A 137,049-nucleotide genomic window follows, 5' to 3' on the forward strand; every position below is an offset into this window, starting at 1 on the left:
CCCCGCTCCCCCCCCACCATGTGGCCTCCTGCCCCAGCCCTCTGCCCGCTTTGAGCCACTGCCTCTGGGTCTGCAGGCCTTCCCAGGTTAACCATGTGAGCTGAACTGCGGCTCCGCAGACCCCTCCTGCCAGCTCCACTCCCCCGGCGCCCAGTCATACGCAGTCTGACCTCAACCCCCAGGCCACAGCTGAGAGGCTCAGGAGGAGGGACCTCTTATCACCGTAACCCTGCTGCAGCTAGCGGATCCAAGGTAAGAGGAGAGGCCTTTCCTTGTGAGGCTTTTGAACCTGGGATCCAAGGAGTGCGCCAATCCACTTCGCAAGTGGAAGCCGCAAGCAAGCTACCACGGAGGGGCAGAGCGTCTGTGATGCTGCATCCCCGCAGGTGACATCTTTGGTGGGGGGGTTGCCCGCCTTCTTTCCCGACGTCTGATAGGATGGACAGACACAGGGGGTGGGCCCAGCAACTGTGCTGGGCCAATCAGGTTCTCTCCTGGAACTTTGGAACCTGTGCATTGACAGAGATGAGGTGGTTGGGGCTCAGGCTGCCCCACAGCAGGGCCCCAAAGCTGGGGATCCCTGAAACCCTGGTTGCTGCTTCTGTCTCCCCCTTCCCCCGGAGCTGGCTGATAAACCACCCCCCTTTCTCATTCTGTTATCCAGGAGTTTCTGATGAACCCTGGCTCTTTTTTTTTTTTTAAGATTTATTCATCCACTTGAAAGAGTTACACAGAGAGAGAAGGGGGGGAGGGAGAGAGAGAGAGGTTTGAGAGGTCTTCCACCCACTGGTTCACTCCCCAGTTGGCTGCAATGGCCGGAGCTGCGCCGATCCGAAACCAGGAGCCAGGAGCTTCCTCCAGCTCTCCCATGTGGGTGCAGGGGCCCAGGACCAGGGCCATCCTCCACTGCTATCCCAGGCCACATCAGAGAGCTGGATTGGAAGTAGAGCAGCCGGAACTCGAACCGGCACCCATATGGGATGCTGGCACTGCAGGCGGCAGCTTTATCCGGTATGCCACAGCGCCAACACCATAACTATGTCTTAAAGTCCAGCGCCCAGTCAGGGATTCTGCACTGAGCTCAGTCGTCAGAGCTCCTCAACGCCCTAGAACACTCCCTGTGCGTTCCGTCTCCCATGACACTGCTGTGTTTCGAGTGCAGTCATCTTGCAGAATAACCTGTCACCTACATGTATCTGATGGTTTCCTCATGGTTAGATTCAGGTTGGCACAATCCCGGTCAGATGGCTCTGCGGCCCAGGGGGCTGTCACGTCACTGCCTGAGACACTGGCATCTCACATGCGCACCTGATGGAGTCCTGGTTGCTCCACTGCTGATCCAGCTCCCTGCTAAGGCACCTGGGAAGGCAGCGGAGGATGGCCAAGTGCCCAGGCCCCTGCCCCCACGTGGGAGACCCAGAGGAAGCTCCAGTCTCTCGGCTTCCGCCTGGCCCAGCCGTGGCCATTGCAGCCATTTGGGGAGTGAACCAGCAGGCTGAAGATCTCTCTCTCTCTCTCTCTCTCTCTCTCTGGCCAAGCCTCAGCTCTGTGGTGCTGGGACTTTCTGCAGCACCTCTGGAACAGCAGCCTAGCGGTGCTGAGCTGGATCTCCTGTTTACTGTGGAGTCCACGAGATGCCGTCTCCCATTTTCCAGGTTTTCTAACTCAGAGTTGACTAGTCCAGTTTTTCCAGGTTAACTTTTTTTTTTTTAAAGATTTATTTATTTATTTGAAAGTCAGAGTTACACAGAGAAAGGAGAGGCAGAGAGAGAGAGGTCTTCCATTCGATGGTTCACTTGTTCACTCCCCCAATTGGCCGCAATGGCCAGAGCTGTCTGATCCGAAGCCAGGAGCGAGGAGCTTCTTCCAGATCTTCCATGTGTGCCCAGACCATAGCAGTGAGGTGGATTGAAAGTGGAGCAGCTGGGTCTCGAACCAGTGCCCATATGGGATGCTGGCACTGCAGGCCAGCGTGTTAACCCGCTCCGCCACAGCACCGGCCCCATCCAGGTTAACTTTTCTGAGTACTTGATTGGTCCTTTCAGTGTGCAGATTCAAGTTTATTTCTAGAAAGCTTCTCATTTTGGGGGCTTAAACTTTGATGTTAGTTTTTTTTTTTTTTTTTAAGATTTATTTACTTACTTGAAAGGCAGAGCCACAAGGAGGGAGAATAGAAAGAGAGAGAGAGAGAGAGAGAGAGAGAGATCTTCCATCTGCTGGCTCACTCCCCAAATGCCTGCAACAGCCAGGGCTGGGCCAGAAGCCAGGAGCTCCATCCTGGTCTCCCCTGGGGGTGGCAGGGGCCGGGTACCTCAGTCCTCATCGGCTGCCTCCCAGGCATGTCAGCAGGGCCCAGGCGTGTCAACAAGGCTCTCCAATGGGGGCAGGCGTCCCAAGCAGCGGCTTACATCTGATTCACTGCACCACACGCCTGCTCCCGGCTTTGTTTTTTGTTCCAGGCACAACACTTATGTGGACACTGGATCGTCTTTGGCCATCTCGTTCTCCCTGACTTTTCTAAAAAGCTTCTTTTAAATTGATTTTAGTTCTCTTGGGTTTTTTCATTCCTTTCGTGAGTGCCTCTCACTGTATTTTTGATTGAATTTACTTTTGTTTATTTCCTAAGTTCGCTAATTCTCATTTCCTGTTGCCACATCTTTTGTCTAGTTTTGTTCGATGTTTTTTAAAATTTTAGTATACACTCTTTCTCCTGTTTGTAAATGCTTGTGTAAGAATATTCAGTTCAGCACTGTGGCGTCATGGGCTAAGCCTCTGCCTTCAGCGCTGGCATCCCATGTGGGCGCCGGTTCTAGTCCCAGCTGCTCCACTTCTGATCCAGCTCCCTGCTGTGGCCTGGGGAAGCAGTGGAAGATGGCCCAAGTGCTTGGGCCCCTGCACCCACATGGGAGAGTGGGAGGAAGCTCCTGGCTCCTGGCTTTGGATTGGCACAGCTCCAGCTATTGTGGCCATTTGGGGAGTGAACCAGTAGATGGAAGACCTCTCTCTCTCTGTCTCTCCCTCTCTCTCTGTAACTCTACCTCTCAAATAAATAAATAAAAATCTTTTTTTAAAAAAGAATATTCAGTTCAGCTTGGACGGTTATGGAACAGTTTTCTTCTGCTTGGTACTTCTCTGGGGAAGAGTTTTCATCAGCTGAAATGTTTTGATTTTCATTTTCTGTTTTTTTTTTTTTTTCTTTTTGTAGATTTGCAGGAATGTTGTCTACTTTTTCTAGTTTCTGTTGAAATACTTTATATTGTAGACAGTGTTGTGGCACAGCTGATTAAGCCACTGCCTGTGACACCCACATCCCATATGGGCGTTAGTTCCAGTGCCGGCATCCCATATGGGTGTTGGTTCGAGTCCTGGCTGCTCCACTTCCAATCCAGCGCCCTGCTAAATGCGCCTGGAAAAGCAGCAGAAGATGCCCCAAGTGCTTGGGCCCCTGCACCTATGTATTGGTTTCAAATATTTTTTGCAGCTAAATAAATTTATTTTTTAAAAAAAGATTTATTTTTATTTGAAAAGTTAGAGAGGGAGAGACAGAGAGAGAGAGAGAGAGAGGTCTTCTAACCACTGGTTCACTCCCCAAATGGTCACAACGGCACAGCTGAGCTCATCCAGAGCCAGGATCCAGGAGCTTCCGCTGGATCTCCCACAGGGGTACAGGGGCCCAAGGACTTGGGTCATCTTCTGCTGCTTTCCCAGGCCATGGCAGAGAGCTGGATCGGAAGTGGAGCAGCCGGGACTAGAACCAGTGCTCATATGGGATCCCGGCGCTGCAGGCTGCAGTTTTAACCCACTGCGCCAAAGAATTTATTTTTTTAAATTTATCTTTTAATTCCACCTTTCCTACTGGCCTCAGCCTGGCCCAATTCCAGTTCTTGCAGCCATTTCAGGTGAACCATCAGATGGCGTGGCTCGCTCTCTCTCTTCTCCAACTCCCTCTCTCTCTTCCCCAACTCCGTCTCTCTCTGTAACTCTGCCTTTTAAGTAAATAAATAAATCTTTAAAAAAATATACAAACATCATCTGCTTTGAGCGGCTGTTAGCAGGCACTAGCAGCAGAAGTGAAAGGTCTGGTTTCTCGGTACAGGGGCGCTTCTAAAGTATTTAGGGGCCAGCGCTGTGACGTAGTGGGCTAAGCCTCCACCTGCAGCTCCGGCATCCCATACCGGTGTGGATTCGAGTCCTGGCTGCTCCTCTTCCAATCCAGCTCTCTGCTATGGCCTGGGAAAGCAGGGGAGGATGGCCCAAGTCCTTGGGCCTCTGCACTCGCATGGGAGACCTGGAGGAGACCTGGCTCCTACCTTCGAATTGGCTCAGCTCCAGCCATTGCAGCTATTTAGGGAGTGAACCAGCGGTTGGAAGACCTCTCTCTCTCCCTGTCTCTCTATGTAACTCTGCCTCTCAAATAAATAAATATTAAAAAAAACTTTAAACACGATCAATGACATCCTTTTTTTTTGGGGGGGGGGGTTAATGTGTCTTCTAATTTTGATTCTTGTTCTGTTAAAGCCCTTCACTTCCCCAGCTCATCTCCTTCTCAAGGGACACCTGCCCCTGCCAAGTCAAGCCCTCTCCCCGCAAGACCTGGGCCCGCATATCCCCTCCCCGTCAATCCCAGTTCCCCCAGAAGTGTCCCCCACGGGGCACACGCCCTCCCTCCGGGTAATTCCATGTGCGTCTGCCCCGGCCTCGGTGCCCACTGCAGACCCAGGTGATGCTGCCCTCCGAGGTTGCAGACTGGGTCCTGTCGCTTCCTGAGGTTCACCTCCAGTCGCACAGCGGGTTGGGGTCTGCAGAGCCCCCACTGCTGGTGACGCTGAAGGCGGGGCCGGGCCGGGGGGGGGGGCTGTATCTGTGCTCCTGGTCTCTCCACACGGCTCTGGGAGGTGTGGCGAGGCTGGGACTGTGGCACTGCTGCTATCCTGCTGTCCTAAGGGCACCTGGAGGCCAGTTCCGGTCCTCGGAGTGAAGTCACACAAGAGTGAGCACGTCAGCTCCTGTTATCTTATTTTCCATGAATTGGCCAGAGGCGTCCTGGTGCAGCCACAACCCCCGGCCGGAACCTCAGGTGCCTGCTGCCTGGCTGGAGCTGCCAGCAGGGCGAGGCCCACGAAGCTGGGGGCTCTGGAGCCCTTCCTCCCAGCCGGCCCAGGCCAGGGGCATTCCTGGGGTCCGGAGAGCGTCAGAAGCTTCCACGGAACCAAAGCGCACTTTCACAGAGGAAGGACTGAACTGACATGGAGGGCACTTCCGAGAGTTCGCGGAAAAGTGAATTAAAAGATAATTTATGTAGATGCAAAAGACATTTTAAATCAATACATAGCTTTTTAAAAAAGATTTATTTATTTAATTAAAAGTCAGAGTTTCCCGGCCGGCACCGCGGCTCACTAGGCTAATCCTCCGCCTTGCGGCGCCGGCACACTGGGTTCTTATCCCAGTCGGGGCACCAGATTCTGTCCCGGTTGCCCCTCTTCCAGGCCAGCTCTCTGCTGTAGTCAGGGAGTGCAGTGGAGGATGGCCCAAGTCCTTGGGCCCTGCAACCCATGGGGGACCAGGAGAAGCACCTGGCTCCTGCCTTCAGATCAGCACGGTGTGCCGGCTGCAGCGCGCCAGCCGCGGCGGCCATTGGAGGGTGAACCAACGGCAAAAGAAAGACCTTTCTCTCTGTCTCTCTCTCTCACTGTCCACTCTGCCTGTAAAAAAAAAAAAAAAAAAAAAAAAAAAAAAAAAAAAAAGTCAGCGTTACACAGAGAGAGGAGAGGCAGAGAGAGAGAGAGAGGTCTTCTATCCGCTGGTTCACTCCCCAGTTGGCCACAACGGTTGGAGCTGTGCTGATCTGAAGCCAGGGCCCAGAAAAGGGAGCCACAGCCAGTATCAAACCCAGGTACTCCCATACAGGACACAAGGTCTCAACTAGTGTCCTAACTCCTAGCCTATTCCTCCAAGAGCTCTATTTATAAGTAAAAAAAAAAAATTAAGAATTATTTGAGGGGCTGGCGCTGTGGCGTAGTGGGTAAAGACGCTGCCTGTGGTGCCAGCATCCCATATGGGTACCGGTTCAAGTCCCAGCTGCTCCACTTCCAATCCAGCTCTCTGCCATGGCCTGGGAAAGCAGTAGAAGATGGCCCAAGTCCTTGGGCCCCTGCACCCACATAGGAGACTCAGAAGAAGCTCCTGGCTCCTGGCTTCGGATTGGCTGTTGTGACCGTTTGGGGAGTGAACCAGCAGATGGAGGACCTTTCTCTCTGTCTTTCCCTCTCTCTGTCTGTAACTCTACCTCTCAAATAAATAAATAAATAAAAATCTTTTTAAAAAAGATTTAATTAGTTATTTGAAAGGCGGAGTAGCAGAGTGACACAGAGAGGGCAAGAAACACACACACAGATCTTCCATCTGCTGGCTCTCTCACCAAACAGCCCCAGTGGCGACGGCTGGGCCAGGCTGAAGCCAGGAGCTCTATGGGTCTCCCAGGTGGGTGGCAGAAACCCAAGCACTTGGGCCGTCCTCTGCTGCCTCCCTGGCGCGTTAGCCAGGAGCCGGACCAGGAAGAGAGCAGCCGAGGCTCCAGCCAGGGGCTTCGTGTAGGACGCAGGCATCCCAAGAGGCCGCTTAGCCCCTTGTGCGGCTACACCCACACCGCAGAACTTTTTACGCCAAAATAAACTTCTCTCTTCATTCCACTTCTCTCTCTCTCTCTGACAGGCAGAGTGGACAGTGAGAGAGAGAGACAGAGAGAAAGGTCTTCCTTTGCTGTTGGTTCACCCTCCAATGGCGGCCGCGGCCAGCGCACCGCGCTGATCTGATGGCAGGAGCCAGGTGCTTCTCCTGGTCTCCCATGGGGTGCAGGGCCCAAGCACCTGGACCATCCTCCACTGCCTTCTCGGGCCACAGCAGAGAGCTGGCCTGGAAGAGGGGCAACCGGGACAGAATCCGGCGCCCCAAGCTTAATTCCACTTCTCAAGGATTCTCCCTTTGTAGTGAGAGAAGTCACGAGATCTGAGGTGAGTAGCGACCAAAAGGGGCAGGGAGCGGGTGCCTGGGCCCCGCAGGAGGGAGCAGCAGGAGGTCCGTGTGGCGGGCAGGTGTTTGGGTCCGCAGTTCAGAGGCCCGCACCCCACGTGGAGAGCCAGAGTTCCGTACCTGGCTGTACTCGGGACTGCAGCTTCCTGCCAAGGCTCCGACCTGCCGCCCCGGTGGGAGAATTGGATCGTGGTCCTGGCTCTGGCTTCAGCCCCGCCCCGCCCCGCCCTATCCCAGCCTTTGTGAGCATTTAGGGAGTCAACCTGCAGATGGGAGCTGTGTGTGTGTGTGTGTGTGTGTGTGTGCATGCGTGTCTGCCTCACAAATAATTCTTTTTTAAAGATTTCTTTATTTGAAAGAATTACACAGCGAGAAGGAGAGGCAGAGAGAGAGAGAGAGAGGGAGAGTGAGAGAAAGGTCTTCCATGCATTGGTTCACTCCCCAATTGGCTGCAACGCCCAGAGCTGTGCCAATCCGAAGCCAAGAGCCAAGAACTTCTTCTGGGTTTCCCACGCAGGTGCAGGGGCCCAAGGACTTGAGCCATCTTCTACTGCTTTCCCAGACCACAGCAGAACTGGATTGGAAATGGAGCAGCCGGGACTTGAACCAGTGCCCACATGAGATGCCAGCACTGCAGGTGGAGGCTTAGCTTGCTACGACACAGAGCAGGCCCTCTAACCAAACCTTTAAAAAACGTTTGAAATGCATGCATACATGAGATCATCAATGAATTCACAAGAATGCCTATTATGAGAAAACCACACATTGATTTCAATTTTTTGCACCAAAAATAACTTATCTTTTAATTCCGTTTTTCTCGAACTTTTCGAAATACTCTTGCGGATCCCACTTTTTCCGACTTTTTTTTTACTTTGCATAAGCAGAGCCACGAAGAGCCACACGGTACCCACACCTGGGTCTGGCTTTGCAGATTCCATGCCTTCTGTGTGCTTCGTCGATCATGCTGGTGGGTGGATCCAGGATCTGTTTGGGAAGTGCGACCGACAGGGCTCTCAGACTCACCCAGGAGCCTCGGACAAACCACTGTAGGGCTGGGACGGAGTTCCTCTGTCAGCGCTGGGATTTGCCCTCGCGACCCCACCCCCCACCCCATGGTGCCAGTGCAGGGCTGGGAGCCCAAGTCTGACACATGCCTCCCCCCCATCTCTTGCCTTCTTTTCGTGTCTCATGGAACAGTGCTTTTTTTGCCCCCCCCCCGGGGGGCGTACCCCCTTGGGAAGACACGGCTGAACCGTTGGGGACGGTCACGCGTGTTCGCGATAAACCTCAGGGCCTGGGAGAGAGCAAGGCACAGGGCAACCCGCGGGAAGGGGGCGGCCGAGCGGAGCCTGCCATGCAGCCTGCCCACCCGTGAACGCCGGTGCCCTGCACACAGAGTCGGATGCCAGGCTCCTGGGCAGCTTCCAAGGCCCTAGGCAGACGGCACGGTGCAGCCAGGTACGGAACCGCAGGCCTGGCTCAGGGCGGGGGCGCGGGACGCTGGGATCCGGGGCAGGCCTGCACCCCGACAGCCTCCGCACTGCAGCAGAGCGCACTGAGTCCCTCACCTGTGCTTTCTGGCCCACGGCCCCCCAGGTTTTGCTGCTGTGCGTGTGGGTGCATCCGCGGGGGCCCCTCCCTGCCGTCAGAGCAGGTGAGCCGGGACGCGCACGAATCCGAGGGCGGCGGCCCAGCTGGGAAAGAGCCCTGAAATAGACCCACGCCGCCCCCGCAGCCTCCTCCTGGAATCCGCTCAGGTGAAAAACAACCTTCTCCGCGTTGGAGGGGGGCCAGCGCTTGGCCCCGTGGGCGGTGGAGACCCCGGCCTGGGTCTCGCTGGCCTCGGCGCGGACCCTCCCCGCGCCCGAGCGCCGCTGCTCTGAGGGCTCTCGGCCGCGGGGCGGCGCTGCTGGCCCGCGATGGGAGCGCGGCTGCCGGCGCGCGAGGCTCCCCAGCGCCTGCTCCGCCCGAGGGCGCGCTCCCCGCGTGCTGGGGGGCCCAGGCAGCGGTCGTGGCGAGCCCTGCTGCTTCTTCTGGGCGCACCTTTCCCACGTGCTTCCCGAGATTGGGACCTAGAGGAAGAAATGGGGAGCGGGGCGTTATTTCGGGGCAGGCCAGTGAATCAGCCGCCTCGGGTTGTGGAGCTCCTGGGGCCCGCGGCCCGAGGGTGCAGGCTTTTGAGCGCTGAGCCCTGGGGCAGGGCTTCACCTGCTCCTCCTGCTCAGGGTCAAGAGTGCCTGGCTGAAAGTGGCGGGGAGGAGTCTCGCTTGCAACCACAGAGCGAGTGCGTTCCGCCGCAAGGAGGGGACTAGCGCCAGGGTCATCTTGCGTCCCTAACAGCCCACAAGACCCCGGTGTGGTCCTGGGCCTGGCGCCTGCTTCGGGGAACACATAAGGTCTTCGTGCCCCTGACAGCCTCTGCGGTTCTTCCTCCCCGGGCACTCTTGGTGGAGCTGAGCCAAGGTTGCGGCCACCCCCGGGGACTGGTCTGGGGGAGGTTTCAGGGCCTGCGCTCGGTTGCACCTGATGGGTGATGCAGATCCCAGAGGTGTGGGGCTTCAGGGATGGGCAAGGTCCTGGCAGGTGCCCACTGGGGTTCAGGCCCGACCCCTTCTCTCAGGCAGCTGAGTCTCTCAGCTTCGCAGTTTGTGTTGAGGGGGTGGGATGGATCCCCCACTGAGCCTTCTCAGCTGCGCCCCTGGCCCCAGCCCCGCCCCCTCCCGGCCCCTCATCTACCACCCCAGCCGGCTGGAGTTCTATTAATATTTCAGTTTGATGAATTAAAGATTCTTTCCTACCCTCCTCCTCCTGATGTCCCAGGAGGGAATTAAAAGCGCATCCGATCCAATCAGACGCCATTAAAATGCAGCCCACGAGGGTAGGAGCTGGCGGGTGTGGGCTTTTCTTCTCCAGCATGGCTTTGTCCTCTTTGGGGGGTCCGTGTGACAGGTTGGTGGCGGGGAGGTGGCGCAGGAGCGTGAGGACGCGGAGGAGGAGGAGGAGGAAGGCAAGGCTGTTTGTCTCACTGCTGCTGCCCCTGCTGCATGCCTGGTGTGGCCCAGGTTTCCTGGGGCTGATGAGGGGGTGGCTGCAGCTCAGCCTCAAGACTGGACTATGCAAGACCTCTCTCCCCCCTGCCTTGATCTATTGTGTTTTTGTTTTTTTTTTCCCCCAGCCTCCCTGGCTCTCCGTGGAGGCTGCAGGAGGCAGGCAGGGAATGCCTTGGAGACAGCCGGAGCGGGATCGATGCTGCCTGGGGCTTTGCCAGCCAGAGGTCCTGGGGTCCTCTCCAGCTTTCCTTCCGGTCAGCTGTCTGGGTCCTTCCTGGGCAGGGAGCAAACGCCAGAGCTTCCTCCCTGCTGTCCAGGAGCTGCCTGAGCAGGCCCAAGGTGAGGGTGCTGGGGCCTGGCCAGGAGGACGCCACCTGAGGCCCCGGGCCTGGGAGCCTTGAACCTGCAGAGCCCTTCATGGCTCAGACAGCTCAGAGGCGCTGAGGACAGGGGAGTGGCGTGGGACGCACGCTGGTTAGCACAGTGGGCGCTGTGGACAGTGCCTGTGTGTGGACAGCATGTGGACGGCGCGTGGGTGTGTGTGGGAGGCATATAGCAGGCATAGGGTCTGAAGGGGGACGGGAGGAGGCGCTCCCTGGGGGGTGCATTCTCTTTCTGGTCCCTGCCTCCCCCCTCCCAGTTAGCCTGGCCACGCCCCCTCCTGCACCTGTCACCTGGCTGCCCGCCCTGGCGCCCAGAGCCCTGCCACTCCCCTCTGGAGCAGGCTGGCCGTGAGGCTGAAGCTGCAGTTGGGAGGGGCTTTGAAATGTTAATTGTATTTTGACATCCAGACTTGTGACATCCATCCTGATGACATTTGGCTCGCGGCTGACAGCCCCTGGACATGTGGAGAGAGAGGGAGAGATGATAAGTAGTTTTAAATTGCAGCGTGGCAAAGAGGCTGGAAGATCCTGACTCTTAAGAAAAAGAAGGGAGGGAGAGGGAGAGGAGAGGGAGGAGGAGGAGGTCTTCCTGTCTGGTGGGCTGGCTACTGATGGGGTCAGCAGTCAAACCCGGGGTACCTACTGTGTGCCAGGTCTGCTTCAAGTGTCCCCCTCCTCTGAGGCCTCCTCCGGCCTCTCGCGCTCAGGGACCCCTCCTTCCTGGCCACCCTTAGGCTTGAGGCAGCCCTAGGCGACCAGGGCCTGGGTGCCGGGGGCCTCAGCTGTCTCCACGGCCCACTGAGAGCCCCCTACCCCTGCCACTTGCTGCGCCTGCCTGTCTCCCAGACTGAGGTGTCTCTGTCCACGTGGCCTGTGTGCCACGCACGCAGGAGGGATTCACTGCGGTGTTCTCTCCCCCACTGGGAGGAGGTGGCCACCTTGCCCTGCCCCACCTTCAGCTGTCCCCCCGCAAGTGGGGAGACGGAGGCTGGAAGGGAAAGGAAGCACTGTCATTAGGTGCTTTGGAGCAGTCAGTGAGAAGCTGATGTTCACCTGGGGCCCCTCCCTCGGCCCCACCCTCCCCCAGCTGCTCCCCAGCTCCGTGAGCTTCTCCCCCACCCCCGTCCCCTTCCGGCTGCCTTGACCTCCACACAGGTGGGAGGAGGCAGAGACCCCAGGCAGCCTCTGACACCCATCCTGCACCCCATTCTCCTGGGGTGCTCATGGAGCCAGTGCTGAGCCCTCCTCGCACACAGCTGCCAGGCGTGCCCGGCCCTCAACCCTCCCCTACCTGGGGCACCTGCTCCAGGCCAATTGGGTTTGATCTGAACACAGCTCTGCTCTTTGTTTTTGAAATATTTTTATTTTATTCATTTGAATGGCAGAGCTAGAGAAAGGGAGTAAGAAAGAGAGAGAGAGAGAGAGAGGTTGATTTTATATCCACTGGTCACTCCCCAGATGGCTACAACAGCCAGGGCTGGACCAGGCTGAAGCCAGGACCCAAAAGCTTCTTCCAGGTCTCCCTCCTGGATGCAAGGGCCCTAGCACTTGGGCCATCCTCTGCTGCTTTCCCAGGGACATTAGCAGAGAGCTGGATTGGAAGTGGAGCAGCTGGGACTCGAACCCATGCCCATATGGGTGTCAGCATTGCAGGCAGCAGCTTTACCCACTGTGCCAGAACTCAGACTCCAGATTCACACTTTGGAAGCTCCATCCTTGTGGCCGGGCTGGTCTCTGAGCCTGTGAGTGTGCTGTGGGGCCCTTGGTCCAAACAGGACGATGACAGGTGCACAGCCCCTTCCTCCTCAGAGACCCTTAGAGCAGGTGGTTTGGGGATTAGCGAGACAAAGCAGCTGAGGTGTATTATCACAGGGTGTGCAAGGCCCAGGGAGGCCGGGCCGGCAGGCATGCTCTCGCCATTCCTGCAGAGACACATGCGGCTCCCAGCAAAGAAGCCTCCAGCCGCTTTCACGTCCGCTTTCGAGTTCCCTGAAAACCTGCAGACAAATTTGTGTTTCCCAGAACACGTGATTGCTCTGGAGTGGTGCAAGGAGGGCTGCAGCTTTAGCCAAAAGGGGCACTACTGCAAGCCCAGAGCTCCAGGAGGCTGGGGCCACTCTGGCCAAGGGCAAGAGCGGGGCCTATAAGTGTGCTGGCCTCCAGCGGGGTCGCCCTGACCGGGCCTGTCCTGGAGCTCCCCCCTAGGGAGGAGACATTTCCCAGTGCTCACACCCTTGACCCGCATCTCTGAGAGGGGGAGGGGGAGGGGGAGGGGCTGGGAGAGGCCCTGGGCCGAAGCCCCTGCCCCAGCGATGCTGCCCTGAGTGTGTGCAGGTGACTCAGGAGTCTCCAGGTCTCTGGGGAGCATGGCCCATTGCATTCCCTGGAAGGTCAACTCTTCATCCTGCAGACCTGCAGCCAGGGAACTGGTACTGTCCCCTGATCGGTACTGTCCTCCCCGCCCCCCTCAGCCAGCCATCTCCATCTAATGGCCCCGGAGAGGGAAAAGCACAACTGAAACCCATTAGACGGGAGGTGGAGGCCGTGGCTGGGTCAGCTCAGCCCAGGGCCATTGGCAGGTGTTTCCAGCCTCTCCCCAGACCCTGCCCCTTCCAGCTCGCTGTGACTGATTTCAACAAACCCTAAACTTCAGGATTTTTCCCAGATAATCGCTGGCTCCTATTAGGATTCCTTTGAAATGGGGAAGTGGCAGAAGAAGCTTTGTGGATATGAACTCCCAACACTATGTGCAGTGGAGGTAGGGGGTGGGGGTAGGGCAGGAAGGAAGAATCTGGGGCAGCAGGATGGGGTTAGGTCAGATTTCAGGAAGAACTTCCGGGTCACGGAGGTGTGCTGTCCAGGCACCAGTCTGTGACTGTTATTTCCCGAGGATCCCAAGAGAGTCCTCAGCCCAGGGTCCTGACCTTGCTGGTGGGGAACCCAGTGCTCAGAGGGGCTGGGGGTGTCCCCAGGGTCACAGCTCTTAAGACCTAGGGACCGGCTGGCACCGCGGCTCAATAGGCTAATTCTCCGCCTGCGGCGCCGGCACACCGGGTTCTAGTCCTGGTCGGGGCGCCAGATTCTGTCCCGGTTGCCCCTCTTCCAGGCCAGCTCTCTGCTGTGGCCCGGGAGTGCAGTGGAGGATGGCCCAAGTGCTTGGGCCCTGCACCCCATGGGAGACCAGGAGAAGCACCTGGCTCCTGCCAAGAAAAAGACCTAGGGACCAGGCCTCCTGGCTCCCAGACCTGTGCCCTTGTCTACTCCCTCCCAGTCCATCTGAGCAGTGGGGGTTGCTTTGGAAGGCAGACTGTGGAGCAGGTGGCCCAGGCCCGGGCCCTCCGTGTGTGACTCTTTGGGGTCTCTTGTGACCATGGGTCTTCCATAGTGGGGGCTCCCCAGCTCCCCCAAGGCAGGGGATGCCCATGGGAGTTCCTTGAAGCATGTGTGTGTCCAGGGCGAGTAGTCGGCCATAATCCCAAGAGAGAGAAGAAGGTACCCCCCCGCTGGACGGCCAGGGCCCACAGGTGAGGGCCGATGGCTGAGCACTCTGGGGCTGTGGCAGTCTGGAGGCCCCAGGGGTGGTCCAGGCGGGCTGCCTGGAGGAGCTAGGCCCCAGGCGGGGAACCTGCAGACTGGACGAGTCCACACAAACTCAGCCATCTGCCAGCCAACAGTGTTTCCTTTTTTAACCCCGAAAAATATAGCCTGCCCAGCCTTCTGCCACACAGCTGGTGGGGGGCGGGGGCGGGATAATTATGGCCAGAGTGAAGGCGCTGCTCCGGGCAGGGGATGGGCAGCGTGGCCCGTGTTATTTTCAGTTTGGCTAATCCATTCATTTACCCATCGGCTCCCTTATTCAACCACAGGGTGGTGAGGGTTATGCTGTGTTAGAAACGGCAGTGGCTCCCACATACAGGACCAGGTGTCGTGCATGCGTTACCATCGTGTTTTGCTCCTGACCCGCCCAGGGGGTGCCGCTGAGAGAAGGAGAAAAAATAACCCTTGCTCTCGGGTCAGAACCCAGGCCCGCTGAATCGGAACCTGCCTGCGGCTCCCCACGCTGGGCAGCCTCTTGCGCGCAGTGCCCGGGCCCTGCAGCGCTTGATCTGCGGGTGGGGACCCGGCCCTCAGGTGGGCAGGCACGGGAAGCCGAGTCCCTCCAGGAACGCCTTGAGTCCCGGTGAGCCCGGACCACCACACACGCGGCTGGGCAGAGCAGCTGGGTACAGGCAGCGGCTTTCACGGCCTTCGCTCTTGTCTCTCTGACGCTTCCCGCTGGGGTCCCAATGGCGTGTGTGTGTGTGTGTGTGTGTGTGTGTGTTCATTCTCAGGGCTGGGGATGGAGCAGGATCTCGGGCAATGCTGGTCTGTCTCTCTCTCACACACACACATGTGCAGTGTGCATGAGTGCCTGAACACAATGTGGGCCCCTCCGTCAGAGGGTTCCACCTGATGGTGTAAATGAGACATGTCCTGGGGCTATTACATGGGACGGCAGAGTGCGTGTGCGCTCTGCCAACAGCGACTCATTCACCAAACGTTCTCTGAGCTCACACTATGGTCCAGGCACAGTGCCAGCCCCGGGTGAAGGATGGTGAACGAGACTGGTGCTGGCTCTGTGGAGTCTGGAGCGCCAGGGGAGGTGCCCCCCACCTCCCACCGGGGGAGGTCTGTGGAGAAGGGAGGTGGAGGGAGCAGGGGTGAAGCAGGGGGAAGCCATGCCCCTGCCCCCACAGCCCTCATCCTGGAAGTGGGAGCTGTGGGAGTGGCTGGGTGCCCCCAGGCCTGGGCTGTGCTCTGCAGCAGGGAGGGTCTGTACAGCTCTGCTGCCACGGCCCTGTCCCCAGCTCCCTGGCACTGTGTCCTGCGCTCTCCCTGGGACAAGGACAGTCACACACTTACAGCTCTAATTGAAGTCACTTCTGCAGTCTGGGAAGGGATGCTCTTGCCATCCTAAGAGGGCGGTATGGCTCCCTCCCTGCTTCCTCCCCTGCCTGCCTCGAAGGCCACCTTTCTCAAAGCACCTGCAGCCCCCCCCCCCCAAGGGGGGAGAGCTGGGCTCCAGCTCCTTGAAGGCCAAAGGCTTCCTGCAGCCCGCAGCCCAGGCCACCTGTTAGCCCTGGTGGAGCAGTGGCTGGAATGTTCCCGTAGCCACTGGCTCTCAGAGAGGCACGTGGAGGGGGGCCGTGGAATCACCTCCCTGGGCCTGTCTCCCCCCCACCATCATAGGCCCGAACCAGTCGCAGTGGGGTGTGCAAAAGAACATGCCACACGGGGGCACACACCACGTGCTCGCCGATGTGTGAGAAGCAGCCCCGCGGGAGGCTTTCCCGTGACGCACCGGGTGGGAGTAGCGCGGCCCCTGGCGTGCCTGGGCCTTGCTGTACTTTTCAGTGTGTGTGTGTGTGTGTGTGTGTGTGTGTGTGTAGGGGGGAGTCCATGACCCTCGTTCTCTGGGGTGAGGAGGTGTCCCTGGCCGGCCGAGTCTTCCTCGGGGTCGGGGGTCCGTGAGCTGGCACGCGCCGGGGAGGGGGGCTTCCGGGCGAGGGCGCCAGTGGGGTGTGGTGGAGGCGCGCGCGGGGAGGTGGGGGGAGCCGCCTCGTGTGGAGGGGCGGCGGGGCGCGCAGGAGCCGGGCCTTCCGGGGGTGGAGGTGCGGGTAGGGGTGGGCTCCCAGGTGCTCTCTCTTTAAAAGGCTGGCGGAAGCGCCGCGCGCTCGGCCCGCACTTGCAGCGCAAACTTGCGGGGCTGGGCTCGCGCCTCCTCGGGTGCGGCAGCGGCTGTGGGCGCAGGGGCCAGCGGCTGCGGCCCCCTCGCCCGCTCGCGCTCCGCGGCGCTCCCGCCCCGCCCGCAGCCTCTCCTCTCGCCGTCTTCCCCTCTCTCCCCGTCTCGCGCTCCCTCTCTCGCTCGCTCTCATTTTTTTCCTTGCTGCTGCCGCTGTTGCCGCTGCCGCGGCGCCGCTAGGCGCCCGCACCCCGGCGGGCAGCGCTCACTGGTCGGCTCCCGCTCCGCTGCCTTCCCAGCCCGGAGCCCGCTGCCGGACCCAGTTCCCCGGAGCCTCCTGGCTCCTTCTCGCTCCGGCTCGGGCGCCGGGCTCCGCGGCAGCAGGGACAGGGCTTGCCGCCGCTCGCCAGCTCGCTCTCGCCGGAGCAGCCGCCGAACGCCGCGGGCTTGGCGTTCTCGCCAGCTCATCCCTGCTGCGTCCGGGACTCCGGGCGGCTCCGCGCCCTGCTCGGTCCGCAGCGTCAGCGCCGCCCGCCGCGGCCCGGGCTCTGGGCACCGCGAGCACCGAGCCTCCGGCCGCCGCCTCCCTGCGCCCCCGGGGCAGGCGGGCGCGCAGCCGACCCCTCGCCGCGGCTTAAACCTCGCCGGCGCGCGGTGAGTTGTGGCCCGAAGGGGACGGGCAGCGAGGACCAAGCCCTCCGGCCTCCTGGGACGCGGGCTGCGGCGGGGACTCCAGGGCTCGGGAGGTGTCCTTCGGCGAGCTCCTCCGGCCGGTAGCGCCCGGAGGAGCCCTCGGGCCGAAGGGCGCGGGACCCCGGCCCAGGGGCTCTTCCCCTTGGGGTAGCGTCTGCTTTTCCAGAAGACCTGAGGGAGGGAATGGGAAAGCGGCTTTTTTTTTTCCCCCTTTCGGGCTTGGGAAAGTAGTGTCTGGACAGGGGTTATGTCGGGTAGCAGCGGATGGAGGGTCTTGCTGGCTCTCATCAGCGCGCCCCTCTGCGGAAAGGCAGGGCCGGCGGGGGCGCGGGGCAGTATCTGCCCCTCTTCTCCCGCCGTCTCTCCCCGAGGGAGGGCAGCGCCGGCTTCGCGCGCCTGGGCTCCCTTCCCGGGCACCGCGTCTGGCTCCCGTGCCGTCCCAGCGCCGCCTTCGCCACCGGCCGGAGCCAGCGACCCCCTCTCCCCTTACAGCCGCGGCGGCTTGGGGTGGCGTCCCAGGGCCTGGGGTCTCCCCGCAGCGCTAGCACCTGAGGGTCAGGCTGTCTCCGGACGCTCGGGGCCGTCCCTACCCGGGACCGTGATGAACCCGAATCCCCGCGCGGCAATCGGGCGCGTGGGCTGCCGAGTGTTTGTGTGTGTGTGTGCGCGCGCGCGCGCGCCTGGGTTGGGGGTCCCCGCTGCGGGGTCGGTCTTCCCCGGCGCTCGCGGGCTGGTGGCGTCCCCTCCCCGCGCGGAGGCGGGGCCGGGAGGGGGGAGGCTCCAACGGCGAGGGGCGCCCCCGCACCGGGCGGTCTGAAGCTGTTTGTGCAGAGCTGGGGCAGCCGCGGCGGCGCAGGGAGTCCTGAGGCGCGGACGGACGAGCGCCCCCTGCCCCTAGGCCCCGAGTGATGCCCCCGCCCTCACGGTTCACTCCTCTCGGAGGAAGCGCCTCCTTCCCCCATCTCCTCGCCTTCGCTGCCCGCGGCGCGGCGCGGGGAGAAGGCTGGTTCTTCCAGACGTCCACCGAGCCGAGCTTGTCTCGCTGGGCTGCCCCGTTGAGCCACGTGTCTGCCAGCCCCTCTATCCGCCTGGCAGGAAGGGGGGGGGTGATGGGAGGGAGCGTGGGTAGGTGCATACTTCCACCTTGGGAGCGGGCAGAGGGCTCACAGGGAGGCCCTGGGTGCCCGGCACCCCTATCCCACAGCCTGCTGCTCTGCAGCGTGGGCCTCACAGCCCCGGGGGGCCAGCCCCTGGGGACGGCCCTCTGCCTGCCCCCTCTCCCCTACCCACAGGGGATGCTGGGCCTAGGACTTTGTAGCTAGCAGGGGAGCTTCCTGTCTGTGCAGAGTTCCCACAGAGCAGTCTGGAGGCTGTTGGGTGTGGCGCCCTAGGGCAGGGGGCTCATCTGCTCTGTGGGCAGACCTGGAGGCAAGCGGGGAGTGGGGTGCAAAGCCGTTGTCCCCCTGACCCTGACACACACACACCCAACTTCCTGGAGGGCTTCCCCAGTCCTCAGCCAGGGCCTTGTCCTTGGAGAGGTAGGGGGAGCTTTGAGCTTCTGTTTGGCTGGGGCGCGCACCTGTGAGTTAGGGCACCACTGTGGAAACCTCTCCCTCAACTTGTGTCTTCAGGCCTAAGCTTTCGCCCACCTGCCAACACCTTCACACCACCTGGACAGAAATACCCAGAAAGTTGTCCCCGACCCAGGTCTCAGTCACTTCTTGGATTCTCTGGCCCAGATGGGTTTGCAAGTAGGAGACCAGGAGGGAAGGTGGCAGGGCTGCACAGGAGGAATGCCCCCCCCCACCTTGGGCGAGTTGTAGGGGCGGGGGCAGCAGGTCCTGAGCAGGCAGAGTGGAGCTGTGCTCCCGCCTCTGGCCTAGTGTGGCTGCTCCTCCCTCCCACTCCCCCCACCTGCATCTGGGCGGCTTCATCCTGGCGGCAGCAATGACGTCTCAGGGAGGCAGCGCCTTGCACAGCACCACGGCAGGCAGCTGAGGTAGCCGGCCTGGGAGCCAGCCCCGTGCCACCAGCCAGAATGGGCCGGGGGTGGGGTGGGGTGGGCTCTGCACACCTGCTTCCTGGGTGTCCACAGCCCTGCTGCCAGCAGGAAGAGATGGGAGCCGGCTCCCGAATGTTGCAATTACAGCTAATAGTCGAGTCCTTTCCCCGAGACAAGTGTGGAGCCGGCAGCCCCTAATTACCGCCCTCCTCAAGATCTCTGCCCACCCCTGCTGTCCTCCTCTGCTCGGCCTGGACCCCAGCTTTGCAGCGGGCAGCCCCGCCGGCAGCCCGGGCAGCTGGGCGGCCGGCTGCCTGGGGAAGGTTATCTCCCTGCTGCAGAGTGGCGGCCGCCTCCGCCGCCCGGAGAAAGGCGTGCAGGGAGCTGGCATCTGGGCTCTGGCCCTGCTCCCCGAGGCTGGCAGGAGAGGCTGACCCGGGGGGGGGGCTGAGCGGCCCTGGGCTCCGTGGGCCTGGCGCTGGGGGGTTCAGCATTCTGGCACCGGCCCCTCCCCTCGGCGCTGGCTCATGGAAAGAACGGGAGGGCTTCTTTGCATGAGCGTCACCTCTGCCCTAGTTAGCAGGAGACTCTGAATAATGAATTTAGGGGCTGCCTTGACTTTGGCCCTTGCAGCCTTCTCTTCCCATCCTTGAGCCCTGCTCTGCTTTCCCCCGCTAGGCAGTAGCTACTTGTTCCTCGCCGGCTTCCTTCTCCCCCGACCTGTCTTCTTGCCCTAGCTTGCTCCTGGGAGGGCCGCGTAGAAATGGAGCTTGTATAGGAAAGATGAGGGCTGCTCATAGCCCAGCCCACAGCCCTGCCCACCTGCCTCCTGGTCCGTGGCCAAGAGAGGCTCTTCTCCCGTGTCTGTATTTCTCTTGGCTCCTTGGAACACCGAGCGCCACGACGGTAGAGATCACCCCTTCAATTAAGGCCGATGGCCCCTGTGGCAGTGTTTTATTACGAAGCTCACTGTTGAGCGATTGTGGGGCGGCAGTGAGGCATAAATATCTGTGTACGCACGTCTGTTAAATAAGTCGGGGAACGCAGGGCATAATGACGTTATCTGGACCCCACTCAATTAGGGAGATAGCATCTGCAGTGACTGGGACATGCTGGCCCATGCTGTTGGGCGGCCGAGCCACCACGGCTGTCTCGGGAAGCCGCCGGGGCCTCCAGGAGGAGGGACTGGCTGCCCGTCACTGGCGAGGCTCTGGTCACCGGAGTCCCAGGAGAGCTCAGCCTGCTGTTCTCCCAGGCTGGGGCTGCCGGCCTCGGGACTGGGAAGTCTGGGTTCTGCCTGCTTCTCCCAGCCCTCCTTCTGCTCCTTAGGGAGACAGAAACCAGACCTGGGACCTGTTTTCTCGCTGGGGCCATGGCTACAGGGCTATTTTGAGGTTTAAATATAGTAGTAAGACCTGGGGACTCGACCTGGATTCTTGGTTTCTCTGATGTCGCTTATTGTCCCCTCTTGGGGCCTGGCCTCTGTGTCCTGGGGGTGGGAGTCTCAACCTTGGCTAAGCCAGCGGCCCCAGCTTTCCAGGGCAGTGCTGGAGCTGGGGTGGGGAGCTCTGGCGGGAGGAGGGGAGGCAACAGCAGCAGCGACGCCCGCAAGAGCATCAGCCGCATGCACTTGCCCACTTGGATCTTGGGCTGGAAAGCGAGGGAGGGCGGTGTGGTTGGGACCATGTGGGAGTGGGGGCCCGCTGCTGGGCGGAGACCTGGGCAAGCTGAGCGTGGCAGCGGGGCCCCAGGTCTGGGCGAGGGGGAAGGTCACGGGCACCTGCTGGGCTGCACTGCTGGGACCAGGGGCCGATGGGAGGAGCTTGTTTGGCTGTGCTCCAATCCTGGAGTAGTGACGTGAGCTGCTGTGGGCTTCGCAGGTGGCTGTCCTGGGCCTTGTCCCTGCTTGTCGCTGTGTGTGCTCAGAGTCCTCCGGTGCCCCCTGATGGCCCTGTCCACACTGTGACCCCTCAGGGCCCTCTTGTCGTGTGCTTGGCACCATCTCATGTCCTCATGTCTCTCCCCTGTCCCACTGCCTTCCAGTCCCTTGAACACCAGATGTGTGTAAGTGCCTTGGCTCTTGCTATTCTCTCTACCTGGGGTGTTCTGCCCTCCAAGAGAGACACACGCGTGTTCACTGCTTTTAATCTCTGGTTGAATGCCCCCTCCTCAGAAGGGCCTGACTGCCCTCTCCCAGGAGAGCCCTTCTGGGGCACTCCCCAGTTGCTTGCTTGCTCTCCCAGGCTCTGACCCTGAGGGCTGCACGGCGCTCACCGTCTCCCCCTGCAGGGTCAGCTCCACAGGGCAGGTGTTGGGAGCTGCTCCGCCCGTGTGTGATTAGCCAAGAGCTCATGGTGGTGAATTGCTCATGCGTAGCCTCACAACGGAATTCAGTGCAAGGTGAAGACGCCCTGCCACGGGCTATGGTGCTGGCTGCTTGTCCAGGTGTTTATTAAACGTGTCCTGTGTTCTGAACCTGGACTAGGCATAGGCGATGCAGAGATGAGGCTGGTCCGATCCCCACAGGCCCTTAGTATGTCCTCAGGCTCCTTAGTATTAACACGAGGGAGGGTCTGTGACGTTAGCTGCAGGGGGAGTGGTAACAGGAATTGGAGTAATCAGGGCAGGCTTCCTGGGGGAGCAGAGAGCTCAGCTCTGTCTTGAAGGGAGGCACTCACCGGCAGGGGCCATCGGTTTCAAGTTTCCCCTCCTTAGTACCCACTGGTGTTAAGCTAGGGAACTGCTGCAGCCCTGTTGCTCCCTGCTCCCTCACGTGTCCCCCCCCCCCCCCCCAGTGCCTCCCAGAGCATGGCCTGCACAGAGCCAGCCACCTCTGGATCAGTGTGGCAGAAGAGGGAAGGGCTGGCCTGTGAGGTGGGGTCTGAGGTGTTCCCTGGAGCAGGGCAGGGGCTCAGTGGACAGGGGGCTGGGGAGCCAGACCCCCAAGTGCCCTCCACCGCGTTCTCAGGATGCGGCGGTGCTGGGTGAGAGCCTGGGAGCTCCTTGTGCAGAGCAGGCCATGGCCAACGAGACGCCCCCTGACAGCCCGGTCAGTCCTCCGTGGCCCGTCTCAAGCTCTGGCCCCACGGCCACCGTTAGACCATCCGTGTGTGGTACAGGACTGTCGACAGGCAGGTCCTGGAGACGCAGCAGCGGAGGCCCTGGGTCCTGAGTTCTCCTCCCTATCACTGTCTTCCCCATGCTGTGCTGGGGCGCCCGGGGATCCGAGGAGCACGGCCTGGCCCCCCAGTGGTGGTGGCCCACGTGGCGCCGTGGCTGTGCCTATGACCTGCTTTCTGGTCTGCGCCTTGTGCAGAGCACACGTCTGCCCAGCCAGCTGAGGGTCTCCCCCACCAGGTTCTTTTCCTGTCCTGGGGAGGCGGCAGCGGCGACTTTGATGTCCGGTGTGTGCAGCTTTGGAGAGTGAAAGCAGACAGTGTCCCCTGCCACCCCTGCGTATGCCTGAGCAGCACCGGGGGTGGGGGCTGTGCAGGGGGAAGGAATGCGAGGGGCCGTGGAGGGAGCTGGGGTGAGGTGGTGAGCTGAGGGCAGGGGCCCTCCGAAACCCCCCGGAGCAGGCCTGCTGGGCGCCCCCACTCCCCAGGCCTCCCTGCCGCTGGACTGGCCCTGGAGCTGCCGGAGCCAGTGTCAGGTTTCCTCTGTATTTATTAGCGTTTTATTCTGGCCTGTGGGTTTTGTTCCATTTCCTTCATTTTGGGTGGAAAAGTAATTGGGGGCTGAGAAAGTCACGGCGGTTCGTAGGACTGGTGGTGGCGTGTGCCCTGTGGTTCTTCCTGGCTGGGCCGAGAGGCAAGGCGCCACACTGCATTAGGGAGGCACAGAGCGCCTGCTCCCCAAGCCTGCAGCCTCACCCAGGCCCTCCCATGTCAGGGAGGCCTGCGCGCAGCTGGGTTGGGTGGGGACGTCCTTTGTGCGGGGAGGGGTAGCTGGCCACCGTCCCCCCAGCTTCCCTCATGTCCCCATTCACAGAGAATGTTCTGGAACACCCAGCTGGCCTGTGAACTGTTGCTGCCCTCTGCGCTCGGCTCTCCTATTCCCTCCCAGCCTAGCTCTGTCCTCTGTTGGAGCCAAAGAATCCAGCAGGGGCTGGAGCGGGTGGAGAGGGAGGAGAGGGAGGAGGCGCCCACCTGGCTGGGGCTTGTACTGGCACACTCCCAGGGGGTGTCATTGTTCCTGGCTGCTTTGGAATGTGTGTGTGTGTGTGTGGGGGGGGGGATTCCTGGAGACTGGGGAAGGGGCCTCGCAGAAGAGCCCCTGCTAACCGGCCCCAGCTCACCCTTCCTGGGCAGATGCAGGCAGGGCTGGAGTGGGAGTGGGGGGCCGAAGGGAGCCCTGAGCCTGGGGCGGCTCCTGCTCCCACCCCGCCCCACCCCTGCCTCTGCTCTCCTGGCTCCTTTCACTCGCGGGGTATTTTTACTTGCTCTTGTTCCTGTTACACGATCAAAGGAAGGAGGGGAGGCTAAAAGCGGCTTTGCCCAGCTCTTTGGAGAGGCTCAGAAAAGGCCGGCCTAGCTGGGCAGGGTGGAGTGGGCCTGGCTGTGGTCAGGGGCCCTGGGAGTGAGGCCTTGTGGGGGTCTGAGCAGCTGGGGGCAGGGCCTGAGGCCGGGGGCTGCAGGTGCTTGTTCTCCTCCCGGAGGCCCTCTTCCCGTGTGGCCTGTCCTACCCTGAGCTTGTGCACGCGCACTCTGCTCAGCCCAGCCATGCGCAGGCCTGCAGGAGAAGCCAGTGTTGAGCCCCCTCAAAGGATCTGTGTCGGAGGCTGCTGTGCACCCGTCTCGCAGCCTGAGTCTGCTCTGCTGTCGCTTCGGCACACGGCTTGTCACGATGCCCAAAATCCCTCTGTTAGAAACTGATGGGAGCCAATCGTGAACTTACAGGATACCGGGAACTGGCAGGGCCGGAGAGGTGAGGTGGGCCGGCCTGCTGGGGGCCCTGGGCAGCCTGTGCAAGCTGTGGCCCGAGCTAACCATCACGGAAGTGCTGGGGGTGCCTCAGGTCTGAGACAGGGACCTGATTGCCCTTAGCAAACACTCCGGTACGGGGTCCTGGCTGCTGCTCTCTTCGGGGCAGCGTGGTGGGCAGCACACAGGAGGTGCTCATCATCTCCATAGCATGCTGACCCCTGCCTGCACCCAGGCTGGTCGGCCACACCGCCCCAGCGCGGCCACAGTGGACAGCGAATGCCTGCAAGGACAGTATGGCCCCCAGACTGCATTTTCCTCCGCCTCTCCCGTTACACAGAAAATGAGGACTGGCAGAGATGTGCCTCTAGCACGGGCAGTGGTATCAGGACCCTGGGATCTCCGTGCAGGGGCGACCCCGCTCCCTGGAACAGGTCGTGAGCCTTCCTGGAGCACTGGCTCCCAGCTCCTGGCTGCAGGGCAGGGGCGCGTCCGGGGTTCCTCCTGGCTCGCTCTGCACGGGTGGTGCTGACTCTTGGTCCCCAATGCGGTATGCCTGCCTGCTCTGTGCCTTTGGGAGGCTTATGTAACGCCCTGGACCCCCCGGGTCACCTGCAGGACCGGGCCTGGGGAGGTGAACAGCCATATTCTGGCCTCTGAGGGGTGAAAGTGGAAGGAGCCTTTTGGTGAGGGGTGGGGCGGGAGGCTGGAGCGGCTCAGGAGCTGCCCCATCCCCCCTCCCCTGGGCCCAGAACTGGGCAGCTGGGGCCTCTGTGGGGAGAGTGACTGGTGGGGGTGGAATGGTCCGAGGCCTCTGCTGGGCCTTCGTGGTTTTGTGCAGGTTTCTTGGGGAAACCTCTCCGTCCCAACCCCAGCCCCTCTTCCAGCTGCCTGGGGAAACTGAGGCACCAACTGGACAAGTGGCTTGCAGGTCTTCATTTGAGAAAACCCACAGGGATGGGCCCCCGAGTCAGGCCCTGACTCAGCTCCCAGCCCTTCTCCCTGTGGTCTCCTAAGTGGAGGGGAGGGAGGATGCTGGCTCTGAGCAGGGAGGCTGGGGTGAGGGAGGGAACCCTCAGGGGAAATTAGCCCAAATTAGCAGTGAGAATGAGGAAGAGCTGGTGTTCGCTCCTCTCCCCTTGCAGATAAATATTTAATCACAACAACAATAATCAGGCGATGATCATAATAATGTGCAGTGGCTGGCCCGTAACCGGAGCCCCAGTCTCAGCGGGAGGAAGTAGGGTGGGGGGAGGGAGAGCAGTGGGGGCTTTCTTCTCACTCAGGAGCCCTGGCCTGGGGACTGTGAGCTGGGCTGGGAGGTAGAGGGTCCCCGTCAAACTTCTCGATGCAGGGGGCGGGTGGAGGGCCCCGCGCTCAGCTGCTCCCTGGCCTTACAGGGAGCACCTCCCGGCCGGCCGGGGCTGGTTTCTCCTCCAGGAGCCCCCCCCCGCCGAGGGTCGGCAGCCTGCTCCCCTGCCCCGGCCTCTGTTTCTCCCGTGGGTTGGGCCTGGGGGTGGCTGCCCACTCTGTGGCTGTGCTGTGGAAGGCGCCTCTTCCTCCAGGGCCCGTCTGAGGCTGTTCCTGGGGACTGTGCTGATGGCAGCGGGAACAGGCCTTGGACATCTTCAAACATGACCTAATTTCTGCCTTAAGCTCTCTCGTTTCGACCGGAGTGGAGCCGCAGCCGGGAGGATACCAAGTTCGGGAGATTTATGGAGTCTTTGGTGATAACCTCCGGCATCTCCTTCTTCTCGGCTCCTGACGAGCGACCAGAATAGCTAATGTCTTCTTGGGGCTTCAGTTTGATATCCTTTCCCTCTCTCTCTCTTTCTCTGTCCCTTCTAAGGTTGGTAGGAGGAGAGGAGCCGAGCTGTTTCCTCCTTGATGCCAAGATACGCCAAGCTGGGAGCACCCTTCCCTCCCCGCAGTCAGCCGCCAAGCACAGGCCCGCAGCACTCGGGGGCCGGGACCCGCGTTTGCCCGCAACCCCGGCCGCTCGCTGCCGTCTGTGGGCCGGGACCCTGTGGGCTTCTCAACGAGGAGGCAGTGGGCGAGAGCCTCAGCATGGGTCAGCCCTCCGGCCGCTGAAGCGGCCCTGCCCATGCATCCCCGGGCTGCCGCCGCCGCCGTGTGGCCAGGCACCTGCCGGGGCTAGGAGTGGGGCCCACTGTGCATGGGTCTCTAGGGAGTCCAAGATGCCTGGGAAGAGAGGCGGGAGCCGGTGGTGGGCACGGCTGCCCCTCTGCCTGCTCCTCAGCCTGTCCGGCCCCTGGCTGCCCTCCTCCCTGGGGAAGCCCAAGGGCCACCCGCACATGAACTCGATCCGCATAGATGGGGACATCACGCTGGGCGGCCTGTTCCCTGTGCACGGCCGGGGCTCCGAGGGCAAGGCCTGCGGAGAACTGAAGAAGGAGAAGGGCATCCACCGGCTGGAGGCCATGCTGTTCGCCCTGGACCGCATCAACAACGACCCGGACCTGCTGCCCAACATCACGCTGGGCGCCCGCATTCTGGACACCTGCTCCAGGGACACCCACGCCCTGGAGCAGTCGCTGACCTTTGTGCAGGCGCTCATCGAAAAGGACGGCACGGAGGTCCGCTGCGGCAGTGGCGGCCCGCCCATCATCACCAAGCCCGAGCGCGTGGTGGGGGTCATCGGTGCTTCGGGGAGCTCCGTCTCCATCATGGTGGCCAACATCCTTCGCCTGTTCAAGGTCAGTGCCCTGTGGCCGGCCACAGCCCAGCCCCTTTCTCCTCTTCCTGCCCCCACGGGAGAGCGTTTGTTCCTAGGGTTGAGGGTGGAGTCGGCCTGCCCCAGTTCAGGGTGTTGTGTGGGAGGGCGCTGACCGTGGTGCTGAGCTGGCAACCCAGGCCGGGTCGGAGTTCCTCGGTACTCTGCTGGGACACTCGGATCCAGGGCGGAGGGAGGAGGGGCGGCGGACAGAGCGAGATGGAGATGCCAGAGCGGAAGGTGGGTGGTGGAGATGCCAGGGAGGGAGGGTGAGACCCTGCTCTCCCGTCGTTTTCAGCACCTGCAGTCCCCTAGGAAAACGCCTTTTCCTTCCGGGTAGTTGAGGAATTCCCTCGTGGCCTTGCCGCCGTGACTATGGCGAGAGAATGCACCCTCCTGTTTGGGGGGAGGCTGGGACTTCGGGATAGAGGCTGCAGACGAGGCTGGGCGAGCCGGGCCTGGCGGGAGACCAGGCCTCTTCCCGTCTCGCTTCCTCCCCTCTGCCCTTTCTCGAACACCTTCCTCCCTTTCCTTCTGAAATCCCTCCCTGCCCCCTCCTTGCCGCCTCCCTTCCTCTCTTCCTGGGGCAAGAGCTGCTGATTTGCAATTCAATTGGAGCCAAGTGCTTCGCTAAGCTGCTAAAACAACTGAAAGCTACCGGGTAGAGAGAAAACATTACAAGCATTTTACCAATAATTACGTGCCCGCCTCGCGCTCTCGCTCTTGCTCTCGCTCTCGCGCTGTCTCTGTGCTCGCCTGGTTTGCTCTGTGTGCATGTGTGAGCGTGTGTGTGTGTGTGTGTGTGTGTGAGAGAGAGAGAGAGAGAGACAGAGAGACACAGAGAGACAGAGAGAGAGAGAGAGACAGAGAGAGAGGGAAGAGAGAGCGGAGAGCATGGGGCACAGAGGAAGCCACTGGGGTCCCTCTTTGCCCTGGTGTCAGTTTCTCGGCCTCCTGAATTGGGAGTGGACTGGGAGAGGCTGCTGGGCGCTTTGCAGGCTGGGAAGAGCTGTGGCGGATCCCTGTCACCTGGCCCCTTTGTGGGACTGCCCTGATGTGAGGCCAGGGCAGGAGAGGGGTGCATGGAGCGGACGGTTCTGTGTGGAGCTGGGGACAGCGGCGATGAGGACAGGACTGGAGCTCTCCGGTCACAGGGCAGGCTGCCTCCTGTGTGCACAGCATCTGCACATCCTTGCTGTGCCATGCGGTCCCGGAGTCCTGGCCTTGTCCTGGAGTGTTGATTTGACTTGGTGATCTGGGTGCAAACACATTGTCAACAGCAAAACAAATGAATGTCTCGTGCAGAGTGTCAGGTGTGTGAGGCAGGAGGCTTTGAGCAAACCCTTGGGACTGAGTCATTGCTGGGCCCGTCCAGGGCTCCCACCCCATGGGCTGTGCCCTACGGACTGGAGACCAGTAAGTTGGAGGTGGGGGTCCTCGGGCCGCTGAGTCTTCACTAAGTCACTGGGCCCAGGCCTAGGAGGGGAGGCAGCCTGGGCATCTCAGAAGAGGGGACGAGCCCTGGACAAGGAGCACAGACCCCCAGCCTCCAGGAGGGCCACACCACACGTGGCGCTTTCTCATTCGGTATCTCTCCTGATCTGGGCCTTCTAGAAAGTCGGTAAACAGCTTGCCCTGGGAGCGATGCCCTGGGTGAGGGTCCCTTCTGCCACCACCCAGAGGTGAGGAGGTGGAGAGGCCCAGGCCAGCCGAAGGGTGCAGAAGCTCAGAGGCGTCCCCTGGCAGCGTTGGGGTTCCAGACACAGCTGTTTGGGGATGACGCATCAGTGCCCACCCTTACCACGATGGGCGGGGCCGTACTGGGGAGGGGCCTGGGGCCGTGTACCCAGTGGGTACGGACAGGGATAGGGAGCCCCCCACAGGACTGGGGAGTGGGGAAGGGGTGGTTGGAGGGGGCTGGAAGGGGAGGGAGGGGCTCAGAGAGCTGCTTTAGCTGGTTACTGCTCGAGGGGGCTGCACGAGGCCCCCAGTGATTAAAATAAGGGGCTGGGCGGGAGCCTAGAGAGCAAGATGATGCAACTTTAGGGAGGCTGGGGAAGGAGCTTCCAGGAGGACAGGGAGAGGGAGGGGCCGTGCTGCCCCAGCCCCCAGCCCCACAGGGCCCGCTGCCTTCCCTCTGCCCCCCAGAGGTGGATTTCTGGTGCCCAGCCTGGGAGGAGCTGTGGATCTGGGGACGCTGCGCGTGCAGACTGTGATGGGGTCAGAGCCAGGATACAGAGATACTCCGACGCGTCGGAGCTGGAGGGGCCGACGCATCCTACAGATGTGGAGACTTGGCCCTGAGCGACCCCCAGGGCAGGGCTGGAGCCAGGCCCTGCCCCTGCTGCCAGAGACCTCCGAGGGAGCGGAGTTGCTGGTGGGACTCAAACCCAGACCTCCTCTGGGGACCAGCAGCCCTGGCACTGGGAATCCGCAGGTCTTACAGCTCCCACCCCTGTCCCTCCTCCTCGTTGTAGGCCATTCTCCCAGGACAGGAATACTGGTGAGTGTGAAAAATACCAGGGGTAGTGGATCCAGCCCAGGTCCTGGAGCCGGTCAAGCTACGTCCATTCAGTGTCCATTCAGTATATCAGTTATTTACACTATAGTATGAACGAGACAACAAGCCACTCATGGTGGGTAGAGTTTGTGACTCAATGGGTTAAGCCGCTGCTGCAGTTGCCCACGTCGCAGTTTGGAGTGCTGGTTCAAGTCCTGGCCATTCTGCTTCTGATCTAGCTTCCTGCTCGTGTGCACGGGAGGCAGTAGATGACGGCGCAAGTGCTTGGGTCCCTGCTGTCTGTATAAGAGACCCCGATAGCCTTTTTGGCTCTTGGCTTCGCATATGCTGTTGCAGGCATCTGGGGAGTGAACCAGCAGAGGGAAGCTCTCTCCTCTCTCCTTCTTCCTCTCTCTCTGTCACTGCCTTTCAAATAAATAAATAAGTTTTAAAAAAAGCAAGGCTTGGGGCTGGCGCTGTGGCTCACTTGGTTAATCCTCCGCCTGCAGCGCCGGCATCCCATATGGGCGCCGATTCTAGTCCCAGTTGCTCCTCTTCCAGTCCAGCTCTCTGCTGTGGCCTGGGAGTGCAGTGGAGGATGGCCCAAGTGCTTGGGCCCTGCATCTGCATGAGAGACCAGGAGGAAGCACCTGGCTCCTGGCTTCAGATCGGTGCAGTTTTGGTCGTAGCGGCCATTTGGGGGGTGAACCAATGGAAGGAAGACCTTTCTCTCTGTCTCTCCCTCTCACTGTCTATAACTCTTACCTGTCAAATAAAAAGAAAAAGACAAAAAAATAAAAAAATTTTAAATTAAAAAAAAGCAAGGCTGAGTGACAGAGGGAGAAGAGAATCTTCCAGCCGTTGGTTCCCTCCTCAAATAGCCACAATAGCTGGAAACCATCCGCGTCTCCCGTGTGGGTGGCAGGAATCATCTGCTGCTTCCCAGGTGCAGGAGCAGGGAGTTGGGCAGAAGCGAAGCAGTGGGGCCTGGGCTGTGGCCGAGGAGGTTCAGGCACCGCCTGTGATGCCAGCACTGCTCTGAGTCCCGGCTGCTCTGCTTCCGATCCAGCTCCCTTCCAGCTTGCCTGGGAAGGCAGCAGAGGATGGCCCAAGTGCTTGGGCCCCTGTACCCATGTGGGAGACCCGGATGAATCTCCTGGCTCTGCCCTTGGCCTGGCCCAGCCCTGGCTGTTGCAGCCAGTGAACTAGTGGGTGGAGGATCTCTCTCTCTCTCTCTCTCTCTCTGCTCTCGCTCTGTCTCTCTGCCTTTCAAATAAATAAGTGCATTGTAAAAAAAAAAAAACAAAAAAAAAAAAACAAAAAAACCAACAGCAGACTGACTCCAGTATGGGGTATGGGTGTTGAATGAGATGGCCCACTGCACGGCCCATCCTGTCATTCTGGCTTTCAAATCAATAAATCTTTTATTTATTTTTTAAAAAATCCATTGTGAGAACAGCCTTGCTGTGGGGAGAAGGAGCTGACTAGGGTCCCTGAAAGAGCGTGGTGTCCGAGTCCTGGGCTGGTTCCTGTTCCAGGGTCCCCGGCGGTCCCTCCCCTGAGTTCTGCATTCAGTGTGGAGTGGCCAGGGCAGTGCCCACCCGGGAAAGGCCGTGTGGCGTGGGTGGAACCCCGGGCTCTGGAGCCGGACAGCCTGGGACCAATCGGTTGGAAAGCTGCCTCAGTTTTCTCAGTTGTAAAATGGGCGTGGTAACAGCCCTGACCCCGTGGGCAAAGGCGTGGGCGTTGAGAGGCGTCGCGTGGTGCCTGGCACACAGTCAGCCCACGGGAAATGTCACTGCACAGCTTGTGGCCCGGCCTTCCGTCCTCTTGAGCGACGGCACTGGGCACTGATGCGGAAAAGGCTGGAGCGGGCTGGCGGTGACAGACGGTGACCTTTGAGGCTGATCCTGGAGAGCCCTGCCATCTGCTGGCCTCTTGTGTCTTCTGCCACGGACGGGCTGCGTGCTCAGCGTGCTGCGGTTCCGATCGCTTGTTTTCTCAGTGGACGGGGGGAGGGGCAGCCCCCCAGCCTGCCTTGTGCGGGGCTCTCAGTGCCAGAATGGCCTGTGGCTGCTTCCGGGGCCCTCGGCGCCTGGCCCAGAGCTCCAGCCGGGGGTGGTGCGCGGAGGGTTGGTTAATAGAAGCTGTTCCGTGGAGGGTGTGCCTTTTGTGTCTTTCTAGTATGGGCACTGGGCAGCTGGGAGGGACTCCAGACAGAATCCGCCTGCCCTCCGCCCGCCTGTCTCTCCTGAAGACAGCTCTGCCCTTCTGAGCTCGTGCTGCAAACCTGCAGCCTTGGGGGCCTCCCTCTCTGTGTGCCTCAGCAAACCCTCAGGCTCTGTTTCCAGGACTGCCCGGGCCGCAGCCGCCTGCACCTCCCCATCACCCCTCTCCTCTCCCGCACTGCGCGCGGTCTCCCCCAGCCACACCTTCCCGCAGCAGCTGGAACAGTCCTTCTAAAATCCAAATCAAACCTGCCTACCCTTCACTTAAGCCTTGTGCTGGTTTCTCCTGGCTTTAGATTAGAATGCAATCTCCTGGCCCGTGTGAGAGGCCCTGTGCTCATTCCCCTGGCCAGGGCCGCTTGTCCCTGGCTGCACCCCAGCCCACTCATACTGTTGGCTTTACATAGCTTGAAGACATCAGGCTGTCTTCTAACCCCAGGCTCTTTGCACCTGCTGTCACTGCGGTCTGTATTGTTCTCCCTCTACTTTTATTAAAATTTTTATTTATTTATTTATTTGCGAGGCAGACACACACGCACACACACACACACACACACACACACGGATATCCCATGTGCTGGTTCACGCGCCAAATGCCTTCAGCAGCTGGGAGTGGGCCAGGCTAAAACCCAGAGCTGGGAGCGCAATCCAGCAGGGAACAGCGGAAGCTGGAGTTAGGTGCCAGCCCCAGGTTCTCTGATGTGCGACCCGGGTGTCCTTCCCATGCGTGGCTTAGTGGCTGGGCTACCTGCCCTCTGGGAAGGCACAGCTTCCTTGTCCAGGTCCCGCCCGGAGCTGCACTGCAGGCAGAGGCTCCCGCCCCGTCCCACTCCCTCTTAGCTCCCGCCTTTCCTTCTCCACACCCATGGCGCCTAAATTCAGGGTCGTCTTTGTTCTCCTGTTTGCCTTTGGCTTCCCCTGGAGACCAGGGGTTAGCAAAGTGCAGCCAGGGACCAGTATGGGCACTGCCCTGGGGCTGTGTGTGTGTGTGTGTGTGTTTCCAAGGGTTTGAAACAGAAGAAAATGTCTCATGACAGGAGAAAGTGATGTGAAATTCACATTCGGGGGGGGGGGCAAAGGGGAGGTTTGCTGGGAAGAGCCACACCCCTCTGCGTCCATGGTGCTCAGCCCCCCCCCGCCCCCCACCCCCGCCACTGCATGGGTGAGACGGAGACCCAGCCGGCCCTGCCTGCACCAGACACCCAGCACTTGGCCTGTGGGGGGGGCACAAGGAGGGCTGGGCACCGGGAGGGAGGCCCCTGCATCTGCAGCCGGGGGGGGGGCTGGCTGGGCCCCCATGGCGCTGCCTCGGTGGCCCAGGCTGGCCGGCTCTGTCCTCTCTGCTGGACACCTAAGCTTTCTTCCCCATTTTAGGCGGTTCTGAGGGATTTCTCACAACAGGGCTTGCCCAGCATGTGCTGAGGAGCGACTGAGGTGGGCTAATGAAAACATCTGTGCAGCGCCCACCCCCATCCTCACAGAAGTGCGGGCTGAGGCACGGAGGAGCAAAGCCACTCTCCCCCGACCCAGTCACACAGCTGGAGTGAGGAGGAGCCTAGACGTAACCCTGGTCTGTCTGGCCCCACGCCCGCCCTTTGTATCCCACTACTCTTTTTTTTTTTTTTTTTTTTTTTTTTTTTTGACAGGCAGAGTAGACAGTGAGAGAGAGAGAGACAGAGAGAAAGGTCTTCCTTTTGCCGTTGGTTCACCCTCCAATGGCCGCCGCGGCCGGCACGCTGCGGCCGGCGCACCGCGCTGATCCGATGGCAGGAGCCAGGTACTTCTCCTGGTCTCCCATGGGGTGCAGGGCCCAAGCACTTGGGCCATCCTCCACTGCACTCCCGGGCCACAGCAGAGAGCTGGCCTGGAAGAGGGGCAACTGGGACAGAATCCGGCGCCCCGACCGGGACTAGAACCTGGTGTGCCGGCACCGCAAGGCGGAGGATTAGCCTAGTGAACTGCGGCACCGGCCCCCACTACTCTTGTCTCTTCACAGCTGCATAGGCAGGGGTTGTGGCCATGCGTGGTCCTGGGGCTCAGCTCACCTATCTGTGAAATGGGTGTGAAGTGTTCACCTGGCAGGAGGGACTATGTGCAAAGCCCTGAGCAGGCGCTCAGGGGAGGCTGGTGTTGGCAGAACAGTGTGCATGTGAGGTGCAGGGGTTGGGTGTTTGGGGAAGGAGAGGGCCGGGCTGCCCCTGCCTAGAGCGGGGAGGGAGGAGGGAGAGGGGCTTGCACGGGGAAGCAACTGTCCCTAGGGGAAGCTCAGTGGCCCCTCTGCTGCTGTGGCTCCTTGTAGCCAGGTCCCTGTCTTGGCCGTGGATGGGATGCGTTGCCCGGGGGTCCTCACGCCCGCCGCACAGCGCCGTCTCCCCAGGAGTTTAGGGAGCGCGTCCTTTCTGGATCCCAGTGTCTGTATTTGGACACCTGCTCGGAGGCTCTGTCGGCCCCTGGAGCGGACACGTGGAGTCCTGCTGGAGCTCTGGTGTTGCTTCTGCCCTCCGCTTCCTTGCTGTGGGGTCGCTGGGGGTGGCGTCTGGGGCCGGGAGGGATGGGAAGGAAGCAGACGGGCTGTCAGCTCCCGCTTTCACTGGCCCTAGAGTGGAGGCCTAGCCGAGCTCCTGGGGAGACCTGGAGAGGCCCTGGAACTGCAGGGTGTGTGGCACCGTGTAGGGGGCTCCCCCTCTCCCATCTGCGCCTCAGTTTGCCTGCCTGTAAAAATTCCTGCCCACCCCCCTGCCTCCCGCTTCCTCCTTCCCTCCCTCGCCACTGCCTGCCTCTCCCAGTCTGCGTTGGACTTCCCGGAGCAGGATCCCCCACCTCGCCGTGCCGTGCAATCCCCCGGGGAGTTTCAGAGCCTGGTTCTGAGGCCTCAGCCCGGGAATCCAGATTGGGCTGGTCTGAAATGAGGTCTAGGAGCCGCGGATGAGAGCGGTGTGCCGTGCAGGTTGGGGAGCCGGAATTCTAAGTGGACCTCACAAGGCAGGGGACACACAGGGGACGCCTTGTCCTGGTGGTTTCCTCGCCCAAGGGGAACGGCAGGCGATGAAAGCCAGCGTGTGGTGCAGCAGCTGTGGCATCTCACACTGATGCCTGGCTTCGAGTCCCCATGCTGCTTCGCGTTCCGGCACCTGGAATCCGATGTGCATCCTGGGACGCAGCAGGTGAGGGCCCTGGTGCCTGGGGCACTGCTGCCCACCTGGGAGAACTGGGCTGATTTCAGGCTCTTGGCTTCGACCTGGCCCAGGAAGGCAGGTTCGGTCCCGGCCCCAGATCATGAGCCTTTTTTGGACCTGTCTCATCTTGGCTCTCATCCAGGCAGGGTTGCTGGAGCCTTCAGGGTGTGGTGAGAGCAGGGGAGCGCCTGGCAGGGCACCGTGGGGGTGCTGAGCGTCCAGGGGCTCCCAGGCTGTGTGTGGCCTGAGCCATGGGTGGCCGGGCCGTGCAGGGGATAGCTGGTGTGTGTACAAGAGCCTGCTGTACCGGGGAACCTGCTGTGGGTGTTGATGGGGGTCTCCAGCTTTCCACGCTGGGAGAGAGCTGGGGGTCCCCTTGCTGGCGAAGCCCCCATAGCCCGGGACCTGGCTAGGACCCATAGGTCGGGACCTGGCTGTGTTGTGAGCTTGGGTGAAAATGGGCATTGGCCTGGGCGGGCCTGTCCGGCTACCCTGCTCCTCACTGGTTATGCTTGTCCTTCTACACCTGGCTCCAGGCCTTTGCCCCGACTCCGCCAGCCCCCAGGAAGTCCTTCCTGATGTCTGATGGGCAGGACTGCACGGCTCCTTCGAGGCCTGGCTGCTGAAGTCTCTTGGGTGGCACCTGTGGCTCCCCACAGTCCACGAGCATATTGGGGAGCGGGACGGGCTGGGCCCGTCCTGTTCCTGCCCCACTGATGGTGGGACAGACACGTGGACCAGGAGCGGCACTGAGTGGCATCTGCGTGCAGTGGGGGTGGGACTCGCCACGGTCAGCCGGCTCGCACCCAGGGGACGCCCTGGCCATCCAGATGTGGCCCAGCTCCCTCCCCACTTGCTAAACAGCACCGCTGTGATCCAGAACACAGAGGCTGCAGGTCCTGCTTTGCAGCTGCTTTGACCTTTACGGCTGCTGCTGGCTCCGGCCTGGGACGAGAGGAGACGCAGGTGGGCCTGGGCCTCGCTCCCTGGTTCTGGGGCCTGCAGAGTCGTGGCCTGAAGCTGGGTTGGGGTGGAGACGAAGCAGGGACACCTTACTTTTACGCCTTCTGGCTCTGTGCGTCTGTCTTCCCCCGGCTCCCCGTCTCGCTCTGTCTTGCTCGGGCCCCTCTCTGCTTCCGCTCACGTACCCCACCCCAGCTGTCACGTCCTCTGGGCCTCTCTTGGCCTCTTTCTTGGGCTCTCTTGGGGTGATGGGGATGACCTCCTTCCTGGTAGCTAGTGCTTAGGGGTAGGAGGCCAATGCTCCTGTGTCCCACCAGCTGCACCGGCCTCAGGCCCACTCCAGCCTGGACTGTGGCTTTGGGCAGCTCAGCACAGGGCACTGCCCAGTGGGCAGCCAGCCCACCCAGACCCTGCCTTTGTGACTCAGGGTGCCCCTGGCCTGCCCCAGAAAGTGTGGCCTGGCCTCAGGCTGGTCTTGGGGCTGCTCTGTGCTCTGGTGCCCTGGCCCTTTGTGGGGATGAGGGCTGGCCCTGCAGACTTCCCGGGGTACAGGGAGCCAGGCCGGCAGCAGGGCTGCCACCCTGCTTCCAGAGAGAAGTTGCAACGCTGGCTCTGTGACCGTGGGCAGCTTCCAGGCCCGTCAGATGGGTGAGGGGTTGCATTAAGGGGGCGCTGGTGTGGGAGGAGGGCTCCCCGACCTTGTCTGCTGAGAGGTGCCCTGGGGTGACCTCCGCGCAGGTGCATTGAAGCTGGAGTCAGGCCTCTGACAGGCTCTGCCGCCATCCCCACGGCCTGCGGGGAATTGAGAACTCATCACGGCTGAGACATCCTGGCCGGGCGGAGGTGCCCTAGTGGGGCCTCCAGTGTCGGGTCAGGGCCGTGCTTCCCTCTCTGTGTCCCCTGGGGCTGTGGTTTCAGGCCGAGGCTGGAGCATTAACCTCTGGCAGGGCCTGGAGGGGGATGTGCTCAGAGAGGCCTGCTCTGCTTCCAAGCTCAGGTTCTGGAGGCTGCCAGTGGCTCCGGTGTGAGCCACACACCACAGCCGGAAGGGCAGTGCTTGACCCTGGGGGGTGCATTTGAGTGGGGGGCCCCAAGCCAGGACACGGGGGAGGGCACACCCAGGAAACTCTTTGCCATCAGCCAGCCTTTTCCTTTCCTTTCCTTTCCTTTCCTTTCTTTTCTTTTTTTTTTAAGATTTCATTTATTTTACTTGAAAGTCAGAGTTACACAGAGAGGAGATGCAGAGAGAGAGAGAGAGAGAGAGAGGTCTTCCTTCCGATGGTTCACTCCCCAATTGGATGCAACGGCCAGAACCGTGCCGATCCAAAGCCAGGAGCCAGGAGCTTCTTCTGGGTCTCCCACACGGGTGCGGGGTCCCTAGGACTTGGGCCATCTTCTGCTGCCTTCCCAGGCCATAGCAGAGAGCTGGATGGGAAATGGAGCAGCTGGGTCTTGAACCGGAACCAATATGGGATGCCAGTGCTTCAGGCCAGGGTGTTAACCCGCTGCGCCACAGAACCAGCCCCTTCCTCTCTTTTTAAAAAATATACTTAGTTATTTATTTGAAAGGCAGAGTTGCAGAGAGAGAAAGGAGAAGAGAGAGATCTTTCATTTGTTGGGTCACTCCTCAGATGGCCACAATGGCCGTGGCTGTGCCAGACTGAAGCCAGGAGCCAGAAGCTTCATCCAAATCTCCCACGTGGGTGCAGGGGCCCAAGCACTTGGGCCATCTTCCGCTGCTTTTCCAGGCGCACTAGCAGGGAACTGGATGAAAAGTGGAGCAGCTGGGACCGGAACTGGCGCCCAATTTTGATGTCGGCACTGCAGGCTGCGGCTTAACCCGCTACGCCCCAGCGCCGGCCCCAGTGAGTGGCATTTTCAATGTGGGTCTCACACATTAGAAGATGTGTGTGTTTCAATGCAGTATCAGGTGTCAGGAGCGTCACAGCGGATTTCAGAAACGGGCTGCGCCGTGCCCACACCTGGCCAACCATTGCTGCGTGCGCTGCTGGTGCGGGAGCTTGTCCGATTGGCGAACGCAGCCTGGGGCCCGTGGACACCTCCTGGCCCTCTCCCTCCCCTCTCTCCTTGGAGGCGAGCGCTGCCCTGTTCTGGATGTGGCGTTTTTAACCCTTTTGACTGCTTTGCACTTACTTTACCTCCAAGTAATATTCAGTGTAGTTTTGCGTGCTTCCAGCTTGATGGACAGGTGTGTCGTCAATCCATGGTTTGCTTTGTTCCACTGCTTTCTACCTAAGCTCCGTGTGCCGCCCCTGGGCACCTGCTGTTCGTGCTCCTGTGTGGCCGCCCGGGGGTCGCCGACCACCTTCTGGGGAGAGCTGGTGGGGGACAGGCTGCCCTGTTCTCCCCGCTGCGCCGGAGCCGGCACCGGTTTCCAGCCCTGGCTCCCTGACTGAGTCCCCTGGGGCTGGTTAAAGCAGCTGTTGACGAGGTGCCTGGGCCTGTGCCAGCCCCGCTCAGGGCCTCCCAGGGCGCGGTGTCTGCTCCAGTGGGCTCCCTGCGCGTGCTCAGACCTGCGCTTGGAGACGCCCTGGGCCGCTCAGCGGTCAGGTTAGGCCCCTCCCAGCTCGGCCACTCACTTGCTGTGGGGCTCTGAGCCCTGGTGTCTTCATCTGTGAAATGGGGTGTCAGGGAGCTTCCTCTCGGAGGGCAGTGGCCAGAGTATAGCCAGGTTGAGGGGCGTTCCAAGGGGAGGGATCAGGGTGGCCCAGGATCTGGTGAGTGTGGTGGGCCTGTGTGTGTGTGGGGGGGGTCGCCTGTCTGCTCTGGGAGGCTGCAGGGGTTCAGGGTGCCCGTGGCTGAGGGGTGCCCCGGCAGGGGCAGGGATGACTCGGACAGGAGCCGTGGTTGCCGCTGGCAGGGGCTTTCTGGGAAGGCGGAAGTGTGAGGAAATGTGAAGTGCCCTATAAGTACTCTGATGATTTTAAATTGCTTAAGTGGTTTCCTAAGATGGTCCGCAGCCTCCCGGGGACAGACGCAAAATCAATTGGGAAAGTTCACCAGACCCAGCCGGGGGGAGCTGCGCCCTCACCTGCTCCCCCCCTTGGCCCCTGGGCCCCATGGGGGACGGGCGTGGAGCAGGTCCCCCCCCCACCTCCTCTGCAATGCAGGCCCTGAGGCCTTGGCAGGGGAGGGATTGTGTGGCCTGAGGGGACCCCCGTTAGGGCTGCTGCTCTCTTCTGCGTGAGCTTGTCCCAGTGGCGCTGGGAGCCTGGAGCCCCCCAGCCTAGCATTCTGTTAAAGGTCAGAATTACTGTTCAAACACGTAACACCTGCTGCTGGTTGAGGGCCCAGCCCCGCCTGTCCTCGGGGCCACATGCTGCCTTCAGTCTTGCCCCCACCCAGGCCCAAGTGTGTGGGGATCATACCGAACGTTGCTTCCAGGCAGGGGTGCGCTCTGAGAAGTGCGAGCTGAGGTGGCTTCGTCCTGTGTGCACACAAACGAGGCTGGCCACATGGTGCAGTCCGTGGCACCTACTGATGACCGAAGCCTCCCCGTGCCACACGGTATGTTTCCCTCTGCAGTCAGCAGCACCTGCCTGGTGCTCGCAGTGTCCAGGGACTGCTCTGGCCAGCGTGCAGACCGGCACTCCCAGCTTCCGGTCTCCTCTTGACCAACATGGAGCAGATTCCTGCCTCCTTGCTTCACAGACGGCCGTGACGGATGGCCTGGTGTGTGGGTGGGGGGCTAGGTCAAGGGCAGGTATGTTTGTGACTGTGCAGACGTGGACGCCCAGACTTCTGGCCATGGGGATGAGGGCTGGACTCCGAGGTGCCCTGCACTGGGATGCCCACCTTGCCTGCTGCGCAGGGTAGGGGCTGTGGCCAATCCTGATCTGATCCCTTGGAGCCTCGAGTAGCTAGTGGGGACTGTGTCACCAGTTTTCTCTGGATCTCCATGGAATCTAGAGGGATAAGTAAACAAATGGGGGCGGGGGAGAGAGAGAGAGAGGGAGAGATCGTATATCTGCTGGCTTATTCCCAACATGCCCACAACAGTCAGTGCTGGGCCAGGCCAAAGCCAGGAGCCATGGGTGGTAGGAACCCAAATTCTTGGGCTGTCTTCTTCTGCCTCTTAGGCACATTAGCAGGGAGCTGGATCAAAAGCAGAGGTGGGGTGTGAGCCCAGGCACTCAGATATGGGATGAGGGCTTCCCAGGCAGTAGCCTAACCCGCCGGGCCACAACACCTGCTCCCAGTCAAAGACTTTTTTCTTAACAGGGAGATGTTAATATGAGGAGGAAAAATATCTCTGTTCCTAAAAGAAAGCAGACACAGAGCACCCTGGGATTGAGGCAGCAGGTACACGATTCAGCCGTGAGCAGTCCGTGGTCACTGTTCCCTGAGGACCCCTCAGGCCGTGAGTTTTGCTTTAAACAGGGAGACGGGTTGTGCCTCTGGTTTCCAGTTCAGTTGAAGTGCGTGCCGTGTGCTCCTTGGGGCTCAGCACTGGAGTGTGGTCCCAGTGGTCAGATGCCAGCTCTAGGCAACATCGGGACATTTCTTAGAAACTTCGACGGAGACACAGCACGAAAGCCCAGTGGTTTACAGTTCACAGTCCTGCGCAGTCGCTTCTTGATCATTGCACACCGCAGCCCTGCAAAGGGGACTGAGAACTGACCTGTCTTACAGATGAGAAAATAAGGCTCACAGAGGTTACTGGGTGGCATCTACCGCCAGTTAGAGCCGGAGCTGGACTCCCGGCCCGCTGGTGGGAGGCTGGGAGTGCTTCCTGTTAGAGTGGGAGCCTGAGGGTGGCAGCAGCAGGTGGTCTGCAGCCTGGAGTCAGGGTGCCCTCCCTCGGTGCCACTGGGCGGGGACAGGCAGCGTGGGGCCCCTGTGTGAGCGTGGTGCGGTTATAAAAGCCAACACATTTGCTGCGGGTTCCGAGGAAAACACAAGCACCGAGAACCAAATGAAAATTGCTCACTCATGCTGCGATCCAGGGCGACAGGCTCGGTTGGCGCGTGCGTGCCCTTCCAGCCCTGCTGTTTGGTTTCCCAGGTCACAGCATCTGGACGGCTCTGCACCCAGCATTCGTACGGGGCCATAATGGCGAGCATCTCCGGTATCCTGCAACCCTCCTGCACCGTGGCCCTTCGAGCTCCTCTGTCACCTCTGGGGGTGGCGCTGGGGCTTTTTGCCAGCCTTGTCCCACCAGCGGCGGCTGGGTGGAGCTGAGGTCGGGGGGCTGCTTCCCTGGCCGTGTCTGCCTCTGTCCATGGGGAAGATGCGACAGTGCAGCCTGAGGGCTGGGTCGTGGGAACGGGAGGCACCAGGGACTTACTTAATTGGAGCAGTTATCCTGGGAAACGCAGGTGTTCAGGTGAGCTCCCAGCAAGGGAGAGCGGGTGGGGAGGTGGACGTGGCAGGTGGAGTGTGGGAGGCAGAACCAGGTGTCCCGCTGGCACCGTGGGCGTGGGCTGCGGGACCTGGGGAGACGCGCTCAGCTGAACTGCAGGCATAGGGGCTGGAGATGGGTTTCGCTTTGAGCCTGCCAGGCGTGAAAGCCTCCAAGCCTTCACAGTTGAGCTCGGGAATTGAAATGGGGTAAGGCCTGGGGGGGGTGTGGGGTGCAGGGTGCGCAGGGGCCAGGCTGGCCGGGAGGGGAGGTGACCTCAAGTGCCATTTGCTGTGGACAGGTGGGAGGCATGGCAGGTGGGGCTGGGGGGAGGAGGCTCCCGCTTAGCAGTGCCTTGGAAGCCAGCGATGACCTGGCCCACAGCCTCGCTCCACCTCCAAGCCCTGCTCTGGCCCTGCCACTTTCTGCTCCTACCTGCTGCCCTCTGCTTCTGCCAGCCCCTGTGCCCCTGGACAGTGCCCTGGCCAGCTTTCCAACTCTCACATCTTTAAATAAACAGCAATGAAACACACACAGAGCGAAGCACACAAAGGCAGGTGGTGGACGCGGCAAGCTTTTATAAATGCCGGTGGGTGCCTGTCCACCGACGTGGAGGACGTTTTCCGACTCAGAAAGTCCCATAGCCCCTCCTGGTCAACATCCCCCCTCCCAAGGACGCTCGGCAGCAGCCTGACCGCATCCTGGCCTCACATGAGAGGAGGCTTAGTGGCATGTTTGGGTGTGGCTTCTTCCAGCACATCCACGGGGGTGGGCACGTCCATGGCTCTCACTTTTTTATAGCTCTGTACTGTTCCATTGTGTCTTTGTTTGCATGGTTCATCATTTATTTATCCATTCTGCTGCTGGACATTTGGCTGAATCCAGGGTTTAGCACTTATGAATAAAGCTGCTCAGAACATTTGTGAATGTGTCTTTTGGTGGGTGGAAGCACTCAGCTCTCTGGATCATCAGCCTTGCGAGTGGCGCTGGTTTAGGCTCTTCCTGTCCCGTGACGGAGTGCCTGAGTTCGGTTCCTGGCTCCGGCTCCTGATTCTGGCTTCCGGTGAATGCAGACCATGGGAGGCAGCAGAATTGGTGCAAGAGGTTGAGTTTCTGCCACCCTTGTAGGAAACTGGAATTGAGTTTCCAGTTCCCAGCTAGCACCCTGCTGGCTGTTGCGGGCACTTGAAGAATGCCAGTCTTCCCTCTCTGGGTCATCCCCAGATGACTGCAATGGCCAGAGCTGAGCCAATCTAGTGCCAGGAGCCAGGAGCCAGGAGCTTCCTCCAGGTCTCCCACATGGGTGCAGGGGCCCAAGGACTTGGGCCATCCTCCACTGCTTTCCAAGGCCACAGCAGAGCTGGATTGGAAATGGAGCATCCGGGACTCAAACCAGCGTCCATATGGGATGCCAGCACTGCAGGCTGGGGTTTTAACCTGCTGCACCACAGCACCGGCCCCAGGTACGAAACATTTTAAGTCCATGCATATGAAGGGTCTTCAACACATTCATAAAAGTTGCGTATTTTGAAAAAACTGCATGGAATTCAAGGTTTTTTTTTTGCACCAAAATAAACTCATCCTTTAATGCCACTTCCCCACAAGCTTTTTGAGTGCTTTTGTACGTGTGTGTGTGTGTGTGTGTGTGTGTATAGTTTAGGTTGAGTTGCTGGCGCGGGCTGCAGGAGCGATGACCTCCAGGAGGTACTGCCAACCATTTACTCAAAGAGATGGGGCGTTCTTGCCACCTTTCTTTGCTTTGGAAGTCCCAGTTGTGCTCTCATGCCTCCTCGTCTACTGCGCTGAGATAACACTGACCACTTGGGTGTCCACTGTGTTGGTCAGAGTCGTGTCTCTTCTCCCCTGCCGTAGCCATCCGAGCTTGGAGCAACCTCGGTGCTTAATAAAAGGAAAGGCAGAATTTGCGTGCCGTGGGTTACCTCGTGTCAGTCACCTGCCCGGAAGTCAGGCTCCCTGACCCCGTGGCACAGTGAGGAGCTAGTTTGTCTGGAAGGCAGTGGAGGGGGCCTCCGCCTGCCTCTTCCCGGAGCCTGTGCTCATTCCGCGGCTCCAGGAGGCAGCATGTGTTGGAATTTCTTGCTCTTTTTCAGCTCGCCCACTTTGATTTCCCCGGCCGCATATTCTAGTCTGGGGGTTGTTGAATTTAATCTCGTGGGTGACCCAGTTAGCTCCCCGAAGGAGCTGTCCGCAATTCCTTCAGCCGAGTCTGGGCCCCAGAGCTGGGGAGTTCTAGGTTGGGGTGGGCGTCAGGCCACAGAAACCCACTTGTGTGTAAGTGAAGCCTCTTCTCGCGGGTCAGCCGTTGGGCTTCAATTTTTTATTTTTATTTTTTACATTTTCAAAGCCCTTTGGCGCTGATTGTCACCACCCCTGGAGCACGAGCCCAGTCTTCAGCATTTGTGCTTTTGCGTGAAAAGATGGAGCCCAGGGAGGTGGTGACTGATGTGTATCCAGTTCCTCCTGCAGGCTGAAGAGGTGGGGTGGAACCCGGAACTCTGGCCTCCAGCTTGGGCCTGGGAGAGTGCTAGGGAGGGCTGGGAGCAGGCGGAGGACTGGGGTTGGGCCCCAAACCCAGCAAGGCTTGTCCTAGGGGCCCTTCAGAAGGCAGGAGAGAGGCCACTGATTCACTAAATGGGCTTACAGAGCCCGAAAAGGTGGGCGGGGTGCCTGGGGCGGCCTCCTGGGTGCAGCTCACACAGCCCCCTGGAGGCTGCTGTCCGTGGTCCTGAAACAGGGTTCTGGCTGGGAGGCGGGGAAGTGCGGCTTGGGGGTCCTGTGGCTTCTCCGGAGGTGAGCTCCTGTGGGTTTTGGTGGGAACTGGGCATGTGGCTGGGCAGACGGTGCAGGTGCCTTGATATCTTAATTGAGGCCTGGATACACAGTTTCTCTCTCTACTGCACTAACAATGTACAGAATTAATAATTCAGCAGTGGCTGTGTTGTGCCTGCTGGCCTTGCCCACGGAGGCGGCCACATGTGCACTCGTGCACATCCATGTGTACACGTCAGCTTCTGGTGGGCCAGGTGCTACTGGCTGGATGGGAGGTGGAGCACGGCCATTTTTTTATTATTTAATCCTTTAAAAAATTCATTCATTTATTTATTTGAAAGGCAGAGATAGAGAGAGAGAGAGAGAGAGAGAGAGAGAGAGAGAATCTTCTATCTGCTGGTTTGCTCCCCAGATGACTGCAACAGCTGAAGCTGGGCTGATCTGAAGCCAGGAGCCAGGAGCTTCTTCCAGGTCTCCCACATGGGTGCAGGGGCCCAAAGACTTGGGCCATCTTCTGCTGTTTCCCCAGGCCATAGCACAGAGCTGGATCAGAAGAGGAGCAGCCGGGACTCGAACCGGTACCCATATGGGATGCTGGCACTGTAGGCGGCGGCTTTACCCTCTATGCCACAGCACCGGCTCCCAAGAGCACTGCCATTTTAATAGGGCCCTGGCACCACTCTGCCACGAGGCCTCGGTTTCCTCTGAGCCAGCCCGAGTGGAGGTTGCAGAGTGCGGGGCCAGCTGCTGCTGTGTGTAGCGATTAATGCACTTAGAGGCCCATTTGTCCTGGGGCCAGCCTGAAATGACCTCAGCGTGGAGGAAAGGTCCCTCTCAGTGGGCACTCTCCTGGCCTGTGTGTTAATTAGTTTGCTGTGATCCAGTAAGTATTTATGGCACTCCAAGTTTGTGCAAAATCCTGGAGCAGGTGGTGGGATGGGAGAGATTGCCAACGAATAAATTTGGGTTCTTCCTGGACGGGGGGAGGTGTGGCACCACCATGATGAGTCACTGCTCAGGTTGGGGTGTGGGAGGTTGGGGTGCTGGCTGTGCAGGTGAGGGTCTGGGGCTCAGAGATGGAGAAGGTGGCAGGTGTCCTGCGGGCAGACGTGGTGCCTTGGCTGAGCGCTCAGCAGACAGAGTGGCTATGGTGGGAGTTCCAGAATGTCTGGTGGGGGTGCAGTGGGGCTGTGGCATGGGAGTGGGCTGGGTGGTAGATAAGTGGAGAGGGGGCTGCTGTGGATGGGGCAGGGGGCTTGGGCCAAGAGAGTAGACTTGATTTTGCAGAATGGGGCCCTGATTGGACCTGGGAGTTAGACGCCTTCCTTTGGGTGTGGAGCAGACTTTGGTTGCAGGACGAAGCCTGAGGCTGGGAAAATGACGAGGAGACTGGTGGAACAGTCCACACTGGAGGGGACGGTGGCCCAAACGACGGCATTAGGCATAATGACTTCACTCATTCATTCACTTACCAATCAAACAATGGGCAAGTGTGTGAGGAGGGGGACACTGCTCACGGTCAGGTGTGCAGAGGGGTACAGGAGGGGGAGGGAGGGCCCTTCTGAACCGGGCGGGCGGGCGGGGGAGCCGGGGAAGGGACACTGAGCACAGACCCAGGTGAAGGGGGAAGGAGCCAGGCGGCTGGATGGTGTTTTGGAGCAGAGTCAGTGCAAAGGCCCGGAGGCAGAACATTCTCAGCCCATCTGAGGAGCGTCAGGAAGCTGTGAGGGGTGAGGGGTGAGGGCTGGATCAGCAGATGGCTGGGCCTCTGGAGGCTTTAAGCAGAGTGCGACGCCCTTTGACCTCGTTTTCGCAGACACTCTGTGGCTGCATCTCCAGCGCTGTCTTCAGCCTGTGTCTCCCACTCTTCCTCCCCTTGCTCTCCGTCCTCCCAGGGAGCCGTCAGTCCCTCCCCCACCCTTTGGAGGCCTCCAGAGAGCCTGGTAATTCTGCAGCCTTCCACTTCTCCCCGGCAATCCTGGCCCTCCTCAGCTGCACCTGCGGCCGGCTGTCCAGGGCCCTGTCTTAGCCTCAGGGTTCCTCTCCACAGAGTGGGCGCTGTGACAAGTGTCTCCCCCACGGGTGGATATGAGGTCTCCACGGGACCGGGGTGCGTAAGCAGAAGGCGATTATCATCGCGACCATCAGAACCAGAGGAAGCGAGCCAAGGAAGCGGTTTAGGACAAAGGCCGGCTCCGGTTGGACGCAAATGGATTCAAAAGCTGCAGCAAAGAGAAATCCGGGGAGGCCCCGCGAGCTGCCAGAGGGAGCCAGGGGTGCAGGTGCATTCTGGGCCAGAGGGTGGCGCTGTCAGGCGCTTGGCGCCCTGGGCTCTGCAGAAGGGCTGAGGCTGTTCTCCCAGAAGTCCTTCCTCAGCTGCCCCTGCTCCTTCCCCCATGGTGAGGGCAGCGCAGTGCCTGCCGCTGGGCCAGACTGTGGCCACTACAGTGGCCGCCCGGGGAAGCCCAGACTCCCCTTCCACACCCAGGCCCCCGTGGAGAAGCCATGGGCCCTCTCCATGGTTGAGTTAATAGCCATGTTCTCCTGTTTCTCACCGAGAGCTGGCAGTGAGACCCAGACAGGGACCGTGCGAACCCAGCGGCTGCTTGGGGGAACCCCAGTGCTGGGTGTTGGGGGGCTGTGGCTGCGCCGTAGCTTCTACAGCTGTTGCAGGGGGAGGAGGGGAGGGGACGTGAGGGCCTAGAGTTTAATTTAATTCTGTGTTTTATTGCTCGTTGGCTAAATAACCTTCGTTCAGATGGAAGGTGGGGGGATGGACAGGGAGAAGTTTGATTAATTTTGAGTTGGCTTCCCATTTGTTAATTTTCTCCCGGTTCAGCAGGATTATTGAAACCAATTACAGATGCCGTCTCAGGGTGAGCTCCCGCCTCCCCCTGCAGTTATCTGGGTGTAACTTGGGGGGTGAGGGAGGAGGCCTGGCTTGTTGAGGGTCCCTGTGTCCCTGGAGCCTTGGAAGATCCGGACGACGAGGAAGTGGAACAGGTGTCCGGGCCCCGGGTGGGTGGTGCCTGGGCAGGGGGCAGGGCTGCTGCCTACCGCCTGTGATACCTGGTGGGGAGCAGGGCAGGCTGGGAGTGTGGCAGGGTCTGGGGAGCCCCGAGCTGGGGCGGGGGCCTTCAGTCCTCCATTCCCTCTTGACCCTTGTTCGCCATGGGCTCCAGCCTGCCCTGACCTCTGCCCTCTCTAGGCTAGGTCTCTCGCTGGCAGAAAACCCTGGGGCAGTCAGGGTCCCAGCTGCTTTCTGGGCAGCTGGGCAGGGCAGTATGTGGGGGTATGAATGCTGTCTGGGACTCTGCCAAAGGCACTGTTAACACTGCCTCCCCCCGCCCCCAAGCCCTGCCCCCGGGGGTGTGCGCCGAGGGTGGGAGGGGCTGCTTTAGATCAGTTGTTCAATGACGACCGTCCTACGGGGGACACTTGTCCTGGGCCATGGATGAGTGACAGGGAGCTCCTAGGCACAGCCAGCTGGGCAGAGGCACAGCACACGCAGAGACCGAGAGGCCCAGGGCCAGTGTGCAGGGGCTGCTGAGTGCTGAGGGCAGTGAGTGAGCAGCGGGGCTGACCCAGGCCAGGCTTTGCTTTGAGGGGACGAGGGCTTGGGGCTGTCAGGTGTCAAGCAGCGGCTGCCTGGGCAGCTGGGCACATGTGTCCCGTGCGTGTACCTGTGCAGACCGAGGCCCCCTGGGGAAGCCGAGTAGCTGGAGATGAGGGGGTGCACTGAGCAGGGGCCAGGAGCCCAGGGGTCCTTACAGCTCAGGGCCCAGGCTGGGGACCAGCACTGTGGTGCAGAAGGCTAAAACTCCACCTGCGGTGCCAGCATCCCATATGGGTGCTGGTTACAGTCCCAGCTGCTCCGTTCCCATCCAGCTCCCTGCTGATGGCAGGAAGGCAGCAGAAGATGGCCCTGCACCCATGTGGGGAGTCCAGGAAGAGGCTTCCGGCTCCTGGCTTTGGCCTGGCCCAGCCCCAGCCATTGTGGCAATTTGGGGCGTGAGCCAGCAATGGGAGATCTCTCTCTCTCTCTCTCTCTCTTCCTTTGAAATCAATCAATCAGTCCTAGAAAGGAGGCGGAGGGGGCACAGGCTGAGCCCCTGTGGCTCCGGAGAACAGACCCTGAACCCCATGAAAATTATGGGGAGCCGGATTTCAGCTCAGCCCTCCTGCAGCTGGGACGGGCTACTGTGTGACACTGCGAGCTGCCTGTGGTAGGGGTTAGCAGAGGCCAGAGGCCCAGCAGCAACGCTGTAGGGACCACCCTGCACCTGGAAGGGTCTCTGGTCAAGGCTGCTTTCCGGGTCACCCGGGCGGGTTTGAGCAGAAATTCACTTTTGGTGGCAGCATCAGGGGTTTCAGACGGGAAGGCGTTGGGGCCGCACTTAGAGGGACCCAGCTGGGGTTTTGGGCTCCCCTTGAATGTCCAGGGGCGCCTGTGCAGCTGGCCAGGCCTGCTGCGTGGGTGTCTGGCTCCTTCTAGGCTCTGCTCCCTGAAGCTGCCCCCACGGGCCCTCTGGGAGGCCTGGGCTAACTGGACAGAGCTTTGGCAGACGGAGCGGGCAGGCCGAGATCTCGGAAGGCCTCCCTCTGGGAAGGAGGCGTCAGCTTGGATCACCAGTTGTTGGAAATTGGTCCTGAGACAGGGGGAGCCTGGGGGCACCTCCTGCTTGTCCTCTCATTGTCTGGACAGGACCCAGATGGGCTGGTGGCTCTTGCTTTGGGCTCGGAGGGAGGCCAGGCAGCTGGGCGGAAGGCTTTCTGCCCTTCTGCCCTTGGCATTGGGGGGCCTGGTTTCAGTGTGCAGCAGAGTGATCCGGGAGCGACAGCCTCTCCCCGAGTCTCCCGGCCCTCGCCCCTGAGATGGGGTGGGCTGTCTTCTCTGGGGGCAGCTTTCAGGATGAGACGGGGTGAGAGGACGATGGGCAGCGCTGTCAGCTGTGTCACAGGACGGGTCTAGGGGGCCGCAGGCCTGTTTCCTGGGCGGTGAGCTCAGGGCGGAGCTGGTGGAGGAGGAGAGGGGGGCGGAGCTGGCACAGGGCGGGAGCAGCCCCTCCGTGCTGGGCAGGCGCTGTGTCCATCCCGCCACGTCCCTGTGTCCATCCCCGCCACGCCCCTGTGTCCATCCCGCCACGTCCCTGCGTCCATCCCGCCACGCCCCTGTGTCCATCCCGCCACGTCCCTGCGTCCATCCCCGCCACGTCCCTGTGTCCATCCCGCCACGCCCCTGTGTCCATCCCGCCACGTCCCTGCGTCCATCCCCGTCACGTCCCTGTGTCCATCCCGCCACGCCCCTGTGTCCATCCCGCCACGCCCCTGTGTCCATCCCGCCACGTCCCTGCGTCCATCCCCGCCACGTCCCTGTGTCCATCCCGCCACGCCCCTGTGTCCATCCCGCCACGCCCCTGTGTCCATCCCGCCACGTCCCTGTGTCCATCCCGCCACGTCCCTGTGTCTGGTACATGGGAGGAGCTTGTGGAGCCTCGCTGCGGAATGTGGAGGCCGGCCCGGGGTCTGGTGATGCTGGCGGCCTCCAGGCCAGCGGCTGACTCCTGGGCCGAGAAGCACAGGATGCGAGCACAGCAGAGCCCGAGGGTCTCAGAGGGACCCCCGTCCAGCCCGCCTTTATACAGGGAGGTGGTCAAGCCCATGGCAGACAGGGCCCACTGTGAGGGTTCCATTCCCTGCTCAGCCGCTCACCCCCTGAGTGTCTCCGGGCAGGTTCCCGCACCTGTGAAACGGACGCGATGGTGGCCCCTCTGCCTGTGACAGGTTACTGGCGAGGACTGAGTAAGTTGTAGGGTGCTGGGGGCAGAGGCTGGCACCCACAACAGCCCAGTAAACGTTAGCTGCTGTCCCAGTGCTCGAGATGGGAAACCAAAGGCGGGTCTGCTCCAGGTCACACAGCGAGTGGAGGTGGCAGAGAGCGGGGTCTTCCCATGGTGACTGCAGAGGTCATGACAGTGGACATGGAGGCAGGGGCATCCCCGGGGGGAGGGGGCGGGGAAGCTGCAGGAGCCCAGGGACCTTGGAGGGATGGGCTTGGTCCAGAGCGGGCCCAGGAGGCCCGCGCCGGGGAGCCTGCTGCCCTTGGCTTGGTCTTCGGTGGGCTCGGCAGGTGTGGGTCACGAGGAGGGAGATAACTGGGCGGGTCCTGCTTCTCTCTGTCTCTGTAGACACGGCCAGCGTGGCCGCTGGCGCCTCCCTGCTGCACCAGCACAGTGGCTGTCCCAGAGCGGGCAGCAGCCAGGCAGGGAGAGAAGCCCCCGGCAGGCGTCCCCTGCAGGCGCGGTGCTCAGTAGCCTCAGCCACCAGCTCGGCCGCTGGGCCCGACGGTGCGGCACCCCCAGCCTGCCTTGTGGCCTTGGCCAAATTGCTGCCGTTGGCCTGCCCATTCTGGGACGGTTGCATTTTGACTTATTTATTTGTAAGGCAGAGAGATGGAGAGAGAAAGAGGAAGAGAGGTCCCACCTGCTGGTTCACGCCCCAGATGTCTGTCATGTCCAGGGCTGGGCTAAGACTAAAGCCTGGGGCTGGGGAAGCAATGCAGGTCTCCTACCCGTGGTGGCAGGGACCCAGCCTGCTGCCTCCCAGGATCTGCAGGAAGCCGGAGTCAGGTGCTGGAGCCAGGTACCGAACCCAGGCCCTCTAGCGTGAGACCTGGGCATCTTACCTGCCGGGCTAAATGTTCCCCACCCCTCCACCTCCAAACTGCTTAGAAGCAGAACCTCCCCCAACAGACTCCTGTAGAGTAACCTGTGTGTGTGTGACTCAGCCAGGAGCAGGCTGCTGCCCAGGCGCACCCCTTTGTAGATGGGAGCTTTGGTGTCAGGCTCCGTCCCTCCTTGCTCCTTAGCCATGAGCCGGGCACAGGTGCTGGTCCTCTAGGGACTGATGCTCCAGTGGGAGGCAGAGAATCATCAATGGGACACGTGAATGAAACACGTGGTGATAAGGGGGAACAGCAGGTACAAAGGGCCTGCGGCAGGCTCCTTTCTGGTCTGTTGTGGGTTGTGTGTGTGGCAGGGGTGTAAGTGTGGGGGGAGGCCAGCGGGGAGGGGAGGGGCTGTTGTTCCAGGCCAGCCAGAGTTGCTGGTTGGCAGTGGTGGAGGGAGGGAGTCGTGGCAGAGGCGGGGTCTATTTTCCAGGTGGAGCTGATGACATTTGCCCTAAATAAGAAAGAGGACGACACACTCAGTGCTCTGGCCGAGCGGCGGGGAGGGCAGAGCTGCAGTCGCCTGGCTGGCGGCTGCTGCACAAAGCCTCCATTTGGGACCCGCTGTTTGTGGGGTACCCGTTCGATGGCTGGGGGAGCCGGCAGTGGGGTGGGAGCCTGGAGTCCAGGGAATGGCCTTAGTTGTCTCACCTGGCAGCAGGTGCCACCGTGAGAATCTAGGCCGTCGGCAGCCGTGCCCCAGGGGTGAGAGGGGAGAGACGCTGTAGCAGTGAGCCTGGGTGGGAGAAGGAGGCCGGGCCAGCAGAGCAGACCCAGGGGACCCTGCCAGGAAGGGGCTGAGTGGGGTTCAAGTGCTCCTGCAGGTTCCAGTGCCGCTGTGAGGCGGGCAGGCGCGATGGGGAGCCCCCGGCCATGGCGCGGCAGCCTGGCGGCGTGGCCTCGCCGGCTTGGCTGCCCCTGCCTTCCGCCCTGGTTTCTGGCTGCCCTCTTCACCGGGGCTCAGGCCCTGTTCTCCGGCGGAAGCGCCCAGACTCCCTCTGGGGCCTCCTCCCTGCCGGCCAGGCTGCCAGCCTGCCGGTGTGGCCTGGCTGTGATATAAATTCTGCGGAGTGATGATGATGTGACTTTTATCGGCTCATGTGTTCAATAATGTTAATACATCCCATTATATCATATTATATTAATACAGCGCAATATATCACACACGGCGCAGCACATTAACTTGGCCGGGGAGAGCGCTGGGCAGACAGCGTGGCTAACTCTCCCTCAGCCTGGCTACAGCCCCAGGGCGGGCTCAGTGCCTGCCAAGTGGGCAACAGGACACCCTCCGGGCCCTGTGCGCCGCTCAGTGGGGCTCCTCCTTCAGTCCTTTCCCGTGAGTGCAGCACATGGAACAGGTGCAGAAGCCCGGGTTCAGAGATGCCCAGGGGGTGTGGTGGGAGAGGCCTGGAGCAAGGATCGGCTGCTTCCCAGGTGCAGGACAGGAGGGCAGGGGGCGGGAGGTTGGCCACGAATAGCGGATGAGCTCACAGGTGCTGCGCCAGGCAGACTTGGGTCCAGATCGTGCTGTGTGGTCCTGTCTCCAGATCCTCTTGGTGAAGCTGATAAATCGTGTTTGCTTCCCGGGGTTCTCCGGTGAGAAGTGAATGGGATGATCCCTGGGGAGCACGGACGGAGCACAGAGTTGGGAGCTCATCCATGGTGGCCACCTGTCCCGTGGGCATCACAGCCGGCACCTGGGCAGCCTCCACCGGCCCAGCCCAGTCCCGCCGTCAGCTTGGCCCCTGGGTACTGCAAGCACAGACAAGGCTTGGCTCTGCCCTCAGACAGGCTGAGTGGACGGCCGAGCCCAGCGCAGAATGACCCTGGGCAAGTTCCTTCCCTCGGAACGCAGTGGCTTATTTGAAAGCGAGGGGCTCAGGCCGTGGTGAAACCCAGCGGGTGAGAGTTTGTGCTGGCGACGGCTGGGGCCAGAGCTCACAATAGCAACCTGGGAATGGCAGCTAACACCCGCCCTCATCCCCCAAGCTTCTGTACCGTCGTCCCTTCTCCTGGGTGACCCTGGCAGTGAGCTTGACACAGCCTAGGTGGCTCCCAGCTGTCAGATGAGCAGATGAGGCTCGCAAGGGAGGCGGCTTGGCCAGGGTCACTCAGCCTGGGCCCTGTGGTGGCTCCCCGGGAACCCTTACCTGCCCCCTGCTCGGTGCCTCCTGCGCTTCGGACCCCCCAACCTCTGGTGGCCCCCCTGCTGCTCACTCCCTGCCTTCCAGGGGTGGGGGGCGGGCGGGCTGCTTTGTCCCCGGGCGCCCAGGAGAACAGTGTGTTCAAAAGGGCGCCACAAGGGAGTGAGTGAAGAGCCTTCCGGGGGAATATTTGCTCAAAGGCCTGGTGCCTGCATCTGTCTGGTTCTCTCCAGGAAAACATGATTCAGATCAGGCCTGGAAATGCACGCACGTTTCCTGCTGGTCGTGTAAAAGGCGGGCGGGCTAGGCAGGGGTTGGCGGCGGCCCGGGGCAACCCCTGAAGGCGCAGCCTTGCTGGGGGCACCAGATGCAGCAGGCCCCCGGAGGGCACAGAGGTGGCGGGGCTCGGACCACCTCCCATCACTGCAGTGAGGCCCTGTCTCCCCCGCCCAGGGAGTCAGAACCCGCTGCCCAGCGGCTGTGTGGCCTTGGCCAGGCCGGAGGCACTGAGCTTCCGTTTCCTCCCCGGTGTGAGGGCTGTGGCTGCTCGGGGTTTGTCGCACAGCGGCCGTGCAGAGGCACGGGAGGGCCCCAGCGCTTACTGGGCACAGCACACACCCGGGGGCCCTGAGCTGAGAAGGAAGCAAGGCAGAGCTGGGGCGTGCTCCAAGGCGAGCAGTAGGGGCACAGTTAAAGTGAGGGCAGGTGGGCCAGGGGGCCGTGGTGCCTTAGAAGGCCCCTCTGAGCCGAGCCTGGAAGGGGAAGGTTGGGGGGCAGCTGTCCACATGCCTTTGTGGGCAGGGAGTGGGGACAGCCAGTGCCAAGTCCCCGAGGCAGCGTGCCTGGTGCATTCCAGGTGTGGCAAGGTGGTGTGCCTGGAGCCGTCAGTGATACCGGCATGGGCATGGGGAGAGATGAGGTCTGTGTGTGACAGGGTCCAGTGCTGGTCGTTGCAGCAGAACTGGTCAGGGCTGTGCTGGGAAGGGCATTGCATTAGCGCCCAGCAGGGGCTCCCCCAACAGGGCTAGTCTGTGCATTTTGCCGGAAGTTGGGATCCACCCACCCGAAATGCCCCAGTCTTTCTGGGTGCAGGCTGTTTTGCTATGTGATGGCAAGAGAAAGTGAGGCCCTGACCTGGGCCCTGGGAGACGCCGGCAGGTGAAGGGCTGTACACCCCAGCTGTGCCGGGGGCCTTGGGGAGAGAAGTCGGGGGCCGTGAGCCCACCCCCTGCTCCAGCAGCCTGGCGTGGGGTTGGGGCTCCTAATTAAAAGCTTGCATCCAAAGGCCTGACGATGGAATGTCTAATTAAATCAATTCCATCTCGTCTGGGAGATAGAGGTTTGCATATGATAAGCATGAAATTAATAATTATGTTTAGAAATTAGCTGTTGCTCAAAGTAGGGCCATTTATACAACCCTCAGGGGCCCTGGCCCCCACCTCTGCCCGCCCCTTGGTGGTGGAGACAGATGGGCCGCTTCAGCCCCCGCTGTAGTGTGACCACCAGGAGTGAGCGTGGGGGGAGACCAACTCCTCGCCCCGCTGCTGCCCAGGCTCCTGCCCCGTGGGGGTGGGGTGGGCAGCCCCTTGCCACTGGAGGTCAAATTCTGGCTCTGCTGTGTGACCACAGGAAGTGACTTAGCCTCTCTGTGCCTCCATTTCAGAAACATGGGCCAGTTTCCCAGGATTATTGTAAGACTGAAGGTGCAGAGGTGTGCAAGCCGCTTAGGACAGTTCTTGGTCCATAGTCAGCTCTCAGTGTTAGCTTTTATGGTGTGTGTGTGTGTGTGTGCGCGCGTGCACATTCACTCTAGCTCATTCCAAACTGGCTTGTGATGGGTGTGCACCTGACCTGCCCAGGCGCTTGGTGGAGATGAGTAAGAATCATTCTGGCTGACCCGGAGCTAGGACGGAAGTCTGCTTGCTGTTGGCATGGGAGGGGGCGCTGCAGACTGAGGCCTGGAGGAGTGTGACCGTGGCCTTCGCCAGTGTGGCTGAGAGCCCTGCCCCTCCCTCCTCAGGGGCCCGGGCTGGCTGGGCCGAGGCAGTCACTAAGGCAGAGGGTCTCGGAAGTGATGGGCATTTTCTGCCCGAAGCCCATTGGCCAGAGCATCTCAGGTGGCCCACCCAACCCCCAAGGGCCTGCGGAGCGGAGATTTTACCGGTAGCCAGGGAGGCAGAGCACCACAGTTAGCCACGTATGTGTGTTCTTTTTTTTTTTTTTCTAAATATTTATTTATTTATTTGAAAGTCACAGTTACACACAGAGAGAAGGAGAGGCAGAGAAAGAGAGGGAGGGAGGGAGGGAGAGAGAGAGAGAGAGGAAAGTCTTCCATCTGCTGGTTCACTCCCCAATTGGCCGCAAGGGTCGAAGCTGTGCCGATCCAAAGCCAGGAGCCAGGAGCTTCCTCCAGGTCTCCTATGAGGGTGCAGGGGCCCAAGGACTTGGGCATCTTCCACTGCTTTCCCAGGTGATAGCAGAGAGCTGGATCGGAAGTAGAGCAGCCGGGACTCAAACCAGGGCCCATATGGGATGCCCGCACTACAGGCGGTGGCTTTACCTGCTATGCCACAGCGCTGGCCCCATGTGTGTATGTTCTTACCTCTCTGTGCCATAACACCAGCCCCCTCCCTCCTCTGAAAAAGATTTACTTACTTATTTGAAAGGCAGATTTAGAGAGAGAGAGAGCTCTGATCTGCTGGTTCACTCCCCAGGGCTGGGGCAGGCTGAAGCCAGGGGACTGCAACTCCGTGCGAGCCTCCCGTGTGGGTGCAGGTGCCCAAGCACTGGGGCCATGCTCTGCTGCTTTGTCAGGTGCACTAGCAGGGGGCTGATTGGGAGCAGAGCAGCCGGAATAAGAACTGGTGCTCACGGGGATGCCGGCGTCGTGGGCGGGTTGTTTGCTTATGCTTGTTTCTGTTCCCACTTCCACAAAGGCAGGGGTTTGTCTCCAGCGTGTTCACCCAGTGCCACAGTCGCACAAAGGCTGGGATGGATTCCCAGGCAACAGCTGAGTGCGTGGACTGCTGAGTGACAGGACAGAGTCCCCTGGGGGTGAGAGGCTGCTGCCCCAGGAGCGTCTGAGCCCAGGGGACCACACGGGCCTGTGTGCAGACTTCCCTGTCCTTTGGGATGGTGTTTGCTGCTTGCACCCTGCGACATGCACTCCTGGTCACAGTGGGAACACCAGGCCCCCTGTGTAAGAGGAGGGGGCCGTGTGACAGGACAGAGAAGGGGACACAGCAGGGCAGGCCGACCACCCTGGGGCTGCCACCCTAGCCAGCTCGGCTCCCAGGAAGAAGGCAGAGGCTGGGCTGGGCCACGCGGGGGCCCCACAGACTGACTGCATGGGGCCGTAGGCTGGCCGGCCCAGGGCACACGGGCATGGCTGCTGTGTGTAAGCAGGGCAGAGTAGGGAGGCTGGTTTGTGGCAGGCTGCTGGGCTTGCCCCTACAAACTCCTCACCCGACCTCCTGTCCCCCCATATGGAATCTCTCTGCGCTCCCTGGTAGACCCCGGGTCGCACTTCCCTGGGCAGCCCAGCCTGGCCCCAGCTCCGTCCCCAGCTCCGTCCCCTTGTCAGCCCCGTGGCCCTGGGCTGCCCCCCCCCCCACACCTGCTGTCCTCAGGGCCGTAGCTCTGGCTCCTGAGGGTGTTTGTGTCTGCGATCCCAGCCCTGGCCACCGCACGCTGCTCCCTGCTTACCAGGATGCGGTGTGCCGGCCCTCATGGGATGTGCACCTGCCCCAGTCCTGCCGAGCTTGGGGAAGGCTGCGGGGAGGGCAGTGGCTGCCCTGAGTGTGGCCCCTCTTGCTCCTCCAGGGCCCTGGGTGTCTGCAATGAAGGCTGGCTGGGGAGGGGTGTGCGGGGCGGGCCGGTGCCGGCAGGGTCGGTGCAGGTCGCCCTCTCCCGCTCTGCGCTTGCTCTGAGCCTGAAAGCATTGCTGCCTTTTATCTGTGAAGGAAGCAGCTGATGCTGGGAGCTGGGCTCGGGCTCCGGAGGGCAGGGAGCCGGCAGTTGTCCTGGGAGCCTGTGCCCGCCTGTGCGTGCGGGGTCCCCGGCGTCCTGGGTGAGACGCCGTATGCCTCTGGGCAGGTGGGATCCTGAGAACTGTCTGCATTGGCCCAGGCCGGGCTGGCGGCCGGAGGTGGCTGCAGGGTGCCAGCCTCAGTCTGTGGCTGCCTGGTCTGACCTGGGGGTGGGACAGAAAGGACTGAGTCAGCAGGGAGGGCAGGCAGGGCCCAGGGCCGGATGGAGGACGAGCTCAGGGGGCTGGGCAACTCGGCCAGCACCTGGCTTCTGGCGTCTCCTGACCAGGATGCTTAGGGGGCACGTTGACTTCTTAGAGCCTCGGTTTCCTCATCTGCAAAATGGGCGCTGTGGCCCAGGTGCTACCTCCCTCTCTAGGACACCTGCCCCCCCCCCCCGTGCACCTTGATCCATGCGGCCGCTCTGTTGTTACCATGGTTACTTGATAGCGAAGTCACTTACTTGTCCCAGGCTGCTCAGCTGAAGGGCCAGGCAGTGCGTGCAGCCCTGGGCAGGCTGGCTCCAGGGCCCTTGGGGGACCCCATGCTGTGCCTGGCACGAAGGAGGAGGAGGAGGGCGGGCCAGTGCTTTCCACGGTAAAGCTCCCTGGGGTTACCGTGCTGGGGACAGTTGCGATGGCTGGGCACTGGGCGCGGGGCAGGCTGGCCTTCTGGGGGTCAGGGTTGCACCCCTCACTGCCCCCCGGCACTCCTCTGAGCGGAGGCTGTGGGTGCGTTGGGGGCCTCTGAGACGCCGGGCAGATCCCTCAGCCCTTGCCTGCCCTTTCCTCTCTCGATGCTGGGCAGCTGCTCGTCGGGGCCCTTGGATTCTGCAGGTCTGGGGGCGGGTGACCCGCAGCCAGCTGTGGGCATCTGGCACGCCACCCGCACGCCTGCTGGCCAGGTGGGCTCGGCCTGAGGGCAGATCCAGGCTCTGAGCATGTGCGAGCACGTGCACAGTTGCCCACACAGCGCTCACACGGGCATCCACACTCGTGTCGGCGGCCCTTGGCGTGTGCCGCTCCCTCTGCTGAAATGCTTGCCCTCTCGTGCCCCTGGGGCTCCCTCCTGGGCCTCCTGCGTCCTCTCCTTCTCCTGGCTCCTCATCTCCATCCCATGGCTTGTTTCCTCGAGCCCCTCGGGGGCAGGTGTCGGGTCAGCCGGTCCCAGAGCTGAGAACATCCCTGGCAGGCTGTGGTGTGCAGTGGATGGATGCGCTCAGGGCACACTCCAGCACGCGTGCGCGCGCGCACATACACACACACACAGGCAGCTGTGCCTAGTGCCATCTCCTCTGCTGCCCAAGCCTAGAAGGAAGCAGCTTTTGTCGTTTGCCATGGGTCATGGGAAGAGGGAGGGAGAGGGAGAAGAGGGAGAGAAAGGGGGGTGGAGAGAAAGAAAGGAGAGAGAGGGAGATCTACTCATACACACACACACACACACCCCAGCCCCGGTCGCTCACCCATTATGTAAGCTGGAGACACCGCGGGGTGTCAGCTGCCAACACACTGGGTGTCACTCAGGATCTCACCACCTGCCCCTCCCCAGGTGGCATTGCTGGGATATAGAGTGTTGGCTGCTGTCCGGGGTGGCGTGAGTCTGGTTCACCTCTGTGTGTCTGTCTGTGGCCTGTGGAATTGTAGCAGCCGGCACTATATGCCTGAGCTTGGTGCCGTGGGAGGCCGAGCTGACTCTGGGGGCCAAGGGCTCAGGGAGGGCTGCCTGGAGGAGAGGACATTTGAGCCGGGCCTTGATATGTAGGGAGGATTTAAATGTGGGGAGACGAGGTCGTGGGCCCTGGGGCAGAGGGGAGGAAGCGGACAGACAGATGGACCCCGTGCAGGCCACCTGGGCCAGGCAGGGCTGGGCAGGTGCTGTGGGGTCTACCGGCTCTTGCCCTGGGTGGTGGGACGTGAGTGCGGTGTTCCAGCGCCTGGAGCGGTATGGAGGTGCACAGCAGGTGCACAGCAGGTGCTCTGTGTTGGGCGATGGAAGGAGGAGGCAGAGAGGAGCAGCTGGCGTTGGGGCGGGGACGGCTGCCTCCCTGCCCTTCTGCTGCTGCGGCTGGGAGAGGAGCGCTCCGAGGAGAATGTAAATCGAGTGTCCCCTCCCTCTGCGCCAGGCTGCAGAGACTTCACAGCCCCACCTGGCCAGGTTGTCACAGTCACCCGTTGGGACACAGACGAGGCCCCCCAGGACAGCCCCCTGCCCTCCCTGCCCTGCCTGCACTCTGGGTTGGGGCCTTGGGGAGCCTGTTCCTTGTTTGTCCCCATGACAATGACAATGACAGTGACAGCGGTGTAACTGGAGAGAGCTGGGCATGGGACCCTTCCTTTCTGGCCCTGGGACACTGGCTGTAGAGACAGGGAACTTGTTGGAGGATACCCCACCTGCAGCTTCCTGCGCTGCCCCCTGCGGGGCCCGGGGGGTCTGCTGGGTGGTGGCAAAGGGGCTGCCTGGGGATGGACTCTGCATCCCCACCTTGGCCCCCAGACTCCTGGGCCGGGCCCTTCCGGGTGAAGGCACCCCGTAGCTCCTGGTATGTGTGCACACGTGTGCACGTGTGTGCATGCGTGCATGTAGTGTGTGTGTGGTTGGGGGTGTCTCCGTGTCGCAGGGCCCTGCAAGGCCGGTTTGGCTGGGAGACTTCCTGGAGGAGGAGGAGGTTGGGTGCTGTCTGTCCAGCCGGCCCTTTCTCCCCTGATGCCAGCCTCGCCCCGTGGGGATAGACGGGACCCAGGAGGGCCCCGCCTCAGTCTCCTCCTCTGTCGGGTGGGGCTGGGGCCTGTCCTGCCCACACCACGGGTTCTGACCCAGGGCGGGAGGAGGCAGAGCCCAGGGGAGGGGCGGACTGTGAGGATGGCGGGAGCGGGAGGTTGGTGTGTAGGGGCGCCAGCCCCCCATCAGCACCCCTCTCGCCCCCAGATCCCCCAGATCAGCTACGCCTCCACAGCCCCCGACCTGAGCGACAACAGCCGCTACGACTTCTTCTCCCGCGTGGTGCCCTCGGACACGTACCAGGCCCAGGCCATGGTGGACATCGTCCGCGCCCTCAAGTGGAACTACGTGTCCACGCTGGCCTCTGAGGGCAGCTATGGCGAGAGCGGCGTGGAAGCCTTCATCCAGAAGTCCCGCGAGGACGGTGAGTCTGGTGCCCAGCCGCAGGCTCGCTCGGCTGAGCGGGGCCCAGAGCTGCGGGCCCTGCTGCCCGGGGCGGCCGCTCATGGGCCCCTGTCTCTTCCCGGAGCACTGGGGTTTGGCCATGGCCTCGCCACACGCTGGGTGACTCCTGTGGGCGGGGGATGTGTGGGCTGGTAGACGGCGTGCAGACGAGGGCCCGGGGACCTTCCCCGTTCTAGTGGGTAAGGGCCAGAGGACAGCTGATGTCCTTGTAGGCAGAGGAAGGGAAGTGGTCGTGGGGGGCCTTGCTTAGCGGCTGTCACGGGCCCAGGAGGCAAGCCATCTGCTGGACAGGTTCTCGGGATGGGGAACGCGGAGTCCCTAAGACTGAGCTGCCTGGGGAGGGGCGAGAGGTGGAGGGGCGGACCCTGGTGGGTGGAGGAGGGGCAGGAACTCTGCATGCACGGTACCACCTTCCCCACTAAGCCCTGGCACGACCTCAGACGTCCAGTGCCAAGCTTAGGTGTCCCCAGCGGTGGCGGCTGTGAGACAGCAGGGCCTGCAGGGCCCTGGTGGTCCCTGGCTGGGTCCGAGGGGAAGGTGGGGCTGAGGGGCAATGTGCTTGGGCTGTGGAGGGGGCACTCCCCCTGGGCTGTAGCGGGCCCAGGGGCGCACCTCGGGGAAGCTGCAGGGCACAGGGTGGTGCCCCGCCCCCTCCCGCCTCTCCCTAATGGCTCTGCAGGCGCCCTCGACCCTGGGGGTGGCGCCTGTAGGTTTACACCCGCGTGGCCCCAGAGCTGTAATTGCTTTCCTAAGGACCGCGGCGTGTCCAGAAGCCGGCACCGGTAGCACCCTGCAGGCATAATCCTGCCGTAAATCTTGGCTAAGCCCCTTTAATTGTGCAGCTGAAGCTGCTCCGGTGCCAACAGCCCGGTGGAGGGGGTGGCGGCGGCAGCGGGAAGTGGGGCAGAGCTGACTGACGGCCGTAGCCCCAGCAGCCGGCAGGCGGGGGTGAGCAGGGCGCCGCTCGCACCTCTGGGAGGGCTGGCGGGCACGCTGGGACCCCGGGTGACAGCGCCAGAGCCAGGAGCCAGGGTCGCTCTCCCTCTGGCTGCCCGCGCGGCCTTTCCTCCCGTGCACCTCCCCCTGCACTGCCCCCACTGGCTCCTCCGCTGCTCAGCGCTCCCCAATGCAGGCCGCTGCCTTTACTGTGTCAGGCACGATTGCTATAGGACTTGGGGTTGGAAGTCAGGGTCCTGGCCTTGGGCCCTTACCCTGAGGCCCCACAGCGCCCTCCCAAGATGCCCAGCACCTGCTGTCCCGGATGACCCCCTGCCCCTGGAGAGGAAGTCGAGGCACAGAGAGGCCGTGGAGAACTGGGCACAGGTCCCCGGCTCGCACGTCAGAGGTGGAGCAGGCGCTGGAGCCTGGGTATCTCAGCCGTCTCTGTTTCTGTCTCCTCCCTCTCCTCCCCAGCTCCTGTGCCAGTGCTGGGGCGCATGCACACACACACACACACACACATGCACACTCACACACACGGGCCTGAAGGGTGGGAGGGCAGCGGGCCCGGTGGGGTCCGTGCGAGTCACTGTGCATGTTATCCAGAACTCAGTCAGATGTTGGGGAGTTGGAAAAAATAAAGTTTACTCGGGGTTTTACAAAAGGACCTCGCGATCTAGAAAAGCAAGAGAAGTGGCCACTGTGCCAGGGTCCCTGGTCCTCCGCGGCCACCTGTGCCAGCTGCGGCAGCCCCTGGGCCTGGCTGGGCCGCCCCCGGATCTGGGCAACAAGGCCGCCTCGCCCCCTCCCCTAAATGAGATTTGATTTGGAGGTCTGTCCTCAGGCCCAGGAAAAGAAAAGGGGAGAGAAAGCCGTGCTGCAGCTGGCCAAATTGAAATCAGAATTGAGCGGCTGTAGAAAGAGGCCGCTGTAGCTTGTAGCCTAATCCCTGTGAAAGATTAAAGATGTCTTTGGCCGTATATTGTATTGATTCGTCCTCTGAAGTATAAATCATCGGTGAGCGGCTCGGAGGAGTGCCAGGGAGGGGAGGGGCGGGCGCTCGGCCGGCCGGGGTGGGGTGTGCACCGGAGTTGCGAGAGTTAGGCCTGGGTGCCTACTGTGTGCTGACCCTCGGAAGAGCATCATTCTGACGGCTTGGTAGATGGGGAAACTGAGGCAGGCCGGGGTACTTTGCCAATAAACAGGATGTGGAGGAGCTGGGAGGGGAACCTGGCTCTGTCCTCCAGGTGGGGGGCTCCCAGGCGCTGCCCGGCCATTGGCACTGAGCTAGAGGAAGCCCTGCCCCACTTAGCACGTGGCCCCCCCCCCCCCCCGGACTCATTCGTGCTCTGGGCAGTCCTGTGGCTCTTGACTGAGCCCTGCCTGTCCCAGGCATCCCCTCGGCTGTTACAGGCCTGATGACAGCTCTGTGGGGCCCGGCATTTCGTCTCTGTTCTGCAGCTGAAGAACCGGGGCTCAGAGAGGTGTGCTGGCTGGCTTAGCGTCCCACAGTGAGGTCCCAGGAGTGGCTGCGTGTGGCTAAGAGGTCAGGCTCTGTCTGGGCCACTCCTAGGAAAGGCACTGAACCCCTCTGGGCTCCCTGTTGTCAGAATGAAACAGGCTCCTGGCACCCGGAGGTGGGCACGCGGGGTGCATGCTGGAGGGTCAGCATTCAGGTCTGCTGCCTGGGTCCCAGCTGTCCTGGTGCCCGGCCACTCCCGGGGCTGACCTGGCGAGACCTGGCTGAGGCCACGTGTGCGTGCATGGCGGGGGCGAGGGACGGACCGCAGGAGCCCAGGCCAGCCTGCTTCTTACAGGCAGGCACGGTGTCTTCCGGGGGGCGGCCAGGGCAGCACAGGTGCACGCGGGGAGGGCTGCATTTCTGGACACGGGGCTGGCAGGCCTGCCCCCGTAGGGGTGTCTGGGCACCCTGCAGTGTGTCTGGGCCTGTGTGCTTGTGGATGTGTGTGTGTGTGTGTGTGTGTGTGCCTGGGCGAGGCGGGGGTGTGGGTAACCACATCATATGCACGTGCTCACGCCGACTCCCTGCCGAGGCCGAGGCGGAGTTTGCCCCTGCAGCGGCCGCGGAGCCGGGCTGGGATTAGACATGCAGAGCAGGCCCGGCCTGGGCTCTGGAGATAAGGCCAGTGAGTCACCCCAGGTGGGAGGGCAGGAGGCGGGGGGCGGCACCCATGTGGCGGTGCCCGCTGCTGCCTCCCACCCCGTGTCCTGGGCACTCTCGGGGGTTGGGGTCTGGAGCATCCTCTTCGCCAGCCCACAGTCTTTCGGAATCCACGGGGCCTGTCGTCAGCCTGCAGCAGTGCCCCCACTGCACAGAAGAGGAAAACCAAGGCTCGGGCGCCGGCCTCAGGCCACGTGGGCGCATCAAGGGTTGGCCCTCATCCCCGGCCGCCCTGTCTGTGCTTCCCCTGCACTGACTCGTCAGCTCCCTTGCCCTGAGGCCACACAGAGGCTCACTAACCGCCCTGAGGCCACACACCTGGCAGCTGGCGGAGGCTCCGTATCCAGCAGATGTCTCCCAGCCACTGAGCTGCACCACCTGTGGTACGTGCGGCAGGAAGAACATGGGTCAGCTTCTGGCTGGGGCCTCTCCTGTGGGGTCACCTGCGACTCTGGCTATGGTCCTCTCTGGGGGACAAACCGGCCCCTGCCCCGGGATGGGGAGGGAGAGCCAGATGACCTCTGTGAGCCAGGCAGAGGGCGCTAGGGAGGCTCAGGCCTGGTCCCTGGAGGACGCCCATTGATATTCCGGAGATGCGGCTGCAGCTCCGGCTCCGGGCTGAGCGGCAGACTCGCATTCAGATGCCTCTGTCAGCACAGCCCTGCCGCCGGCACTGACCCGGCCCCGGGAAGGAGACCCTGGGTTCCGGCAGCGGGAGGCGGCCCCTCGTCCAGCCGGGATGAGTGACACTCTGGGCCTGTCTTCCCCGGCTGCACAGGGCGCACCTGCCTGCTGCGCTGCTCTGAATGGGGGCAGGGCTTGGCCAGCTGGAAGGAGCTGTGTCACCCAGAGGGCCTGCACTGCTGCTGCTTCTGGGGAGCCAGCGAGGGGGTGTTGGCCCAGGACACCCCTCTCCCCCAGGATCCAGAAATGCCTCCCCTTTCTGCTGCTCCCCCTCGCCTCTCTGCCCTCAACCCTTTCCACTCCCCTCTTCCCCCTCTGCTTGAACCACACCAGCCTCCTCGCGGTCCTCCGTGTGCTACCCACGAGCCCGTCTCAGGGCCTTTGCACTGGCTTTTCTCACTGGGGGGTGCCCACGTGGCCTCCATCCTCAGTGCATTTAGGTGTCCCCTCTGCAGCGAGGCCTCTCTCTGGCCAGCCTGTTAGTTTCTATTTATTAGAGAGAGAGTGTGCTATTTCCCGTCTACTGGTTCACTCAGCAAATACTGTAACAGCCGGGGCTGGAGCCAAGGAGCTCATAACAACCCAGGTCTCCCATGTGGGTAGCAGGAGCCCAGTCCCTTGAGCCATCACCACTGTCTCCTATAGGCTTTATACTTGGCTGAAGGCCCACTCCCCGGTCACGCTGTCTGAAACAGCCCTTTCTCACCCCCACTCCCCACTCCCTGGCTCTGCTCTGTTCTTTCTCCTTATGGTCCACATGGGCAGAGCTCTTTTTTTTTTTTTAAGATTTATTTATTTATTTATTTGAAAGGCAGAGTTACAGAGAGGCAGAGGTAGGGGCAGAGAGAGAGAAAGAGAGAGAGATAGAGAGAGGTCTTCCATCCGCTGGTTCACTCCCCAAGTGGCCGCAACAAGCAGAGCTGGGCCAATATGAAGCCAGGATCCAGGAGCTTCTTCTGGGTCTCCCATGTGGGTGCAGGGGCTCAAGGACTTGGGCCATCTTCTACTGCTTTCCCAGGCCATAGCAGAGAGCTGGATCGGAAGTGGAGCAGCAGGGACTCGAACCGGCAGCCATATGGGATGCCGGCACTGCAGGCGATGTCTTCACCCACTATGCCACAGCGCTGGCCCCAGGCAGAGCCTTTTGCCTGTCTTGTTCTCTGCGGCATCACCCAGCTTCTAGTGCAGCCCCTGGCACACAGTGCTTGCTCAACAAGTGATGGTTGAATGAATGATTGATTACAAAATACAACCCCCCAGCCACTCACTTCTTTAGCTGTCTTCCACCCCCGTGACAAAGAAATGGCTTTTCCAGCCCACGGAGTGGCAGCTGAGGCTGGCAGGGTGTAGGCTCTGGAGTGAGGTGAGGCTGTCCCGGGACCCCCGCCCCCTTCCCCACTGAACTCCCTGGCTGTCCCCACCCTTTGCTGATACACGGAGGCCAGAAATCCTTTCCTGGAGGCAGCAAACGGGGAGGCGAGAGCTGGGGGCCTGTCAGCGCTGCATCAGGGTGAGGTGTGGCGCTCGCGTCCTCTGCTTTCCCACCGCCGTCTGCCTTGGGTGCTTGCTCTAGGGCTGCTGCCTCTACGTGACAGGAGGGGAAGGGGTGCCGCCCTGCTCCCCCTTGGGTCTCTGCTGCCAGGTTGATTGCGCACCTGCCAGGTAGCCAGCTCCCATGGGAGAGAGGAGACTGGCGTTTGGCCGGCTCATAGGAGGTGCTCCGAGGGCTCACCTGAGCCAGTGAGTCGGGGGCTATGCTGACGTGCCTGTTGAGGTGAAGACACACCCCCAGGTCCACTGCCGGGCCAGGCCATCATGCAGGGCCTGGTGGAGGAGACCCAAGGGGGTGCAGAGCAAGTGGAGAGGAGGGGAAGGCTGTGCCAGGTGGGGAACAGCAGGTCCGGGAGCCTGGAGGTGGGAGCGGACGGGCAATGGGACCTGGGGTGGGACCTGGGCCTGGTGCCAGTGGCCGCATAGCAGGGGGCAGCATGAGGGGCGCGGGGCAGTTTCTCCTGGGCTAGCTCCGTGCTTTTTGGCACTTGGGCTGTACCTGCTTGACGGAGGGGGTGCATATTAATTAGCGCCTGGAGTTGCCGCCTGCCGTGTCCAACTTGCCCAGGGCCGGGGTGGTGGTGGTAGGGCGGTCCTCGCTGCCCTGGGATCCCAGCTCAGGGCCAAGGCCTCCCCTGCCCTGCAGACTGCCCACGTCCGCCTTCCCACAAGCTGGTAGGGGTAGGGGCTGTCCCATTGGTCCAGTGCCTGCTGACCCGTCCCTCTGCCACTTCCCCTGACCCCAGGCCCCCAAAGTCAGCGGGAGAGGGGCCCACTTAGCTCTCTCCCCGCTTCAGGTGTTAGTGGAGCGGCCAGTGAGTGAACGCACAGGCAGTCCACTTCCCCGGGCCTGGCCCTGCCCTGTCCTATCTGGCCTTTGCTCCCCTCCCTGGCCAGCTGACCAGGGATGGCCGTGTCCACCATCTATGGCAAAGGCTCGTCGGGACCCCTCCCTCTATGTTCTGACCCATCTCGCGGGCACCCTGAGACATTTGCTTCCCTCTGAGGATGCTGGGAAAGGGAGCCCTGTGAGGCCTAAGGCAGCGGACGTCCAGTGGTGGTCCTTCAGGGCTTGGCCTTTGCTTGAGGATGCCAGGGGCCAGAGGCATGGGGCACGCAGAGCCTGGGGCATGCGGCCTTGCCACTGTCATTTGCAATGAGGCTGACGCCAGCCCGGGGCGTGGGCATGAGGAAGCAGGGAGGGGCCCTGCACTGGCTTGAGCGTGGCACATCTGAGTGTAAAATGAATTTGAGCTGCTTCTGGGGGGAAACCTCTGGACTCTCCCACCAGCCGCCTCCTAGGGTCCGTGCACAGGGACCCAGCAGCCCCGAGCCCACCATGCTCTGTCCTGATTGCATTTTCCCAGGAGGAGGAGAGAAGTGGGCCCTACCTTCCCGTCTAATCACCCAGGCCGCCCAAACCCGCCGTGCGCCGCCTGTCACTCTGCCAAGAGTGGAGATGAAGTGGACCTGGCCGGGGCCCGCCCCTCCGAGCCATGAGGCCCGCTGCGTGCCAGCCAGGTCTGCTTGCCGAGGCTGGGAGATTGGCAAGGTGTTGGCGTTGCTGTGACTGCTAGCTCATGCCCGCCCTGTTCTGAAGCTGAGCCCCATGCTTGCGTGGCCCCCCCTCGGGGACTTCGCCTGTCTGCTCCGATTGCCCCGGCGCTCTGCCCTGTGACAGGGTGCTGATACCTCTCGATTCTGTGAGTCCCCCGGGTGGGTGGGTGTCATCGTGCCCGGCGGGGCGGTGGGGGCACCTCTCCGGCTCCCTGTGACGCCACTGACTCCTGCCCTGCCTGTCACTGTTGGACACGCTCCCCTGTGTCCTCGCCTCTCATCTCCGCGGGAACATCGGGGTGAAGGGGACAGCAGTGGCCGAGCCTTCGCGCTGAGCCTGCATCCCTTCCCTCCTAGACAGGGAGCATCGTGGTCCTGGGCCGGCGTCACGATGGCCCACAAGGGAAGACGCCCCCGCCCCAGGCTGGTGCAGCCCCTGCAGCTTGGCTGTCTGAACCTGGTCCTCCTGATATTGCGGCAGAGTTGCGTGCTGGAGAGTCCAGTTGCTGGGCAGGAGGCCTGGGTTCTGATCCTGGCTCTGTCGCCCCATCAGTCGCTCCAGGGCTGTGCCTCGGCTTGCACCTGTGTCACTGGGGAAGTGAATAGCAGCTGCCCTGTGTGCCTCGTCCACCGAGCCTGCTTGCTTGGCTTCTGTCCTGTTGACAGAGCTCTACCTGTTTGGACCCTGTTGCCTTCCAGTTCACTTCCTTGCCCTTGTCTGTCCCCACCCCCATCCCGGCCTGAGCTCCTCCCAGAGCACACTGGGTGTGTCCCCAGGCTCCGTGGGATCGGGTCCTGCCCAGTTTGCTCCCTTCTTTTAAGGAGCAAGTGGTGGAGGCCCCTGATCTGCTCACCCCCAGCTCGGGTTTGACCTTGACCTCCAGAAAACCCACTGCACTTGTTTGCTGCCTGTTGGAGTCCAGGTGCTCCCCCCTGAGCCCCCTGGGAGATGCGGGAGGAGCCTGGGGACTCATCATATCCTTGTCCACCCCCCACCCAAAGGCCTCCTGCCCCTGACCAGGATGGGGCTGCAGCAGCTGCTCCCCCAGCTCAGCCCCTTCCCCACACCTGTGTGACCCTAGGTGGTCCCTTCCCCACTCTGGGCCTCCAGCGCTTCCTCTGCGAGACCAGGGAGGGCGCTGTGTATGTAGCACAGGGGGAGGCCCGTGGCCCTTGCTGCCTCCTTAGTCGCTGTGTCCGCCCTCCTGGGCCCTCCTCCCAAAGACTCTGGGCCCCGCAGACTGCTCCTGCACCAGCCCTCAGCCCGCCCGGCCTGCCTGGCTGAAGACACCCAGGCCTCCTTTGGTTTTGGTGCTCGCACTGCAGGCCGTGTTTCACGGCGTCATCCCCGGAGCTGCTGGGCTCCACGCAGCCTTGCTCCTGCCCTGCAGCCCTGAGAGCTGTCCCCATTCTGCCAGGCAGGCGACTGCAGCCCAGGCTGCCCAGAGGGCTGGGGTCTGCTCCAGGGCTGGGCTCTGCAAGACAGGCAGGCTCTAGAGCTCCAGGGATGGGACACAAAGCCCTCCTCTTATTTTTATTGTTTGTTTGTTTTTTTTTTTTTTTTTTTTTTTTTTTTTTTTGAAAGACAGAGTGACAGGGAGAAAGAGAGAGATCTTACATCCACTGGTTCACTCTGCAGATGTGAGCAATAGCCAGGGTCAGGCCAAAGCCAGGAGCCAGGAACTCCCTGCATGTCTCCCAGGTGGGTGGCAGGGACCCAGGCGCCGTCATCTGCTGCCTCCAAGGCGCCTTAGCAGGAAGCCGAGCAGGAAACGCAGGTGGGACTTTGTCCCAGGTACTGTAATATGGGATGCAGGCCCCCACTCCCGCCCCAAGCCCCCCTTTTCAGTGAAGTAGTCTGTCCTTCCTCTGCTGTTCCCTCACCCAGCCCTGGGGGGCACGTCAGAGGGAAGACCCCGCCCCCTCCTCTGAGGCCAGAGGCTCTGCTCAGGGCCAGGGCAGGAAGAGGTGGAGAGGCTCCTGGCTGGCAGCAGGATGATGAGGGAGCCTGTGGCTTTCCTGTCTGCTCTGAGGCTTGTAGGGCAGGTTTTGTAGGGGTGGGAGAGAGAGAGAAGCCGTCAGCCTGCATGACTGTCGCCTGGGCCACCCCTTCATTGCTGCTTCTGCCTGCTCCTGCTCCAGGGTTCTCGGGGACCCTGAGTCACAGAGACTGCCCCAAGGGGATGTGGTAGGTGAGCAGGGGAGGGGGCGTTCTTTTCTTCTGCCCTCAGCCCCTTTAGTCCTTGCCTTTGCACGCTGATTTGTCCATCTGTTGAGTGATATTTATTGAGCACCTACTGTGTGCCTGACATCGAACCAGCACACTGGAGAGACCACAGTGGGTCAAGAAACCGAAGACCCCTGGCCTTGTGGTGCTTATGTCTGTGAGAGGGCCAGTTCAAAGGGTTTGTGAAAAATGGACTTAAAAGACACATTTGTTTGGTGCAAGAATGTTTTGAAATCCATACCTAGTTTTCTCATCGTACACATTTCCCGTGAGTTTGCTGAAGCCCCCAGTCCATTGCTGTGCTGTCAGACAGGAGCTGAGCGGTGCTGCTGTGACTGGCCCAGAGGGCCAGAGGGCCAGGGCCTCGTTTCGTGCTAGGTTAGCAGCCTTCCAGCACCCACCCTGCCTTTCTGCAGCACAGACAGCCGAGCAGAGCCCCGGCTGCAGTGAAGAGTGAGCCAGTAGGGCTCTGTGGGAAAGTGCTCCAGGTAGAGGTGCCAGCAAGTGCAAAGGCCCTGGGGTGCAGCCTGCTTGCCTTTGTGGTGAGTGAGGGTGAGGGGAGGGAGCAGATCTCGTGGGGTCCCGTGGGCCATTGTGAGGACCTGCGCTTCTGCTCTGAGTGGAATGGGGGCCACTGGAGGGTTGGGCAGACTTGGGTCTGGTGGGGGTCCTCTGGCTGTTGTGCGGGAGGTGGAGTGGGGGTCTGGGCTGGTGAGGAGGCTGTCGCAGTTGTGCAGAGAGTTGGTGAGTGGGCAGGGGCAGGGTTCCCCCAGGCAGGGCCCAGCCTGTCTGTTTCAGCACCACGGAGAGCAGACGCTGCGGGCAGCTGGTCCTGGGAGGGCGGTGCAGCCGGCTCAGCCAGCGCTGTCACGGGCAAGCCCCTTCTCCTGATTTTGCCGTCACTTCCTTCTTCAGCTGGCCATGTTTACTTCCGGGCACTGCTGTAAGTCCTGGGGGTTGGGCAGGTCTGCGTGGTTGTCCGGCGGGGACAGGGGCCCGGCAGCAGTTGTCTCCTGCGGTCTCTGTGTCCGGCCAAGCTGTGGTTGCAGGGGGGAGTCAGAGGGAAGGGGTGATGGGGGAGGGTTTGTCCCAGGGGAGATGGGAGGGACGGCTTTCCAAGAGCAGCAGACCAGCAAGGCGGGTGGGTCGGTGGCTGAGGGTGCCGCCCCCCAGGCCTGCCAGACTTGGCAGTGTCCTTGGACTCTCGCCACTGTTCCTGTTGGGCTCTTGGGTCCTCCATCTTTAAAATGGGGCTAATCGTAGCCCTGACTTTGCTGGTTATCGCAAGAATGACCGAAACGGCGGCATCAGCCATCAGAAAGGCCTAGCGGGCTGCAGGTGGTGGGGGCCTCCTCTGAGGCCTCGGACGCCGAGGGCAGGCACTTGGCTTCTTGCTGCCTGGGGTCCTCCCCACCCCTGCCCCAGCCCCTTGTGACTGTCCTCTCCCACCTCCCCAACTTCATGCCGCAGTCTATCCTTGCCCCATTTTGCCGTCGACAGAATGCTCGTATGGATATTCTATGCAAATCCTCATTTTTAATGAGCCAGAAGGAAAGCTAACGATGTCTCAGGGCCCAAGGGAGGCCTCGCGATGGGGGGAGGAGGAAGCAGGACAAAGTCACAGCCAGGAGGAGAGCGGAGCGGGGAGGAGTGGGAACAGACGGCCAACCCAGAGGGGTGCAGAGGGCAGGGAGAGAGACCCAGCAGAACCCTCTTTGCTGCATCCTTGCCCTGCCTGGAACCCGTGGAGGCAGCCTCCCAGTCACTGCAGGGGTGGGGGTGGGGGGGGGACATGTGTGGGAACAGGCTCTGACTTTGGGAGCTTGGTTGTCTTGTCTGTAGGATGGGCCTAACACCTCCGACATGGGCTGATCGAGAGGAGCTAATGAGACCGCACAGTGCTAAGGTTATTCAGCCGTGGAGCGCCGTGCGGACCGAGGCCGTGGAGTAGCGGGAGAGAGAGGCGGAAGCGGGGAGGGAGGAGGCAGAGGGCGGTGCGGGGAGGGGGTGGGGGAAGCTGGGAGGGCAGCAGCTGCAGATGGGCAGCAGCTCCTGCTCCTTCCTCTGTTTGCCCTTTCTGTTCTGTCTGTCACATCCGCTCACAGATGGCCGTGAGCGCCACCAGGGCCAGGTTCTTGTCTGTCCTCCTCCTGGCCATCTCACAGCGTCCAGGGCAGCTCCTCACACGGCGGCTGCTTAGTAAACGAGGGATACATCAGTGAGTACTCTGTGCTGGCTGTGTGTCCGTCCGTCCCCCAGAGAAAGGGGCTGTTGGGCACGGAGGCCTCTAGTCCGCTGATTTCCGTTGACTGTGCCAAGTGCAGCGATGGAGACATTGGGATTCTTCTGGACACTCAGGGGAGGAGGAGCGGGGGGGGACACCCTGGAAGGCCTCCTGGAGGAGGGGGCCTGAGTTGAATCCGCGAGGACAGATGGGAGGTGAAGAAGAAGAGGGTCTGGGGAGGGAAACTGGGCATCAGAGGCAGAGCTTTGGCTTGAACAAAGGCCCGGAGGAGCACCTGGGAAGTCGCAGGTGTTGTTGGGGGTGGGGTGGGGAGTGAGGACTGGCCAGGGTCAGTCGTGCAGGGCCTCAGGACAGGGCTGAGGAGTCTGGACTTGGCCCCGGACAAGGGAAGTGACCAGGGGAACTGGGGTTCCGGGCAGAGTTGGGGGTGCCAGGCTGGGCACGCTGAGGACTGTGAGGCAGGCATGGGCCCGGCCTGGTGAGCTGGGCCAAACAGAACGAGGGGTGCTCTGTGGTTAGGGCCTGGGGGCTGGCCGCTGCCAGGTCAGGCCGCACCTGCCCTGGGGTTACGGAGCCAGCCTGGAGCAGGGCCTGGGCCGTGCGTGTGAGCGGCACAGGCTGCATGGCCCTGAGCAAATCTTGGCCCCTCTCTGGGCCCTGGTTTAGATCAGAAAGGCACTGTCCATGCTGGGCGCTCCGGCCCTGCCGCTGGGCGCTCTCCACGCTGGGCGCTCCGGCCCTGCCGCTGGGGCCATTTAGAAATGCACTTGGCGATGTCACAACGACTCAGGTCCCTGTTGATGCTTAGTGCCCAGAGTCCTAGGAGATCTCTCGTCGTGTAACATGGGCCGTCCTGCTCTGAAAAGCTGTCCCACCCCCCGTGCTTGTTGAGAACCAGAGGTGCTCCCAACCTCGTGTCCCCTGCTCCTGCTCTGGGAGAGAGGCCTGGGGTCCCCACCCTTCCTTTCCTGGTTCCTCATGTGCACTCACTCCAGATGGCGCACGCTCAGGTTGGGGTCCCTGTCCTGTCCCAGGGGGAAGCCTGGCGGAGTGCGGGATCTCCTCTGTTACTGCGGGGTCAGGCTTGATGCAGGCCCCTGCTGCCATCCAGAGGTTGGCTTGTAGGAGCCAGGGCCTTGCTATCTGCCACCCCTCCCCCTGCTCTGGCTGGAGAGGAGGGGTGAGGGTTGGCGTGGGAGAGGGGTCCGGGAGGGCTTCTTGGCCCAGTGTCTGCTGGGGGCAGGCGGGAGCCGGGCTTGGCACGCCAGCATCCTATGGTCTCAGCATTTCATTGAGCTTGTCAGTTTCCACTCCTGGGGGATGTGGGCTCCTACATATTTCTCTTGGCTTGTAGCTGCCTGCTCTTGTTGGCCAGGCTGCAGGCCCAGTGCTGGCTCCCGGCTCTGGCTTCTCCCTGCCTGCCTGAGCCTTGGCTCGCCGGAGCAGGCTGGAGGTCTTCTCCCTGGTGCCCCTGCTCCCACACGGGGGTCTCTGCCACGCTGGGTTCCCGACCTGGGCTGTCTGAGGCTGGCAGGCAACTTTGCTGGAAATGAGGTCTACTTCAGCCAACGTTAACTGAGCACCTACTGAGAGCCTGGCACCCTGCTGCAAAGCAGGGGAGAAAGACGTTCTCCCTAGAGGGGCTCCTGGCTAACGATGGCCAGGTGTCAGCGCTCAGTCTCCCCGGCCATCTAAACTCCCGGTGCTGTGAACTCACCTACCCTGCACGCTCTGTTACCAGGACGTCCAAAAGCCACACAGCTAAGCAGTGGCACAGTTAGGAGCCTGGCAACCTGGCTCTAGCCCCCCCACCCCCCGAAGCAGGCGAGCTGTCAGAGTGGTCACGGCACAGGGGAGGGGACGGCAGGGATGGCAGGAGGGGCGCCCCAGTGGGCAGCTGAGAAGGAGCCACGATAGTCCCTGGGTGACGGAGAGGAGAAATTGGGCCCCTAGACTGGGTGGGACTGGGCACACGGAGAAGCGGGAAGGGCACTGGAGGAGGCTGGAGGGTGGGAAGGTGCCGGGTGGGTTGGAGACAGCGGTCGTGCTGTGGTGGACTGGAGGTGGAGGGGCGGGGCTGCAGAGGGGACTGCAGAGCTGAGGGGACCCTCTCCCCCTCTCCCCTGCCCTGCACCATGACGCTGGGGACCTCTTCCCCCAGGGGTGTCCCTGCAGCTGGAGGCCAGTGAGAACCTCTTCCTGGTGGGAAGAGGGCCTTGTGTAAGAGGCTCCCCCAGTGTCCCCGGCCATACTGCAGTGTCCCAGCCTTGGCTGCGACTTGAGATGGGGACAGAGCCATGTGGTCACCCCGAGGACCTGGGTTGCTGCAGCCCCACCTGATGGTCCGGGAGCTGGAGCAGGGGGTGACCTTGGCAGAGGACCCCGACTTGCCGGGTGTGCCTTGGGTAGACCTCTTCCCTTCTCTGCGTCAAACCCGAGAAGCAGGTGGGATTCCCTAATGCTGGGACCTGGGTGCACCGGGGCAGGGGTGGGCCTCTCCGAGGGGCTGGGGTGGGCCTGGAACAGGCCGTCTCCCTGGGCCCTGCCCCCCAGCTCCCTCCCACCTCCACCTGCCTTCAGACGCCTCCCTTCTCTATTTTTTCCTGCTTTCCTCGCTTCAAAGGTGTTTTGCCTAAATGGGTTTGTGTTAAGATATTAGGTCGATCACTCAGCAAATTTCTCTCTGCTCGGAGCCTAGCGCCATGAATTATGCAGCTCTAAACAGTGCTGCCTGTGCTGCCCAGCGGCCTCCTGGCAAGGGGACAGCAAGCACGGCTCAGCTCCGAGGCGTGGGACCCCGCAGCTGCCCTCCCCTCCAGGGCCTGTGTCTTCCCTCAGCCCCCCAGGATGTCCCCCAGGGGCTGGGCCTGTGCACTGGTGACCCGCTTTGTCACAGCAACCTTGCCGTGTCTGGGGCAGGGACGCCATCCTGTTTTGCAGCCAGGGAAACGGTGAGGGCAGAAGCGTGGGCACTTGGCTGTTATCAGGAAGCGGTAGAGGTGAGGTGGGACGTGGCCCCGCCTGTGTCTCCTGCTGCCACCCCGGTCCAGCTCTCTGACGCCTGTGTCCCCTCCTCTGCCGCACTGGCCCCTGACTGCAGCTTGGTTTCCCCTGCAAGGCCAGAGCTGGGTGTTAATGGGGGGCCTGTGGGCAGGGGTCGGGGTTCAGAGGCTTCCTTATGGCCCCCTCCCCTGGCCAGCCCCCCCTGCTCCCCAGGGTCAGGGTATAAGCAGCAGCAAGGGGACGGGTGTAAATGGTGCAGTGGTGTGGCCCTGGCACCCAGGACGTTGGGAGTGACCCTGAGGTGGATGCTGGAACCTCCTGGGGCCTTGGATCGCAGGTGCACTGGGGCACGCCCTGGGGAGACCCAGCGAGACCTCAGGTTAGGGGGAGGCTGGGCCGCAGGGGTGCTGGGTGCTCTGTGTGGCCCTGTAGACTGTGTGGGCTTGGGTGATGCCTCAGTTGGCCCTGTTGGCTTGTGCTTGACAATGATCTTGGGTCTGGTCGGTGTTCTGTAGTGTTGTGTGCGTAATGTGTGACATGCTTGTGACTGCGCTGTGTGGGTCTGTGGTGTGCACGTGACCATGTAGGGCTGTGCGTGTCTGTGTGACTGTGTGGCTGGGTGGCTGTCTGGTTACACATGGAGCATGCATGTTGCTGGTGGGCCTCCCAAGACTTGTGTGCCCGTGTGGAGGATGTGACTGCGGGGTCTGGGGTAGGGTGCGTGTTGTGAGCATGTGTGGAATTCATGAGCTTGTGTGTCTGGGCTGTGTGATGGTGTGGGGGGTGTGTGTGTGTGCTGCTGTCTGCCTGTGGCCCTGAGCCCACCCTCATAGCAGGTGCTGAGACCCTGTGAGGCCGTCACGGGGCCGTCGTGGGGGCTGTGGCTGGCAGTGGGGCGGGGTCTCTGCAGAAAGGCTTAGGCCCTGGGGTGGTGGGTGGGATGTGGTGTTGTGAGGGTGGCTGTTGCCACGAGTGCCTGTGTGCGGGGAGGGGGAGGGGCTTGGGGTGGCGGTGGGGGCTGAGAACCCTCTTGAAACAGAGGGTAAGTGTTGCCTGGGACAGTCCCTTGGTGTCTGAGCTGTGGCCCTGGTCCTGTCCAGCACCCTGCACCTGGGAATGGTTCCCTGTTGAACACAGTGGCCCTGGTCCCCAGAGCTACGGACCGCGGGAATGCTGGGTCCTAATGCAGTCAAGGGATAGTGTGGCCCCTGACCGCCCAGCTCCTGCCCCCCCGCCCCAGTGGCCGCCCCACCAGGCCTTGCCCACTCCCCAGATGCACTGGCTCCAGGGGCAGACCCATGCCGCAGACACCGGGGCACTTGGCCCTGACTGCATCCCTCCGGGGGGAGTGAAGTCTTTCCCCATGTCACAGGTGGGGAGCTTGACTCTTGGGGAGGCTGAGGCTCAGCCAGGAGCTCCCTCCTCCTCTTGCCTCTGGCTGGACAGGAGGGAGGACCTGCACGCAGCTGCACAGCCAACGTGGCACAGACGGAGGCACACAGGAGGCGGGGGGCGCATCAGAGAAGCCTCTAGGGAAACCGGGCTGACTGCCCCCTCATCGCGCCTTCGCATCTGGCTCCAGGGGACTCCCCACCAGCAGGCCCACTGCCTCCCAGGGGCCGGAGCCACCTGCGGCAGGGAGGGGGACGGGGCCCCGTGCCCTTCTCTGGCCAGCTGTCTCGGGAGCAGCCACTTTGCACGGCCAGGTCACTCTTCACTCGGTTCATACTTTGCATGCCTGTTTCCTGAGCACTCACGGCAAGGAATTTGCGTCTGGGTGCAAAACGCAGAAGGCAGGGCACCCAGAGACGGCAGCGTGTGCGGAACGCCCCTGCGAGGACTCACGCCGTGCATGGCGCCCAGTGCCCATGTGTGGGGGGCAAGGAGGCGCTCAGAAGAGAGGTCACGCTGGGCTGCAGAGGCGGGGAGGCCTCTCTGGCCACCTCAGGTTCCCACAGCTGCTGCCGGGCTGCCCCTCACATGCCCGTTAGCCGGGCACTCAGTTGCCTGTTCATCCAGGATGCCAGTCCCAAGTGGGCACAGCGTGGGTCCTGGGTCCGTCCTGTCAGGCCCTGAACAGGAAGACAGACGCCGAGGAGGTCCCACAGCCAGGGAAGGGAGGGCTGGCCCAAGGGAGTAGCTTGTGCGGAGGCCTGTTGGGGGACAGATGCGGTCACATACACACTGTGGAGACACTGCAGGGCTGGAGCAGAAGCAGCAGCAGGGAGGGAAGGTGCTGGGAACCAGGCCCGAGCGGGCCCAGGCCAGCAGTGGGCCCTGTGTGCAGCCCCTGACTCACTGGAGCCAGCCCACCTGACCCCACCCCCTCTCCCTGCTCTCCCTGGATGGAGCAAGAGCCGGGCAAGGGGCATTCAGCCAGGGCCTGGGTGTCCTTCCCCCCTCAGGACGCCCCCGTGGTCCGCCTCTGCGGCCCGGAATCCACCATCACACAGCTCCGTGTGTTCATGCTCAGCATCGCTCCCAGCTGCAAATGAAACCGGCCCCTTTCTGGTCCCCACCCACTCTGAGTAGCTGTCTGGGGGTCCCTGTGGTGGTCCAGGCTGCTCCCAGCCTCCGTCCGCCTCCCCCCATCTCTGCAGGGAGCCTTGGGAGCCTGGGGGACCCCCCTCTCCTGCTCACGGGCTGTGTAACTCCCCACTCCCACCTCCTCACAGTTTGCTGCCTTCACATTTTGCCTTAATGTAGGTTTTTCCACTTGATTTCCTAGGGTTTGTCTTTTCATTGTTTTTCGCTGTTTTTAAATTTAAAAAGATTAAAAAAAAAAACAAAAGAGAAAGAGGAGCCCGTGTTTGTGCTGGCCCTCAGGTCCAGCTGCCCAGGCTGCGAGGGGTCAGGAGGCCCCGTGCACGCACGCCCTTGACCGTTGGCCGAGGGTGGAGGCCGTGGGGACGGTGCTGGATGCTCTGGGGGAGGATCGTCCTCCTTGTCTGGAGCCCGGTGTCCGGCTGCTGCTGGGGGCAGAGCCAGAGGCCTGGGACTCACAGGATGCTGGAGCCAGAGGGCTGGGCGGGGATCCCACTGGAGCTGTGGGCACGAAGGCCCGTCTTGGCTTAGCCCTTCCCTGGGGCGGTGGGATCTGGCCTGAAGCCTTGGCGTGAGTGGATGAAAGAGTGAAGGAAGACGCTTTGGGAAGCAGGACCTGGCTGAGAGCCCGGGGGACCCCAGCTGTGCTCCGCCGAGGCGTGGCAAAAACAGGCACCTCCAGCGTGAGGCTTTTCCCTCTGCCTGCCCAGGCCGACTGCCACAGGGTGGGGGAACCCTCCCCCACAAGTGGACGTACCTTGCAGGCTGCTGGGGAGGGTTTCTTCAGCCAGGTGGAGTCCAGATCCCTGACCCCGGGGTCATCAGGGCTGAGAAGGGAGGTCTGGCATGGCGTGGGGCTCGCAGGGTCCCGCCTACTCAGGCTGGAGGGGGGAGGGAGGAGGGAGCCGAGCGCAGGTGCAGTGGGGCCTGTGCATAGACCCGAGTCCTCTGGGTGCCTCGGGGAGACGCCTCGGGCACGAGCAGTCCCAGCTGCGGAACTCGGAGGAGTGGGTTCATCTTGGCAGCGAGCTCGCTGGGTGGCAGGATTTACGTCAAGTGTTCTCAAGCCTGGGTGCAGGCGAGGTAGCAGCTTCTGCCCCTTGAGCTGCGGGGCCCAGCTGAGCCTCCCGCTGGTGGGGACGGCAGGCGGAGTGGGGGTGCAGCCCCCGGACGCCCTCCTGCACTTCCCACGACTGGTCTCCCCCTCTGCACCCATTCCCAGGTGTCTGCTGTCCAACACCCGCCCTGCACACACCCCAGGACGTGGGCTGGTGGGAGTTGGGGTCCTCACGGCTGCAGTCCAGTGCCCGAGGCCGTGCCAGGCACCCAGTGGGTGCTCAGGGAACATGCTGACTCAGGAAAGGGACAGTAGTGGTGGCTGTGCAGCAGGGTGACGTGGGGCGGGGGGTGGGGGCTGTGCTCAGTACACGCACTGCCACCGTGTGCCCCAGCCACCCGCGGGCCCCGTCCCTTGACTGCTCTGCCCTCCGGTCTTGCCTGCCCACCAGACTGTGCGCACCCAGGAAGGCTCTTCCTTGCTACGACTTCTCAAGGACTGATTGTGCCCGGACCCCGGCGAGGCACTTTGTGAAGGAAAGGCAGAGTGACCGACAGATGAATGGACAGACAGACCTGTCCTTGGGGAGCGCAGCTGGAGGCTGACACGGACGCAGATCCGTCAGCTGGACCGGTCACCAGACCACAAACGCAAAGGGCGTCGAGGCTCCGTGATACAGCAGGGACACAGCTGCAGCTGCTGGAGATCTCATGGCAGGGCAGGCACCTGAGGCCTGGGGGAGGCCGAGGGGCCCAGTGCGGCCAGGGGAGGGCTGGCCAGGGAAGAGCCTGTCCTCAGGGGAAGGTGGCGTTTCAGGAGCCGGAGGCTGGGAGGGGAGGGGTCGCTGGCCAGTGCGGAGGAGGAAGACAGCTGCTCTGCAGTGCCCTGGAGATGCACCTGTGTGCACGCATTTCCCAGGGGCTCACGGTGAAGCTTGGGTGGTGTGTCCTGGTGCGTTTTCCCACCAGCAGTACCCCGTGAAGGCTGAAGCACCCCTCCTGCTGCCCGTGTCTAAGCCTGGATTCTAGGGGCTACGTTTACCAAAGATTTATGTGCTATGGATTTGCTTCTGGTTCCGATCACTTGTGTGTGGTGGTTTTTTTTTTTTTTTTTTTTTTTTTTTTTTGACAGGCAGAGTGGACAGTGAGAGAGAGAGACAGAGAGAAAGGTCTTCCTTTGCCATTGGTTCACCCTCCAATGGCCGCCACGGCCGGCGCGCTGCTGCTGGTGCACCGTGCTGATCCAAAGGCAGGAGCCAGGTGCTTCTCCTGGTCTCCCATGGGGTGCAGGGCCCAAGCACTTGGGCCATCATCCACTGCACTCCCGGGCCACAGCAGAGAGCTGGCCTGGAAGAGGGGCAACCGGGACAGAATCCGGCGCCCCAACCGGGACTAGAACCCGGTGTGCCAGCGCCGCAAGGCGGAGGATTAGCTTAGTGAGCCGCGGCGCTGGCTCCAATCACTTGTTAAAGAAAGAAAATCTGGGTTGGCTGGAAGCTCCCCGCATGGAGCCCTCCTCAATCCTAGTCCCAACAGAGAGAGAGCTTCCATTTGCTGGCTCAGTCCCCAGATGCCTGCAGTAGCTGGGGCTGGGCCAGGCTGAAGCCAGGAGCCCGGAAGGCAATCTAGGTGCCCACCCTGGGTGGTAGGGAACTGAATACTTGAGTCGTCAGCTGCTGCCTCCCAGGGTGTGCATTAGCAGGAAGCTGGATGGGGGCTGGAGCCAGGACTCGAACCCAGGCCCTCTGACCGGCGTGGGTATGGACACCCCGAGTGGTGGATCATCCACTCACCACGAGGCCCACGCTGTCCCCTTCTCTTTCTTGAAGCAACCGTGATTCTGAAGGTGCTGAGTCCCCTTCCTGTCCTTATCTGGTCGTTCAACAATGAATGAGCGCCTACTACGTGCCAAGCAGTGTCCCGGGAATCGGGGAGAACGCAGCGGATTCCGCAGGCAACATCTGCCGCCCTGCAGCTTTTCCTCGTATTTTGGGCCATGCCTGCCCATACATAATACATACTGTAGTCCTCCCTAAGTTTTACATAAACAGGGCAGATTGTGCTGTAGCTTGCTTTTCTCAGTCAGTTGTGTGCGTTCAGGATTCGTCCTGCTGATCTGTGACAGCTGTGCGATTCTCTGTAACCGTGTAATAGCCCATCGGAGGATCCCACCGTTCTACCCGTTCTTCTGTTGTAACGGAGTCGGGTTGTTTCTGGTTTGCTGCAGCCCCAGCAGTGCTGCCGGGGACATCTGTGTGTCCGTGGGACGTGGCGCCCGGGATCGAACGTGAACGGGAGGTGCCGGCTTGCCCAGCCCCTCGGCCGCGTGGGTCTCCAGAGTGTTCTAGTGGACGCGCTTGGATCGGTGGGGCCGAGGACAGGTCTGTTCCGGCCGCTGGGCTGGCACGGGAGCCTGGGAGAGCAGTGGCTCCCGCAGGGAAGCAGTCACCGGGCTGGCCTAAACCTCGCCTGCAGGTGGGCTCCGTCCCAGCTGCTGGGTGCCCCCGGGCAGGGCTCTGCCCCTCTCTGGCCTCAGTCTCTCTTCCCTGTGCAGCTTGGGCCGGCGCCTCTCTGAGGTCCGCAGCCTTCTTGTTCTCAGATGTTCTTGGCAGGTGCCTGTGGCTGCCTGGCCCTGGCACTGACTTGGCTGGGCTGGTGGAGCTTGTCGCCGGCACATGGTAGGCGGCGGGAGCCCTGGCAGCAGGGGCTGGGCAAGGACTGGGCAGTTGTGAGAGGGACTTGTCAAGGAGGACCCAGGAGGACTGGAGCGGTGGGGGGGGGGCAGTGAGGACTCCCGATTCCGGCTTTGTGGTCCCGTCAGAGCCCGAGGGAGGTGGAGGGTGGTAGCCGGTGCTGAGATAGGGAGCAGGCTGTGGCCCAGGCTCTGTGGCCCAGGCTTGTGGCCCTTCCTTTGACTGTACTTGTGGTCAGGAGGGACCCATGGGTTCTTAGTGTGGGACTGAAGGGGCAGGGTGGGGAGGGTTGGGAAGGGCGTCCTGGGGAGTTACCGAGCCCCTAGCACTGCAGGGCCCCTCCTCGTGGATGCAGGAATGTCAGGTCCTGCTCAGACCGCTCCCTGTGACAGCCCATCCTCCCCATCCAGTCTTGGTCGCCCTAATCCTTTCCGCAGGATGGGCCCCGAGGGGCTGGGTGGGCGCAGCATGTGGATCGGGATCCTGCAGCGAGGAGTGTTGCCCAGAAGTGTTACTTAACCTCACAGCTTCTCCCTGTTGAGAGCAATTAACTCCAGCCCGGGCGCCCGCGCGCATCCGCCCCCTCCGGCCCCTCCCAGCCCAGCCTCTTCCGCCTGTCCATCTGTCTTCCCAGATGGGGGGAGACGTGGCGCAATTGGCCCACTTTCTAACTGGAAAGAAACCATATGGAGGGCTTAGCTGGGAGCTGAGTGCCTGCTGGCGCCGGCAGGGCCAGTGCTGCCCGGGTCCTGTGCTCCGCCGCTCCCTTCCCCGCGAGCTCCTGGTGGCCGTGCGTTTCTCAGTACTTGGGACTTCCAGGGTGTGTTAGATTGTGTGTGTGTGTGCACACGTGTGTGTGTTCTGTGGCCCTGGGCCCAGCAGGGTGCCTGGTACCGAGCGGCCACTCCCCAGGGAGCACGCCTGGCTCCCCAGTGTGCCCCCGCACCTGGCTGCTGCGCCTCCTAGGGCCTGGCTCAGTACCACCGTTTCGGGCAGCCTTCCCTGGCTGCAGCTTTCCTGTCCCTGGAGCTGGCGGGGAGTGGGGGTTGAGGATGGGGAGGGGAAGTGTGTCCCAGCTTCCCTTCACCCATACGGAGAGCCCAGGTGGCTCCAGCCTGGACCCATCTTCAGGGAGCCCCAGGGGTGCCCAGCCAGGGTGGTTGCTTTGAGACTTTCGGTGGGCAGTGGCTGGGGCTAGGGTCTGTCTGTCTTCTTGCTTTTCCTCTGCCCCCAGGGCCCGGGGAGCCTGGGGGGGGTGTCTTGTTTTCTGACCCACCCCCCCAGGTCTGGACCACAGGAGGGCAGGGGCCCTGTGGCTTTGGCCCAGCCCTGTCTCTGGGCTCCGGTGACACAAGTACATTTGTACCAGGAGAGCGGGTGGGATTTCAAGACGCGAGTGACTCCTGTCCCTGGCAGCATGTGAAGCCGTGTGGGGCTGGGACCTGGCACAGGGCCTGGCAGCACCACCGTGGACCCTGTTCAGGATGGCTGCAGCTAGCGGCCACGCACGGTGCTCTTGCCGAGTGTCCCAGGGACGGGCCCCTGGAGGACGGATGTGGGGGCACTGACAGCCCGGGTGGACACTCATTCTCAGACCCATGTCCACGGACATTGCACCTGTCCCGTGAGCTCCCTTCTTCTGGGGCAGCCCTGTGACATAGGCAGTGCTATGGTCTCTGCTTTAATAGGTGAGGTATTTGAGCACAGAGAGGTTCAGTCACCCGACCCAGGCCACACAGAGGGAAGCGGCAGAGCTGAGACCTGAACCCTGGCATCTGGCCCCTAAGTCCCACCTCTTGCTGCCCCCAGCTACCTTTTGGGGAACTTCAGTTTCATGTCCAGGTCCCCAGCCAGTGAGCGGGGCAGGGTTGCAGCCATCCAGAGACCCAGATCCGGGGTTGGGAGACAGGCGGCAGGTGGGAGGGGTAAGGGGTCTTGGACAGCCCCCCCCTCCCAGCACGCGTGTTGGGGACGGCGGAGGGACTCACTGCGTCCCTTCTGCAGGGGGCGTGTGCATCGCCCAGTCGGTGAAGATCCCGCGGGAGCCCAAGACTGGCGAGTTCGACAAGATCATCCGGCGCCTCCTGGAGACCTCGAACGCCAGGGGCGTCATCATCTTTGCCAACGAGGACGACATCAGGTGAGGACAGGCGGCTGCAGAGCGGGCAGGGTGGGCTGGGCCCTCCCCAGGCAAGCCTGACCCCGCCTGAGCTGGTGACGGCTGCGGTAAGGGCTTGAGGACCCAAGGCCGGTGTGCAGAAAGGGCTCAGAGCTGGGCCTGGCGGCAGGTGGGTCCCAGGAAGGGGCGGCCGCCCCCCGGCCCTGTGCCCCTTCCCCTGGTTAGCTCGGAGTACCGGGCAGGGCTCTGGGCCGCAGCGGGTCTCGTCCTGGCGTGAGTGCCTGCTCACTTGGGCAGGACCCCAGTCGCCCCGGGCCTCAGTATCTATGTGCAGAGTAGCAGCAAGCAGGCTGGGACCCTGGGCCACCCCTCAGTGCAGGGGCCTCAGGTCAGAAACTCCGTGCTTTGGAGAAGCTGACCGAGCGCCCCCCCCCCCCCATCCTCCCGCCTTCCTCTGGGTTGCTCTCTCCTGCTACCTCCCTGAGACTGGCTGAGAGGGGACACAGATCAGGCTCAGAGGCGTTCCAGTCTGAGGGGGGAGGCATAGCCCTGCCCTCAGGGAGCCCCAGTCTGAGGGAGGAGGCACAGCCCCATCCTCAGGGAGTCCCAGGCTGAGAGAGGAGACAGGCCCATCCTCAGGGAGCCCCAGTCTGAGGGGGGAGGCACAGCCCCATCCTCAGGGAGCCCTTGAGAGAGGAGACACAGCCCTGCCCTCAGGGAGCCCCAGTCTGAGGGGGGAGGCACAGCCCCATCCTCAGGGAGCCCTAGTCTGAGGGAGGAGGCACAGCCCCATCCTCAGGGAGTCCCAGGCTGAGGGGAGAGGCACAGCCCCAACTTCAGGGAGCCCCAGTCTGAGGGGGGAGACAGCCCCATCTCAGGGAGCCCCAGTCCGAAGGGGGAGGCACAGCCCAGTTCTCAGGGAGCCCTGACGGCCACGGCCGGCCCACCTTTGCACAGGAGGGGCCCCTCTGAGCTGCAGCCCCCGCTCCCTGACTTCTGCCACCCCTCCCGCACTCCCAGCTCTGTACCCCAGCCTGGGGCTGCTGCTTTGCAGGGGCCTGCAGGTGCTGGAGGTGGGGTGAAGGGCTGGTCCCTGTGGCAGACAGGAAGTCCGGGGCAGAGGGCAGGAAGGGGCTGAGCTCGGTGCCCGGCAGGTGCGGGAAGTGTGCTGGGAGATGGGGGCCTTTCTGGGAATCCACGTACGTTTTCAGAAGGAACAGAAGCTAAAATAAATGCCGGTGACGCTGCAGGAGGGCGGCTGGGCGCTCTGGCCGTCTGGGGCTGGCCAGACGCGGTGATATTAATAGGGCTGTGGCTGTGGGTTCTGGGAGGAGCCCCATCTCCCCTGAGGGGTGACCGAAGGGAGGGTGCACCTGTGAGGGGACTGGCGGAGGCAGGGGCTGGGCGAGGCTAGACCACAGACGGACCCAACCGTCCCAGCCCCGGCTGCGGGCTCCAGGAGCCCCAAGCCCTCCTGCCCAGCTCGTCTCCACCCAAGTCCTGATCCCGGCCAGACTGAGGGCCAGGGCCCTTGGATGTGGGAAGGCCCTGGGGTTTCTACCATCACAGCCTCCCCCACACCTGCAAGCCTCTTGCCTGTGCTCGGCTCCACTCTCCCCGGTGCAGAGCAGCGTTAGGAGAATTCTGACCTTCCTCCCCACTTTCCCCTCCATGGGCTGCTTCATTCATGTGGCCAGTAGGCTGTGGCTGAGCGCCTCCTAGGGGCTCCCGGGCCCAGTGCTGGCCCTGGGGTCTGCGGTTGAAGGCTGCTGGCACAGTAGGAGCGTCTGGCAGCCCCATGTGGAGGAGTAGCTCTTAGGGGGACCCGGACTTTTGGCACAGAAGGGGATCGGAGGAGTGAGGGTGTAGGGGGGTGGGGTCATGTGTATGTATGTGTGTATGAGAGAGACACAGGCTTGGGTTGGGGGACAGGTAGGGATGACAGACAGCTGTGGGCTGTGGGCAGATGTAGGCCAGGCTTGGGGGCTCTGGAGCAGCCGTGGGCCCTGGGCTCGTGTGGCAGAGGGGTTGGGGGGGGCCCAGGCATAGTCTGTGGGCCGGGGGCAGGTATGGCCGGAGGCGGGGGCAGCTGTGTGGACAGACACGGCTGGGCTGGCTGGTGCATGTTCCCACAGGCGTGTGCTGGAGGCAGCCCGAAGGGCCAACCAGACGGGCCATTTCTTCTGGATGGGCTCCGACAGCTGGGGCTCCAAGAGCGCCCCCGTGCTGCACCTGGAGGAGGTGGCCGAGGGCGCCGTCACCATCCTTCCTAAGAGAATGTCTGTGCGAGGTAGGCCCGGCCGGCCCCGGGACCGCCACCCCGGCCCCTCACCGGCGGCTCCTCCGCAGGTCCCCTCACCCCCTTCCTCTCCTGCATCCCCCCTCTCCTCTTCGCGGCTCCCAGCCTTTGCTCCTCGGGTCTTTTCAGGTGTGGGAGGTGGTCAGCACGCACGGGCGGCCCCAAGGAACCTCTTTCACCCCCCAGCCCCTGTGTTCCCGTTCCCCTCCTCCGGCTGGGTGGAGGGGCGAGGCCGGCTGCCCCAGGACTGGGAGAGAGGGTGCTGCTGCGTGCGGGCGCAGGGTCTCCCTGCAGAGCCTGCCTGCGCTCCCAGGACGGAACTCAGAGCTCCGCCCAGCGGAACCCAGCACTGGCCGAGCTGGGAGGGGCCACAGCACTCTGCCCCAGGCCTGTGTGTGTGTGGGGGGCTTAGTTGAGGTCACCCCGCAGTGACCCCTCTCAACCTGGAGGCAGTGGAAGCTTCCACACGGCCCTTCTCGCCTGCTTCCCAGCCGGAGCAGATGGGAACCCCGTGCCGGCGGCTCTTGGCTTACTGGCTGTGCCTTCCAAATGCCAGGCCCCGGCAGCGTCCTTCAGCCTGCCCCTCGCCCCAAGGGGGTGGCACACGGAGGCTCAGAGGGACTTCAGTGACACACAGCACAGCAAGTGGCAGGGCTGGGCCTGAATCCTGGACTCTGGACTCACACACTTCCGCCCCGGGACACTCGAGTAGCTTTTAGACACTGGTTCTCACTCGGGGGTGGTTCCGCCATCCAAGGGGCATTTGGCGATGCCTGGAGGCATTTTTGGTTGGCACAGGTGGTGGGAGGTGACTGGCATCTAATGGGTAGAGGCTATGGATGCTGCTCCCACAGTGCCCCGCTCCCCCCCAACCCCAACACAAAGTTACCCGGCCCGAAGTGTGAGGCGATGCCTTCTGTCTGCAGCTCTGACCATTGGTCAGCGGCCCCTGCTCGGCCCTTCTGTGGCCAGGACGCTCACCACTTGCACTGTCCCGCTGAACTTCCGGGTTGCTGTGCTGCCCTAAGCAGCTCGGTCAACTGCCCAGAGTAGCCAGTGTTGCAGAAGGGGCGCCCGGGAGGGGAGAGGGGGCGTTGCGCACACTAGCCGACCTCCTAGGACTGGATTCCCGGTTGCCAGCAGAGCTGTGGGCTGCGAGCCTGCAGGGCAGTGGAGAAGAGAGCCAGCACCTGTGCTGATGGGCGGAGAAGGGGAGGTCTGGTTCCCGAGGCCGCCTGGCTTGTGCCCTGGGTGGTGCCCACCTTCTCAGCCAGGTCTCCCCTGCAGGGGCTCCCAGGGTGGCCCCACCCCCACCCCGACTCTAATCCCAGGCCCCCCAGGCGGCTCGGATATCAGCAAGGCCGCAGAAACACCGCCTCCGAGGCACTTAACTGCCATAAGCCGCAGCTGTAGATTACACACGCGGCCCCGGAGACCTAATACAGCTCTTTTCATTTGGAATGAAATGAAATGCTCCAATTCTGTTTTTGCCGGCTGCGCCCCATCAGAGGCTGCTCCTCCCTGCTTCCTTCTCTCCCTCCCTCCCTGGGCCCTGACATGCCGCTGCGCTGTCCTGCAGGCTTCGACCGCTACTTCTCCAGCCGCACGCTGGACAACAACCGGCGCAACATCTGGTTCGCCGAGTTCTGGGAGGACAACTTCCACTGCAAGCTGAGCCGCCACGCGCTCAAGAAAGGCAGCCACCTCAAGAAGTGCACCAGTGAGCCTGCGCGCGGCAAGGGGCGGGGCGGGGGCGGGCTGCGGGGCGGGGCCCGACCGAGCTGGGGTGGGGGGATCCTGGGAGGGCCTAGCCCAGAGTTAGGGAGCTCTAAGGGCTGATATCCGTGGAGGGTGGGCTCATGCCAATGTCCCCACGCCTGGAGACAGAGTTGGGAGGCCAGGGGCGGAGCCTGTAGGGGCGGGGCCACGGGTTTTTAGGGTGAGACCCTGAGGGTCCTGGGAGGTGGGGGTCTTAGGAAGCAGTGCACCTCTGCTGTGACAAGCCATCAGTGAGGCCTCTGACCACCTGGGGTTCATCTGCACATCCCTGGGGGAACCCACAGAACTGAGTGACCCCACAGCCCTGTGTCCAGTCCTGACCTTCACCGGTCTGGGCACTTTGCAGAAAACCACCTGTAACCTGTGCAGCTGTCACTCTACACACAGCAGGATGGGCCTGGCCCTGGCCCGAGCATGGTGGATATAGCAGTGAGCGAAAGAGGGGTTTCAGACGATAAGAAGACAGGTCAGCTGGAACAGAGCAGGAGTGGGGAGTGTTTGGGGGAGAGCAGTGTGCCTTTGAAGGCCTTCCTGCACAGGCAACACCGGAGGCCCCCATGGGGATGACTGGTCCACTTTACAGGGGGTAAGTAAAGGGACGTGGTTCCCACGGATGGAAGACGGTAGAGCAGGATTCGAACCCAGGCCTCAGCTCCAGGCCCTCAGTCCCCAGGATAGTCCCCCTTCCCCTGTTTCCTCCCAGACTGACACAGCTTTCCTGAGGGCAGGAAGGGCCAGGGGTGATAGACAGGGGAGCAGGGCTCCAGGAGAGGAGTGTGTGTGTGTGTGTGTGTGTGTGCATGCGGGGCGCTCACGCTGGTGCGCCCATGTGGGTGGCCACAGCTTGGAAGTGTGCTGCCCCCTGGTGGCCATATCCCCTGGGGCCTCAGGCAGGTTCCCAGCCCAAGCCACTGTGCCTGGGTGCAGAGTGAGTGTGGGTGAGTGCACGTGTGTGTGTGTGTGTGTGTGTGTGCACTTGGGTCTTACGTGGCTGGGGGTTTACACGTTTCTAAGTGAACTAATAAGCACGGACATCACGGTTTATTAAGCACCTGCTGAGTTCCAGACTGGAAAGACATCATCTCATTTCACTCTCGACCTTAGGAACCCTTATGGTTCTCACCTACACGTGAGGATATGGAGGTCTCAGAATCTGTGTGGGCATCCGGCCGAGGGCTGGGGCTGGGCTGGCTGCCACGGGAAGTCGGGCGAGGTGGACAGCTCCAGGCTGTCGAGGCTGAGGGGTCTTCTGGAGTCCCCTCTGTCTGGGAGGGGTGGCAGGGGAGAAGGCTTGGTCGCCAGTGCCTGTGGGCTCCGTGCAGGCTCCCCTCCTCAGCTCAGGGCAGGGCAGCAGGGGAAGGGGGACTGGAGCAGGTTTCAGAAAGTACAGTGCTTTGCTGTGAGCCCAGGGCCGGCTCGATGAGCTCTCTGGGCCTTTGTGTTGTCGTCTGGGAAATGGGGTGGATAGCGAGCCAGCCCGGAGGGTGTCTGGGGAGGGAGCAAGAGAGCGCGCTAATGGAGGCACTCTCTGAACTGTGAAGTGGTAGCTCTCCAGCCTGGCTGTGCCTGAGAGGCAGCTGGGGAGCTGTGAAAGCTATCCTGGTACCAGTGCCCCGCCCCCACCACCCGGACCGACCCACCGCAGGCCTGGGGCCTGGGCTGCATCTTGGGGGTTGAAGCCGGGGTTCCCTGCTGGTTCCCGTTCACTCATGGAACACCTTTCACAAATCCTCCTGTGCGACTCCCGCCCTCCCTCCAGTATCCAGATTTCCTTTATACTGGGGGCAACCTGAGCAGCAGGACTTTGGAAAAAGTGCCCAGGTGGGACCCTGTGGCCTGGAGGAAGAGGTGCGTGATGGGCGGGAGACAGTGCACCCAGGCAGAGGGGAGGACGGATGGACGTGGAAGGGTGGGGGGACAGCACCTTACAGCTGACCGGCTCCTCCTGGCTGCATCTGAAGTCCAGGGGTGGGGGCAGGGCAGAGTCCTCGTGGGCCCGACTCAGCACTGAGAGCCTGGCCGTCTCTGGCTGAGGTGGGGGCACTGCTGGGAATGTTCCTGGGACCTGAGACCCTGGCGGAGGGGAGGCAGCCCTGGCTTCCCATGGCCCTGTCCAGGGTTGAGCTGAGCCGGCCGCTGGGAGTCCAGGAGAGCTGGACTGGGCACCTGGGAGGAGGGCGGGGCAGGGACCCAGCGCAGGTGCATCTCAGAGGCTGGGTCCCTGCCTCCTCCCTGCTGTGGGACCTTGGACGAGTTACTCACTGTCTCCGAGTCTCAGATGCTTGTGTGCAGGACCGGGGAGGCCTCACCCATCTCGGGGGGTTGCTGTGAGGACCGTGTGTGAAGGCTGGCTGAGAAGAACTGATAAATACTTGTGGTTGACAGAGACAGGAAGAGGGAAGGATGAGATGCCGATGGGAGGCGGGTAGTTCATCAGCCAGAGTCTGCTGCTGTTGGGTTCCTGAGGGGGACGGTGTTGATGGTTGTAGGGTGACACCCATTCTACAGCAGGGGAAACTGAGGCAGCTCGTGGACACCACAGCGCTAGGAGGTTGGCTAGGTGCACACCCAGGCAGCCTGGCTCCAGGGCAGGTCCCTCCGCTTTCCCCTGCCCCCCCTTCAGCCCACCCTGCCCCCACCCCCATCTCTGCCCTTGCCCACCCAGGGTGCTGTGAGGTCTCGCTGACAGCTTGGTCTCAGCTCCGGCTCCGGCCCGGAGGCTGGCTTCCACTCGCCTCTCCCGGGGCCGGCCCACTCTGCTGTCCGGGTGCCGACATTCTACCGTGGGCCTCTGCCTCTTTCGGTCCCACCGCGATCCCACCGTGAGCCCGTGCCACTGTCGTGTTTGCTTGTCGTTTGCCTTGCCAAATCCTCACCTTTGTGAGGGCGCTGCGACCTTCCCAGAGCGGGGAGAGAGCGTCTCGTGCTGCTGTGAGTGGGGTGACTTCAAGGCAAGGTTTGTCTGGGAAGGGGTCCAGGAAAGAGGAGGGGAGGCGGCGACAAAGGCGTAACTTTGTCATCTTTGTCACTGCTGGCGCTGTGGACTGCGCTGTGCTTAGCCCCCCTGGGAACCAAGAGCCACGGAACTGGGGGCGCCAAGGGGCCGGGGATGTGCAGTGTTCTGGGCTGAGAACCCCTTGGAAGAGCCGCAGGTGCTGGCAGCTGGAGAGCTGGCCTGGGGGCACCCGAGCGGTGAGGCTGGGGTGGGCACCCACCGGTTCTCAAGCGTCGGCCTCCTGGGGGGCTGCCACTTCCCAGCCGTGTGACCTTCCGAGGCCTCGGTTTCCCATCTGTAAAATGGGACTCCTGCTGCTCGCACGCGTCCTCCCGGGAGCCCTGCCCTCTGCAGAGTGCCGCCTGGGTGCTGAGCTGCCCCACGTGCTTGCTCACCCCCCCAAACCCCCCGCACTCCCAGGCAGGCCAGGTCTCCACGAGGGGCATGTCTGCTGCTGTCGAGCCCGTGGGAGGGCAGCGCCCGCCTCCCTTCTCCTCTCCCGGCCCCTCCCCTGCGGCCCACGGAACATGGCTTGGGAATTAAAGTCATAAACAAGGCGGATGTGGCATCCGTCTTTGTGACAGCACTGCCAGCCAGGTGATGGCTGAGTGCAGGAAAGCTGGGTTTATGAGGAGATGGAAAAAATTTACTGCCGGCTGCTCCCAGGGGCTGGGAGCTCCAGGAGGGAAGGTGGTGCGTGACGGCTGGGGATGTGCAGGGGGGACCAGTGCCAGCCACCTGGTCTGTGCTGACAGCAGTAATAGCTGCGACAACCAGAACAGCAACAGCCGCGGGTACGTCTGCAGCACTTATTAATTAATTGCTGAGCTATGCCCTCCTGTTCTGCATTTCCTCTTTGCAACAACCCATTCTGCAGATGAGCAAACCGAGGCACGGAGAGGTTGAGGACATGCGTAAGATCACACAGGTAGAAACTAACAGAGCTGGGATTTATACCTGGGCCGCGTGGTTCCGAGGTGTCCTGCCCCAGGCCAGCTGAGGTCCCAGCTCGGAGCCCCCTGGCCTCCCTAGCCTGCCTGTGAAGGGTCTTTCCACCCCCCCACCCCCCCAGAAGAGCCGAGGCAGCCTCCCTCTTGGGAACGGGAGGAAAGAGCAGGCTTTGCGAGTGCTTTCTCTGTGCCAGGCTGGGCCACCCTTAATGTTGATGTCTTTATTTTCATTTGCTGGAAAAGCAGAGAGAGGGGAGGGGGAGGGAGAGGGGGAGGGGAGGGGAGGGGAGGGGAGGGGAGCGGAGAGAGGAGAGGAATCTTCCCTCCTCTGGTTCATTTCCCAAGTGCCTGCCAACAGTCAGCGCTGAGCCAGGCTAAAGCCAGGAGCCAAGAACTCCGCTCAGGGCGCCCACTTAGGTGGCAGGGTCTCAAGTACCTGAGCCGTCATCTCCTGCCTCCCAGGCGCATTAGCAGGAAGCTGGCTGGGAAGCTGAGCAGCTGAGACTTGAAATGGCGCCCTGACATGGATGTGGGTGTCGCAAACGTGGCTCAACCTGCTGAGCCACGAGGCCCCCCCCACCAAGCTCCTCCTCAAACCATTGGCCACGTGGTGGCCACAGGATTCTGGGCCCTTCCCCTCCATGTTGCTTCTCACTTGTTCAACCGAGAAACAAGCCAGTGTTTGCTAAGATGCTGATGCTGAGCTCTGAGCAGGGCAGGCCTGCCCCAGGGAGCCCCCTGCAAAGTGGGAGGCAGTGTGGCCCTGCAGATGGGGTGGGCTGGCGGTCAGTGCTGGGGGCTCCAGAGAAGGCTAACCGGAGGCTGGAGAGGGCAGAGCCGCTAGGAGTGTTGGGAGGCTGAGCTCTGAAGGTCTCTAGGGAACAGCATGGTGGGCAGAGGGCAGGGCCCGAGGGGGCTCGTGCCTGGCAGGTCCGGGGAACAACAAAGAGGCCCATGCGGCTGAAGCAGAGGGGAGGTGGGGGTGGGCGGCTGGTGAGGGTCTGCTCTTCTCTGCAGGATGACACAAAGCCATCGGCGGGTTTGACCCACCTTGGGTTCTAACAGGCTCACTCCGGCCGCCACCTGGAGAGGAGACAGGGCAGGGGTGGAGTGGGAGACGGCAGCTGCCAGCCAGGTGAGAGGAGGCGGCTGTGGAGCTGAGATGGCGAGGAGGGCTCGGGCCCTCTGTCCGTGTGCTCTGAGGCCACAGTTTGCGGAGAGGATCCAGGTGAGAGAGGGACGCAGGGAATCAGGGGTGGCCCTCAGCTCTCGGCCTGAATGAGCAGGTGGCGGCATTGTGGGGCAGTGGGTGGGGGCTGGCCTGGGACCCCTGCAGCTGCTGGGGCTGGCTGGGGGCCAGAGGGGGCGGGTGTGGGTAGCGTGAGGTCTAAACACTGAGCCCCAGACCCTGCAATGTTGGGGGCAGGGAGAGGAGCTGAGAAGCAGCGGCCAGGGCACCAGGACCAACTGAGGCAGGGCGTGGGGTCCTGGTGGCAAAGGAAGCGGAGGAGGAAGGGGGCTGGGATGGCTCCTGGGACTTGTGAGCCCAGGGGTCTTCAGAGGCCTCCACAAGGGCAGTTTCCGGTGCGGTGGGCCTGGGGGAGGCAGCTGTTGGGGAACAGGAGCAGAGGAAGGGGATGCCCGCCGGGGAGGACCTCAGCTGGGAGGGAGAGGTGACCGCGCACGTCGGTGCTGCTGGGGAGATCCAGTAGAGAGCAAAGCAGATGCTGTGGAAGCAGGGAGGGGCCAGGCTGAGTGGAGGGCGTTGCTGGCGGGGCCACGGGCAGCCCCTCCGTATTTGACTGTGACTTTGGCCCCCAGAGCTGTCCCCTTTCAGCCCCCAGCCCCGTCCTCTTCTGTCTGGGGAAGAATGCTGGCCTGCGAGCGACCAGGGAGCAGCCGAGGTCTGCGTGTCCCAGGCTCTGGCTGCAGGCCCTGGGCCTGGCCTGGCCTCTGCCTTGGGGCTCGCTCTGCTCTCGGGCAACAGCCTCAGTTCACAGTCAAGAGCACCAGGGCTCAGACGAGCTGAGTGCCTTGCCTGGAGGCTGAATGGGGGTCTCCAGCTGGTGCCAGCAGACCGTGACGCCTGTGTCCTGTTTCTCACGCCGGGGTCTGTGAGCCTCGGGGACTTGCTCTCAGAGTCGGACCCCAGGGACTGCAGGGTGTCCACGAGGAGGTTTGCACTTGGCAATTTCGGCTGTCCAAGCGGGCTGTGTGCCCAGGGCACAGGTGCACCTTCCCTGCCGCCGTGGTCATTCGCCGTCAGGAGTTGCGGTCACGGCCGAGGCTAAGCCTCTCACGGCAGTGTTGTCATCCTGGGGCTGTGTTCCCGGGGCATCTGCCAGAGTTGGTCTCCTGCAGAAGGGGCCTGCGGCTGGCTCAGCGCTCAGGGTACCACGGAGCTCTGGGAGCTGGGGAGTCCAGAGCTGCCCCCAGCCCCAACATCCTCATCCCTGAGACCAGGAGGGAGACCAGGCCGGTGGGGAAGCAGGTGACCATGGCCGGCTCAGAATTCCAGCAGGGAGGACCAGCCGTGGCAGCTCAGAGCAAGAGTCAGACTCTGGACATGGGGTTCCGAGCCAAGGACCTCGAGGATGTGGGCAGGACTGGGGGTGTGGTGGCCGTGAGGGCCCGGGCTACTGGAGAGCGGCTGCAGCACAGGTGGAGGGAGGTGGCCGGGAGCACAGAGTGGCTCCATGGTCTGCCCCGCCGAGCTGAGCCGGAGCCTGTCTGTGTGCCGTAGGCACCCTTGCCCATCGTATGTAGGCAGCGGGTGGGGAGTGTCAGCGCCAGAGTCCGTGTGCGCCAGGCTGCAGGCAGGACAGAGGGGTGGCCTGTGCCGGTGGAGTCAGGGAGGCTGAGGGGGACTTTTATGCATGAGGCAGGCACGGTGGTGGGGGCTTCACTTCTGCGTCCCTCGGAATCCTCCCAGCACCCTGCGAGGTTGGGGTGAGTGTCCTGGAGTCACTTCCGAGGGGCCACGGCCTGCATCACAGAGCTGGCCCCGGGCCCGGCCAGGAGTCAAGGCCAATGGGTGCCTCTTCAGCCAGCTGTCTTGGGGGACCCTCTGGGCCCACTCCCCGGGAGTTTGCTCAAGGGCTGGAAGCTGGTGTGTGTGTGTGTGTGTGTGTGTGAATGCACTTTATCTGCGTGCAGAGGTGGTGCTGCCCACAGAGGGCTGTGCTGGGGACCGTGGGGAGGCACGCTCACTCATAAACGCCGGCAGTGCCCAGCCTGGCAGCCGGTGCCCCGAGGGTGGCCCTCGGCCTGAGACTTGATGAGCTGGGGTGCTTATGCTCTCGGATGGGACAGCCTTGAGGTGTCCACGGGGACTTCAGAAAGTCCCTGGAAAGTTGGAATTAGAAAGATTCACTGTGGTGCCAGAAGAACATTTGAAGTGTATGTATAGTTTTCTCATACTACGCACTTTTCCTGAACTTTTTGAAGGTCTCTGCTGTGCATGGATTGCAACTTTTTTTTTTGGCACCGAAATAAACATCTTTAATTCTGCTTTCTGCGAGCTCTGGGAGTCCCTGGTCCTGTGCACGGTCTCCAGGGAAGTCCCCTCTGTGTCCCGGCTTCCTGCCCCTGCGGGTGTTCCTTTGTTTCTGGGGCTTCTCAGCCTAGCACAGTGGGTGAAGCCGAAAGGTAGTGTCCTGTTAAACATGTAGCTGTGCATACACTGAGCATGTTTATGTCCACACATGTGTGTTGGAGCACGTATGTGAGTGTGGATGTGTTTGCAGGCATGGGGGAGTCTCTGCACTTGCTGCTCTCTGTCCCAAGCTGTGGAAATATGTGGGTGGCTGGCTTTGGGCTTCCTGGGGTGGGGACTGCTTGGAGAACACGTGTGTGTGTGTGTGCACTGGCACTCGGTAGGAGTGTGGCTGGCAGGCTGTTGGGGAGAAGTGAGGGGGGAGACAAGGAGGACTCCGATGATTTCAACCTTGAAAACTCATTTCAATTACAATTTACAACCTGCAGACAAAGGCTGCAGCCACTGGAGTAACCACAGCTTCGGGGGTTTTGATGGAGAAAATCCGCCCGCTGGTTCCCTGCCGGCTGTCACCCATGGCCGAGGCCACCACGTCTCCGCCTCGCTGTGCCCCAGGACACAATTAGGACATCCTCACACTGTTGCTGCTGTCACCACCACCACGCGTCTGGGATTTATCTCTTGCAGTAGCTCCCACACATGCAGAGCTGTCTCCTCCAGGAACTGAGGGGGCCCTGCCTGGGCCTGGGGGTCCTGCCCGCCCGTGGGAGGGGACAAGCTGACCCCTTCCCTCTGCTGCTGAGGCATCCTTCCCTGGGTAGGTCTGGACAGTTGAGGTCAGGGGCACAGGAGAGGCGGGTCAGGGGCTAGAGGGAGGAGGGGACGGTCACACTGCCTAGCCTGCAGGTACAAGCTGAACCCTTGCTAGGGGCCTGGAGTCAAGGGACCCAGGGATGCCTCCCTCAGCCCCCTGCAAAGCGCAGTGGCTCCCCCCGGGAGAGGCCAGGCAGGCCTGTGTCTCAGAGCTGTGGCAATTGCGAAACCAGCACCTGAGGGTTGCCAGCATGCGAGGGCTCCTGGCAAGTGAGCCACTGCTGGGGTCGCCTGCCGGGGAACCAGGCTCAGGCACAGGATGGGCACAGTGTCAGGTGCTCAGGGCCAAGTGTGTTCTCAGTGCACGCGTGGGACTTTGCTGCCTGCCCTGGTGCCCTGTGCCCTGTGACCTGTTGCTGCTGCCTCCTATCGGACAACAGGAAAGAGGCAGGGTTTGAGAGGTGTGTGTTGTGTGTTTGTTGTATATGTGTGTGTTGTGTATATATGGAGAGTGCATGTTGTGTGCATGTTGTGTGTGAGTGTATGGAGGGTGCATGTTGTGCACATGTTGTGTGTGTGTAGAGGGCGTGGCCACAGCCCGGCTGTCCCTTTACCAGTCACCCTCTGAGCCCCCGTTTCTCTCCAGGCTGGAAGTAAAGGCACAGAGGTGGGGGGGTTGAGAAGTCCCTGGGAGGCCCTGGCCAGCACCGCAGCAGCCCACAGGGGACAGCCTGGAGGGGCGGGGCTCAGGGCTGCCCAGGCCCACAGGACCCCAGAGCCCGTCCCCCAGGAGCCACCGCAGGCCCTTCCCTGGTGAGGACACTCCCGTGGGGCACCCGCACTCTGGGGTAGACCTCAGTGAGGACACGTAGCCCAGTGCCGGTGCTCAGCCACACTCGCTGAGGAGGGACCCGGTGAAGCCAGGGGAGGAGAGGCCGAGGCCACCTGTGTCCCCAGAGATGCCTCTGACGTCCCGTGTGTCCTTGGCCTTGGGTGAGGGCTGCGTCCTTTCTGCAGTGGCTGCGCCTTCCCTCCGTCCCTGCTCAATAATTCAGTGCGTGCTCCACGGGAGACGAGGGTGTGGTGAGAGCTGCAGCGGAGTCAGGTGGCAGGGCCTGGGCCTCGGGGCAGCGAGGGGGAGCAGGGCCTGGCTCCAGGAGGGGTGTCCCAGGCCACCTGCCCCAGCCGCCCATGGGGACAGGGGCCTTGGCTGAGAACGTGGGCTGGGGAGACTGGAGACTGTGCCTCTGCCTTCTTCCCACCTGGCCCTTGGCCTGGAAACAGGGCTGCTGTTGGCAAAATACAGCTTTGCCCTACACAAGGGCCCTGGGGCAGGCGCAGTCCGGGACGGGGCAGGCTGGGGCACCCTTTTAGCCGGTATGTTGCGTGACCCGGTCCCGCCCTCTCCAGGCCCGTTTCTCATCTGTCAGATGGCATCGGAGCCCTGTCCTCCCCAGCGCTCACTCAGCAGTCTGTGACACCCACCCTGAGCCAGGTGGCAGGGCCACGTCCTAGGGTGGGGGACGTGACTGTCCTTCCTGGTGTGAGGGTTAGGCGGTGAGCAGAGCTCGGTGGGAGGCAGTGAGGTCCCCTGGACCCTGTCTGCCTCCGAGGTGCTGCAGGCAGGAGATGGGCACAGAGACCTCTGAGCTCCCAGGGACTCAGGGCTGACCCAGCTCAGCCCGGCCCCCGTGCAGGACTGGGCACAGGTGCAGCCGCTCACCCTGCTGTAGGGCCTGCCTGCAGGGTGTGGCCGTGATCTCTAACAGGGAGGCCCAGGCCGGGCATGGGGGCTTTCAAGGTGCCACTTGCTTGCTCTGGCCTGGAGGAAGGCGGCTGGGGGCTGTGCCGTGTGCAGGGCTGTGGCCTTGGGAGGGCTTCCCCCTCCCCACAACCGACCATCCTCCTGCCCCCCTCCCCAGGCCGCACTTCCAAGCCCTGCCCCTCCTGTCCTGTCTCCTGCCCACTCCCTCTCTGGCTGGGGTGGCACACAGGCTTGGGGGCCAAAGCACTTTGGCTTCAGGTCCTGCTGTGTGCGGGCCTGGCACATTCCTCGGCTCTTCCGTGTTTCGGTCTTTGCGATGGGGCTGACTTCTTCCTGGCATTCTCAAGAGGGCAGTGAGTTAACAAAGAGCCCAGCACCGTGCCTGGCTCATGGCAGGTGCTCAGTGGAAGTGAGCAGCTCTTATTTACTATCATTGTTGACATTTTACGGGGGCCCAGGCTGGGAAGCCCCCTCCCTCTCCTCCTTCCTGGCTTGCTCCAGCCCAGGGACGGCTGTTGCCAGCTCAGAACCGCAGGTGTAATAACCTCTGTACTGAGTGATTTCTTTTTTCTTTTAGGTTTATTTATTTATTTGAAAGTCAGAGTTACACAGAGTGGAGAGAGTTACACAGAGTGGCAGAGAGAGAGAGAGAGAGAGAGAGACAGAGAGAGAGAGGTCTTCCATCTGCTGGTTCACTCCCCAATTGGCCGCAACAACCAGAGCTGGGCCAATATGAAGCCAGGAGCCAGGAGCTTCTTCCAGGTCTCCCACGTGGGTGCAGGGGCCCAAGCATTTGGGCATCTTCCACTGCTTTCCCGGGCCGCAGCAGAGAGCTGGATCGGAAGTGGAGCAGCCAGGACTTGAACCGGCGCCAACATGGGATGCCAGCACTGCAGGCGGTGGCTTTACCCACTAAGCCACAGCGCCGGCCCTGGGGTGGTTTCTGTACTTACCTTGCCTGAGCCTCACAGTGATCTGTCCTGCTTTCTCTTTGAGATTACGAGTCCCCTTGTTTCTAACAGGGAGCTGGCACAGGGTCCCAGAGCAGAGGCTGGTGGGCACGGGGAGGGCAGGAGGGTGGGAGGCCAGGGCCCAAGGGCTGTGGTTTACTGTGAGTGAGCGCTGGGACCGGGTATCCTATTTTGCTGAGCTCACTCACCCTCCATGGGCTGTCATGGGGTGGGGGCAGGGAGAAGTAGGCGGGATGATAGTGACTGGCGTTTGGGATATCTGGCACAGGTGGGGACACTCGGAAGGGGGTGATACCCAACAGTGGGGGCATTTGGAAGCCAATCTCTCAGCCTCCCTGGGCCTCATCTCCCTCACCTATGTCAGGAGTGCGGGCAGTGTCCTCTGGCTGGAAGTGGCCACCTATGGGTGGGCTGTGTTAGGGGTGCCACCACGGCCACTGGCAGACCTGGCCCATCCGGCTGTGTCTCAGCTGTGAGAAGGGGTGGCTGCTCCGTGCATTACCCCAGGCTGGCTGGGGGAGAGCAGCAGGTGCCGCAGCCACAGGAGATTCCCCCAGCTCACTGCTCTTGGAGGGTGACAGGTGACAGAGGGTCCTGCTCTGGCCACTCTGGGGCCTCAGCGGGGGGACGTGGCCATGAGCAGCGGCAGTGACGGGGGGTGGACATCAGCAGCCTGTCCCCTGGGGTGGTAGGGCAAGCTGCACCGGGTCCTGTCGTTGCAGACCGAGAGCGCATCGGGCAGGACTCGGCGTACGAGCAGGAGGGCAAGGTGCAGTTTGTGATCGATGCCGTGTACGCCATGGGCCACGCGCTGCACGCCATGCACCGTGACCTGTGTCCCGGCCGCGTGGGGCTCTGCCCGCGCATGGACCCTGTGGACGGCACCCAGCTGCTTAAGTACATCCGAAACGTCAACTTCTCAGGTGGGGGCGTGGTGCTGGGCACTGCCTGACCCTGGGTGTCCTGGGTCGGGCAGCCAGAGAAGGAGTCCTGGGACTCCGGGGGGGGGGTCTCTAGAGGTTTCCCAGAGCGAAACCTCCCGAGATGTCCCATGGGGGCCTCCCCGGAGGTGTCCCCGCCCTGAGCTCACTGTCTTCCCTGCCTTTGGGTAAAGGCTCAGCCGAGACCCCCACCCACCCTGACAGGCATCGCAGGAAACCCCGTGACCTTCAACGAGAACGGCGATGCTCCCGGGCGCTACGACATCTACCAGTACCAGCTGCGCAATGGCTCGGCCGAGTACAAGGTCATCGGCTCCTGGACTGACCACCTGCACCTCAGAGTAAGCAGGAGGGCGGGCGGAGAGAGTCGCCTGTGCCATCCCAACCCCTGGGCTGGGGGCCGCTGTCTGGAACCCGACACGGGAGCTTCCTCCCCGGGTCCCCTCACTCCGAAGCAGAACGGGGCAGCGGTGTTGTGCTGCCCATTCCAGGCCCTGCCCGCTCTCCCAGCCTGGGGCCTGCCTGCCTCCTGTGTGGCACGTGCGGGGCTTTAGTCACACTGGAGGTGCTGGCTCAAAGCCTGCGTGGGGATGGGGAGGGCAGGTACGTGGCGGGGGTAGGGGGAGGCTGCTGGAGGTGAGGACACAGTCTTCGGGCACGGGTGAGACAGAGGGCTTGGTGGCATTGGCAACGGGGCAGGGAGCCGTCAGCGAGCTCCCGGGCCCCGTGGAACTGCTCTGGAAGGTGGTCTTTCTGGCTCCCCCCGGGGAGGAGCTGGGCTCCCTTTCTGGCCTCCAGTCTCCCCGGCAGGGGTAGGGTCGTTGGACAGGAAGTGCCCAGGGACTTGGCCTGTTCTCTCGAGGGTAGAGAGCTGAGCCGTGCTTGGGGCGGGCCACCTTGGCTGGCCCGAGACTCAGAGCCTCTTAAACCCGGCTCCGGGATCCCGGGGCAGTTGTGGGCTGTCCCTGCTGACTCTTCCCGCAGGGCTCTGTCTGCGCTGACCTCAGTCCTGACAGGTGTGTGAGATAGGAGGCGGGCTAGGACAGCCAGCCCTCGGGGGTTGAGGGGCTCTTCTAAGGCCACACAGCGTGGCAGCCACGGAGCCTGTCATGAGTGGAAGGAGATGGAACAGGGGACACTCGGCAGGGGGTGGCACCCAGTGGTGGGGGTGGGTCTGGTTTTGGAGCAGTGGGAGAAGGTGGGTCAGTGACTCATTCACTGGTAGCCCCTGCTGGGGGACATAGATCTTGCAGATGTGGTCACGAAGGTGGCAGGGATGGAGGGTGTGTGGGCGGCAGTGGGCTCCTCCCCTGACGTCCCCTTCCCTGGGGGGGGTACAAGGCTCCTCCTCCCAGCTGGACCTTTGTGGCCCCGCCCATGACCCCCTCTGACCCTGGGCGGGGCCTCAGCCATCACTCTCTCACCTCTTCTTCCTTGAGTGGCTTGGTTTGGGCTGGGCTGTGAGGGCCACGGAGCAGGCAAGGCCCTGGGGGTGGAGGAGAGTGGCCTGTCACCAGCCACGGTCACTGTTCCAGCTTCCGCAGAGGTTGTCTGGGCCTCTGCCCTGTGCCAGTCCTGTGCTGGGGGCAGGGAGAGGACCACGGAGCCCCTTCCGGGCGAGCTGCGGTTCTCCTGAAGTGCACAAACGCCCCTCCTGTTGTGATTTCCAAATGGCAGTGACCCTATTACAAAGGGCCCCCTGCTTCCTGCCTGCCTGCGCGGTGTCAGAGTAGGACAGAGGCCCAGGAAGGCCAGGGTCAAGGGCACAGAGCTGGCAACAGCTGTGACCCCACTCACTGGAGCCAGAGTTCCCCCAGCGTCCACCATCACCCTGAGTCCTCTGGGGCACTCAGCTGCAGGCACAGGGGCAGCAGGACATCGCCTGGGCTTGTTCTGCCCTGGCTGCTTGGGTTAATGCTCACAGCCACTGGACAGCTTCTTGAGTTTTTTTAAAGATTTTATTTATTTGAGAGGTAGAGTTATAGACAGAGAGAGAGAGACAGAGAGAGAGGTCTTCCATCCACTGGTTCACTCCTCAAATGGCCACAACAGCCAGAGCTGAGCTGATCTGAAGCCAGGAGCCAGGAGCTTCTTCCAGGTCTCCCGTGCCCGTGCAGGGGCCCAACCATTTGGGCCATCTTCTACTGCTTTTCCTGGGCCGCAGCAGAGAGCTGGATTGGAAGAGGAGCAGCCGGGACTAGAACCAGCACCCGTATGGGATGCCAGCGCCACAGGCGGAGTATTAACCTACTGCGCCAGAGCACCCCCCACCCTTTTTAATTCCCACTTTGCCTTGAGGCCGTCTTTGGATCCACACCCTGCCCCACACCCTCCTTCCCTCAGCTCTGACCTGCCCCCGGAGCCCCCGGCCAGTTGGCGGCCGTTCTGCAGGAGTGGGTGCCCGGCACCTGGCACTGGTCTGGTGAACTCTTGCTGCATTTGGAACGGATGCTGGGAAGGTGGCTCCTGGGCGTAGTCTGCTCCCGTAGCCCGGGGCCTGCAGCTCCTCTGGGCCTCTTGCTTGCTTGCTTTCCAGAGTACCTTGTAACGGATTCAGGAGGGCGTGACAGTCCTCCTATGGCCCCTTTGCTCACAGCCGTTGAGTCTTAAGAGCTGTGAGTAGCGCTGATTTAGAGCAAGATGGAAAGAAATGCCAGCCCCTGGGCACACGTTAATATCCGCTGATTAAACTGGAGTTCATCCCCTCCACTGAACGCCGCTCCCTGTGCTCCGTGGTGGAGCCATATGTAGGGCAGTGAAGCCGGCACAGATCACCCTGGGGAGGGGGTCTCGGTGTCGCACGGGCTGGGGTGAGGCCAGAAACTGCATTTCCTGGCAGCTGCTGGGCTTTGTGGCTGCTGGTGAGTTGCCAGGCCCTGGGGGCTGGGAGTGGGGACTGCAGGCCGTCACCGCTGCTATTTTCTGGGCCGAGTTCCTCCATGAGTGTGGAGAGCTCTGGATTCAGCCAGGAGTCCTCCCAGGTCGGCAGTGTTCCGGCCACGCGGTGGTAGGTGGGGGTGGTGGTGGTGGCTGAAATCCAGCCGTCGGGTTCGGGAAGCCCTGGTGGGGTCGGACTTTTAACAGGCACCCACCTGGCTGACTCAGGTGTGGGGCGCAGGGGCATTGCGCGGGAGAGGGCGAAGGGTCCAGGCCCTGGGCGCCCCGTCCTGAGGCCTGCTCCGCGGTGCTGTCGTTGCCAGATAGAGCGGATGCACTGGCCGGGGAGCGGGCAGCAGCTGCCCCGCTCCATCTGCAGCCTGCCCTGCCAGCCGGGCGAGCGGAAGAAGACGGTGAAGGGCATGCCGTGCTGCTGGCACTGCGAGCCCTGCACGGGCTACCAGTACCAGGTGGACCGCTACACCTGTAAGACGTGCCCCTACGACATGCGGCCCACCGAGAACCGCACGGGCTGCCGGCCCATCCCCATCATCAAACTCGAGTGGGACTCGCCCTGGGCCGTGCTGCCCCTCTTCCTGGCCGTGGTGGGCATCGCCGCCACGCTGTTCGTGGTGGTCACCTTCGTGCGCTACAACGACACGCCCATCGTCAAGGCCTCGGGCCGCGAGCTGAGCTACGTGCTGCTGGCGGGCATCTTCCTGTGCTACGCCACCACCTTCCTCATGATCGCCGAGCCGGACCTGGGGACCTGCTCGCTGCGCCGCATCTTCCTGGGGCTGGGCATGAGCATCAGCTACGCAGCCCTGCTCACCAAGACCAACCGCATCTACCGCATCTTCGAGCAGGGCAAGCGGTCGGTGAGCGCCCCGCGCTTCATCAGCCCCGCCTCGCAGCTGGCCATCACCTTCAGCCTCATCTCCCTGCAGCTGCTGGGCATCTGCGTGTGGTTCGTGGTGGACCCCTCGCATTCGGTGGTGGACTTCCAGGACCAGCGGACGCTCGACCCCCGCTTCGCCCGGGGCGTGCTCAAGTGCGACATCTCCGACCTGTCGCTCATCTGCCTGCTGGGCTACAGCATGCTGCTCATGGTCACGTGCACCGTGTACGCCATCAAGACGCGGGGTGTGCCCGAGACCTTCAACGAGGCCAAGCCCATCGGCTTCACCATGTACACCACCTGCATCGTCTGGCTCGCCTTCATCCCCATCTTCTTCGGCACCTCGCAGTCGGCCGACAAGGTGAGTGTGCTGACCTGGAGCCTGGCCGTGCCAGCCGAGGGGCCTTCCGTTCTCGCCTGCCTCTGGATCCTAGCGGCCTGGCCCCTGAGCGCCCCGTGGACCCTGCCCACACCCAGAGCTGGCACTGCAGGCGGGGTGACCTGCAGTCGGAGGCCTCCTGGGGGCCCTGAGACCCCTATGCCTGGTCCCAGGTCTGTCCGTGTCTTGGCTCTGGCCAAGCCGCTGGCCTCCCCCTGCCTCAGCTCCTCTTTCTGTCGCTTGGGACCCAGGCCCTGGCTGCGGGGTGAGCCCTGAGGAGAGCATGGGTGGATCAGGGCTATGGCCAGGTGGTCCTGGGGCTCCTGGGCACGGGGTGCAGCTGAAGCGGGGAGGAGGGGGCAGGGCAGGCGCCCCGCACATGTCCCAGTGCAGCTGTCTGGGGAGCTGTAACTGGGGGCCCATCAGGAGCAGGGAGAGCTCCCCGGGGGTGTGTGGCCTGCAGGGAGCCGCAAATGGGGGCCTGTTGGATGCTGGACGCAGTAGCTACCATCCCCACTTCCACAGGAGAGAGCAGTGACTTGCCCAAGGTCACACGGCCAGTAGGTGGCACAGCTGGACTTGTCCCTGCTGCACCGAAGGAGCCACCACCTGCAGCCCACACTGGCCCTCCCTGGTGCCCCCACCTCTGTTCCAGCAGCTCATGCTGGGTGGCTGCCGTGTCCTCTGCTCTGCGCCCCACATCTCGTGGGCCCAGCCCAGGGAGGTCTGTGGGGCGTCTTCCGGGGGTGTCCCTGAGGGCCAGGGTGCTCCAAGAAGCAGACCTTGGGGCTGGCAGGGACTGGCCTGGGGTCTGAGGCGTGGCCTGGCCATGCTCCTGAGCCCGGCAGCCGGTGCACCCAGCCCCTTGCTGAGCGCGGGTCTCTTGGGCGTGGAGTCGGCAGGGGAGTCCTCCACGCCCAGGAAGCTTGAAAACCTCGAGGGCCTCCCAGTCTGAGGGCGGGTAAGCCCCTGCCCTCTGGCTGCGGGCACCCTGCGCCCGGTGGAGACCCTGTCATCCCAGGGCATCAGCCCTGCTCAGCCCACGCCCTGTCCAGGCAGCGCCCCGTCCCGCCCTGCCCTGTCCGTCTGCACCTCCGCTGCACAGTTCTGAGCTGAGCCACTGAGATGGCCTTCAGGGGTGCTCCATGGGGCAGGGCTGCGGCCACACAGCGCCTGCACCAGCTCTGCCCGGGGCCCTGTGGGACGTGGGATGCATCCCTTCTCCCCTCTAGGCCTCCTAATGGGGTGGGGGTGGAGGAGACGAACTCGGAAGCCCCCATGGGTTCCAGCCACCAGGACTCTTAGAGGCGCTGGCAGCCAGGGGGCCGGCAGTGCCGGAGCCACGTGGAATCTCCCGGGCGCCCAGGGCAGGCTGCAGGCCCGGCTGCTGTGGGGGTGGGAGGGGGGCTGGTGCCACCCTCAGGAGTGCTGCTGGGTGCCCAGAAGCTTGTGTGTGGGTTTTTGGGTATAAGGGTGCTTAAGAGATGCTCATAGGCTAAGAGAATTGAAAGTATGAGTTTATTTTGATCACTTCTCGGCCTTTTGGCTAAGATCAAGTGTAAATGTTCTTGAAATCTATGGCTTTTTCATAATAGTTTCCCCACATATTATGGAAAAATTGTCTAAAGAAACATTTATATATTACTTAAAGGCAGGGCAACAGAATTTGGGGGAGGGGAGAGAGAGAGAACTTCCAAGTGCTAGTTCACTCTCCAAATGCCTACAACATCTAGAGGTGGGCCAGGCTGAAGCCAGGAGCCTGAAACTCCATCCGGGTCTCACGTGTGGTTTGGCAGGGACACAAGCACTTGGGTCATCTTCTGCTGCTTTCCCAGGTACATCAGCAGGGAGCTGGGTTGGAGGTGGAGCAGTGCTCCTACGTGGGATCCCGGCATCACAAGTGGTGGCTTAACCTGCCGCACCACGATGCTGGCCCCGCCAAAAATGTTTTGCACCAAAATAAACTCCTACATTTAATTCTGCTTTTCACAAGCTGCTCGAAGTACCCGTATGTGCATGTTCGGCAGTGGATGGGTGGGGTGTGTGCACACTGCGTGGGGATGGTGTGTGGCTGTGCCCAGGAGTGTGTGTGTGTGTACACCTGGGTGAATGCAGGTTTTCGTGTGTGCCGGTAGCTGTGTGTGTGCTTGCGTGTGTGTGCTTGCGTGTGTGTGCATGTGTGTGCGTGTGCGTGTGCGTGTGTGTGTGTGTGAGCGCAGGCGTGGCCGGGAATGCAGACATGCACGTGCACTTAGGTGTGTGTGTGTGAGCACGTGCCGCTGCGCACGCTCAGCTGTGCCGCGTCCGCAGGGCGCAGGCGCCTGTGCAGAGTGAAGCTGTCTGTGCCGCTCTGGTGAGCAGGCGGATGGATTTCCAAGCATTAGCCGGATTTCCGGGGCTTAACACTGCAGCCATTAGGCCTTACCCTGAGCCGTCCTGAGCAGGCTGCTCCACCACGCGGGGTTAGTGCTCAGCCAGGCTTGGGCGGGACCAGGGTGTGGGGAAGCTCCGGGTTCCGGTAGGCTCTGCAGATCTCAGCCCACTGGGGCGGCCAGGCAGAGGCACAGAGCAGCTCCACGGGGTCCCTGGCCCCCTGTAGCCGCCAGCGCAGGAAGCTGCTCGTCCATACTCAGAGCTGCCCCGCATGTCCCATGCCACCCGTTAAAGCCAGCTCTGCCCACCTCTTTCACTAGTCCCTGCTGTGGCCAATGCCAGGTTCTTCCCAGAAGTAAGCTGGGGTGGGCAGCCCTACTTCTGCTGTGCACAAGGCCTACCCCTAGCCTGGGGGGGGGGGGTGGCTCCAGGAGCCCCTAGCACCCTCGCTGGGTGGGGAGGACCTCGGCAGCCGGGGGCAGCTTGGCTCAGGTTTGACTTGTTGATAGTGCTTTTGTGTCATTAGCAGAAAGCCCACATTGTACACAGCACCAGTGACCACGCTCCTGCAGCCCCCAGGGCTGGCCACATCCTTTGCAGGCCAGTAGGGCAGTGTCCCTGGTTCAAAGGCGATTCAGGATTCAAGATGGCGGTGGCAGGTGCATTAAGCCAAGCGCGGGGGCCCTTCCAAGCCCCGCATCCCCCTTTGTGGCAGCTCAGGCTGCGTGCCCAGGAAGCCGGCTCCGCCTGTGCTGACAGTGGGGGCCCAGCACCCCACAGCAGGCCCCTGACTCCTAACACAGAACTTGTGCACTGCAGGCTCACCCCACCCATGAGGGCCTGAATCCCTCCGCTAATGCCGGGTGGGTGCGTGGCACTCCTGCCCCTTCAGCAAGACCTCTGACCTGGAGCACAGCCTCAAGACCCATGAGCCCCCGGTGTGCAGGGAGACACAGCTGCTGCCCTCGGGAGCCCAGAGTGGGGAGACATACTGTCCCCAGGGAGTGCCCGGTCCGCGGTGAGGCCCCGGCTCACTGTCCCTTTGCCCAGCGTTTCCTCCATGTCTGTTGGGAAACTCGAGCTCCCCTCTTGCCCCAGCCAGCAGGCCCCCACTGGCCCACCTCGACGTTTCTGGCCCGTGGTGGGAGTGTGGGCTGTGTGTGTGGACTGGGGCATGTCTGCTGCATCCCAAGAGGTACGTGCTCCCGGGGGCACCGCGTGACGTTTCCCCCAACAGTGGCAGTGGCCACTCCACACTCCCGGGCAGCCTGGCCCCGGAGCCGTGTGTGATCTGGGCCGTGCTGGCCCCAAGGCTAGGCGATTAGCAAACTCGGCTCCTTGGCTTGGGGGCGTCACGGCTGCCCGGCCGTGCCCATTTCTCTTCTCTTCACTTTGAGCCCAGCACCTGCAGCACTCAGAGCAGTTTCCTGTGGCCTCCGTCTGTGCTCGGGGAACCTCATGGTTTGGGGGAGGCAGGGACAATCATCCCATCTCACTGATGGAAAAACTGAGGCCCGGAGAAGAGGGAGGCTCCCTCTCCCCAAGGGAGGAAACCCAGGGAGGAGTGGCTGGAAAGGAAGGCCTTGAAGGCCCTGGAGGGGGAATGGGAGAAGGAAAGACCTGGCTCTTACCACCCTCAGGGGCCACTGGACGTGGCCAGAGCCCCTTGTCCTGCACTGGGGGCTGGTGCCGGAAGCAAAGGGTATGATGGGGAGGGGGTCAAGGAGGGCTTCTTGGAAGGGATGCCGGGCACAGCAGCCACACCCTAGGGGAGGGGCCTCAGGCCTGGGAACATCAGATCTGGAAGCAGAGCCACCCCCGTGCCCAGACCTGGGAGGCACGGCTTGGGTCTCTCCTGGCTCCTCCCTGGGAAGAAGGGCGGCTGGACCGGGAAGACTGGAGGGAGGGAGGTGGCGGGAGGGGAATCCCGGGGGTGGGAGTGGGAATTGCCTGGCCGAGCCTGGAAGGATGGATTATCCGACACCCAGATTAATGGGCTTTCGTTTTGCTAAACATCTGTCACCGTTAGCACTGGCGAGTGAGCGTGAAATGAGCTTTGATGCGCTGCCGCCGCCCAATCCTGCTGGGCACCGTGGGTCCCATGCCAAGGGTCCTCTTTGAACCGGGGGGCACGTGGGGGCCAGTCACGGTGCAGGGAGGTGGCCTGGCCCCAGGGGGCCGTGGCACCCACAGGTGCCCCTCCCACCCTCCGCTCCTTCTGGGGGCTGCTCCCTGGCAGCTGCCTCCCCCCTAGATAGCACCTAGCAGGTGCCAGATGTATTTGCCCCATTTGGTGAGCCCTGGGGTAAGTAAGTACTACAGTTGTCACACCTGTGTTACGAGGGGGCGACTTGTCCGGGTTCGCACAGCGCCCGCATCTGAATCCAAGAATCCCAGTCTAACTCCGAGCTTCATAACACCACTCCTGCCCGAAGCCAGCGGGACGCAGGGTGGGGTCTCTGCCTCCTGGCGGGGTGCTGGGCAGGGTCAGGTCCCCGCCCCGCTGGGGCAGAGCCAGGCTGACGCCCCTCCCCTCGGCCCGCCCCCAGCTGTACATCCAGACCACGACGCTGACGGTCTCGGTGAGCCTGAGCGCCTCGGTGTCCCTGGGAATGCTCTACATGCCCAAGGTCTACATCATCCTCTTCCACCCGGAGCAGAACGTGCCCAAGCGCAAGCGCAGCCTCAAAGCCGTTGTCACCGCTGCCACCATGTCCAACAAGTTCACGCAGAAGGGCGGCTTCCGGCCCAACGGCGAGGCCAAGTCGGAGCTCTGTGAGAACCTGGAGGCCCCGGGTGAGTGCTTCCACCCCCACTCCCCGCGCTGGGCACCACCCAGGCTCCCCCTCCTCGGAGCAGGTGGAGTGGCCCCAGCCATGCCCCAGCCCCAACCCTGTTTGCTGGGGAGTGTGGGAGCGCCCCGGGGCTGCCCTGTCCCTCCTGGTTGGGCAGGTGCTGTGACACCTTGAGCCCTCTTGGCCCTGGGCCCACAGCTCAGACCTCTCAGTGCCTCTGGGAGAAGGGGTTCCATTGGAGGGGGGGTCACCCGGGAGGGCAGCCCTGGTGCCAGAGCAGTTGTAACACTCAACTTGGCTTTGTCCGGCAGCCCCCCCTAGCAGGGCCCCGAGAGATGGGGACCTAGAACGTGGGCCTGCCCGGGATGGGTGAGTGAGGGTGTAGGGCAGGGTGGAGGGACCTCCGGGGGCAGCTGTGTCCCCAGGGGTGTCAGGAGACCTCAGAGAGGGGCCGGGAGAGGAGGCAGGGCCCCTGGCGTCGGAGGGGCACCCTGGGATGGCCCTGGGCGGCCCAGGTGCCTCCAGGCCAGTTCAGGGATGTGTCTAGAAGGGAGCAGGGCCGCCATCCTCAACAATTCCCCTTTTCCTCCGGAGTCCGCCCCGTGTGTGTATGGGGGGGCATGTGGCAGAGGGGACAGAGGGGCGGGATGAGAGGCACAGGGACCGAGAGGAGTGGTCGTGAGGGGTCCTGAGCCTCGCTGTGTGCCAGGCCTGCCGCCTGCCGCCTTAAGATCTGATGCCATCTGCGTGACACCCACCAGGCTCAGAAAGAGGCGAGAGACTCACCTGGCTCACAGAGCCAGCAGGTGGCAGGGCCACCATGGCCCGGCTGTCCCCGCTGCTGCCTCCACTTCCAGACAGGTGGAGCCACTGCCACTACCCCCAGGAGCCTCAGAGCCCCCCCCTCTGGCTGCTCTGGTATGAGGAGGGGCCAAGGGGCTGCTGTGGTCACCCTAGAGCCACTGGAGCTGGGGACTCCCCCCCTGCAGCCCCGGAAGTGGCCTGCGTGGTTTAAGTGCTGCGAAAGTCCTGGGGGTTCCCGTTGGTGGGGGGGAGGGTGGAGAGCACCCCTCTCCCCAGGAGAGCTGTAGAACCTGCCAGGAGGTAGCACCCAGCTTCCTCCTACGGTGCTGGGAAGGCCGAGCGCCCAGCTCCAGGGAGGAGCCCTCACCCTGGTATGTGTGTGTGTGCGGGGGCAGCAGCTCGGGGAGCATCTTCCTCCCACGTGCCGAGAGGAGGGTAACGGAAGGAGGCAGGTGCTTGCGGCTGCCACACGGACAGCTCACTTCCCAAAGCTCCCCTCCCCCCTCACATCAGTCCTGGAAAACCCAGGATGGGGGGTGGGGTCTGCCCCAGCAGAGGCCCAGAGAGGGTGAGCGGCTCTGCTCCACACAGCAAGGTGGGGCTTGCTGCAGAGGTGGGAAGGGGCGGGGGTGCTCACAGCATGGCCCGCGCTGGCCTGGTACACCTGCCTGGGTGTCCAGATACCCCAGGGAAGCCCATGCCAGGGCCTTCCTGTCCTGTGTGGGGAGCTGCGCGCCCCTGCTCCCCGAGACAGACCCTTCCCTGCCGGGTCGCACTCCCCCAAGGCCCCACTCTGTGCTGGGTGGGAGTGGCCCTCCAGAGAGCTGCTGGGCACTGGCGTTCACGCCTGACCCCACGGGGCATGCTTAGAGGGACATGGCGGGCAGGGTCTTCACCGAGTCGTGGTCCCCTCTGTCCTGCCCAGGCCGAGAAGGAGGGATGTGGGGATCAGGGCAGGGCCAGCAGCCTTTGTCCCCCCCCAACCCCATCTCTGCTCAGTGACAGCGGGGGCCACGAGGGTGCCGCCGTGTGAGTCATCTGGGGACAGCAGCCCCCCGGGATGTGCCTGGGAGGAGTGGGAGGTGTCACTCCCGTGGAGCAGGGACATTTTTCACTCTGTCACTGGCAGGCCACGTATCTTTAAATAAACAACCGAATAAATAATTTAGAGGTCTGATTGCCAGCAGATTGGGTGCGGAGACACCAGGCGACAAATGAGGCCTGTCAGCCCGTGTGTCGCTGCCCAGCCAGCCGGGACTGAGCCAGCAGCGAGGGCTGGGTGCGGCGGTGGTGGTGGTGGTGGGGAGGGGTCCCTCCGGCCACAGCCCTGGCCCCTGCCCTCACAGTGAGCGTGCCCTGGAGTGGCTCTGGCCTGGCCTGGCCTCTTGCAGGTGCCTCCACTTGCTGCCACTGTGGCCCCGTGCCGCCATCTGCAGGGCTGAGAGAGTGTTTTCCTTGGCCGGGAGCCAGCTGAGGGCTTGTTACCCTGCTGTGTTGCACAGGAGGGCACAAGGTCCCCGGGGCTACAGGAGGGTCCACGTGTGGGAAGGGCCACTGGGCAGGTGCGAGGTGAGGGCAGGCCTCCCGCCTGCCAGCTGGCTGAAGCTCTTCCTCTGAGCCTCCGCATGGATTTGTGGGGGGCCCTGAAGACTCATTGCCCCCATTTGCCAGGCCGTAAGACTGAGGTCCTGCTGTAAGGCTTGGGCCCCTGGCTTACCCCTGCCGGCCCTGGGGGCCAAGGCCACTGTCAGGCCTGCGTGTTCTCACGGTCAGTGCTGCTGCTGCCGCCGCTGAGCTGACGTTTCCGTTCACCTCTGAGCCTGGAGCTGCTGAAGGGTTTTACAGGTTTGGAAAGTTGCTTTTATCGGCTCACCAGGAGGTGATGGAGCCCTGGGGAGCTGATTCTCACCAGCCCGGCCTGCAGGCAGGCAGGCGTGCACGCGCAGAGCCGCTGTGTCCTTTGCTGACTGTGGGGAAGTGAGGACGGAGGTGCTGGGGGCCATGGGGAGCTTCTTGGGAGGAGTCTAAGCTGTGGGGCCTCCCTGCCTCGTGTTCCAGGCAGGGAAACTGAGGCCCCGCAGACGGGAAGGAGGCGCCGAGACCACGGAGGGAACATGGGGCTGCCCTTCGATGAGAATCCGGGCTCCAGGAGCCCTCCGGGGTGCTGTCTGCGTGTGGCCGACCCCCAGCAATCCCTGCCACCCCGGGACACCCAGGCCGAGGTCTGGTCCTCCCACCCTCCCGAGCACCTGGCACCCCGGGTCTGCGGGTCGTTTTAGGGACCGCCCGTGAGGCAGCCTGCTGTCTCCTTGTTCGTTTAGACTTCATGGCCCCACTTCCTGTCCAGCAGGCACCTAAACCTCCATTGTTCATCCTCTGAGTGTTTCTGTGGGCAGGGGGCCCAGTGCCATGGGGGGCCAGCTCCCCTCCCAGCTCTTCCTTTGGCCCAACTGAGCTCTGACCCTGTGTCTCCCCACGGTGCACCCCGCTGCTCGCTCTGTGCCTGGCAGCGTCCCTGGGTGTCCCCTGACCGTGGTGTGACAAAGAGCCCCCAGAACGGAGCAGACAGGTGCTGGCTGCTGTCTGACACAGCGATTCGCAGCGGACAGGCAGCCGTGGGGCCCAGGTGCCTTCCATCTTGTTGCTCTGCTGGCTCCCAGAGTCCGGCCGCCCATGGAAAGGAGACGAGAGGAAGCACGGGGAAGATGCCTTGTCATTTACACTGGGCTCCACGGAGCTGCAGGGGAGAGGAGCCAGGGCGCCTGGCCTGCACCGGTGCAGTCACCTGGGCAACAGCTTGCAGGCCACCACACTGCGGCCGCCCCCTCCAGGCTGGAAGCCCCCCCTGAGTGTGCCGGCCACGCCCTCTTTGCCAACAGGACCCTGAAGGGGTCCAGACTGGCATCTGGTTACTCAGTACCGCAGACCCCAACCCTGGCAGGAGCCAGAGAAACCGAGAGTCTGGCCAGGCTCCGCCCCTCTGCCTGTCCAGGGTGGAGCTTCCTGGGCCCCCTCACTAGGCTGCTATAAGGTTTGCGCCGGTGGCCAGGGACACTCGTGCGGTCCATAAAAACCAACATTGTCACCCAGGGGAACTGGCCCTGGGCTGGGCCTGGTAAGGGAGCAGTGGCCAGGAACTGGGGGATGCCCGGACATGCCAGGCAGCCCCAGCTGTGCAGTAAGGAGGGCCAGAGCGACAGGTGCAGGTGGGAGGGGCTCCAGACTAGGACTGAGCGACAGGTGCAGGTGGGAGGGCTCTGGACTAGGAACGGGGCGGTGCTGGGAGAGGCGGAGGCAGGAGCTCTGGAGGGAACATGCCAGCCCTGCACCTCTGTTCTAGCCCAGCAAGGCCCCTCCCGATTCCCTGACCGATTTCCTGCGTCCGTTCCCCACTCCCTCCCTGCCACCATCCCAGCGTGTTCTTTGCGTGTGCTCTTCCACACTGTGTGCTGCTAAGCTTCCGGAAGGCCGTGTAGCACGTGGGGGACCAGGATGACAGGAGACGCTGGGGGATGCTGGTGCTCGGCCCAGGAGCCCGGGCTGGGTGCAGGACAGTGGGGTGGGGGTGGGGGTATGGTGTGGAAAGGCCCGTCCCTGACTCCTGGCTACCCCTGGTCTCTCCCCTTCCAGCGCTGGCCACCAAACAGACCTACGTCACCTACAGCAACCATGCAATCTAGCCGGGCCGCCGGAGCCAAGCAGCAGGAGCGACCTCGGCCTCTGTGGACAGTGCGCCGGGCCAGGGCCGCTCCCGAGGGCCCAGCTGATGTCCCGCCTGCCCGTGGGTGCCCACGGACGTGGCTTGGTGCTGAGGACAGCCGAGCCCCCCCGGCCGCCACTGCTGGGCAGCCTGGGCAAGCCGAGTGGGCGACAGGATGAGGACGAGGGGCCGGGGCAGCTCGGGCCGCTGCAAGGACCTGCGTCTTGGACCGCTGCCCCTCCTGGCTCGGGCTGTGGCGCCCCAGCAGTGCTGGCTCTCTCTGCCTCTGTCCCCATCGGCCCTGTTGGTCACCTTCTCAGTCGGGCTCCATCCCTGTCTTACCTCTTTGTGTGCTTTTTTTTTTTTTAAATCTTCGTCTCCACTTGTCTGGGTTCTCGTGTTTCTATGTCCCGCCTCTTTCTGCTCTTGCCTCAGCCTCCTTGCTCCATACACCCTCCCGCCCCTCCTGCCGCTCTCTTGGGATCCACCCCGTGTTCCTTCTCTCATGCATTTTTCTTTCCCATCCTCTGTGACTTCATTTTTGTCCAGCCTTGGCTCCTGTCTTCCCGCCGCACCCTGCCTGGTTCACCAAATCTTACTTGTTGCAAAAGCAAAAAAAAAAAAAAAAAAGAAAAGAAAAAAAGAAAAAAAAATCAAAACACAAAAAAGCCAAAACAAAAACAAATCTTGAGTGTGTTGCAAAGTGCCGCGTCCTCCGGTGGCCTCTGTGTGTGTCCCTGTGGCCCGCAGCCTGCCCGCCCGCCCGCCTGCCCGCCTGCCCCTCCTGCCGCCGACACGGAGTTCAGTGCCTGGGTGTTTGGTGATGGTTCCTGATGACAATGTGTAGAGCATGATTGTTTTTATACAGAGAACATTTCTAATAAAAATAAACTCATGGTTTTGCACCCGGGCTCCACATCCACTGGGGGTCCAGCCTGCAGCCAGAGGGTGATGGAGCCAGGGAGGGCGTGGGGGCTGCTGGAGGCGGCTCCCCCGGGCTGGGGGTCTGCTGCTCCTGGGGAGAGGCCTTGGGCAGGGAGGGACCAGGTTTTCCAGGAAGGGGTCCGGGACACTGGAGAACATCGCGGAGATCAGCACTTGGTGGTCCCCGAATTAAGGAGGCTGCCCTGCCCCTGGCCTTGCACCTAGGGAGGGTGCCAGCCCAGTCCAGCCTTCCTCTCTTCCTTGGGCCGTCTCTGGGTGCAGGGCCTAAGAGGACGTACATGCGTCTGTGCTGGTGAGCCTCGTGTGGCAGGTGTGTCCCTGTGGGCCCCAAGGACACGGCACAGGTGCCTCCACGTGCGTGCATACTTGTCATGTGTCTGTGGGCCCGTCTGCCTAGGCGCCAGTGGGTGCGAGCCCACATCGCGCCCACGTCACGAGGCCGCCCGTCCCAGGCAGTGGCAAGTGTGGGAACATGTGCTCCCGCGTGCGCTACAGCTGGCCGCCTTGGCAGGTTGGGAGGCAGAGGGCGGGGAGCTGCTTCGGGGCTGGGCTCTGCCAGGGGGTAAATTATAGAGCCCGCAGCGACACAATGAGGCCACAGGCGGCAGCTGGAGCCCCCACTGCGTGTGTGCCGAGCCTCCCCCTCCTGCCCCGCCCCTGCCCTGCCCCCAGGTCCTCCACGCAACCCTCCCCCGCAAACAGCTAACTGACAGCCGTGTGCGGCATGGTGGCGCGGGACAGGTAGTGGTGAGGCTGGATATGGGGCAGGCTGGGACAGGACCCTGGCTGGTGCCAGGGCCAGGAGTTAGCGCCCCCTTGACCAGTCCCCCTTAGCCCTGGGGCAGGGAGGCCTCACCTGTGCTCTGGAATGGGCCTTGCTGGGGGTCTCAGTACACAGCAGCTCCTTGTTCTGGAAGGGGGCTCTTACTCCTCATCCTGGTCCCTAAGGACGATGCTGGTCCCCAAGACCTCCACGCACAGCCAGAACCTAATCAGGGACCAAGGGCGTGTGCCAGAAGCTAGCAGGTTTTGTGGGGGTGGGGTGGGGGGTGGGAGGATGTACAGACATGCACCTGGTTCTCCCCTTGGGGGATTCTCTGTACCCCCAAGCCTGGCGCGTTGCCCCTCCCTGGCCATGCCCCTCTAGATGATTGATGCTGTATGGCCAGCCCAAGGATAGGTAGGGGGCCTGGCCTGGAGCCTAGGTAGGGTTTGGGGCTCAGCCTTGGCCTTGCCCAGATGCCCCCCATACCTGTGTGTCTCCATCTGGGTTCTGGGGGAGACACCCTCTCTCTCAAGGGGTCAGTGCTTCTTCGGAGTTAGGAGCAGCAGGGTCTCTCTCCTGCTGGGCTGGGAGGGGACATCCATTGCAGGAGCCCGGGGCAGGCTGGGACAGGACCCTGGCAACCCGAGGTCGTGGCTGCTGCAGCCTGCCTTGGGCTGGGGGGGGCCTTCTGAGGGGCGGGGGGTGGCCAGGCACTGTCCATGGGAAGAAACCAAGCCTTGGGGAGCCAGTGTGGTTATAGATGCTGGTCTCGGGCTGGGCTGGGGGCTCCATGGGCACCCTCTAGCCAACCTCCCCAGAGTGATGGACGGGTGCTGGGAAGCTGTGTGCTGGCCTGGTGGGCTGGGTGTGCCGCCAGACCTGGGGGTTTAGGAAGCCAAGAGGGAGAGACAGTGCCCACGCCTGGGCTGCTGCCTGCCCGAGCTGGACACACAGGGAGACCCCTTTCAGGAGAAGTGGGGGTCACAGGCCCCTTGCAGCACAGGTGGAGTGCCTCTGAGTTACACCGTCACCCTCTCTGTCCCTGTCACCCCGGAGGCCCAGTGGGACAGAGGCACAGAGCCAGGCCCGAGGAGACCCCTGTCCACGCCATGCCAGCCACCCCTGGCACCGCCTCAGCCTCCAGGCCCACGGGAGGAAGACGCTGGCCCTGCGGGAGCTGAGACCCTCTTCCCAGCGCCGACTCACTGGGTCGCGTGGCTCCCTCCTCCCCCTCCACCCCGGGTTCCCATTCAGCACTGAGCACAGGGAGCCTGAAGCTTTTCCCTGACATGGAGGCCTCTCTCTGCCCTCCTGCCTGCCCCGTGCCACCCTGGCCAGCCCACGGTGCTGGCCCTGGCACTCTGAGCCTCGCAAGGCCTGGGCCTGTCCTGAAACTGCCATCCCCCGGCACCGAATGGTACGCAGTGCCAAAATCTCACTTCAGTTGGCAAAAGCAGCAATTAGCATCTAACGAGGCTTCTTGCTTTATTTTTAGGTAACCTCCGAGGCCCTGCCTCTGTAATTCAGCCCGCCATTGCTCGGTGCATAATTAAAGCATGTCACCATAATTTGCCTTTTTTTTTTTTATAAAGCCCTGTAATTATGTTTGTATTGCCAAGTGGGGTGGGGGGGGGAAGAGGGGAGGAAAGAAAATAGAGAGAGGTGGGGTAGGAGGGACAGGAAAGGGGGCTTGACTCCGCCCCTGCTGGCCTGGCTCCTCCCCCTGCCCCCAAGACCCTTCCTGTGTGGCTACTGGGTGGGGGTGGGGGGAGCTGCCTAACCTGCAGGCTCCGCCCCTTCGCTCTCCTCCCCGGGGCCTCCCCGGCTCCTTCCCTGTCCCCTTTAAGCCCAGCCTCAGTTTGCTCTCCGGTGGCCAGTGGGCAGGGGAGGTAGAGCCGAAACCAGAGCAGCGGAGTTTGTGCTGTCCCCCCCCTCCCCCGCCCCGCCACTGGGCAATTTCCATAACAGAAAATAAATCAAACTCCACTGCCAGGAGGGGGGTCTGCCTGTGCTCTCTTTCTAACTATGTGGTGAAGGACTGTCCCGGAGCCAAGAGCTGCCTTTTCCACCAGCTCACAGGGTTCAGGGGAGTCCACTCCCCCGCTGCTGATTTGGTGCCTACAATTCTGTGGCTAAAGCCTTAGACTGCTGTGTTGGGACTGTTCTCCCAAAACGCACCCACCGGCTGGGACCGCCCTGGGGTCGGGCAGCAAGACACCAGGACAGGTGAGTCTTGGAAGAACCTCCCAGGGCAGCCGAATCTTCTGAACACCTCTGCTGCCTGCCCTGGCACCGTGTGTCCGTCGGCCGCCTTCCATCTTCATCCGGCACCAGTGTCAGCCCTGCCCGGAAAGGGACCTCCGCCTGTCTGGCCGCAGCTGAGTCCCAGGTGCCCAGCGCGGTGCAGTCAATGTGTGTGGAGTGAATGAGCTGAGGGGAGGGGCCCCATGGGCTGCACCTGGAGGCACCCAGTTCGCTGCAGTCTCCCAGCCCCCAGCTCTGCCTGAGACTCTGCCCTGAATCCGGGGCTCATTTCTTTTCTTCACTTGAACTTCCCAGGAGGGTGTGGTCTGTGGGTAGGCGCCGATCCTCATGTCCCTGCGTGGGAATCAGGAGGCCTGAGTCCTGGGTTCGGCTGTGCTGCCAGCCTGCTGTGCGCCATTGGGCAGATTGCTCTCCCTCTCTGGCCTGATTATTCATCCTGAACATGAGGGACAGAGCTCTGAGCTCTCGGGGCCTGGGAAGCAGCCAGCCTCCCAGCAGCCCAGAAGGGGAGGTGACTGCGAAGAAGAGTCTTTTGGGGCTAGTTGCTATGGCAACTGTGCCCACACTGAGGGCTGGGGGCAGGGCCCGGGTATACAGATGGGGCCCTTCCTTTGGCTTCCCTGGCCTTGGATGTCTTTGTTGATGTTAGGGAGAAGTGCGAGGGGTGGCAGGGTGGGCCCGCCTGCATGCAAGGAGCGAGGGGCCTTGTGCTTCCATTCCCGTGGAGGTGGGGACTAAGGCGAGAGAGTGAGGGGCCTGGCCAGACCAGGGAGGCCTGGGAATGACGCCCCTTACCGTGGCCGGCCGCCTCCCTCCGCCTGGGGTGCTGGGGGGCTCCCCCCACCCCCCAGCCTGCAAGGTGCCCATGTCTCCCATCCATGGAGTTGGACACTGCCTGGCCAGGATGGGGGGCGGGGCAAACAGCGGAGACCCTGGCTTTGCGCACTGCCAGGTGTCTGTGACCCCCAAAAGCTGTTAGCTCTCCAAACCTCAGTTTCTGCATCTGTGAGATGGAGCTTGCGGTGCCTCCTGAGACTACAACATCGCTGTAAGATCCCAGGAGGCGGGGAGAGGGCACGAGCCCCGCCCTTGAGTTTGGTGGCCCCTCCTTCCATGAGGCTCCTCCCACCCTCTCCCTCTGGACCCTGGCTTTGGGCTGCTTTTCTCCCACCCGCTGTCCCAAGGCGGGGTCTCCGGGCTGTGTCCATGAGCCCTTCACTTCACGTCTCTCAATCATACCCAAGGCTTCCGCGCCTCCCGAGCGCCCGGGCCTCCTGCTCCTCTGCCAGCGCCCCCTGCGGTGCGGGTGAGGCCTGGGACTCTCCTGGGTTGATCTCACCGGTCACTTCTGGCTAAGGCCCCGCGTGCCCCCTCCATGTCTCCCTTGTCTTGGAAGCTGCACGTGGATGCACGCCTTGGGTCCCTGAGTCGCTGGTGGAGGAGCCGGTAGGCTCCTGAGCTGAGAGAGGAGGGCCTCTCCCTACCTACAGCTGCCCCACCCCAGCACTCCCCGGCTGCACCCCTCAGTCTTCTGCTACCCCTGTTCCTCTCCCCGGGTCCCAGGCTCCCCCCTTTGGTGCTGGGCAGCCACCCAGCTAGCGGCCTGCATCCTGTCCCCTATCCTGAGTCCCCCTTCCCACCTCTCACCCTGCTCTCTGCCCACCCTCCTGCCCACTGTCTCCTCCCCGAGTGGTGGTGCCCTCAGCTCGTCCCGCCCCCTGCCAGCCGGCGCCGGCAGCCAGCTCCTCCACAGCTGCCGGCCTGGACGGGGAGCCCTACAGGTGCACCTGCTGGGGGCGTGCCCTCCGCGGCACCCTCGCCCCTGCCGCCTCCTGTGCGGTGTGTCTCTTTCCTCGGGCCGCTGGGAGGATGCCCCCTCCTGGCTGGTTGCAGGCAAGGGGATTTGGCACTTCCCGGTGTAGTCTTCATGCCCTCTGGACTTGGCTTTGGATCTATGGGTTTGTACTTTTCATTGTATTTGGAAAATCGGGGGCCATCACTTGCCCCGAAGTACTTCCGTCCCACTCTGCCTTCTCAGTCCTCCTGCTGTCTGTGGTGTAGTTCACACGGCTTCTGTTGCCATGTCTTCAAGTTCATGAACTTTATCTTTTGCAGGGTCTAAGCTGCTTGTAGCACACTTGGAAAAAAAAAAGTCAGCATGGTAGCCTTCGTCATCAGAATTTTGATTTGGTCTTTTTTAAAAATAATTCCATGTCTTTAGTTAATTGCTCATTTTCCCCTTGTAGTTCCTTGAACATATGGAATGGATTATAATAACAGTTTGGATATCCTCGCATACTAAGTACATCGTCTGTGTCGGTTTTGGGTTGGCGTCATTTGATTGGTTTTCCCCCTCATTATGGGTCTCATTTCCCTCTTCTTTTATCTACCTGCTAACTTTCTTTTGGGTGCCAGACACTGTGCATTTTGCGTCATCGGTTGTTGGTTATTTTTGAATACAGAACTGTTCTGTGGTTCAGCCTCTGGGAGGGGCGTGGGCCTTTCAGGTCCTGGCTTGAGGCTCTGTCCCCCGGCGCTGTGCCTGCATGCTTGGTGCACAGCTCACACTGGAGGGGCCTCTGGGCTCCTCTCCCCGCCCAGCACTCTTCCCTCGGCACTCTGACCCATGACCTCCACCTGTCTACTGTGTGCAGGGACGGTGAGAACTCAGGTCCGTGCTGGCACCCTGAGCTGGGACCTGCGGCCCCCAGGACTGCCATGTGTCAGCCACCGGCCTGCCACACTTTGTCACAGCAGCACGAGTGGACCAGGACGATGTCCTGGTTGCTTCACCGTGGTTGGAAGTGGAAGTGTCCTCCTGGCTTTGCGAGAGGCACATCAGATCAGGCCATTCCCTTCCCGGTTCCATCTGTGGTTTCTCACTGCCCTCGGCCTGGTAACAAGACGGGCTAACTCAATTTTGAGTTGTACATGCATCGGGTTGTTTAAGCTTTACCACTCTGTGAAGAAGGTACTCTTTTTGTACCCATTTTGCAGATGGAGACACTGAGGCTCAGAGAGGTTAAATAACTTGCTCATGTGCCCACAGCCTGGAGGTGGTGTAAGTGGGAACGGAACCCAGGCAGTCCAATTGCAGGGCTCGTCCTGAGCCCCCTCCTCACTGCCTCCTCTCAGAGAGAGAGAGAGAGAGAGTGAGAGAGAGAGATCCCAGGCGCGTTAGCAAGGAGCTAGATCAGAAGCAGAGCAGTGGGGACTCGAACCGGCGCCCATATGAGATGCACACGCTGGCCCCGTGAGACCTTGCTTTACTGGGGAGGGGCTGGCTGGGGGTTGCTGGCACCGGGGTTTCTGGGGGAGGAGCAGTGACAGCCATGCAGGCTGCGCCCCGTTGTCAGAGGAAGCACATCCGAAGGCAATGGCCGAGCTGGCGAGGCTGCGGGAGCTGCGCCCCAGCCGGCGGGGCCCCGCAAGCTCTCACGCAGCCCTGTTCCCTAAATGTCCATTCAGCCGACGCCGTGTCCGCGTCCCTTCCAAGTGAAATCATCCACGCAGCTCCTCGTGGGTGCGTGGGGCTGTGTACTATGAACAACTGCGCGTGGCTCTCAGAATTTTTTGCATCCAAATAAACTTTCATTTCTTTCTTTATGAGCGAGCAAGCGAGCACTCCCATTGTGCACTCCCTAAGTGCCTGCAAGGCGAGGCCAGGAGCTGGGCGCTCCCTCGGGGTCTCGCATGTGGGTGACAGGAATCCCACTGGCTCTGCCTTAGCAGGAAGCTGGATGGGCAGCCAGAGGAGGGGACGCACCGGGCCACTCTGCGGTGGGAGGCGGGCATTTTTAGCCGGCATCTTAACTGCTGGGCAAAACGCCTGCCGCCTAAACTCGTCCTTTAATTCCACTTCCACGAGGGTTTTAAAAGCAGCCCTGTATTGGCTTGTTGTGACTGGCTGGCCCGAGTCCAGGGCGGGGACTCGCGCATTCATTGGTTTCCTGCAACAAGCCACTGCTGAGCGCCCCGCGCACCTGCTGCAGGCGTCACTTGGGGGGGCGGGGGAGGGGAACCCTCTCTCCGTGACCTCGGCCTCACAGAGACAGCCAGGGCCCCAGGGATGGCGGGGTGGGCGGGCAAAAGAGAGAGAGAGGTTTTCTATCCATTGGTTCACTCCCCCAGATGGCCAAAACAACCAGCACTGGGCCAGGCCAAGGCCAGGAGCCAGGAGCTTCTTCCAGGTCTCCCATGAGGGTGCAGGGGCCCAAGGACTTGGGCCATTTTCCACTGCTTTCCCAGGTGCATTAGCAGGAAGCAGGATCGAAAGTGGAGCAGGCGGGATTCGAACCAGTGTCCACACGAGATGCCGGCCCTGCAGGGCAGCGGCTTAACCCACTGCACCACAGCGCCGGCCCCGAGAGGACAGTCTGAGGGGAGCAGGGGCAGTGGACGCCAAGAGGGAGACTCAGGCAAGAAGGACAAGTGGGTGTTCTGAAAAATCTCTGGCATACCCTAAAGGACTGCATATCAGAGAGAACAATTATTCTGTTAAATGCACCATGTGTTTGCAAAATAGATGAAAGAATGAACGCGAGGAGGACTTTGAGGCTGGCAAGCCTGCGCTGGGTGCTGGACCTGAGCGTGTGAGGCTGCGTGGAGACCTCAGGCCATTTGCACGTCAGGGTTTGTCAGCAGCAGCACTTGTTTGCTGGAAGGGGCTGCCCTGTGTGGTGTAGGCTGCTTGGCAGCATCGCTGGTCCCTGTTCACTGGGGTGCCTGCGTCTCCTCCCTCCTCCAGGGGGACACCAAAAATGTCTCCAGGTCTTGCCAGGGGTCCCCTGGAGACACAGTTGTCCAGGTGGGGAACCACCTGCAAGCGTGGGTGCAGGGCCCTGCAGGGAGGAGCCAGGCTGCTGGCCCGGGGCGGGGGTCATCTGGAGCTCCATAGAAACCCAGGCCCCTCCCTAGGGGCCGGCTGCGCCGTAGGTGGTTAAAGGCATCCCATATGGGCGCTGGTTCGAGTCCTGGCTGCTCTACTTCCGATCCAGCTCTCTGCTAATGCACCTCGGAAAGCAGCAGGGGCTGGCTCAAGTGCTTGGGCCGCGGCTACACAGTTGGGAGACACCGTGGAGTTCCAGGCTCCTGGATTCGGCCCTGCCTGGCCCGGGCTGTTGATGGCCATTTGGGGAGTGAACCAGTGGATGGAAGACCTCTCTCTCTCTCTCTCTCTCTTTCTGTAACTCTGCCTTTCAAATAAACAAATAAATCTTAAGAAAAAGAAAATACAGGACTCTCAAAGATGTATTTTTTTTTTGGTGGAAAGATAGAGATAAAAACCAAGTCAGTGGCAAAGAAAAAGAATAAGAACACTTTTTTTCTGTCCCAGCCTGTGCTCTGGGTGGAAAAATAAAGCCTTCTTGAAATCTGTAACCACGACCTGTCCACACTGGGACTGAGGTAAACATTTGCCTTGTTTGTGCTTTGCAAGGAACCCTGAGCGGTGGAATTAAGTCCGAGTGCGTTGGGAGCGCCTGCTTACCTGGCTGGCAGAAGCAAAGGCGAATGCCCTGGGGAGGCTGCACCCCAAACTTCTGCTGTACCAGGGTTCCCGCGGATGGAGCCTGGCGATGCAGAATTACAACGCGCGCGAGGAAGCCCCGATCACCCATCAGTAACAACAGGGAGCAGGCGCCTGGCCCCGTGGTTAACACGCCCGGGCCCTGCACTGAGCGCCTGGCTTGGGCTCTCAGCCCTGGCTCCTGAGTCCAGCTTCCTGCCGGTGTAGGCGCTGGGAGGTAGCAGGGGACGGCTCAGGTCGTTGGGCTCCCGCCACCCGGGTGGGAGACTTGGGCTGAGTTCCTGGCTGCTGCTTTCAGCCCTCTGGCTGCTGCAGGCATCTGGGGAGTGAACCAGTGGACGAAAGCAAGCGCCCCTCCTTTGTCTGCCTGTCAGATACATAACACACACATACATAAAACGATGCTACAAGGAAAACACGAAAATGAACAGAGGGCTGGTGCTGTGGCGTAGCAGGTATAGCCACTGCCTGCGGTGCTGGCATCCCATAAGGGTGTCAGGTTCGAGTCCCAGCTGCTCTACTTCCCATCCAGCTCTTTGCTATGGCCTGGGAAAGCAGTAGATGATGGCCCGAGTCCTTGGGCCCCTGCACCCGCGTGGGAGACCCGGAAGAAGCTCCCGGCTCCTGGCTTTGGATCGGCCCAGCTCCGGCCATTGTAGCCAGCTTGGGGGTGAGCAAGTGGATGGAAGACCTCTCTCTCTGCCTCTGCCTCTGCCTCTCTGTAACTCTGCCTTTCAAATACATCTTTGAAAATAAAAATCAGAAATGATCAGAAAGACAAATCCTGGGCAGGAAGCGGGGAGACGAGGGGAAGCCCAGGCCCACAGACCTCTCCTGCTGACGGTGCAGGCTCTCCCAAAGCAGGTGAAACACGCTGTCCAGAAGGACCGGGCTGGTGGCCCTCGGAGCAGTGCTGGCAGCGTGGCCAGGTGGGGCTCAGGCCGCGGCTGTGCCAATGTCCTAAAAACGGGACCTTCGCTGAGCCCAGCGGGCCGGGTGCGGAGGGCACCCTGAGCAGCCTCTGGGCAGAGGCCTGGCCCCGAAGTGGGCGGCTGCTCCTGCTGGAGGGGCCTGGCAGGCTGGGGCTGGGTAGTTGGGGCTCCACCTGGCGGAGCCCCAGGGCAGTGGACAGAGGAGGCCTGGGAGCTCACTGTCCTGTTTGCAGCCACGGTCCTCGCGGGCCTGGAGGATGCTCAGGGCCTCCTTCCAACCCACAGAGGCTTCCTGGAGGAGGGGACGGGGCTGCTGGAGGCAGCTGGGAAGGGTGGGCCGCGGAGGGGGTGGGTGAGAAGGGGGGGGCGGGGCCCTGCCAGTGTTCTGGGCGAGGGTAGCAGCGCCCCTCCCCCGCAGTGCGCACCTCTGGCTCCATTCTCGCTATGAATTTCTCACCAAACAAGCTTCATTAATCGTCTAATAACCGGATTAATTAAGGACGCTGAAAGTAAACAGCAAGAAGGTAATTTGCTCCTGATTAGAGTAATTGTGAGAGGATGAGCTCATTTGCATATGCAAAGAAGCTCCAGCCGCAGGGAATGGCGATGGGGGAGTCCCTGAAGCTGACCCCATGCCCTGTGCCCCTCCCCCTCCTTGGCCTCAGGGAAGCCCAGGCCAGCCTTACTCCCCTCCACCCCACACACCTCCCCCAGACAGGCCTCCAGCTCCCTCCTCCCCTCCCACAGGGCAGGTCTCACAAGATGGGGGCTTGGCCAGCCATGGTCCTGCCAGAGGGACCTGGGATGCGGGCATCTCCAGTGCGTAAACCATCCAACCGGGGTTTCCTTCACTCACAATCTCAGCTGACGACTAAACCTAGCAACTGCAAAGCGCTGGGCACAAACTCGCTGGGCATCATTGTTCATTTGAGCCCCTTAGAATCTCACCTCAACCAGGAAGCCTTCCTGGATTGCACTCTTCACAGTCACTGCCTGCACTCCAGGGCTTCAGGCTGCTCATTTCTGTAGGAGAGCTGGTCCACAAGTCGCCCTAGGGCTGGGGAGGCTACAGATCTGTCCTGGTGCCTACATTGACTGTTTTCCCAGGCCATCAGCAAGGAGATGGCTCGGAAGAGGAGCAGGCAGGACTCGAACCTGTGCTTATATGGGATGCCGGCACTGCAGGCGCTGGCTGCACCCACTACGCCACAGCACCCGTCGGGCCAAATTGTTTTCTGAAGGCAGCCTCCCTCTCCCCTGAACTCAATTTGCATTTTCAGAGCAGTTAATAGACGTGTTAAAAAATCCATTTTCACTCAGGATTGAATCTGACTGGAGCGAGATCGATCTGCGGGCCCCTCCCGTCGCCGTGGAGACTGAAGCCGCTGCCCAACCCGGCGTCCGCGATCTGCCCGCCGCGCGGTTAGCTCGTCTACACCCGCCTCTTCCAAGGCCTCACAAACCCCTCCCTCTCGGACGACACGTGTGCCAAGCCGGTACTGGCTGGGGCGGAACGACCCCCAGACGTTGTGCCGGCTCCGTTGGCAGACCGGTGGCGCCCTGGCCGCGGGGCGCGGGTCTGCCCACTGCTGGCCGTGCGGCAGGGGCGGGGCCAGGTGAGCCGGCGCATCCGGCCTTCTGTCGGGACCCAACAGGTGTCTGCGATGGCGGCCGGGAGCAGACTCCTTCTTAGAGTACCCACTCCAGCCTGGGGGACGTTGGGAGATAGGCCGCGGGTCTGAATCCCGTCTTGGCGGCATGCTGCCTGTGTGAACCCCAGGCGTGTTGGTCAGTGTCTCTGTGCCTCAGTCAGCTCATCCACAAAGTGTCCTGGCCTCTTGTGGGGCTGACACGGGTCCTGCAGAGGCCACTGGGCGGGGCTTCTTTTCCTTTCCCTCTGCCCTCTGAGGGCGGCCCCAGCCTTGGGCGCTGGCCAGAGGCCCATGGCAGGCGCCGTGAGCACCCTGGAAGCTGCGTGGCTCCACTGGGCACCACTGGCCCTGCAGGGCATCTGAGAGCCGCCAGGCGTGGCTCCTCCCTGGCTGAATTCACCCACAGGGTCCCAGAAGCTGAGGGAGGCAGGGGACTGGCCCAGTGTTAAGACACCCACACCCCACGTCGGAGGGCTGGGGTTCAAGACCCAGCTCCGTTTCTGACTCCAGCTTCCTGCCAGCGCGCCCTGCAAGGCAGCAGAGGTGGCTCAAGCGACGGAGCTCCTGCCACGCGCCTGGGAGACCTGGCTGAGTTCCTGGCTCCCAGCCTTGGCCTCAGACGCAGGTCACGGCAGGCGTTGGGGGAGTGAACTAGCAGATGGGAGTGCTGTCTGTCTCCTTTTCTCTGTCTCTCATATACATACTGAATTTAAAAACTCTGATGAGGGGCCCGCATTGTGGCGTAGTGAGTAAAGTCTCTGCCTGCAGTGCCAGCATCCCATATGGGCACTGGTTCGAGTCCCAGCTGCTCCACTTCTGATCCAGCGCCCTGCTAATGTGCCTGGGAAGGCAGCGGAAGACGGCCCAAGTGCTTGGGCCCCTGCACCCACGTGGGAGACCCAGAAGAAGCTCCTGGCTCCTGGCCTTGGCCTGGCCCAGCCCTGGCTGTTGCAGCCATCTGGGGAGTGAACCAGTAGATGGAAGACCTTTCTCTGTCTCTGTCTCTGTAACTCTGCCTTTTAAATAGATAAATACATCTTTTAAAGAGAAAAAAGAAAAAGAATTCCCTCGTGTCTTTGTGTAGACACGTCATTGCTTTGCCATTCATGTTAAGTCTCCCTCCTTGCCTTCAGCTGGGCAGGGAGAGCCCTGGCTCGCTCAGAGGCACCCAGGAGGATTCTGGGGAGGGGCTGACTCGTGTGAGCACACAAGGAAGCACCCAGGTTCTCAGGTGCGGGGAGACCCAGCCTGGAGTCCTGGATCCCCTCCTGGGCAAGCGAGCCCACCTCTCTTGGCCTGTTTTCCTCCCGGTGGGGTGGACGTGAGCACAGTGACCCTGCTCACAGGGACGGCTGCCCCGAGGGGCATGGCAGGGCTCGGCGAGGTCTGGAATGCCCCCCGCCCCGGAAGCACTGGCCTGGGTGTCCAGAGCTGGTCTCTAGCCCCTGCACACCTGCAGAGCCCAGCAAACATCGGGCGCTCGGTGATGTGCATGGCTTGGAAGAAGCAGGGGCTGCCGGGGGGGGAGGGGGCAGGCCTGACCTCACGTGGGAGACTCGGGAGAGAGCGGGCACTTCACCCAGAGGAGGGGCGGGGGGAGGTGGCAGGAATCGTGACTGTCACCCAGCTAGCACCTGAACAGGAGACCCAGACTCTGGTTTCTTGTTTGCTGAGGGAACCAATGAGATGCGGCAGCTGGCTGAAGGGCAGGTCTCACACACAGGAGACGAGGGCACGAGTCGGAGACGGCGGACTGGGCAGGGTCCACAGGCGAGTGCTCAGTGGCATCTCTGCCGGACGGAAGTCATCTGCATCCCAGTGACCGGCAGCCTTCCGCTTACCCTCGGTTCTGTGCACTGCACAGAGACAGCCAGCCATGCCCACAGGGCACTGGCCTTTCCCATTGTGAAATCCTTCACCGGGGTTCGCGGGTGAGGCCTGAGGGGTGAGAAGCGGCCTGGAGATGGGACGCGTGAGCAGGGCTAAGGCATCACCACAGGTGCACACACGTCTGTCCCCGCAGCTTTGCAGGGCCTCCCACCCCCCTGGGCTCGAGGGCTTTCTTCGGAAGAGAGCCTGAGTCCCTGGAGCCTTAGCGTTTGCAGCTTCTCTCCTTTGGATTGTTATTTCTTAAAAATATTTCATTTATTTATTTGAGAGGTAGAGTTACAGACAGAGAGGGAGAGACAGAGAGAGATCTTCCATCTGTTGCATCCCCAAATGGCTGCAACAGGCAGACTGTGCTGATCGGAAGCCAGGAGCCAGGAGCTTCTTCCAGGTCTCCTATGTGGGTGCAGGAGCCCAAGGACTTGGGCCATCTTCCACTGCTTTCCCAGGCCATAGCAGAGAGCTGGATCAGAAGTGGAGCAGCCGGGTCTTGAACCGGCGCTCATATGGGATGCCGGTGCCGCGGGCAGGGACTTAATCTGCGGAGCCACCTTGTTTTTGAAGCTGGGACTTAACTCACAGCAAAGTGCGCATCCGGCGCAGTACGTGCTAGTTTGGGTCTGGCTTCTTTCATCCCGTCCGGGGTTTGTGCTATTCATGCTGTTGTGCATGAGAGTACTTCAAAAAGTTCGTGGAAAACGGATTTAAAAGAGGTTTATTTTGGTGCAAAAATTCTGAAATCCATGCATCGCTTTTTATTATACACATTTTCCATGAATTTTTGAAGATGTTTCCTATGTCAGTGGTTGGTTCCTTTTCCCTGCTGAGTAATAAACCCTCGTGGGATTGTACCACAAATTATTTAACTCTCCTTCCTTTAACGCATCGTTCAGTTTGGAGCTGTTACCGTGAGCATTCTTGCCGTGTTTTTGGTGCGCACGTTTGGATTTCTCTAAACACCAGGGGTGGAACTGTTGGTCAGAGGTTCGGCAGGTGCTTGGCTGGAGCAGAGAGAGCCAAGTCATTTTCCAAAGTGGGCGGATCGATTCTAGTTCCCTGCTAGTGTGGGAGAAGCCCAGCGCTCTTTCTCCACCAGTGCTTGGTACGGTCAGTTTTTTCTTTGTAGCTGCTCTAGTGGCTGTACCGTGGTGACTGATTTTAGTGTTTATTTATTTCAGAGGCAGAGAGAGAGAGAAAAACCCCCATCTGCTGGTTCAATCCCCAAATGCCAGCAGTAGTGACCAAGGCCGGGAGCCGGGAACTCAGGCCAGGCCTCTCCCGTGGGTGGCAGACCCCGCATTACTCGAGCCATCATCCACTGCCTTCCAGGGTCCGCATTAGGAAAAGGCTGGGATCAAGAGTCACAGCCGAGTATCAAACGCAGGTATGCTGATGTGGGAATCCAGGTGTTAATTAGCATCTTAACGGTCATGAGAAAGACCCACCCCTCGGGGCTGGCACGGTGGCGTGGTGGGCTAAGCCCCAACCTCTGGCGCCAGCATCCCATATGGGCACCGGTTCATGTCCCAGCTGCTCCTCTTCCAGTCCAGCTCTCTGCTGTGGCCTGGGAAAGCAGTGGAAATGGCGCAAGTGCTTGGGCCCCTGTACCCACTTGGGAGACCCGGAAGAAGCTCCTGGCTTCGGATCAGCTTAGTTGTGGCCATTTGGGGAGTGAACCAGTGGATGAAAGTCTCTTCTGTCTATGAGTCTACCTCTCAAATAAACAAATAAAATAGCTTAAAAAAAGAACCACCCCTCATTTTGGTTTTAATTTGCATTTTCCGGTGGTTAATGATGCCAAGTGCTTTCTTGTAGCTCATTGGAAAAGTAGATTATCTTGCTTTGTGACATACCTACTGAGGTCTTTGGTCATTTTCAATTGAATTATTTGTTCCTTTTTGACTCATAAACACTCTCTCTCTCTCTCTCTTTTTTTTTTTTTTTGACAGGCAGAGTTAGACAGTGAGAGAGAGACAGAGAGAAAGGTCTTCCTTCCATTGGTTTACCCCCCCAAATGGCTGCTACAGCCGGTGCGCTGCGCCAATTCAAAGCCAGGAGCCAGTTGCTTTCTCCTGGTCTCCCGTGCGGGTGCAGGGCCCAAGGACTTGAGCCATCCTCCACTGCACTCCCGGGCCAAGCAGAGAGCTGGCCTGGAAGAGGGGCAACCGGGACAGAATCCGGCGCCCCGACCATGACTAGAACCTGGTGTGCCGGTGCCGCAGGTGGAGGATTAGCCTATTGAGGCACAGCGCTGGTCAGCACTCTTTATATTTTCTGGCTACATGCATAGGTAGATACCTTCTCCCACCTGTGGCTTGCACGTTTATTCTCTTAATGGTGTCTTTCGATGAACAGATGTCTTCCATCTCATTGAAATCTAATTTACCGTGTTCTTTGAGATAGTGCTTTCCGTGTTATGTGTAAGAAATGTGTGCCTGTCCCCAGGTCATGAGAATATTCCTGGGGGCCAGCGTTCTATGACACTGACATCCCATATGGGCGTTGGTTCAAGTCCCAGTTGTTCCACTTCCAATCCAGCTCCCTGCTAACACACCCGGGAAAGCAGCAGAAGATGGACCAAGTGCTTAGTTCCCTGCAGCCACATGGGAGACCCAGAAGAAGCTCCTGGCTCTGGGCTTCAGCCTAGCCCAGCCCTGGTTGTTGGGGCCATCTGGGGAGTGACCTCACACATGGAAGACTCTCTCTCTCCCTCTCTCTCTCTAACTCTGTCTTTCAAATAAATAAATCTTTTAAAAAGAAAAATAAATATTCTTGTATGTTCTTTGGTTTTTGTCTAGACACTTCATTGCTTTGCCATTCTCATTTAGACCTTCGATTCATTAGGAGTCACTTTCGTCTGCAGTCTTTCTCTGGATGACCCCAGCACGCCGCTGGTCCGGCCCCATTCCTGCAAAGGTGAGTTGCAGTGGTGTCTGCGTTGTCAGTCCGTCAGCTGGGCGTGGATGCATCTGGTTTTGGGTCTCTTCGCCTACGCTTCAGCCAAGACCGCAGTGTCTTTTTTTTTTTTCTTTTTAAAGATTTACTTATTTATCTGTAGGTCGGAGTTACACAGAGAGAGAGGTCTTCCATCCACTGGTTCACTCCCCAATTGGCCACAATGGCCGGAGCTGTGCCGATCCAAAGCCAGAAGCCAGGAGCCAGGAGCTTCTTCCGGGTCTCCCACGCGGGTGCAGGGGCCCAAGGACTTGGGCCATCTTCCACCGCTTTCCCAGGCCATGGCAGAGAGCTGGATCGAAAGTGGAGCAGCCGGGACTCAAACCGGTGCCCATATGGGATGCAGGCACTGCAGGCGGCGGCTTTATCCGCTATGCCACAGCGCCAGCCCGACCGCAGTGTCTTAGTGGCTACTGGGCAGATTACGTTGTTTAGTTCTTCCCCAGGACTGTCTTGGTTGTTGCAGGTGCTTTGCATTTTCTTCTGTGTTTTCCAGTAGGCTTGTCAATGTCCGCAAAACCCGCTGGGATTGTGGCCGGGAGCGGGTTGAATCTTCCCAGACGCCCCGCCAGCGCCAAGTCTTCCAGAACGCGCGCGCCTCTCCATTCCTCTTGTTTTTCCTGGATGTCTGAGGCGTCTCGGCTCAGGTTTTAAGCTGCTCTCCAGGACTTGGTGGCAAAAGCTCTGAGGGACTTTATTGTCAGGCCGCTGGCCCTCAGAGGGACCCCAGAGAGGAGGCCCCCCCCCCCAGGGAGGTGGAGGGGACAGCCAGCCCCAGCGCTCACTACTGAGCCCCCCTCCTGTGTGTGTTGTAGGGGGGAGACCTCCGAGCAGGATGGTTTGGCTGAGCGGTCCTGTCACCTCCTGGGCTCCAGTCTTCCTATCTGTGAAATGGGAGGGGGAGCCCGGCGTGCTCGTGGTGAGGAGCAGTGGATGGATGTCGCGTGGAGCACTTGCTCAATGACGCTGGCCTTTGTTTCGCCCTCTGGGGGAGGCTGAGGCGCCACTGTGGGCGCCGGACAGGAAAGGGCGGCTGTGGCGGCATCTGTCTCTCACGCTCTTTTCTCTTTTAAGCACAAACTGCGAGTGCGTCTCAGTGACAGAGGAAAAGGAGAGGTGACAGCTGTCCAGCCAGCTGACAAGGACAAGGGAGCATGGTCCGTGCGGACTTTGAACTCCTCTATTGTCAGTGGACTTGTCATTGTCTCAATGCATCCTTTTCTTTTTAAAAGGTTTATTTATTTGAAAGGCAGAGTTAGAGAGAGAGAGGAAGAGACAGAGAGAGACAGAGACAGAGAAAGATCTTCCCTCTACTGGTTCACTCCCCAAATGGCTGCAACTGCTGGGGCTGGGCCAGACAGAAGCCAGGAGCTTCTTTTGGGTCTCCCACGTGGATGCCGGGGCCCAAGCACCCGGGCCGTCTTCTACTGCTTCCCTGGGCACATTAGCAGGGAGCTGGATCGCAAGTGGAGCAGCCGGAACCCTAACTGACATGGGATGCTGGCGTGGTAAGTGGTGGCTTACCCCACCGTGCCACAGCGCCACCCCCCTCCCCCCCTGAAGGTCTTGCTTCCAGGCCTTGGGCCTACATCCGAGGTGCCTTGCGCTGTTGAGGGTCAGGTGCCTATGGGCTGAGCCTCAGGACTACAGGCCCCGGGGCTCTGCTGGTTAAGCTCAGCCTGCTGCGGGAGGGGAAGGCAGCTCAGGGCTACCCCCCGGGGTACACTGGGGGGCAGGGGCTGTGCTGATGCCCCAGGCCAGGGACGCCGGCCCCTCCCAGGCTGGTCACTGGTGCGGCCTGCGCAGGCGCCCAGGCTGGCCTTCAAGTCCTAAAAGGACCTAATTAAACCCTTGGCAAGTCCTGCTTTGTTTTCTAATCATCGACTTTGTGCTGACGGAAGCAGTTTCTTTCCAGATTATTCTTAAAGGGGGCAACCCCCTTCCTTTCCTACTGCACATTCTAAGCACAATTACATGGGAGATGTGATCTCAAAATACTCTTTACTAAGCACTTTCCTTTTCATTTAAAAAAACAGGCCTGCAGCCCTTGCTGTGGGCTCTCCGCGTTCACTCCGCAGCCCAGCTCCTACTCGGGAGGGGCACCTCCCGGGGACGAACGGCCCTCGGTGGGCAGCAGCCGGGACTGTGGCATGGCCTCCCCAGGGCCTTTGGGGTCCACAGGAGTCCTCTGCACAGCCCTCCCTGACCAGCTGCTACCTGGGGCTGGCTGGGGTGGGCGGGGTGGGGGGAAGAGGGGGCATCTGCCTTCAAGGTCTCCTCCTGCCAGCCACTCCCAGTGGGCAGGAGCCAGACTGCCCCGGCCTGCTTCCCGCCCATGGATCCCAGCAGTCAGGCATCGCGGCTTTCGGCTTTGAGGCAACGCATCCGGGGACTTGGCACACAGACAGGATTCTCTCTGGGTTCCCGGCTGGCAGCAGCTTGCGTGGTTCCCTGTTGACTAGGGACAGTGGCTGGGCTGGCAGAGAGGGTCTGGGGCTGCAGGTGGGGGGAACTCAGAGGGAGGAGGCCCCAGGAGAGCCTGCCAACCTAGTCCTTAATCCTAGCTGCGGAGGATAGAGAGCGAGAGCGAGCAAGCATGCCAGTTTTCGGTTCCAGCTTCAGTGTTCAGGATACACACCAAGTGCCAACTAGATTCCTGCCCCAGGACCTTTGCGCTCACTTCTGCCTATAGTACTGGTTTGCCCTTTCGCTTGCTCCTGGTCTCTATTCAAATGTCACCTCTTCAGGGAGGCCTCCCTGACCACTCCCACCTAATACAGCCCTCCCTGCAGGCCACTGTCCACCGGCCTGGCTATTCCTTCGTGGGTGCTGTGGACACCATCACATGCCGGTTGCTTTTTCAGTCACTGTCTGTCTCTCCCTCACTGGACTGCAAGCTCCAGGGGACAGGGGCTTTGGGCCCTTGTCTCCCACTGTGTTCCAGTGCTGGACCATGGCCGACCCCGTGCAGGCTGAGCGTGGGCGCTGCAAGGCAGGGCTGCAGCCCCATGTCCCTGTGCCTGTCCCCAGCCCGGAGGGGCGGGGAAGGGCGGCTGCTCTCCTCTCTGACCAGGGCTTGCCGGGGGTCGGCAGGGCAGGCTCAGTCATGCTGGGGCTAAGAACCCCAGGAGCCCCTGGAGACAGGGAGGCACCCGGAGAGGGAAGCCGTGCTGTCTGCTGGCTCTGAGGGCCTGGATTTGGCCTGGAGTGCAGATTCTGACCCCGCTTGTCCTACCCCGGGGCTTCAGACTCCGGCTCCCGACAGCCGGGTCTCCTTCCGAGAGGAGCTGGAGGCAGGAGGCAGACCTGTGCTGCCCACCCAGCGGCGGGAAGAATGCCCCTCCCTTGGTGCACAAAGAGCTCACAGCTGATGCCGCACCCAGAAGCAGGGCAGAGCGAGCTGGGAAGCCATGGTGGTGACCACGCAGAACCAGAAAGGGTGGAGCTGTGAGGGGTGGCGCAATGGCAGCTGCGGGAGGAGCCCTGGGGCGGGAGCGGCACACAGAGGCACCGGGGCAGCCCCATGGGGGGACAGAGCACAGCTCCTGGCCAAGCCTGTGTGAAAAATCGATGGCTGGCTGCTGTCGCCCGGCACCGCGCCACGGCCAAAGCTGGCCTCGAGGACCTCACGGGAGGGGTGCGAAGCCGCCACAGTCCCCACGGAGGGGAATTTGGCTGCGCTGTGCAAAATTAAAAATTAAAAGAGGGCCTGGCTCCGAGGCGGCCATGGGCATCTTCCAGCCCTGCCTGACGGCTTCCTCCGTAAACCAGTGGCCGAGAGTCTGAGAAAGATCTGAGCCAAGAGGACCAAGGGCCCCAGGGGAGCAAAGGCGGACCCCTTGCCCCGCTGAGCCTGACGTGAGGCGCGCGCGAGAGGGTTCTCTGCTTGGTGGGCAAGGACCCAGCCAGGGTTCAGAGGGTGCCGAGGTGGCTGGAAGGGGGATGGAGATACAGGGGATGGAGAGGACTGGGGGGGACGCTAATGAGCAGGTGCAGGAGGGCCAGGGCGGACACCCCGTGGGAGGGCTCTGGGGGGCTGCTGCTTTGATTGCCTGGGCAGCTCAGGGGGCAGCAGCTCCCAGGGGGCATCTCAGCTGAGAACTCTGTCAGTCATGGGATACACACAGCACACAGAGCAGTGGCTGGAGCCAGCATGTGGCTGGCACCGCTGCGTGATCCACCCCCACCACGGCCAGTGATGCTGCACGGGAAGCTGATGTGGGGGTCTGGGTGGCTGGAGGACCCCATGGAGGCAGGAGCGCCTTTTATTATGAAGCATCTCAGACTGCAGAAAGCTGGTGAGCACGGGGCAGGCGCGGCGCCACGCACCCATCACTCAGATTCCACAACCGACGACATTGCACGCGATCTGCCACCTGCTGCGTCTCCACATTGAAGTAAGTTGCAGACATCTTTGTACTTTGCCCCCGAAATCCTGCAGCTCGATATTTTGTTTACACTTCCTTTTCGGAGGCTTTGAGATGTTTGGAAATACTATTTACACAAAGCGAGGAGCACAAATCTTCGTGGATCACTCAGTGAACGCCCACAAGGCTCGGCACCTGTAGGACCTAGCCTGCCTGCAGGTGCACGCTGTTCCCTCATGCCCCTTCTTCACTGTACCCCCTCTGCGCGGCGGGTGTGCACCGACACCTGTCTCTGATCCTCCAGGGGACTGGGTGCGTGGCTGCCCAGTGGGGTCCACCCTTCCCCGTGTGCCTTGTGGCTTGGTGCGGTTGTGTGGTTAGGTTTTGGTGTGTGGTGTGTAAGCAGAAACACCACAAGGCAGTGTCTAAAACCCGCAGCAGAGACAGCCAGGGTGCGCCTGGCCCCTCCCGCCCCCCTCCTCCTCCCTGCTGCCTGGAGCCGAGCAGTCACGGACCCCGAGCTGGGCCCAGGCCGGGCTGCAGGAGCAGGAAGCACCGAGTGTCCAGCTGCTTTGAGGAGCAGAAGGGGCTGGGATGGCTGCCCCCAGGCCTGCATCTGAGAGAGAGAAATGTCCACCTTGCTTCTGGCCCTGGCAAGTGGCAGTCTTCCTCCCAGACAAGCCCAGTCTCAATGACACATGACCGTGCCTTTAAAATGTGCCATGTGCATGCATTGGGGTCCAGAAAAGTCGTGGAGGGCGCGAGGTGAGTTGTGTGACAGGGAGGGGTCCCTGCCGTGGAGGTTACCTTTGCCGTCCCCAGCCCAGCAGAGACGCGGGGGAGCCACTGCGGGGGCTGCCAGTCAGGCCTGGGATCGATGGCCTACGGCGGGGACCCAAATTAGCACCGGCTGGAACACGGCGCAAGAGTATTTCTACACAGGGAAGCCTGAGCCAGCCAGGACCACAGAGCGGCGGCCCCAGCTCCCAACCCCCCATAGGTGGTCACCCCAGTGTCTGCCCACAAAGCCTGCAGACTGGACCTCACAGCTGGCTCCTGTGGCCAGGGGACACCTTCAGCCTCCAGGGGACACAGGTGGCCCTCTGTCAGTGCTGTGGGAAGCCCCCCGAGGCCCGCCTATAGCCTGGGGAGGGGCTCCTCCCGGCCAAGGCAGAACTTCTATGCGTGGGGGGCCCCTGGCATTGGGCACCCCAGGGCTGAGCTGGATCCCCAACCTCGTTCTGTGCCCTGGCTCCCAGCTGTCCCCAGACACCGTGCTCCGGCCTGCAGCGTGCCCGCCCTGGGTGCAGGGATTGGGAGGGAGCTCTCTTATCCAACCTTGCAGCAGCTTATCGACCGGCCTCCTGCCCTCTCACGGCCCAGGCCGCCAGAGCTTAATCCTCTTAGGCCGTCCTCACTCAGCTGTCGGTGGCCGTGCCTGCCGCCTGGCGTATTTCAGCCTCTGATCCCGGCTGTCACATGTCCACCGCCCCTCATCCCCCCACCCACGTCGCGTGAGTACAGCCCTGGCTCTGGGTCTCAGGGGCCCTCAGGGGCTTGGGGGGCACTGCCCCCTACAAGCCGGGACTGGGGACTTTCCCGCATCCCTGAGCAGTGGCACTCATGATGATTAGTAATAATAATAATAGCAATAATAATAGCAATGATAATAGCACCTGGAGCCGCTGCCTTCTGAACTGCCGCCGTGTTGTGTGCGCTCTGCTCTGAGTGGCCCTGCGAGGCACACCCGGCTGTCCCCACCTCACAGAGACGCTGGGACTCAGCTGTGTGTCCAGACCCTTCCAGGGCCACCCAGCCCAGGGCCAGAGGCAGTGGTGCAGGGGTTGGCTTCTGTGGTCCCGGCTGCCTCCAGGGTGCACCTGCACCTACTCCGCTCCCCACAGGCCTGCCCCCTCCCCCTCCGCCTCTAGAAGTTTCTCGGCTTGGTCCCAGCTCCCTCCTGCGTGGCAAGGAAGGTAAGGAGACAGATAGACCCATCAGGGCGCACCGTGGCTGTGACTGTGGCCGTGGCATTTTGGAAAGCAAACTCGGGCTGTTTTCCTGTTGCCGCGGCGAGCCGGCTGGTTATTTACTTTTCTGCAGTTCCGGGAGGGGGAAATGAGTGGGGGGTCCCCAGGGGCCTCAGCAAACAGCGGAGAAGCGGCCCTGTGTTAACTGATGCTGGCAGCCTGGCCGCCCAGCCTCCCGGAGGGGGCGACTGGCACGCACAGCGGGCCTGCAGGGGCCTGGCTGCCAACATGGGGGAGCCAGGGGGAGCCGGGGGGGGGCTCAGAAAACTCACACCCCACACCCCACAGCCCCACTCCCTGGATGAGGTGAGAGGGCCCAGAGAGGGGGTGTTACTCTCGAGGGCACACAAGGGCCTGTCCACAGAGCCTGGGACAAGGGGCGTGGAGGGAGGCATCTCCGAGTGGGGGGTAGCAGCTGGGCTGGACTCGGGGCACTGGCAGCCCTGGTGTCCAGGACCTTGGCACATCCGGGCTGTGGTCCAGGCAGTTCTTGAACTTCTCAGGGTCTCCGTGTCTCCGACCACAGCTTAGGGCTGGGGATACCTGCTGCCTATCCCAAGGGAGCACTTGACAGGTTCCAGGTAGAATCGGAAGAGCTGGCTGAAAACAGTGCATTGGTTCCCCACCTGGGTGTAATTCTCTTTTGTACAGGGTGTGAGGCGCAGCTCTGTGCCTCAGTCGCCTCACCTGTAAAGTGGGTACAATAATAAGGGCACCTGTCTCCAGGGCTGTCGTGAGGGTAAGTGCGAGTTCACAGCCTGCGCTCAGCAGCGCTGCCTGGTGCTCTCCATGCGTTTCTCGGACACCAGCTCTGCCCCAAGGACCCAGGACGAGGCTCTGCGGCCCTGCCTTCCAGGGATCGGGCCTCAAGGCGTGATGTTCGAACTCGGGGGTTTCCAATGCCTTTTTTTTTTTTTTTGACAGGCAGAGTGGACAGTGAGAGAGAGAGAGAGACAGAGAGAAAGGTCTTCCTTTGCCGTTGGTTCACCCTCCAATGGCCGCCGCGGCCGGCGCGCTGCGGCCGGCACACCGCGCTGATCCGATGGCAGGAGCCAGGAGCCAGGTGCTTCTCCTGGTCTCCCATGGGGTGCAGGGCCCAAGCACCTGGGCCATCCTCCACTGCACTCCCTGGCCACAGCAGAGAGCTGGCCTGGAAGAGGGGCAACCGGGACAGAATCCAGCACCCCGACTGGGACTAGAACTCGGTGTGCTGGCGCCGCTAGGCGGAGGATTAGCCTAGTGAGCCGTGGCGCCGGCCTCCAGTGCCCTTTCAAGGTGGCCCCGGGGGCCGAGACGCTTCCACGGAGCCGAGGCGGGCGTCAGGGTGTCCCTCACCACCACACACTAGCCGGCAGCAAAAGAGAGCCAGTCTCACTAAGAACGTCTTTGATGCGCCAATCAAAACTGACCAAATCCAGAACCAGCGCTGTGGCGTTAGCAGGTAAATCCACT

The 137,049-nt window shown here is 61.9% G+C and overlaps 1 protein-coding gene and 1 pseudogene across 4 annotated transcripts; both read left to right on the top strand.

The window, feature by feature from the left end:
• The first annotated feature begins 16,166 nt into the window (after nt 1-16,166).
• Nucleotides 16,167-112,679, top strand: GRM4 (glutamate metabotropic receptor 4). 4 transcript variants are annotated; one of them, XM_002714597.6, is made up of 11 exons: nt 16,168-16,838; nt 25,651-26,518; nt 59,379-59,595; nt 82,322-82,457; nt 84,572-84,726; nt 86,315-86,455; nt 98,227-98,427; nt 98,650-98,786; nt 101,646-102,581; nt 107,522-107,768; nt 112,202-112,679. In XM_002714597.6, exons 2-11 carry the CDS (start codon nt 26,000-26,002, stop codon nt 112,249-112,251), a joined length of 2,739 nt encoding a protein of 912 aa, XP_002714643.3. In that variant the 5' UTR covers nt 16,168-16,838; nt 25,651-25,999; the 3' UTR covers nt 112,252-112,679. The 4 variants fall into 4 exon arrangements, with proteins under 4 accessions (XP_089189391.1, XP_002714643.3, XP_069930785.1 ...); XM_089333265.1 differs by lacking the exons at nt 107,522-107,768; nt 112,202-112,679 and having other exon boundaries at nt 16,167-16,838; nt 98,227-98,401; nt 101,646-101,786; XM_070074684.2 differs by lacking the exons at nt 16,168-16,838; nt 59,379-59,595 and having other exon boundaries at nt 25,990-26,518.
• On the top strand, nt 104,126-104,261 carry LOC149126684 (U2 spliceosomal RNA; annotated as a pseudogene).
• Nucleotides 112,680-137,049: the final 24,370 nt, after the last annotated feature.

This window comes from Oryctolagus cuniculus, chromosome 5 (genome assembly GCF_051225735.1).
Source record: "Oryctolagus cuniculus isolate XC-2025 breed Fujian yellow rabbit chromosome 5, ASM5122573v1, whole genome shotgun sequence".
In the NCBI taxonomy this organism is placed as follows: domain Eukaryota; kingdom Metazoa; phylum Chordata; class Mammalia; order Lagomorpha; family Leporidae; genus Oryctolagus; species Oryctolagus cuniculus.

Bases quoted from the DNA above. Each gene is read 5' to 3' on its own strand.
- GRM4 (XM_002714597.6), top strand. From the start codon at position 26,000: ATGCCTGGGAAGAGAGGCGGGAGCCGGTGGTGGGCACGGCTGCCCCTC. The intron at 82,458-84,571 runs GTGAGGACAGGC...ATGTTCCCACAG, and splicing joins GCCAACGAGGACGACATCAG to GCGTGTGCTGGAGGCAGCCC. The intron at 84,727-86,314 runs GTAGGCCCGGCC...GCTGTCCTGCAG, and splicing joins TAAGAGAATGTCTGTGCGAG to GCTTCGACCGCTACTTCTCC.